General features: G+C 46.1%; 1 protein-coding gene across 1 annotated transcript; it reads right to left on the reverse strand.

Annotated features, from left to right (window-relative positions):
• Window positions 1-45,657: 45,657 nt before the first annotated feature.
• Window positions 45,658-111,615, reverse strand: EXOSC3 (exosome component 3). Its single transcript, XM_078676313.1, has 4 exons — window positions 111,330-111,615; window positions 64,112-64,261; window positions 58,857-59,008; window positions 45,658-46,024 (listed from the first exon to the last, which is right to left on the reverse strand). Exons 1-4 carry the CDS (start codon window positions 111,576-111,578, stop codon window positions 45,817-45,819), a joined length of 759 nt encoding a protein of 252 aa, XP_078532439.1. The 5' UTR covers window positions 111,579-111,615; the 3' UTR covers window positions 45,658-45,816.
• Between the last annotated feature and the right edge of the window lie 32,564 nt (window positions 111,616-144,179).

Raw genomic sequence — 144,179 nt, forward strand, 5'->3', positions numbered from 1 at the left:
GGAGCCCTCCTGACCTTTTACCAGGTCTGGAGCCTGAGGTGTGGTCTGTCGTCTTTTCTTATTGGACCTCAATACATTCCTGTTCTTCTTTCTTGGCTTCTTCGAGTGTCTTCTTCAGTTGATAGGCCCAGCTCCCTTAAGGATAGGACGCCTGTTTTCCTTGTGAGGTGGCCAAGGCGTAATGTGCCCCCTTTGCTTTTGACTTGCCCTGATTGTCTTTGGCAAGAATTCAGCACACCCCTCACAGTCCTCCGAGCTGTGGTTCTTCTGGGGGCAGAGAATGCACACCTAGTGGCTGTTCTTTTATGCGTATTTGGTCACAGGAGCAATGACGCACCCAAGCCTGGAAAATAAAAAGAGACCGGAGACTACAAAGGACTATTTCGGACCTTAGCAGCAATTGGTGGAATAATGCACACCTAATGCACAGAATATGACTCCTGAATATTCTTCAAGCTGCAAAACTACTCCTAGCAGTAGGTAACCGTTTTGGAGGTGAGGTATGGAAATGACATAAAATTGAAGGAGTCGACAGGAACCTAGATCTTCCAGGCTACTACAGTGTAGTAAATGAACAGGATTTTATCCAAGTGGCCTAGAAAATGGGCTGGATAATTCCCACCAACAAAGTTGCGGAACTAATACTGGGGGCACTGGTAACTTCAGAAGTGTGGAAAAGCCTGCCCATTATGAGGTTGGACCCTCACTATATACTAAATGAAAGAGAAATTATTGGGTGAATCTGTAATTCTGTATCAGATTCCCTGATAGTCTCTCATTTTTCTTTATACTGTCACATGGATATTTGAGCCAAAATCTCTGTCTGAAAGTGAAAAACGTATAATTCCAGTGGGGCCGGTAACTGCTGTTAACAGGCCCGTCTGAATAAAAAGTCCACCTGTAATGAGAGCTTAAGTGAATCACTGTTGCAGGTAATATATCATTCGATAACTTTATTTCGGCCTCTGCAGACCATAAAAGTTCATGGAAATGCATACAATACAAGTTAAAATAATAAATATAAACTACATTTAAGATACAATTGATATACAAATTTGCAAATAGAACTACAGTAATATGCAAAGCAATAAAACAAGATTAAACTTGGAATTCATTATCGAACATCAGATTATGTTTAAAAAAGGGAGTGCGTGCTAAACACCGGCTGCAATAATCAATTTCCGACGTCTAAGCCACATTTCATTCAGGAAGCGCGAAACAGCAAAAATAATAAGGGGGTGCGTATCATATTTTAACACTCTAATTGCGTGTACGCACTGGCGGAAACCTAGGTTTCTGCAGATTGCAATTAGCCAATGCTTGCGTGCACCCTGATACGCTGGACAGAAAAAGAAGACATGGATTTCATTTTCCAGGTGGGAACCACAGGCAGGGCACTCCTTACTCTTATTTCAATCCCATTTACTAGAGAACACTCTAAGTGGGAGAGTACCCAGTCTAAATTGCATATACAATTTTCTTGCTAGTGCAGGGAATATTACATCTAAAAATACTTCCTTTTTGTAGTCTACTTTGACTTGGAGGAACTCAGTAGTTAGTCTTCCCCCCTCTGAACTCACATGAAGGGATGCTAAGTTATAATTCTTGTAGTGGCGGATCATATCTGCTTTGTTAAACTCCGGACAAGCTACGTCCGGGGTTTCCCAGAGCTCCGGCAGGCCTAACCTACAGCTAGTTATCTTTATGTGGGTCAGCCACCTAATATTCTTGCTTCTCAGTGCATCGCAGATTTCCCTTAATTCGTTTTTATAGGACACGAGTTCCGGCACGGACAACAATCTTTTCCAGTATGTTAAAGGGCGTAATGGCATGACCTCCTCAATAGGGAGTAGCCCTAAATCCATGCATAATGGTACAAATGTGTGTTCTACCTTCACTAGACTGGGAGATTTTTGGTGACCCCAGAGTTCGGCCCCATAGAGTGCTGCCGATCTAGCCTGCACATTATAGATTTCGATAACTGGAGCCGCAGGCTTGAATTCGGACTCTCCATGCAGCTTCTCGATCCCCCCACCACTTTTGTTAACTTAAGTGCAGCTTTAGCCAGCTGTGGATCCCATTCCAGGTGTTCTGCCAGAGTGATACCTAGATATTCAAAGGTCTTTACTCTCTCGAGTGGGATTCCTCCCAGAAGGGAATTCGGGCGTGTCTGCCTCGGGGGGTTAAAAATCATGAACTTAGTTTTGTCTAGGTTTATCTCCAATCCCCTAGACACACAGAAATCCGCAAAGCCATCCAAGGTACGTTGGATGCCCGTTGCTGTCTTGGACAACAACAAAGTATCGTCCGCGAACATCGGAGTGGGCACCCGACCAGTGACTAGCCTCGGGGCATCTATGTTCCTGGCACCAAGGAGGTGATCTACCAGTCCGTTTATGTAAAGGCAGAAAAGAGTGGGGGCCAGGACACAACCCTGGCGCACCCCTTGATTGACCGGAAAGCGTGAAGCCAATTCGCCATGCTTCCTACACCTTACTTGAGCGTAGGTGCCAGTATGCAGCCTCATTAAGACATTAAGAAGGTAGCAAGGTAGACCCAACTCATGTAATGCCCTCCACAGTTTGTCTCTAGGTACCAGATCAAATGCTGACCGTAGGTCAACAAAGATCATGTAGAGACTGCCACCCTCTACAATCACTGTTTTCCAATATAGGACCTGGAGTCTAAATAACTGGTCCAGAGTTGATGTAACCTGCCTAAAAGCAGCCTGGAAGGTAGATAAAATCTCATTATCCTCCATCCAACTCTGTAATCTGCCCAGGATAATCTGTCCCATCAATTTTTGGGTCTCGTCTATTAGGCTGATTGGCCTGTAATTAGACGGTTTAAGGGGGCATCCTTTTTTGTAGATGGGAACTATTTCAGCGCCACGCCATGTGTCCGGAGGATCCATACCTTTTAATATGGCATTAAAAAGAACACGTAAATAAGGGGCCCAGATTTTCGGTTCAGAGCGGTACAAATCTCCTAGTAGCTTGTCCAGGCGAGGGGCCTTGTTTGGAGCTAATTTCAAAATAGCAGCCTCTACCTCAGTAGATGTAATCTCCCAGGCCCCCTCCAGTCGATACTCGTGGGGGGGCCTGGGAGAGGAGTCACGAGGCCGTCATTACTCGGGGAGGAGTACAGAGCCCCAAAATGCAATTCCCAGGCGGATGCCGCTATATTGGGTTCATTAGCCAATTTGCCCGCCCTACTCCCACAGCTAACAATTGTCCAAAAGGATTTAGAGTCTTTGGACTTTAATGCAGTTCTAAGATCTTCCCAGTTGTCTGCTTCCCACTCTTTCCTTTCTTTCTGAATAACCTGCTTTTACAGACGCTGGTGTAACTTGATCTTAGTTTTATCCTGTAGCTTGACCGCGCAGACCAAATCCTTTTTGGCTTTCCTACAGTGGGCATTATACCAGGGATGGACTAAAGCTGGTTTTGCCTTGAGTCTTACTTCTGTGTAGAACACATCAGAAAGATTCTGGACGAGTCCTTGATGAATATTCAAGGGCTCGTCTCCAAATCTTGAGTGCAAGTTATTGACCTCCACCTCTGCCATGTCACTAAGGCTTGGCAAAGTCCTCTGGTAAACATCGGCAAGTTTGTTAGGAGAGCCTAGTATTTGTGGCCACTTGACTCTCCGCCTATTGTTAGTTAGTAAGAGCGACGGGCCTGTTGAGTTTGAATCATAATCAGGGTTGGACAAGCCCAAACTCCCGGGTTTCAACGTCATAACCAAGGGGTTGTGGTCACTGTCTTTCCTAGGATAAATTTTGAAATCTAAGACCATGCCCCAAATTCTAGGTTCCACCAAAATGTAATCAAGGATAGAGTTTTGGCCTTCTCTATTAAATGTCATCCGACCCGGTGTGTCTGAATTTGTCCTCCCATTGCAAGCTCTAAGAGAGGACAAAAGGGTGAAAAAGTTGATTTGTAACACCAGGGGGTCCAAGCTCTAACCACCGGGATCTGCGGTTCCGGGATGTACCAGTGCTGGTCCTCATCATCTGGGGCATCTTGGGTTGGATCGGTGAGTGGCTCAAACTGACAATTAAGTTGCCACCCACTATTAGGGTAACTGCTGGGTCAGAGTTTGAATGAACTGCCTGAGTTGGTCAATAGTTTCGGACTCCTTCCCACTCAGAGTTGGTCGAGAGTAGATATTTATTAGGGCAGTTTGTCTATTTTCTGGGAGTGTGAGGAGGACACACTGCACGTCTAGCGACTCAGCGGGGATCTGGACTGCCTGAGCCCCCAGGTATGTACCTACCCAAATGCTAAGTCCCCCAGAGGGTCTGCCCGTACCCTTCGTGGTTGCCAAAACACTAAAGATAAAATACCCACTCCTTTGTGTGTCTGCCAGCGCCCAGGTCTCCTGAAATAGGCAGACATCGCTTTTCTCCACAAATGCTCCCCAGTCCGGGCACAGCAATTTATTTTTAATCCTGGCCACATTCCAGGAGAGAATTTTAATAGATTCCTTAGGCACCCTCACCCCGATTTCGGGTTCCGCTAAGTTCGGGCAATCCCCCAGAGCAGACAGATCCTCAGTAATATTTCCAGTGGGAATTTGCCCTATCTCCTCTACCTCGCCCTCTTTGGTCCTGCCCACAACCTCTGGGGTAGCTGTATCACTATCGACCACCTGGGTTTCTATATATGGAGTTCGACTGTCTACACCCATCCTAGGATTACCAGTCCTTTTCGCCCCACCTGCATACCCTAAATCCTTTCTAGTTGTCTGACCCCGCTGGGGACTGGGTACATTATTGGGCCGTACACAGATATCGGGGCTTATGCGGGCAGCACATAGGCCCTCCACATCATCCAGAGGGAATTGGGCTAGGCCGATGGTCGGGCGTCAACCTATCTGGTCTAGAACACTATATCTGTTGCTCAAAGCGAGTAAGTCACTTCTGGGGGCATTATTATTATTTCCCATCCAGGAGACTTGGGTATCATGTAACCTAGAGCCCAGAATATCATGACCGGCCCAATACTGCAGCCCTCTGACCCTGGTGGCAGTAGGATAGAAATAGGTCAGAGGCAAAGATTGAATCTGCGTCCCAGGGTGGCCAGGGGCCCAGTTGGAAATATGGTCCACCACCCTTCTATACCTGAAATTAATGACTACACAGTCCCCCACAATGTTTTTCGCCCGTGTCCCTACCCATTCTACACGACGTGCAAAAAGAATTTCACTTGATACGTGCAGGGGTAATGGCCTATTAGAGTTGAGCCAATTAATGCATTTGTTCTTGAGGTCACCATAGTCCTCCCTTTTCTCTTGGTCCAAAGCTGGAACCCCAGCAAGGACTATAACATACAGGGCGGACTCAGGGGGGAGATTCAGGCTTTTTATTTCTATGGCTGGGAGATCCCGGATAGTACTCCTATTAGATTGAACTTGGAGATTTGGTGCCCCTCTCCCGCTCATTAGATCTATACCCTTCTGTGTGGCCTGCAGTGCTCTCTCTAGGTTGAGCCACATTACCCAGTACCGGAATACTTTGCAATGTCAGGTCAGCTAGGTTATTTACAGGCGGGATAGGAAGATTACAGGAAACATTGTCACACCCCGGCGGCCTCTCAATAGTGTCACTGGTGACTATTGTTCGAGGAACAACTCCCTCCCCCATAGCAGCTGGGTACAGTCGTTCTAAGCATAACAGTCTGCTCTCAATGGCAGTAAGTCTATCGTACAAAGGGCGACAAGTCTTGACAAAGATGTTTTCCATTTTATCCCAGAACTCTTCTCCATGTTCCGTGGGGCAAACATCGTTGATGACTGGAGAAGTCCTAGGCACTTGTTCAGACCGCTGATCAATAGCTGAACTCTCGATGACTATAGTCATTTGGCCATCTCCTCCGTTATTACATTTCTGAATTTTGGCCTTCCTCTTGTTTAAGGGTGCACCCCCTCGCTTCCTTTTAGCAGCTGCTATCACAGCTTAAGCACCCCTATTTGAGCTGGTAGCAGAACGGGTTTGGAGTTTCATGGAAGAAGGTCCCAGGGCATCATTCTTTTTAACAGGGGCGCCCTGGGCAGGAAATACAACATCCACCCTTACTGGGGATGCCGGGTGTCTGGTTTCTACTTGAACCTGATGACATCCCTCACTGCCGGCCCCCCTGTTGGATGTATCAAGAGATCCTTGCCGATTGGGTGATGGTACCTGAGCCAAACAGCCCAGAGATGACCGTTTGTCAAGATTAGGGTCCAAGGATAGCCGTCTTTCCGTAATGTCTATTTGGTGGGCCAGCATAGATGAAGCCCTGGTAAGAAATTGATCTAAAGTTCCTATGAACGACCCCCCTGAGATCGATTTTCTTCCCTTTCCAACATTTGAGGTCGCCATGCCAGGGTTTGGATGCAGCATTAACTTCTTAAAACAGGTAAAATGAGACTGGCACTGTAAGGTTCCGTCAACAAGAGTAACGAAAGTAATCAAGATTACTTTAAACTGACCTTTACCTGTTCGAAGTAATGCAGGCGAAAGGGGATGGCCCCGTCCCGTCCTCGCTCGTTTTCGAACGGGCTCAAACGGGCCCGCCCTTGGCCCGGTGCGCGCCCGCGGGCCTGGAGTGAGAAGCTGGTAATATGCACCTGTGAGGCGGGGGCATGTCGGCAGGGCGGCTCTCGGCCCCGCTGTCTGCTGGGCAGCGTGGTTCTCCCCTCACGTGTGCCCCGCTACTGCTGCTGCCAAAGTTCCTGGTTCTCAAATCACTCTGCGAGCGGTAATATAACTTACTGCTCCCCCAAAATCACACAAAGCAACCTGCAAGCGTTAAGTTGAGTTTATTACAACTTAAAATCAATCCACAGCAGCTCCCATCTCAATGCTTTCTCGACATCCCAGAATGGAACTCATAAATATCACACTATTTCCCCCAATCAGACAACACATAACACACCACTCGTACTACTACTAATTGGAAAATAAAGAAATTTAGAACATGCAAGTATACACAATGCATTAAGTATGGAAAACCAACCAATAAATATAAGTAGAACTTATACAATTGATGACAAAATACATTTGTATAGGAACAATAACAGGAGAAATTATAGGCAATGGTAATATGTGCATTCAATGAGAGTAATGCACTCATATGGTATGAAAGACCACTATATTGAATATATACATCAAGCAAGTACCATGCTACAATGTAAGTTGCTATACCAAATGACATGAAAGTATTAAACAAAACCCTTCTACCACCCTGGTCTCCTTCTTTACCTCTTGTTATAGTGAACTCTGAGACCAGTCACTGCACCTTTTACAGAAAGGGAACTACCATTAAGACCCTCCAACCCTATGAAATATCTGTATACACTCTCAGTTTGTGTTATCAAAAGAGACTAGCTTAAATATGACCAATATTGTTAGGACTGATTAGATTTGTCATGGGCACCTCGTTGGTGAGTTCATGAAGCCCTCACCCACCAACCTGGTTGGTGGCATGCTTCATCATCGGGCCCACCCAGTGACACCTAATGTGTCCCGGGTGTGCTGCGACGCCTGATTACAGCGGAGCTGGTATTTTACTGAGAGTGCAGTGTGAGGTGTAAAATGAAGTGTGAGTTAAAACGGCTTCATTTAACTCACACTTCATTTTACACCTCACACTGCACTCTCAGTAAAATACCAGCTCCGCTGTAATCAGGCGTCGCAGCACACCCGGGACACATTAGGTGTCACTGGGTGGGCCCGATGATGAAGCATTGCCACCAACCAGGTTGGTGGGTGAGGGCTTCATGAACTCACCAACGAGGTGCCCATGACAAATCTAATCAGAGTCCTAACAATATTGGTCATATTTATGCTAGTCTCTTTTGATAACACATATAAACTACGGGGACTCGGACTAGCTTTCTAGTCCTCTCTCTCTCTCTCTCTCTTGATACGCGTACACTCTCAGTTTGATATACACGATACCTCACCTGACTCCAGTACCACCACAGTCCTTTTAACCACCCTGATCTTGAAAAGACCCATACAATTGTATTTCGCTTTTCTCACAAACCTGGGCTTCTTTGCATACTCCATGTCTCCCACACTCCATCCACCCTTCTTTGCACCAATCAACTCATCATGGCGTTTTTTGTATTTTTGCTGATGTTCCCACACCATGCCATCTTCATGCTCAGTAAGGTTCACAGTGTTAAGAGAGAGTTGTGTCCTTGCTACTCTTTCCCAATCCCTCAAAAAGAGAAATCCCAGTCACACTATTTGGAGTGGTTCTGTGAGCCCACAACGTTCCTCCAAGTGTGTGCTTATCACAGAACTACTATTTCGTAGTGCTCTCTGTTCACACCCTTTTTGTACCATTTTGTTCATGACCTCAGCCAAACCATTGGCCTGAGGATGACAGAAAGTGGTATTGTGATGCTCTTCACCCATAGCACACACGAATTCACAAAATTCATGCGACACAAACTGAGCTTCATTGTCACTCACAATGTATCCGGAGATCCCTTCTCTAATAAATTCTTCTTTCAAAAACTCAACCTCCACTCTTGAATTATTTGAGCTATAACCCTTGCTAACTTCTCACTTGGTGGTGTTATCAAATAAATCCAGGACAAACCTTTCTGATGATTTCAAACATTCCAACTGCCCCACAATAACTATTCCCAGCTTTTACCAAGTTTCACTAGGTACTCTCACAGATGCCAGTGGTGTTTGTCTCACAATCTTTGTTTTAACAGCTTCTGCACATATAACAACGTCTGTTACAACTTCTTTCATCATGCTGTCCATGCATGGCCACCAATACAGTTCTCGCAATCTGTCCTTGGTGAAGTTGCTGCCCAGGTGATCCTCATGTGCTAGGCACACTAACTTACTCTTCAGACCCTCCGGTGGAATCTTCTTATTGCATCGACACAACACATTCTCTTCCAAATACAACTTTTCCCTGAATACCTGAAAACATTTCTTATCTTGGCTCAAATTCCTTACATCTGGCCAACTCTTGACCACAAACTCACTGATCCTACTATACAACACATCATCTCTTCTTGCCAACTCCCACTCACCCTTCCACACAACCCCCTGACCAACCCAAGACACAGGTTCCTGTTCTTCAATCCTTCCCTCATTCTCACTCTCCTTTGGCAGCCTCGAGAGACTGTCAGCCACTTCGTTTTCGATTCCCTTAACACATCCCACCTCAAAATTTAACATTTTCACCCCTTCCAGCCACCTGTTTATTCTGGGAGTAACACGTTCACTATTTTTACCTGAGTATACGTACACTAGAGGATTGCTGTCACTCCTTACCACAAATGGTATTCTCCACAGGTAGAACGTGAAGTGCTGTATCGCCCACGTACATACCAAAGCTCTTTCTTTATAACAGAATAGTGACTTTCAGAACCCCTCAAGGTTCTGGAGGCAAATGCCACCACCTTTTCTTCACTGTCAACCACTTGAGCCAGAACAGCTAGTAAGCCCTATAGGCTAGCAGCCACTGTCAAATGTGTCCTCCTTCCCACATCAAAATGCCCTAGTGTAGCATTTTACACAATTGCTAATTCGCTGCTTTGGAAGCCACTATACATTCTTTATTCAAATCAAAACGTTCTCCCTTCTTGAGAAGCACTCACATAGGATGCACAGGTAAAGCAAAGTTATCCACAAACTTAAAATAGTATTCAACAAGCCCAAGAACCAATTGCAAATGTGTTGTAACTTTCTGTTTTAATTGTACATATATTATGCTCTTACTTGTAGATAGTTATTAGGTCTGTAGATGGCATACACAATGGTATGTTCCACCCCTGCGTTGCTGGGACCTTGGTCCCACTCTGGAACTCTAGAGAGTGCACAGTAGAATGTTGGACATTGAGCTGAGGAGAGTTGGACATGGCAGTTGGGAAACACCTGTACTGAAATAAACCCACGTTTCTTCAAACCTACTTTTGTCTCCTGGATTCACTTACTTCATTTGGCGATGATTGAGGACTGCTGCGCAGGGGCAGCTGTGGTTTACCACCCTTGTTACTTCACCAGTCTAACCTAGTTTCCTGATGTGCCTTACCTGCTCCTGTGACTACTGTTCGCCTGCTATCTTCTCTGGATGCTATTCATGCTTGGACATTGCAATAGTTTGTGAGTGGCGTCTGAGGAATTCTTTCACTCGCTCTTCCACCTGTCGTCTTAACTGCCTCTATGCACCTGCAGCCACCCACGCTTCCCGCTGGCATACTTTGGTGAACCTTTCGTGCCCCGTGGGAGAGTGGGTGTGGTGCAGTGTTGGAGTAAATACTCCAACTCTTCGCAACTTCTGGGTGAGTGCATATTCTTGTTTTTCTTCATCGGTGCAGTCTCCCCCTCAGAGAACCATCATTACATGCTGCCAGGCACAGCTTAAAGTAACCTGCAGCATTCTAGATGTCAAGCATACGCTGACAGGCACAGCATACTAATTTGCTGCAGCATCTTAATTTCACCTCGCGCTGACAGGCAGAGTTCACTTTCTTAAATCTCTCTGAGAACCATTGTGTCCCTACATTAACAGGCACAGTGTTGATTACATTTGCCACCAGCATACAGCCTGTGGCTTACAGTCACCCCTATCTGCCTTGCCTCTCTAACAAATACTGTAATTTTTCATCCAAATCTCCACTTTGTTTTGCTTCTAGTGTCGCTAAAAAGTTTTTATTTCCTTTCTGTTTTTCATCAAGTGTCCTTTTTTTACACTGAGGTAGCAAAGTTTTGTGGTATACCCTTTCAGTCATGTCAGTAGCAAATATGAACCAACCCCCTCCATTCTTGAATGAGGATGGTGACCCTGAGATCCCTTGAAACAGATGGGTTAAAATATTCCATTCGTATTTAATTGCCATACGTGGAGAAACATTTTCATCAGTATGGTAAACACATATATTATTACAAAATGTGGGAATCTAAGGAAGGAAAGTCTATGAAGAGCTTGCTGACAACGGGGGAGGGAGAAGGTGATGAAGATGTTTTTACCACCATATTAAGAACAGTGAGTACCTATTTCAAAGATAGGGTCAACGTTGTTCTGGAAAGACACAAATTCTTTAAAAGGGGGTACGGAAAAAATGAAAAAGTTACCTCATATAAAGCTACTTTAAGGGTGCTATCTGCTACATGTGAGTTTGGAGCCTCACTGATTCCCTCATTTGGGATCAATTGGTTTGTTGCACCAATGACCACAAGGTAAAGAGAGGTTGTTAACTTAAAATCCTGACCTAGAGGAAGCAATAATGATAGCGACAATTATCGAGCACACTGCTTATTGTGTGAAAGAAATTAAAAATAACAAGAATACCATGAGGGCATTAAGGGATATAAATGAAATAAATGATGATAATAAAGTTCTCAGAATGCATGATACCCACACTGGGATCAAATCCAGGCCAAGGAAGGAGAATGTTAAGTGTTACAGATGTGGTAATGTTTTTGTTTTTTTATACATATTTTTTATTTGCATTTTTAACCAACACAAACATATTTGGCACTTCACCAGCAATTAACCATATTCCTTTGCGCTCCCCTGCCCCCCACCTACCCACCACAGTAACCATACTACAATCCACAGCATATCAGGACCCTGCACCCAGCACCCACCCCCTGCACAGCTGTTCATATGGTCCATTAAACAATCATCAGTTCCCTGCAAGTCCAGGGATCCGGGCCACCCCTCAGTGTCCCAGAACATGGCCCACTCCCGCGGAGCCCCTAGCACATCAATCCGGGCCCAGCCCCCCATCAAGGCCATGATAAGATCTCCACTTCCCCCACACTCTTCGAAATTTCTTGGGACAACCCCTTGCCATATAGGTGACCCTTTCCGCTGCCATATACATATCCATTCCCCGTCTCCACTCCTCCACCCGGGGCGGTGAAGGCGCTCCCCACTCCCTCGCCATGTCTCTTCGCCTCCACCAGGGCCATAGCGAAGATCAAGTGTGGGCGGCTCAGGTCCACATCAGCAGTGATACCCAGCAGGACAAACTTAGAATCCAAGATAAGCTCAGTCTCCAGCACGTCACCCAATTCACCTAGTATCTGTGTCCAGTAAGTGTAGATAATAGGGCAGTCCCATAGGATATGATAAAAATCCCCCTGCGGGTGTCTACATCGAAGACAACAAGAATCGCTGGCCCGCCCCATGCGGTGTACCCGGACTCTATCGTAGTAAGTCCTATGTACTATCTTGTATTGAATAAGTCTTAACCGTGACTTTATTGCCACCTCCCTGTGGTGCATTAGGGCTGCTTCCCAGTCTACCGTGTCCATCTCACCCACATCCTGTTCCCAGGCAGCCCTCAGTTTCCCCAGCCCATCAGGTGTGTTATTATTCAGGGTCTCGTACGTCAGGGATACCAGTTTGGTGGGTACCTGTTCCTGCAACAGACGCCCCTCTAACGGGGCATACTCCGGCAGGGTAGAGGAAAGTGCCAGTTCAGCCCTCCATGCTTGTCGTAGTTGTGCATATTTAAGGAACTGTGTAGGACGGAGGTCAAACCCCGTCTTCAGGGTTTGGTAGGATTTAGGTTCCCCTCGCGCCACCAAGTCCCCCAATGAGGAAATTCCAATGTCTTCCCACCCCTTAAACCCTCTGAGTTTGTGAACTCCTTCAGTCAAGAGCAAGACCATATCGGTGTCTGATTCTTAGGCTTATGCATCCACCCCATCATCTTCGTCGCTCTGTCCCAGATGTCTATGGTTATTTGCGTGGCCGGGAGTAGTCGCCTCTTCCCAAGTCCCCCATATAAGTAGTGCAAACTAGTACGCTTTGCCATAGTGTCCCGTTCCAGGCAGAATGTAGGGCGGTCAGCCGAGGCATGAAGCCAGTCATTGATCGGCGCTAAATGCTCAGCCCAGTAGTAGGCCTCTAGGTCCGGTAGAGAAATCTCCCCATTATACTGGTTCCTCTGGAGCGTGGCAAGGACTATTCTGGGTTACTTCCCCAGCCACAACAGGGAGCGTAGTTCTGCATGTAACATCGTGAATGTCTGCCTAGGGAGCGGGAAATATTCGTTTTGTAGGGCATACAGGAAACGAGGTAGCGTGATCATTTTAAACATTGCGACCATGCCTAGTATCGTGAGGGGGAGCGCTTTCCACCTAAGAGCATCCTCCACAAAGTTTGCCAGTACCCGTGAAATGTTCTTTTGATAGGACGCGGTTCTGTCTGTCATCAAGTATATACCCAAGTAAGTAAACCCCTACTGAGTAACCTGAAGTGCCTTAGGTAGGGTGGGCCATGGTATATCCTTTCGTGGGCTATACAAAATTGATTTATGCCAGTTTATGGTATATCCCAAAAAGGAGCCATACCAGTCCAGGAGCCTGACGAGAGCGGGGACTGTAGTGTCAGGCTGGGTGATATAAAGTAAGATATCATCCTCGTAGAGTGAGATTTTCTCTTCCTGGGCATCCGTTTGGGATATCCGGAATCCTGTTACCTCCGCCTCCTACCGAACCACACAGGCCACAATTTCAATGGTGAGGGCGAAGAGCAGCGGGGACAGAGGGCATCCCTGCTGTGTCCCCCTCCTCATGGGGAAGTCCTCCGACAGGATCCCGTTCACCTTAACTCGGGCTCTAGGATCAGCATATAGGAGTCCCACCCACTTACGGCCAAACTTTATCAGGGCTGCCTCGAGAAAAGGCCAGTGCACTGCGTCAAACGCTTTTTCAGTGTCCAATGATAGGAACAGATGTGGGGCCTCCCGCCCCACTACCTCCATGAGCCAATTATGAGTCTGCCTCAAATTTTGCCTTGTCGCTCTGTCCGGTAAGTATCCAGTCTGGTCCTGGTGTACCAGGCTCAAAGTCACCTGATGCAGACGGAGAGCCAATATCGTAGCCAAGAGCTTCACCTCCACGTTCAGGAGAGAGATCGGGCGGTGGGATGCACAGTTCTCCGGGGGCCTACCCTGCTTATATATGGGTATGATCGTGGCCATTCACAAATCAAGTGGGAGAGTACACTCCTGGGCTGCATCTTGGAACAGCGCTAGTAGGTGGGCCGTCAATGAGTCAGCCTACTTTTTAAAGAATTCTGCCGGTAGTCCGCTAGGGCCCGGGGACTTTCCCGGTCGCAGTCTGGCTATGGCTTCCCTGATTTTGGTGGCCGTGATATCCACTTATAGGGCTTCCCTATCCTCCTCTGCTAGGGTCAAGGTGGAAACTCATCCAGGTAGGCCTCGATCTCATCCAACTCACCCAGATCTCTGGCCTTATAGAAATCACCAAAGTACGCAGCGAAAGTCTGCACAATCTGGGCATCCCCCCTCTGCAGGTGCCCCTGCTAATCCACCTGGCATCCCGTTCTTTACGGCTCAGCCACGCCAGGAGCTTCCTGGACTTATCCCCTAAGTCGTACAGTCTGTGCAGGGTCGCTAGTGCCTGCGCCTTGGCCTCGTCTGTCACCAGGGCTTTATATTGCTGTTGTACATCAATCAGGTGCCGCAGTACCTGCGGGTCCATATCGGGCAGGTACTGCTGTTCTAACGCTAGTATACGAGTTTCCATAGAGGCCAGCTCCTGCGATTTCCGTCTCACCCAAGCAATTCGGTTTTGGGCCCTATCTCGGAGCACCATTTTATATGCCTCCCACACTACCACACCTGATTGGACCGAGCCTACATTTTCAGCGAAGTACACTTTTGTGTCTGCTCTAAGGCCCTGCATGAGCTCCGCATTCTGTAGATCCCCTGCCGCCAGTCTCCATCCTCCTCTCCTGACCCCGACCGCCCCACCTATCTTAACCACGAGGGGTGAGTGGTCCGAGATTCTCAGCGCCAGATATTCAGCTTCCACAGCCGCCCCAAACGTATGTCGCGGGAGGAAGATCGAGTCAAGTCTCGAATATACCATTTGGGCCCCTGAGAAATATGAGTAGCCCCTGGTGCCTGGATGCAGCTACCGCCAGATGTCAGTCAGACCCAGTGTCTCTATGACCCTCGCAATGATGTAGTCGAGGGACCGTCTGCCCGGTTTCCTGAGCGGTCCAGGGGGGTGGACATTACATCATTAAAGTCGCCACCTACAATGTGTGTTGTGTCTGATGTATCTAACAGGATCCCCGCCAGCCCAGAGAGGGTCCTCGCCTGGAGCTTAGGAGGAGCGTACATCGAGACTACCATGACCCTCCGACGCCCCCATGTTCCTGAGACTGCCGCATACGTCCCCTGACAGATGTGGTAATGTTAATCATCCTGCCAATTTCCCCAAGTGTCCTGCCAGAGGGGTTAATTGTAGAAGTGCAACAGAACAGGACATTTTGCCAATAGGTGTAAGTCTAAGGAAGGGGGAAAAATATACATGGAGTTCATGTAGAACCCGATACAGATTCCTGAGAAAACAAATTTGTGTTTCAAGTGCATAGTCAAGAGGAGGAAGAATGGGTCAGATATCCTGTTTGTGATATTCAATTGGATTGCAAAAAAGTAAGTGCTTTTGCAGATTCATGTTCCCCTTACACTTTAATTGGCAAGGAAAGTTTCAGGGGATGTTTAAGGAGAATGAGTATACCTTGGAGAAGTCAGACATACATCCAGGGGGGTATAACAAGGATCCCACTCCATTAAAAGGCATGGTGAGGATGCGTATCACACTTAAAGACAGGCACCCCATAGGTGAAGTCTATATTACAGAGGGGGAGTAACTTACTGGGATGGAAACCCCAGAGAGACTTAGGTATCACACTTGACCCCAACAATGAGGAGCAAGTATTACTTGTTGACAGGACCTTGCTGGGGGTTGATGTATGTGAAGAATGTCCTGAAGTCCCAACTGATAAGATAGGAATGTTGAGAAACTATGTACACAAGATCAAACTAAAAAACAATGCTGTTCCGGTTGCATAAAAGACCAGATCCATTCCTCTGCTGATGCGAGAACCATTAAAACAAGCATTTGCAATGCAATAGGTCTTGCATTATTAAAGTTTGAGCTATTGCCATTGCTAAATAATGCAACACCAATAGCTCAAACTTTAATAATGCAAGATCTATTACATTGCAAATGCTTGTTTTTATGGGAGGTAGCAGCCAGATCTGGACTAAACATGGGCTCTACTAGGTTTGCTTTGAAAGGTTTGTGAATGTTTGTAGATTTCAGAGATTTCTTTTTTTATAGGTATATCTTCGAAAACTTGGCTAGGATTGCAGAGGACAGCTTTAGTCAGGGTTAGACAGATCATTAGGCAAATTAAGGATTTCTGGGAAGCAAAGTTTCTTTACACATTTCAGTGTGCTTTAACCCCTAAAATGACAAGGCTGCAGTAGGCTAAACATGACATTTTTTCTCGTTCTTAATAGCACTATTCATCAGCCCTACAGGAAGAAACAGTTTCCTTTCACTCAGTCTTAACTCACTTCCTGACTTTTACCTGTGTTCCTCTGCCATATTAGTCTCATAGATTCTCAAAAAACAATATATAAACCCCTGCTCTAGCAGCAGGCACAAATTCGGCACAGAGGGTTATCAGAATGACTTGCGCAAATAGATGCAATAACTTGCTGTTAGTCATAGGGTCGCTTAAATCATTTGTCCTTTGTTTGTTTTCATGACTGATGGTCACGGGGCCTCGAATCATGTACAACCCGTTCAATAAGTGTGGTTGCAAACGCTTGTGACACAAGATTGGCATAGAGGCGTGTTATAAGGAATTTTATGTTATCCACGGAAACGAAAAGTAACAGTGGGCTAGGTTATTAGACAACAGGGATGCCAGGGTTATAGCTACCGATTTTGTGGATGGGGAACCAGGTTCCAGTCTGGGTATGACTCAATATCCTGTGATTCTGGGCAAATCACTTAATCTCACTGTGCCTAGCAAAACAAATGCATGTGACCTTGTAAAAGGTCACCAATTTTCACCGGATTCGTACGCACGGACACGCCAAATGCACATTCACAGGTGGTCCGATCGTGGAAAAAAATTATGTGCTTTGCCAAGACCAAGGATTCGAGTCTGGTTTCCCGGTTCGAAGGGCTGGCGGCTCAAACTGCTAGTCCGCACTTACTCCCTGATGAGGCGCACGTAAAGCCAATGCAGATTGACTTCTTCTCATTTTCTGTCTGTCCTTTAATAAAATGGCAATAAAAACATTTGAAGACAAAAACAAGCACGGCGTGCGATGGGATTCTGGTCTTTGTTCTATGTCAATGATAGAGCTGGTACGGAAAGCTAGAAGGGCTTTACTGTGTTCTAACCATGGGGCTCCCATGTGTTTTTGCAAAGTACTATTTCGTGCTTGCCCCTGTGATTGTCATTAAATTAATAACTTTAATTGACTGAGAAGGTTTCATATTTCATGTTAGGTTTCATGGTCCGCACGGAGACGGTTTCTCTTTGTAAATATGTGCTCTGTCGTAACCTTAGAGGCACCCTCCCTCTGGGCTCTTTTATACTATTTTGAACTCTAGCGCCTATGAGCTTCTGTAAAGCGCTCTGGTGCACCTGCTTGGCACTAGAGAAAACGTTAAATGCAAGAAGAAATAAATCTTATCTCGCGTTATATTATTTTATGCTATCGTATGTGAACATATGTATCCTGCACGTGTATTTCTAGCCCAACATGGTAAGAAGCGGGCCTCAGGGCGCTTTTAGACATAAGTGGAAGAGAAAGGTGCTGTTCTGCACTCAATGAGTATACAGGCAGTTTTTAAAAGAGGTGATCAATAAAAGTAAGTTCAGATGTAGAAGAAGGGTGGTAATAGTTCCCCAGCTGTGGCTGATTACCAGAGACATCAGCCCGGTGAAAGGGGGTATTTTCTGCTTGCGGGGAGTGCAGCTATCCAGGCTCTATTATTAAGAGCACAAGTCTAACACAGAGACTGAAATAACATGCCGGGATATGATGATTGCTCTTAAACTGGGAATCCGAACAGCAGGAAGGGCTAGCGATATTAGAGTTCAGTCAAAGGGAGGGCTTGTCTCAGACGGGCCTTGTTTCCACGACTGAACAAGACGCTATTTCCGACCGTCAGTCTGCGCAGCTAGCGCTGTGACTGGAAAACAGCAGCATTCAATTTTCGCTGCTTCGACCCAGACCTGTGCTAAGAATCCCCAAATGCCCCCCGCCGCCATGCCCACACTACTGCATAGCGCCTCTTGAGATAGTGCACTTGCTTTTCAGCGCTTACACACAAGTGCAGTTCCTTGTTTCACAACAAAACGCTAGACTGCCCCATCCCGCTTTGGAATTCCCATACAAATGGCAAAACAAAGCTACCCGAATTACAAAAGCGATGTCAAATGTTTAGAAAAACAAACAGCCGTGCGCAAGCAAAATGCAGAAGCCCATGCTTGGCACGTACAGCGCCCGCTATGCAATGACGAAACCAACAAGGAACAAGCCCGCAAGTGGTGCGTGCGCCACTGCGAGCTATGGCCTATTGATGTCTATTACACGCTTGGTGCGCGTAATAGACACCAATAGGCCGTGGGAGGAGCTACTCACCAGCCTTTGGCCAATAGCGTGCAGTCTTTCATTAAAAAAGATGCACGCAAAAGCCAATGGCGGAGCTCACAAGGAAACGCACAAGCGTGTGCGATTCCTAGGTTAGCTCTCATTCCCCATTTTTTCACTTACTTAAGGTCTTGCGACCTGCGTGAGCACTGCTGCGCAGTGCAACGCAGGTCGCAAGACCTAAAAAGAGATAGAGAATTGTAGGGGTAGGGCATCATTAAAGCTGTAGAAAGTTCAGAATGGTTGGCTCCAATTGTGGTTATGTCCAAAACAGAAGGGAAATATATTCGCATGTGTGTTGACTTGAGGAGTTTAAATGCCTACATTTGGCTGGACAGGTATCCGCTTCCCAAAATCAATGCATTGTTGAGTATCGTAAATGGGGCTAAATACTTTTCTGTGTTGGACCTCTCGTCTTTATAACACCAGGTTGCCCTCCATCCGGACTCCCAGGTTCTCACAGCCTTTACCACTCCGTTTGCTACGTACCAATTCTTATGAATGCCATTTGGACTGGCCTCAGCTGCTGCGGCATTCCAGAGAATGATGCAACATGTACTAGGAGAAGTGGATAAGACCATATGTTTACAAGATGACATTCTCATATATGGTTCCAATGAGGAGGAACACAATGACAACTTGAGGAAAGTGTGCACAAAGCACAAGGAGGCAGGTTTACCATTACGTAGAATAAATGCAAAATTGGGGTAGCGCCTGCGGATTTTCTAGGCCACACCCTTTCCAGAGAAGGTATGAAACACAAAATGGACTTTTTATTGAAGCCCCTACTCCCAAAAGTAAAGAAGAAATCAAATCATTTTTGGGTATATCCGAGTACATGTCTAAATTTATTAAGAACTTTTCTGAACTAGTACAGCCATTGAGATCTGTTGAAAAAAGGGACACATTTTGAATGGTTACCGGTCCATAACCGTACATTCATTGAAATTAAAAGAGCCATTGCAACAGCAACCTGTATTGGTAATTTTGATAGTGCCAGGGATACCTTTCTCACAACAAGTAACAAGGACATAGGTGCCATGTTGTCTCAAATGGAAGGAGGCAAAGAAAAGATCATAGCTTTTGCCTCCAGGACATTGAAGAAAGCGGAAACTAACTACTCCACTGTTGAGAAGGAGGCATGGTCATGTTTTTGGGTTACTAAGCACTTTAAGTATTTTTTGTGGGGAATACCTTTCGTACTAAGAACAGACCATAAACCGCTTGTACCAATAATTTCATCAAAAGACAGTGAGAAAACTACACCCAGAATTGGTAAGTGGCTGGTATCTTTGCAAAGTTTCAACTTTAAAGTTTAATATGTACCAGGCATCAAGAATCATGCGGTAGATTTCCTTTTTCGCCTCCCCATTGATAAGCAAAGGAAGGCGGTTCAGGAAGACTTTGAGGTGTTACAAGTTGCCATCCCTGCCCTTTTGAAAGAAGATTGGGAAATCCACATGTCAGATGATGCGTCTTTAAAAGTGGTCATAGAAAGTATGAAGAAGGGATGGCCCATGAAATGCGGAGATCTCCCTAGGGAAATACAACCGTATTGGAATGTAAGGGAAGAACTGTCTATTGTGGGGCTCAATGTATTTAAGTCAAATAAGATCATTCCCCCTGAAAAAATTAGCTGGCGCATTTGTGAAATAGCTCATGATGGCCATCTGGGGAGGAATCTTATGAAGAGTAAGCTTCGGTCAGGATATTGGTTCCCATACATGGATACCATGATATAGGAATTGGTGAAAGATTGTCATGCCTGTGGTCTCAGTGACAAATCCAAAAGCACAAGGAAAGCACCGGTGGAAATTCCTATTAAGGCCTGGGAAAAGCTAGGTTTAGACATTATTGGATACTTACAAATCTCTGGCTTGCAGGAAAGATTAATGTTAGTCTTGGTTGATTACTTCTCCAAATGGAGTACTCTAAAGTTTGTCAAGAAGGTGGGCACTAAAACCATCATATGTTTTCTGTCAGAAGTGTTTGCCTGTGAAGGTATTCAACACACCCTTATTACTGACAATGGTGTCCAATTAATGTCAGAGAAAATGAAGGGTTTTCTGGTTAGTGTGGCCATCAAATATATTTCCACTCCCTTGTATTGCCCTAGTGCCAATGGGTTTGTGGAGCATTGCAACAGAACGATGAAAGATGCCTTGAAATTATCAATGGTTGGACACAAGCCCATTATTCAATCCATCAAAGACATGATATGGTCATATCATAATACTCTCAACGGTGTGCCAGGTTATTCCCCTTTTTTATCTATTGAGAGGTAGTAAGCCAAGCTTTAAATTAACACCTAATTGGCTGTTTGAAAACAACTCATTTGAATGGGATAAGCAAGCTGCCAAGGAGAAAATTGGGGTGCATCAAAGGAAAAACAAACAGGATTTTTATAACAAATGGGGAGCCAAACTGCGTAAATGGAGAGTTGGACAATGTGTTCTTATTAAGAAACCTGTCATTAACCAAAATAAGATATATAAATATTCTGGTCCGGAGAGAATAAAGAAAGTGGGGACAAATGTGGTCATCATGCTAGATGGACACATGTGGAGCATGAATAGATTGGTTCCACATCCAGAGCAAGACAGTAACAACAAGAGCATCAGTAGTGCCAATGATCCGCCTACCACCTGTGATGTTGAACTAAGTGTAAGGAAAGTAAGTGACACATGGACTATTTCATGAAATAAGTCTCTCCCAGTGCTTCCGTTTCACTGTCCTCTGATTCTCCCCACCACTGTAGCATATTTCGTCACCCGCCTCTTCTCCCTCTCTCCCTGTCCCCCCGCCCCTCCTTCCTGTGGTTTGCACAGAATCCATCACTCCTCAAAATATTGTGATGGAGATGTGTTGTAACCTTCCGTTTTAATTGTACATATATCATGCCCTTACATGTAGATCGTTATTATGTCTGTAGATGTCATGCACAATGGTACGTTCCACCCCTGTGTTGATGGTACTTTGGTTCCACTCTGGAACTCTAGATAGAGTGCACAGTAGGGCATTGAGCTGAGGAGAGTTGGACATGGCAGTTGGGAAACACCTGTACTGAATAAACCCACGTTTCTTCAAACCTACCTTTGTCTCCTGGATTTACTTACTTCAACACTGTTTCTTGTTCTCTGGTACAGGTGACTTGACTACTACTGATAGCCCCCACCTTGTTCTCGTTATACCTGAATGGTGTATCATAGCTTGAAGATTGTCTTAATGATGCACCTAAATGGGTGGGCAGGAGAATTTCTATTTTCCTGTTCCCCGATGACACACTTCTCATTTCTAAGATGACTTGAGGGTTGCAAACGTTGGTAGATAGATTCACTGAATTCTGCAAACAAAGAGGACTAGTGATCAGTCTTGAGAAATCTAAGTTCATGATGATGAACCTCCACAGATCATTTACTTAATCTGTTTGCTTAGGAGGGGTACCCTAGGAAGGAGTCTCCGATCTTAATTATTTGGGTACTAAATTGACAAAAAAAATCTTGGTTACACCCGATCAGAAAGAGTCCTCTTAGCTTGTCCCACCACGCAGCAGTCATTCTTAGAACCTTAATATCTGCCAGAACTAAATGGATCTCACTGGTCCTAAAGGACTATAGGGCCATGGGAGAGGCTAACGCCTAATGTGGGTCAGAGGTCTGGGGCTGCTCCACAATAACAAAGAAAATAATTTTCTAAGCTCTCTGGTCAATCTTCCAAATAGCACCCCCATTGTACCACTGACCTATGATTTGGGGCTGCAACCTAGTGGCTGAAAAGGCAAAAATATGCCCTCTACTTTTTTGGTGGAGAAACAAAAACACACCAGCCCATGTAGAGTACTATTTGACCCTTAAGGAAGTAGATACCTTGGATACGTTCTTTTCCATTAAGTTGGTATCTTGCATTAAAACTAGGCTGATAGAAATTGGTCTGGGTACATATTGGTCAGAGGGCTTTCCATCCTTAACCAGAGAAAAGCTGAAAGCTTCATACTGGAATTATGCTAATGAGATGGAGCTTCACAGGCAAGGTGGCGGTTCCCTGTCAGAGGCCTTTTTAGCTTTTAAGCCCACTGTGCCTTCGATCCCCTGGTGGATTTTCTTACTGTACCAGGGGGATAGATGTTTCTTTCTTAAATTACTGTGTGACACACAGCCCCTTATGTCTTTTACATGGAAGTGGAAGCATCAGGCTGGTGTGGGGTCCACTGTCACGGTGACCAGATTTTCAGAATGAAAAACCGGGACGGCACAGACATAGAAATAGGACCAAATGCCCTATTAGGTCTCAGGGCTTCTTACATATATATATATATATATTTATGTATTTGTGTTCTTTTAAAAAAATTATTTTCACAATACCTCCCTTTCTGCAAAGAGCTCTAGGGTCCGGCTGTTGGTGAGTAAGGCCTTGCCCTATGACCTCTGCAGCCCTGATTCACACCTCATTAAATCCTGCTGTGCTGCTTAATGAGGCGAAACAGCACAGCAGGAGAGTCTAAAGAAGTGAACTTCTGTCCCCGTTTCTTAGAGGGCTGGTCGAAATGTGAGTCTGCATAACACTGTTATTAACGTGCACGTTCACCTGACTCTCCCTTAAAAACCGGGACATTTCTTCAATTTGGAGAAAAGTATCGGGACACTTCTCCAACAAGCATTTACAATGCAATGGTCTTGGCATTATTAAAGGTAGAGCTATTGGCATTGCTCATGACATTTTTTTGGGGGGGGGTTCTTTTTTTTAAAAATCATAAATAAATGGCATTGTCATTTACATTGCCAATAGCTTAATCGTTAAATAAATGGCATTGTTATTTACAATGCCAATAGCTTAATCGCTCGCAAATGCATGACCTATTGCATTTACATCCACACAGTACCACACACACAAAGCCACCCACACACAGTCATTCACATAGAGCCACCTACACAGAGCCACCCACACATAGAGCCACCTACAAAAAAAGCTACCCACACAGCCACACACACAGACAGAGCCACACACACACACACAGACAGAGCCACGCACACACACAGACAGAGCCACGCACACACACACACACACACAGACAGCCACGCACACACACAGAGACTTCTTTTTTGTTTTTGAGTTTTATATAGCGCAAAGTAGAGCCGAAGGTATCTGAGCGCTTTACACGAGCACCAGTTGCGTTACAGACCGACACATTCATTTTTGTTAGGTACGGGTAGATTAAGCCATTTGCCCAGAATCACAGGATGTTGAGCATCTCAGGCCAGACTAAAATCTGGTTCCCCAGCTCCAAGGTCAACCGCTCTAGCCATTAGGCCACAACCTCTCCACATCCTGCAGGGATTGCCCATTATTTTGTGTTCTATCAGTTGATGCTCCATTGTCAAGGGAAGACCCGGATGAAACATTGTGTATTATCATATGGCAACCGGTCAGCAACTCCTCTTCCATCTACACCATGACCTCCATGTGAAGTAGTATTCTCTCTGGCTGTTGTAACACACTCTGATGCTCATTAAACCCGTTAGGGAAAATATAAAGTAGTAATAAAAACATTTAGCGCACTCCCTCTCCAGGATGAGACTCGTGGCCCCTTGATGAGGTGTTATTATGACACAGCTTGGAGGCAAGCAACAGAGGGCTCGGCGGGAACTGTGGGCCAAGAAGTCGCCATTAGTCAGAGTAAAACAATGATAACATGGCTTCCTTTAGCACCTACGAATCTTGCCTGCAACAGTCAGGGCTATTACAATTACGCTGCAGAGTTGAATAAACTATGTGGCATAACAAGGCACATTTTTGATTCTATTACTTCATTATTTTGTCATTTGTACACCTGGCAATACTGTCTGGGCAAAAGCTTCAGCTCATTAGTACTAGTTTAACAAATCAAATACATAAATAAGCAACTGAAAGATGGCCAGTTAACTTTGGCAATGGTCTTCTAAAGCGCGGCAACACATATCCCCACGTTTTTAGTAACTTTTGATCCGTTTGAGCTAGAAACATTTTATTTGTTATAATCTGCAGATTATGCAGCAGATAGTGGATTATGTGGCAAATGCGGCAAATAAACAAACAAAAAAGGCCACAGCTTCAGAATCGCATAGTTCCAGTGGTCCTGCCAATAGTTCAGTGCTAGATTTAGTTTTCTAGAGCGATTAGCAACTACTTCGAAGCGCTTCTGTGTGAGAAAGTGCGGCACAATATGGATAGTCGAGCAGGACCGGACTGTCCTCTTAGTGCATGGTGATGGCCGGTAGGAATGCTGCTGCAGTCTCATGTGGCATTCAGGCTGTTACCCTACTCAGCTATGCACTTATTATCGTCCTCGTGCAGATGAGAGAATGAGCTGACCCCACACCATTTAACCCTGTGAACTGCACGTTGCAGCACACTGGTGACTGCAGCCGGCACCATGGCCCACTGAGCAATGTAGAAAGGACACTCCGCATAGAAAGGGCATTGTGACTCGGTGATTTCTGGAGTGACAATCATGGGGGCATCCCCTCAGGGTTTAGTATTAAAGGAGCCACACGTGGTTTAGAGGAACGCATTGCCCCAGCCTCACCCTCCTCCGACCTCACTCACTGCTTTCCGACCCCCCAAGTGGAGTTTCCCAGACTGAGAAATCAGAGGCATGCAAGCGTGCATTGGTGCACGGAGCTCTTGTTCACCAAGATGACGTACAGCTGTGCCCTGACCACACAAATGCTTCATTTAGGACATGCCGCCACCTTTATGACACTTTAAAATAAAAACATGGACTGTGGTGAAAATGTGGATTTGTGCCCACCGGAGTCAAAAACCAAAGTGGATCTTACTTCGGCTTCTGTTTATGAAAACCTGTGTGATCTTGGGCAGACGCTTTACTCCTCAAGCCTGAGCCCCTTAATAGAAGTTAACGGGAGGGGGTTGCATTCTCCAGATATGTTTCTTAAAACCCCACATTTTTCTTACATAAAATGTTGCCATGCATGTATAACATGCAAGGACCTGCAGTTCCAGATTACGAGTATGGACCTACAATTACCAGAAGTACGTAGCACTGTTTGTTAGCTAAATAAGGAGGATTGGATACAATTCGGCATTGTGACATAGTCTGACTACTTAGCAGCTATGCACATACTCTTAAAGTGCCTGAAATATGTCAGTTGAGAATGTATCTTCAACACACACTTTTATGAGACCCTGCCCTGTACTGTTCGTGTGCGTGGCCATTGAGCGTCGGCGGTGGCCCAACCAGATAGGTGTTGCGTTCGCATAAGGTGTGGATTATCCTCACCAGTAAAAAGTCGCCCTGCACCAGACACAGCGCTTCATCACCCGCAGGCGCTGCATGCAGGCAGTGCAGCCCAGGTCCAGTGACGCCATCTCCGGCCCCATCCACAGCGTGCGACCAACGAAACTCAGAGAATCCCCGCAGTCCACAGTTCGTTTGTACACGCTCAAATGAATTAACGAGATAGGGAGTGGGAGGGTAACATGGGCAGAGGGGGAGGCACGCATGGAGGTCATAAGGGGAGATAGAGACAGGGCAGAGAGAGATACACAGGTGTTCAGAAGTGGGAGAAGAAAGTGAGGGGGCGACGGAAAGTAGCATAAAGTGACATGCATGGGGGCCAGGCGTGGAGCAAGATAGCGAGGGGGGACATAACCTAGGGGAGGGAAACGTACACACACACCCCTCAGTAGTTTGCCAGCGCCAGGAAACCCACGGTGTCAGCGCGCTTTACAAGTTCCCCTTACAATACAATACAATACACACAGGGTCAGAAGTGGAGCGGAATAGAGGGTCTGATGGAAACCAGGGCAGCAGGAGGGAGATGTGCAAACGGGATCAGAAGTGGAACGAGACAGAGAGGGGTGAAGAAAGCAGTGCGGAGGGGAGAGCGCTACACATACAGGGGGCTCACAAGGGGAGCGAGAGAGGCAGGGGAAACAAGGGCAGAGAGAGCGAGAAGCTGACAGGAAGGGCAGATGTGGCTTGCGAGATCAGCGAGGAGGCGCATGCAAGTGGGAGAGGAAACATAACACGAGGGAGATTTAGGAGCGATGATGCAGAGAAGGGGTGGGGCTCGCTAATTGTGCTCTAGAGGTGTGTGATTCACGAGGCCAGTGTGCTGTGTGGACCAGTCTGTGACGAGTGTGAGCGGCTTAGAAGTGATGCCTGGCCTGGAGTCCCGCCTCCATGCGCGTGGAGCGGTGACGTGCTCTCGGGACTGTGCAGTGCTGTAAACGGAGGCCGCTGTGATTGGCATGCCCGCCGCTACCGGAGGCTGTGCTGCTGGTGTCTGCTGGCAGCGCTTTGAGGATCTTGATATCTTTCCTCTTCCCGGCGCCTCCTATGGCGAGGAGCCCAGCTGTGTTCTAGTGGCAATGTACTACCACACTCTGGGACACTCGTACTGCTGTCTCCGACCTGGCGAATCAGGCCGTGTCTGAAAGGAGTGACGTGCCCTCTCTTGCTCTACTCGAGATCTCCTAAAACGAGACGATCCTCACTGGCAGACGCAGAGGCTAGTTGACCGCCGATGCAAAAAAAATAAAAAAATGGCGGCCGCAAAGCTCTGCAAATTTCGGATTCGGGGGCGTGGCTTAAAAGTGGAAAGAATAGCACGAACACGCCCCCGAACCCGAAAGAGACGGAGCTTCTTTCGAGGGATGCCTCTCCTCCAATGGCTGGCCTCCGTTTAGGAAGCCAGCCAATGAAGGAGAGACGGAGGCGGGTTAAACTGCCCTACTGAAGATCATAAAATCTCCGACTTCCGGCTGGCAAGCCAGCCTTCGGTCCAAGACCTAAAAACCGGGACAACCCGATTAAATCCAGGATGCCTGTCACCCTAGCTATACAAACCCACCGTTCCTTTTCATGAAAGGCATGATTATGGTTAGTTTCCCATCGGGCCCGCAACGGGATCAGCCAGGTGTGTAAATGGCCCACAATCCCTTGTAGAGCCATTGACCAGGAACCATTTCATGTACAGCCTGGATCAGTGTGCCCCCATCCTGTAGCTGCCAGTGACCAATATACGTGTATATAGCGCACAATACTCGCATGCATAAGGAATAGGCCCCCCAGGAGCTCACACCTCTTCATCTGATACTGATGCGTTAACAGCTCACCATCACCGAGCAAGTCACCCACGGTAGTGATTCCCACTCTTTCCCATAGTACGAGGCTAGCATGTGTGAGGGTGTCCTCTGGGGTAGGCAGGCCACATAGCGGAATGTTTGGTGCCTAACACCTGGAGGAGCAGGACTATCGGATAGCGTCACAGCATCTCCAAATATGATCACACTGTTCAATAGCAAAAGGAGCTTCATGGCAGGCAATAGTAATTGTTGCAGTGTCCATGATCAGGACGTGCGCTTTGTGTAGTCCATCTCCTGTAAGTGTATCCCAGCCAATCGGTAAAACAGTCATTGTAGTTGAGTAGACTAACAGTAGGATCTGAGGTCAGGTGCACCCAGCCCCACCCTCCTCTGTCGGTAGTTGCAATTTAAGTAGGCTCACACTGCGATGCCTCAAGCACCAGATGAAATCAAGTAGTAAGGAGTCCAGCATCCTGAAAATCGAAACAGAGACTACAATGGGTAAGTTCACACAATAGTACAATAATTTTGGGGGGGGGGCATTACCATCTTGTCAAGTGTCCTGCCACTGATAAGGGCAATATCACCCAGAACTGTACTTGGGCTCGAAGAGACATAATGGCCCTAATCAGGTTGCTGTCTAATAAATCCATGGGAGTTCTATAAATTTATATAGCCAGATAATGTAAAGTTTGCTGGGCCACACGTATGGGCTGCGTGCCCAGTTGGATTGCGTCATAGGGTACATTGTCGTGGAAGGAAAAAGCAGGGATTTGTTATAATTAACCCGGTAATCCAGAGAGGTCACCAAACGCCATGAGTATGGTGGCAAGAGATGTAAAGTCTGTGCCCAGGTCACAAGTGTACACTATCTTATCATAAGCATACAGGGCTACTGCATGGGACCGAAGCCCCCGCGGGATACTCCAGGCGGCTGATTTCCTGGGGCTCCATAGCCAAGACAAACAAAAGAGGGAAAATGAGCACCCCTAACTGGTTCCACAGGAAATCGAATATTGTACTGATATGTGTGCCCCAGTCATGGACCTTACAGTGGGGTGAGCATAGAGAAGCCGGACCCAATTAATGTAGGTGGGAGGAATATTGAATCAGGCCAATTCTAGGAACATGTAATCCTAATCCAGGGAGTCAAAGGCCTGTTGGAGGTCCAAGAACAGACAGCTTGCATTCAGATAGTGGTCGTGGGCTAACACCATGACCGGGTAAAACTGTTGTGTATTGAGGAATGTACTCTTATGTGGGACAAACCCACAAGGGTCAATGTGAATCAATTCTAGGAGTAGATGGCACACCAAACCCTATTTACCACAGAGGACATGCAGGTATCCATGCAAATGGCATACAATCCTAGTAATCTCATTCCTAGTGGTACTATGTCCACGTTTCCCTCCATTTCCACTATGAAAATAAAATCTCTTCTCTCCCGCATAACATCTGGTCCCCCAGATGATCCTTGTCCTCTTAAAGTGCTTCAACTAGTGCCAGACCTAATCGCAGCCTTACTGGAAAAGGCTCATATTCAGATTATGGTGACAGGGTTGTTTCCCCAGTGCTGGAAAGAAGCAATTGTTATCCCCCTTAAGAAGAAAGCTAATGCGGACCCTGGTAATTTAAGAAATAGATGCCCAATTTATCTCCTGTCTACTCCAGCTAAGATTTTTGAGAGGTGTATTAACTAAGAACTACTCCAGCTTCTTACTGATCATCGTCTGCTGGACACCTCTCTAAAAGGTTTCTACAGTGGCCACTGCACAGAATAGAACAAAATGGCTGATCAGGATTATTAATGTCAAAATTTGAAACCACACAGCCAAAGCATGCAGTGTAGCCACGGGATTAATTAATACCCAACAAATTTAGTACATTTTCAAAACTGATTTTGTATTAGTACACAAAAAACACATGACATCAAATAGACACTCCATCATAACAGTTAGTGCAAAAACATAGAAGAATATATACAGATATATACAACTTGGAACGTCCCGCTGATCTTCCCCGTTCTACCGTGCATTTCTAAGTGCAGCCTCCAACATAAATATTCATTAAAAATAAGCAGGATGAAGACAATACGAGGCTACAACAGATAATACAGACTGCCCAGGGCGCCTCTGATCCCGGCATCTCGGACACTGCATTCAGAAACAATTGAGTGGTTTTTTCGACTTCTCTCCACGCAGCCCTTGTGTAGGCTGAGAAGGAACATCATTACCCAGTCCTCGTCCTTAGGAGAACCTAGACTCAATAAGGTTCGAAACGCGTTGACCCCCAGCCTGTGTTAAAAATCAAAGGGTGCAGCTAGGGATATACTCAGACCACTTACGTGGGCCCTTTCTGCAACTTCTTGAAAACTATTATTCACAGGTGTCATGTGACAGGCAGGCTATTCCATCCAAGTTCCGCCTGTTTCACAGGTTTTGTTACTAAAGGACTGGTTTATGTTTTTCATGAATTGCTATGAATGTGTTTAAATTGCAATTTATTTGTCATTTAACCTAGTGTACAGACTATTGTTGGTGTCACCACAAGACTCTGATAATATTTTTTCCTTTAATGTATGGTTACTTCGTTGCCATATAGTTGTATATATCTGTATATATTCTTCTATGTTTTTGCACTAACTGTTATGATGGAGTGTCTATTTGATGTCATGTGTTTTTTGTGTACTAATACAAAATCAGTTTTGAAAATGTACTAAATTTGTTGGGTATTAATTAATCCCGTGGCTACACTGCATGCTTTGGCTGTGTGGTTTCAAATTTTGACATTAATAATCCTGATCAGCCATTTTGTTCTGTTTTTCAACTATTTGAGGTCCAGGCTGACCAGCAGTTGGACCCTACACCTTTTTGTGCACTCACTGCACAGAATAGGCGTTCATTGCTGAAGTGGATTCTATTCCATGCTAGATGGATCAGCGAGGTGCGGCGATCCTGGTTAGGCTTGATTTGTCGACAGCTTTCGATATATCATCTCCTCTCAGTTGGGTGCAAAGATTCAGTCAGCTGGGCCGAGGGACTCTGCGTTAGCTCTTGTAGATTCCTTCCTGGAGAACAGAACCCAAACTGTCAGCTGCGTGGACTCGGGTTAAACTCTTCCACTCTTGTGGGGTCCCTCCCTCAGTCCTACCCTGTTTAACCTTTATATAGCTCCATTGGCAACATTTGTGTGATCACACGGGTTGCAGGTGCTGTACTATGTGGATGACACTCAAATGATTGTCTTTATATCTGAGAACTGGGGACTGGTGGCAGACAAGTTTAAATCTCTCTTACAAAAAACACATCTTCTGCGAAAAAGCCACGTTCTCTCACAATCCAATTAAAGACATTAATGATCTCTTACAACTAAAATACAATGCTAACTGGTCCTATTTCAAACCTATGACAGAAGGAAAAGTCTTCAAAATAATTGTGAACTTGATGCCCACTTCCCACACTTCTGACTCCCTCCCCTCCACCCTGGTACAGACCCTCAACTACATCATCTCTCCATTTTGGAACAAAATCATCAAAGCCTCTCTCTCTCTCTCTCTCTCTCTCGTTAGGCTGTGCCAACTCCCTCTAACTAGGCCAAGTCACACTCATTCTCAAAAAACCCGGGCAGACCCAGAAGCCCTCACTAACCTCAGACCTGTCACAAACCTTCCTTTACTAGCTAAGAACATTGAAAAGTGGTTCCTACTGCAACTCAACCAACACATAGAGAATTATAACCTCCACGACACATTCCAATCAGGATTCATGAAAGGCAGTAGCACAGAAACTGCCATGCTCAGTACATCAGATTACATCCACTGATACTTATGTGAAGGCAAATCTTGGCTCCCAATCCTACATGACTTATCAGCAGTATTTGATACAGTAAACCATCAAGCCATATTGGAGACACTCAAGAACTGCACTAGTATCAATGTCACAGTCCTGAAATGGTTCACGTCCTATCTACAACATTGTTCTCGGAAAATAAAAATGAACAGTTGTCTCTCAAAGGCTGTTCTAGTTCCACAAGGTGTACCACAAGGCTCAATCCTCTATCCTGCCCTATTTAATCTGTTCACGGAACCCCCTCACAGTTAGAATAACAGTCAGGGGTCAAATACTACCTATATGCCTAAGATACACACAACTATACTACAAAATAACATCACACGGACATCTATTATCTAAATGCCCCACTAAAGAAGACACAAACCTGGTTAAACTCCAGTCACCTCAGAGTGAACACCAGCAAGACTGAACTACTAGTCCTCTACACAAATAGTAATCCTCTACCAATCCAAGAATGGGTCAAGAACATGGAAGCACTAAACTGCTCTCTTTCTTTCTTGAACTCTGTAATGTCCTTGGGTATCACCCTGGACAAAAACAAATCAATGAACATTAACAACTGAGCCAAAGGAGCGCTCTACACACTAAAACATCTCAGGAAAAGTGTTTATCCCCCCCCCAGAGATTAAGACAGTAATGCAATCACTAGTCCTCTCAAAACTTGAATACGGCAACGCCATCATCACTGGAACCTCGAAAAATCATGTTGTACCCCTACAAGCAATTCTCAATGTGACTGCCAGACTCCTCACAGGGATCAAACATAATGATCACATCTCACCTGCCCTCAAAAGTCTCAAGTGGTTTCCCATTGAAGGGAGATGCACCTTCAAAACAACTTGTATCACTTACAAAGCCCTACATACAAAGAACCCCAAATACCTAGAAGCTAAACTATTGAGATCAAGTGGAGGTTGGCCTCTGAGCAGCACAAACTCACTTTTACTCGCAAAAGATGAAAAAGAAATAATTTCTCAGGAAATGCTCCTGGGATTTGATACTCACTATCCAAGGATCTCCGCTGCAACCCCTCCTTCTCTTGCTTCAAGTGAGACGTCAAATCTCTACTACTTAACGACTATCTCAACACATCCCCAAACTGTCTATGTCAACCCCCAAACGACAGGACCCTCAATGCAGTTGTTTGATTCGCTCAGCCTCGCTGTTACCTTAGTGCAGAACTATTATATACCTTAATGCTATATTGCTCCATACTCTTTGTTGACTGTTCCTCACTTAACATGTAAAGCACTCTGATACCCTCGGGTCTCCCTAGCAATATATAAAACTTAATAATAATAAATATTACATAATTGCAATCTGTGCCTGGATGAAGACGATATGGTTTAAACTGAACACCAAGAAGACAGAGATTGTGGTCTTTGGGTCAGATCACTCAGTTTGGTCGGAGCTCTGGTGGTCTGAGACTTGCAGGCGTTACCCATCCCAGTGAGCTCCGCCAAAAATCTTGGTGTGATTTTTGACAGCACTCTTACTTTTGATTCGAAGGTCAACAGGATGGTGAGTGCCTGCTTCAACATTATTAAGATACTGAAGAAGATGTTTCCATATTTACCAGGGGAACTAAGAGTTTCAACAGTCATAGCCCTTGTTACATCTTGCCTTGACTACTGTAACGCTTTATATTTAAACGCCAGCCAGTACTCCCTAAACAAACTTCATATCATCCAAAATGCAGCTGCATGGTTGATCTTGAATGCCCCTAAACATCTTTCTGTTAGGAGGGAGAGATTGAGTTCGCTGCATTGGTTACCCGTGAGACGGATGGGCGGATGACCTTTAAAGCCCATGGTTGGTTTTCAAGGCCCTTCATCGCAGGGCTCCTGGTACTTGAGAATGGCTTTCAAGTGGTATTTGCCAAGTAGACAGCTTAGATCTGCAGCACAGAGGAGGGTGATCACCTCCATGTGGCGGAAGGGCAGATGGGGTGGTTGCGCATTCTCGGTGGCTGCAGCTACTCTATGGAATAAGTTACCAAGACATGTTGAAAGTCTGAATGTGTACTCTGTATTTCGTAAGCATCTCAATACCTGGTAATTCTGCTAACCTTAAGGATGCGCTTTTTGACTTTCCCTGGCTGGCTTTCTGACCGATGCTAGCATTTTGATGCCGCCTTGGTTTAATGTGCTTTATAACTACAAAACTATTTTTTTTTTAAAATGATAGTTCATAGTCAAAAGAGAAAGCGATCTATAGGAGGAGAGGTCGTCTGACGTTCGACCTGGCTTAAGTAGAGATGTGACCACACCTTGCTGGTGGTAGGAGTTAGCGATCCCACAGCCATTGATGCCTCCTACAGTTTCTCAAGCTGGGGTACCAAACGGGAATCAAATGTGGAGTAAAACTCAATGGGCATCCCATCGATCCCAGGGGTTTTATTACACACCATCTCCTTAACAGCCTATCATCTATCCTTCTTGTTCACTAACAAGTACAGACCACTGCATGCTGAAACTTGCCACAGGCACATTAAGAGCAGGGAAGCCAGCTCCAGAAGCAGCAACGGACAGAGCACATGGATAAGAATAAACTAAAGTTATAAGAGAACTTGGTAAACACTGTAAACTAAAATATACATCAGTGAACTATATCTCCAACATGGGCTATCATGAGAGATGGGGTGATACACCGGAAGGGATCACTACCAGGAGTCCCAGAGTGCAGTGCAGCACGTTCTATATAAACAAGAGAAGACCTTGGTAGTGAGTCCTGTTTACAGTGAGGCAAGGAATTCCTTACTACTGGGAATATTCCACAGATGTATGATTGCCCTAATTGAAATGTGTAGACATCTCAACCAATGTACTTTAATGTGTAGTATTCCAAGGTGGGTACATGTAAGAAAATTCCTCTCTTTTTGCATAATCACCCCCCATTTTTAGGTCGAAGCCTACCAGACAGCACAGCTGTCTGGCTTGCTAAAGACATCTTGGGGACATTCAGAAAGCTTCCCTGGTAATACAGTATGCCCATGGCTTTCCATTGGGCTTTGTGGTTTGTAACTCACATTTTCTGTTTTTTTATTTGTTGTCTTTATTTGTTTTTAAACCATGGGTACTTTCAAATATTTTCCCAGGGCCCAAATAGTTTGGTGCCTGAGGGCCGTATTGATGCCAACGGGGAGGCAATCGGGTGAGGGGGTTGGTGGGATTGGTGGTAAGGTGGATGTAGGGGAAGCAAAGCATATACATCTAGCGACTGTATTGAACAATGTGAAACCAGAAAACCTGGCATTATTCCCTGCTTCCTCACTTTGCCAAATTGTATGAACCTAGGCAATTGTTTTTTTGTTTCCACTTTTCCTCCATTATCAACTATAAGAGGACCTCGAAATACATGGCTTGAGGATGTGCACTGCACAAAACTTTCTCTTGTGTTCCATTTAATAAACTATAATGTTGTGCATGTATAACAGGGACATCCAAAGGGAGCACATAACAACTGGCTTGCCTCTTTAGTTAACTGTTTGCATTGTTGTGAGGGTAGGGGGAAGAAATGAGGATACTAAATTAATGTTTGAAACCAACCACTTTTAAATTGATACTTGTAAATGCATTGATCTAATCAGCTGTACTAAGGTTCAAAGGTTCTGCATATTAATTAAATACACATTTTGAAGAGACTGTCATATCTTTATACTTTTTCTGCAAGATGTGTGTAAAACTTTTGGTGTCTAAAGTTAAGCGGAGCAGCACTCCTGAGTTACATCCTTTCTTTGACACCAATTAACCTTTAAATAACTGCTTGCCTATTTACTTAACTTTTTATTGTTAGTGCTCAGTCAAGTAAACAGCGGCCTAGTGCTCTTGTTGACCAGTTGTGTCAGAAACAAATACTTCATTATGATCACAACAAATCGGTACCCTAGGTGATGCTATTTCCACACATTATCGTTTGTGCACCGTATAGATTTATTAGTAAAATGTATGTCAGTGCAAATGTAATGGTCATTTAAATTTAAAGATGTGTTGTATGTAATGGCAGTGTGCTACCACACCATGAATACACCGCTCTACTCTGCACCACCCATGTCACTGCAATTTACTCTGCACCACTCCTCTCTACTCCGCATCACTCTACTCTATGCGCTCTACACCACACTATTCAACACCACTGCACTCTACACCTCTCCAATCTACTCTGCATAACACAACTCTACAACACTGCACTCTATGCCAATACACACTACTCCAATGCACTTTACTCTAACACTCAACTCCACGCCAATCCACTGTACTCCACACTAATCTTCTCTGCATCACTACACTCTGCACCACTACACTCTGCACCACTTTACTCTACACCCCTGCACTCTACCCTGCACCACTCCACCCTGAAAACAATATACAATTTACTCTACAAGACTGCACTCTACTCTGTACCACTGTACCCTACAACACTGCGCTCTCCGCCACTGAACTCTACATTACACTCTATGACAATGCTCTCTACACCACTCTACTCTGCATCACTGCACTCTGGGCCATTGCACTCTCTGTCACTATACTCTACACCACTCCACACCACTGCACTCTACTATGCGCTACACAAATCTTCGCCTCTGCATTCTATGATGTTTCCTTGTACGCTGCTGGATTCTGTGCCACTGCACCCTACCCTGCTGCACTCCACTCTGCACCACTGTACTCAATGTCACTGCACTCTACACCACTCTCCTCAGCAACATTTGCCCTATACGCCACTGAACTCTAAGCCACTGTACTCTGCACTACTGCATTCTATGCCAATGCACTCTACGCCACTGTACTCTGCATCACTCCACAGCACTGTATTCTACTCTGCACCACTTTATGCCACTGCACTCTGAGCCACTCTATTCTGCATCACTGTACTCTACCGTCACTGCACTCTACTATAGAACACTCTAATCTATGCCACTGCATTGCACATCACTGAATTCTATGCTGCTGCACTCTACACCCGTCCACTCTACTCCAATATGTGACACTCTATGCCACTCTACTCTAGCACTCTCTACTCCACTCTTCGCCATTCCACTCGACGACTCTTCGCATCACACTCCTCTACACCACTAACTTTGAGCTATGCTGAACAGCAGCCACACTGGTGTACAGCATGGCTAAAACACATTGATAAAGCCAATAGCTCTTGCATAGGCAAGACATATTGGCTTTGCCATTGCTTGTTTTGGGCGGATGCTGTTTTTGGGAGATTTTTTTTTTGCTGTGGACTGGGACACTGCTAACCAGTGCATGTGCTCTGACCCCTCAAATATTTCAAAACTCGATATACTCCTAATTGGCATATTTAACTTACATATAAGTTCCTAGTATATGGTACAAAGTTTATCCAAGGCCTGTAAGTTAAATGCCACTAGTGGGCTGCAGCACATATTGTACCACCACTTATGTTTCCAGGCCTTCCCCTTCTGCCTGCGTGAGCGGTTCGAAAACTGCGAATATGACCTGGTCAAATAAACCTTTTGCCAGGCCTAATTCTTCTTTTTTAATACTTATAAATCATCCCTAAGGTAGGCCCTAAATACCCACAGGGCAGGGTGCATGATATTTAATATGTAGGATATATATATTTTATGGTTTACATTTCCTGGCAGTAAAACACATCCAAAGTAGGTTTTCACTGAGGCAAGGCTGGATTTCACATAGGAAAACATGGAGTTACATAATAACACCTTATAATGCTTAGTTTAAGTTTTGGAATAGCTAGACAAATTAAACAAGGACTCATTTTAATAGTAATTTAAAATCCAACGTAATGGCCAACTCAGAATGTATATTACTATTGTGAAAATTACACTTTTTGAAAAATATAATTTTCCTACACAAGCCAAATGTACCTTTTTGCCAGGATTAGTGTCGTCTGATTGTTATCCCCTGTGCTGAAATGTGGACTCCTCCCAGACAATGGGCTTGGGTGTGGAGAGATGTTTTTTGCTCCCTGAGCAGGACGGCCTGGGGGCTGTGGCCAGCCCTTTTCTAAGATTCAAAAGATGTCTACCCTGGCACTGGCAGATGTAGTAGCTCAACTTACATCCAGGCCTGTCTTTATACCCAGATATCGCCATATCCAGTGCCAGGTCAAGCCACCCCAGAACCTGGTTGGAGTGACCACAAGGGAGGCTTTGCTCATTGTCGTAGCCACAGGAGGCTCTGCACACGGGAAGAAAGGTTCTGATCTGTTGATTTTAGGGAGATGGGCACCATCGGATAGTTTTAGAGTAAATACACAGAAAGTGTTGCCCCATAGGTTTGGGAGTAGCCAGGGGTTGCTCCCAGCCACAAGCTCCCACCGGGTATAAATGTTGTAGCCCATTACACTCTTCAGAACACCTGTGGAAGACCAAAGGACTGCACTTGTGACCTGCAAGAACAACCCTAAGGGCTGGACCTGCTCACACTTGTACCAAGGTCTGAGGAGTGGACTTCAAGGGTCTGATGGCTGACATCCTGTTAAGCGTCAGCAACATAAAAGCTACAAGAAGCCAACATTCCAGAAGAGCCCAGCTGACCAGTTTCAACTAGACTTGCCCTGGACCCTGCTAGTGGCTTCTATTGAAGCAAGCCCTGACTCTAAATGGTGCATCTAAGGTTCTGGGGCCCTTGAATAAGTGTCAGAGTGTAGTCCTCCAGCCCAACGCTACAAGCTGGGATTTAGAAACTTTTACGAGGATATTTACTTAGAGAACCAACAGAAGACCAGGACCGACCGGCCAAGCATATCTACTGATGGTGCATCCCTGGTGGGCCTAACTTTGACACAGCCTCAGTTACATTCTTCTCAATAGCAGCAAATCAGATTCGGATGGCCCAAAGCTGACCACCATTGATGATGTCAATCCCCATCTGGCTATAGCCTGCACCCTTGCCCTGCTGAAGGAATCTAGCTTCCAGAAAAGAGACTAAGTCCAAAGGTAGAAGTCTTCACTGGATCCACGGCCAAGTAGCATTCGATTGATGTCTGCCACGTCCAGAGTGCAAACTCTGGGATTTCCTGTTTGGAGCTTTACCTACCTTCATCAACAACTTTGCTAAAACCTCATCCTTTATCAATCTGCTGTCTTGCCCCGCTGAAGATCTAGTTTCTCAGAAAAGTTTCAGGTCAGAGGGAAATTATTTGATTGTATGTGACCCATACTCCTTTGCGGTCGACCATAAACCTTACCTCTACCCTGGGTGACCAGTTGCTTCTAAAATTTAAACCAAACTAAAAATTAATATCTTCAGGTTCCCTTATTGGCTCTTTGCCATTTTGGTTTCATATTGTTCTTTAAAGTATTTTCTATAGTTAAAAAATGGAGTGGGATTTGTAGTGGTTTTCGAATGTTTAATTGTTTGGAAACGCTTAAATGCTTTACACAATTTCTTAAGTTAAGCCTGTCTGCTCTGTGCTATAGCTATCAGGTAATGAACTTAGATTTAAGGTACTGAAACCTTTACTGGACCTAACAAGAATAGTCCATTATTTCCAGAAGTGGATCACCAGCCACCCCAACTATTTATCAACTTTCTCAAATTAAACAAAACACAGGTTGGATATTCATTTGTTAAGTGTTTTATTGAGTTTGGAGTATCTAATCCTGCACCACTTCAATGAGTAAGCTGTGCTGGTCTTCTTCACTACTCTGAGAGTCAAGTTCTAAAAAAGTGTGTTTGCTTTTTGGGAAATATTAGGGTACAACCCTGGACAGTAGAGAGTTAACACAACTGGAGCCTAGGAAACAGTTTGCACTGTTTCCAAAGAACCAGCTACAGCAGTGATTCAGAAGTCTTGATGGTAATCAGGGCTGCTTTCTCTCATTCCCTTGTGCTGATTTTCATGATCCCCTTCCTGAAGTAACTGCAGTCAGGCCAAAGTGTGTTTCTGATGCACAATACTTTGCGATGTAGATATGGAGTATGAAGGCATCTCTGCGACACCTGTGACACCTGAACAAAGGACTCTGGCCTGCAGGCTGACCAATGCTGCACTGCTACAAAATAAAGAGATGGTCTGTCTGTCTACTCCCCGATATAATGCTCTGTTGTAGAAACAAGAGCCCAGCAACAGACGAATTGGCCCAAAGGGCACCTGGCTTCAAGCTACAAAATTCAGTGGCCATTATGGGATGCTTCTATTTCCACCTCCTCTCACCTCTGTGCGACCTGAAGAATGACAGCTTTCACATTATAAGAGTGGAGCTTGGAAGCACATCACTTGGGTGTTTTTTCTCACCGGTAGCCATAGGTGTTTTTAGCTCTTCACAAAGTTCTCTTCCATAGGTGTTTTTAGCTCTTCACAAAGTTCTTTTAAAATCTTTCAGAGAGCAAAGTAGGTCTTATTTGGTTAGAGCCATGGCTTCTAGTGTATGAGGCACGGTGGAGGTGCCGCGAGGCTCCCCTGGGGTGAAATAGCTACATATCCGGTTATTGTGCGCCATAGACACTCCCACAGCCCGACTAGGTCGGCCCCCTGAGCTGCAGATCGTGGCGAAACCTATGCACAGGGTCTCTCAAGACCGTTCCTCAGTGAGCAGTGACTATAATGGGTAGTTACCAGCCCTGTACCTGATTATTACGCTGCAGTGTGAGACCCAAGTAGCAGGTGATGCCCAGCCCGACAGTGCCCTGGCCATGCTTGAGAACTGGTCTTGAGGGGAGCGGCTCGTTTAAAGGTCAATAGGGACTCCTTTCAGTAGCCATTTCTATCCCAGGACCAACACGGATATTTCCATTACCAAGTCTAGTGTGGTGTTAGGCATCAATGTGGGCAGATCTCAGGCACATTTAAAGTTCAGGCCCCAGAGGCGCAGCCAATAGCGGGGGCCGAGCAGTTACATAACTCCCCCCTCCTGCAAGGTCTCCAAGTTGTACATTTTAGGTCTGGCTTTCGGAGTACCTGGTGTGATCAACAGAACATTTTTTTAAGAAACACAACAGTAGGAGACTTTGGCTCTTCCCACGTTTAACTGGATTACAGCATTTGATTGGGCAGAACATGTGTGCTGCTGCAGATGAAGAGTGCAGTGCTTGTTGCACTTCTATTGACTACTGAGTGGCGTTTCCTCACCTAACATGGCTACCCCATTAAAATGCAATATAGTGGCACTCTGCAAAGAAGACTCCTCCAAAATGATATGATAGTATTAGCTAAGAAGGTTACTCTGTGAGCCAACAGCAGTATAACTGGTAGATGTATTGGTGAATAGAGATTGCCGACAAGGAATTTCCCCCATCCAAAGTGGTTGCCATGTCCAGCGTGATGACACAGAGGCATCTGAGCCGGTTTGCTTTTCCTGCCAACATTTTCATTAGTGATATTCAAAAGAAAAAAGTTTGTTTCGCCCAACTTTCCTTGCACTCCAGAATTGCTGCTCACTGCAGCCTTGGCCTGCAGTCCTGCGTCACAACAGCCTCATCCCAGTCCCTCCTCCAGCAATCTAGAACCTCAATTCACCCTCATCTTCACTGACTCCTCCAAGTACTACTCCAGTTTCCCACATCAGCTGTAGCCTCAGCACAATCTTCCCTCCAATAACTGCCCCTGCAGAGCACTATTGCTATGTAGGCCAACAGGGCCCGATGCTGGTCTACATCAGGGTTCTCCTAAGTCGGTCCTGAAGGGCCAAGATAACTACATTTATTTAAATAGGGATATGCAGAAATACTCCAGGACCGACTTTGGAGAACCCTAGTCAGCATTCTGTCTTCAGAAGCAGCAAAAACAGCATGTCAGCCCACAGGTGATCCCACAACCTTTTTTTACAGTGGCTGTTATTAAGGCCAATGGGGCTCAGTGCAGGGCCAGCAAGTACCTCTTGAGCTGTAAATTCTTACCCTAGCTGCACCACACACACAGCCTGCAGTACCACTTAACTCCCACACCAGATCAGTTACCGTGCATCGTCCTTAGCCTGTTGTGCTGATCCCTGTCCTGTTGCCTTCTCCTGCTTTCATCACTCCGTCTTGGCTGATCCCACACCCTAAGACTGATCCCGGTTGCCACACTAGCCCCCCACAGTCCCAGGTCAATCTCCTTTCCTGTACCATCTTAGTCTTTGTACACCCCCTCCTTGCATTGCACCTGTAGTTATAGATGAACTGAATAACAGGGCCGGACTGGCCATAGACTCGCACTGGGCGTTTCCCTGGTAGGCTGCAAGGGTGGGGGCTGGTTTTGGGCCCCCGGGGGCTGGTTTTGTTAACTGGGGTCAGCAACATCTCCCCCCTGTAACAAAGTCGGCAGAAACCGGCCATCGCAAACTGCTCAGCTGCACTCCCCCTCACTCCAAGGGGTGCCGGCTGAGCAGTTTGCCAGGGCCGGTTTCTGTTCCCAGTCCGGCCCTACTGAATAAGCATCTAGTACTGAAGAAAGGACATATATTCGGTGACGGCATTTGTAGAAGTGTGCATGTTCACAAGTGTTCAGTAGTTTAATGTGTGCTGTATTACAGAAGTGGTCTGGAATGCTGAGTGATGGCGAGTGGTATAAGGGCAGAGTAAGCAGAGTGAGTGCATGGTGAAAGGAATGGCCTTGTAAGTGCAGGGTGAGTGGTAGGTCTGTGAGAGAACTCTGTGACGACTATGCTTTTATAGGTGGATGGGAGCACAAAAGGTGAGCCTGTGTGAGTGGAGGATGATTCGTGAACCTGTGTGAGTCAAATGTGTGCTGTATGAATACAGGATGATGTATCCCTAGACGCGAAGACCTTATCCTTGGCAGTTGGCAAGTGCGGGTTCCGATGTAATTTGTACTAGGATTATCACAGTTGATCCTGCAACAAAATGTCAGCCTTTTGTACAAACCTAAAGTTACTTTTCCATAATTTTTTAGCAAATTTTAGATCCGTTTGAGCTAACTATTTTTTTGTCAAAATCTCCAGATTATGCATCAGACAAAGGAATATGTGGCAAATGAGCCGAATACAATATTATTTGAAAAACACAAACCGCAAAATATCATTAGCACTGCTAATAGAGTAATCGCAGGCATGAATGTTTAAAAGTTTACATTTTGGAAACTGTGAATCCAGATAAATGTCAGTAAATGTCGAAATTCATTTTAGTGTATTCAAGTGAAACGCTTCCAAGTAAAAGAAATTTACTTTTTGAAATCTGAGTCTTTGGAGATTTCAAATAATGAATTACATACCACGTAGAGGGCTCTCAGTTCCTGTTTTGTAGCTTAGAGGCAAACTGGCCAATGGCTGAGCACCTTATATTAATGTGCCACATGGCGATGTTTGTATTGTAAATGAAATCCTTTCATCCTTTCTCTCACTCTGACAGAAACATTCCATAACAGAAGTGGGGATAGCAGGGGCCCGTAGCACCTAAAATACACTAAGACCTGTGAACTGATAAATGGACTTAAGACCTGCGAAATACTTTGGATGAGGCCACGTCTGAGTCGTGAGTCCCCTGCCCAGGACAGTTGAAGTACTGCCTCTGTGCTCCACAGCCCGGGCTACGGCAGATGATTGTGGGGGTGGAAGAGTTGTGTTAAATCCCCTTCAGCCTAATGGGCGTGTGCAGCTGGTCCCATATCAAAGAAAACAATGAAGAGTACATGACCGATATAAACAAGTTCAGATTTTGAAGCAGTTAATGTTGTAGCCACCCTACTACTACAACTACTTGTGGCAGAGTCACAATGACTTAAGTCCTTTAGCACTAAAGGAAATATGAACCTACAGTATGTGGGCTAAATTAAACTAGATTAGAACATCAGAATGTTGGGAGCTCCACTGAAGACTATGAAGTGGCCCAGGGCTTATAATTATTTGTTTAAGCCTTCTGCTCTAACATTCCAAAGTTTGTCTATCTGTTTCCCCCTTTCTATGTTAGAACATTCTACCCTCAGGAGGTAGAATGTTCCAATGTCGGTACAGCCCTTCTGCTTCGGGCTATACTGGTTGTTAAAGTAAGTCTCCCTTGTTACAGGCCTGCTGCTCAGGGCCTTTGACAACCGGAATAGCCCTCAGCAGTAAGCAATACAATTAATCAATTTATACCCAATATGGAAGGAAGCTCTAATCTCTTTCTTTAAGCAGATACTACCTGGACACTAACGGAGAGTGATGTGTGACGTTTGAAAATAATGAAAGGTTACAAGGAAGATAGCATAGCGTGGCCAACGAAAGCTGCAGCTTAATTAACAGCTGATTCTGTGACTCTTAATTAATCGTGAGATCTCCCTCGGTTAGGATTACAGTCGATACTAGCTCTATATTTGAGGAATTATTTCCAATTGTTTCCCTTTTCTTGTAGGCAAATGACAACTATATCATATCGGCTTTCTATATTCGAATGTATGACAAAGCCGGTTATCCCATACCAATACTGCTGCTCTGTACTGATGACGGGCTCAACCCAGAAACACGTGTCTAGAGATATAGAGCAATGGCTGCACCAACTTTGGTGAAAAACTCCAGCAAATTTTTAAGTAAGTTTGAACTGTGTACTGCATTTACCAGGATGCAAAGGGGTGAACTGTGCTGGGACTGTGAGGCAGTGTGCTCCCAACCCCCATTCTGTTTAAAAGGCTCCCTTGAGCCAGCAAGCTGTTGAGCTTTGGAGATGCACCTGTGTGCCTGTGAGTGGTACTGTGACCGGAGAGAAACTTGGCAGCATTTCCAGCAACCCCAGATGAATTTTCTTTGCTCTCCAATACTGCTGCTCTGTTCCGATGACAGGCTCAACACAGAAACACGTGTCTAGAGATATACAGCAATGTCTGCACCAACTTTGGTGAAAAACTCCAGCAAATTTTGAAGTAAGTTTGACCTGTGTACTGCATTTACCAGGATGCAAAGGGGTGAACTGTGCTGGGACCGTGAGGCAGTGTGCTCCCAACCCCCATTCTATTCCATACCAAGAAGCAACTATAAAAGTTGGACTTCTCTTTTTATCTACAGAGGTACGTTTGGCCCAATCATTGCGATGAAAATAATAATAATATTAATAACAAAAATAGAAGGCTATATCTAAATAGTAAACAACAAAAACATTTTTTTTCGATAGAAACGCACGGCCCATACAACACTTGTTGGGTACCAAGCTAGTGCAAGCTGGAGACTAATTTCCTTGGGTCTCTGAATTATACATTTAGGTAGGTTTCCACCGTTTATGAGAAATGTGTTTTCTTACATTTTAAATCTTAATTTTTAAACTATAATTATTAGACCGATAGATCATGTGATATACGCACTAATAGTGTAGAATCTCCATGTTGTTGGACATATCATTTTTGATAAAGTTCGATTTCTGTAAGCTCTGGGATAAATCCAATTGCTGTATTAAATGATGTGTTATAATTGATATTGAGTCTCTCACAATCTACGGTTTTTATAATGAATGTTTTTTGCTATTTAGATCAAACTGAAAACTTTTGTCCTGAAGGTATAGAGATAGTAAATCTTCAGCGAAAAGCCACATTGACAGTTTTTCGTAAAAGTTTTTTCATATATTTGTCATTTTTAAAAATTTGATTTTAATCCATTAACAAATTGAATTCATTGTGACGATTAGATTGCATTTTATATTCTGTATTTGTAAAAACTGAAGACCAATTGGTCTGTTTCATATTGAAATTTTTAAAAGTAAACGAGTCAGTCTACTAGATGTCCTAATTATTTGTTTTTTTATAACACTTTACAGCAAATGAAAAGCACTTGAAATGTTCTCTATATATGGAAATGCTTTGAATATAAGAATTGTGGTAACTACTTGATCTTCTTGTTTAAAGTACCTTTAGCACATGATCCATACTAGAGTATGCTCTACAGTATTGGGTCTCTACCCATAGTTTAGTTTTATGGAAAGTGATTTTTCTGTTTTATTAAAATAATGTTATACATCACAACAAAAGTTCAAGAGTATATGCCTCAACTGTACAGCCTTGCCACTCATTCATTATGGTGAGACTGTGCAATGTAGGCATTCGGAGGTTCACAGTTACAAGTTGTATTGTAGTTTTTCCAGGACACAGGATGCCCAATGACACACTTTTTTGAATTTTTTTTGTAAGAAGACTTGATGTTCTACATTAGCTGCAGCTTACCGTGTTTTTTTAAACCATGATAAAATAAAATAAAAAATTAGTCCCATAATCATGTTAGTTTTAATAAGGATTTCAGTTGTGGTAAAAGTGTAAGCATCTATATGTTGGCATAAAGCCACTCTGAAGTAAGTTGTCAGATTATAACAAGGAAGCCATATGAAAAGACTAGGAGACAAAAAAGTACTATAAAAATATATAGTTTATTAAAAATAAAAAGCAGTCAAGATTTCACACAAAAAAGAACTAGACCCCAGAAAACAGGAGCAGATGCGCCATAATTTGTAGCATAGAAAGGCTTAGTCCAATTCAGATAATAGAAATGGTTTTCGTATGAGTCCGACTACATCATGTTTTCAGCGAACCTTGCAAAGACGGATTTTCTTTGTTCTGCTGTCATGTGTTCACATGCCTCCAAAATATTTGCTACAATTAGAGTCTGCTGTACAGTTTTTGCCTTCACCCATATTCTGCCATTCATTCCAATCACAATCTCCAACGGATACACTTTTGATAGGTCCTGAATAATGTCACACTGTGGTGTCAGAAGCCTAAACGTTAGGAGAGAAAAACAATAGGTTATAGTTTGTTAAAACAGTTCACACACACACACACATTGATGGCTTTGGTTAAGGTACTGGTGGATTCACAGGATACAAAACTGAGGATTCAAGAAGCACATTTTCTTAAAACATTTTACAGAGTGTTTAAATGTTGTAAATCAAGAAATAAAGGCTACAAATAAAACCCCCTTAATGTTAAGCTGTTATTTGATAATCATTACATGCATAGCAAACAATCAAATAACACAAATATATGTTAGACAGTACAATCCATAAACTTCAGACCGGTCTCTTACCCAGATTATCTTTCAAATCATGACAAAGCAAGGAAATAAAGGACATAAAGCACAACATTCTGAATTCTAGATTACAAGATTTAAACAGAAAAAGTTCTTGGAGAAACCACTGCTACTGTACACACCCGTTCAACCACACATCAGTCCATATTTACACACCATGACCGCACCTCTGAGGTCAAATGGCTCACATTTTTTTGCTCAATCCTTGGGGGAGGGAGTGCCTATCAGGCAAGTGGATTCCTTGGATGAAAGCTTCAGCCCTGCAGTCAATCAAAACTCCAAGCTCAAACAGTCATCAAAACAGACAAACATATTATCCAGCTCAGTGCTACTTTTTTTAAAAGAGAAATGCTTTATTATATACACCAATACTCATTACTACCCACATAGGTTTTAGGCAGAGAATCCTAAAACTCAGCAGCTATGGGGTAAAGAAAGCATAGGCTAATCAGCTCCAAACACGGCACACAGGTGCGAGTTCAAGTTTATGTTCATGAGCACCTTCCCTGATATCAGTGACCCGTGGGCCAGCTTTAGTGCCCCACCACTGAGGCTTGTGGTTTTTCAGTTGTTACTGCTCACCCCCGCCCACCTCCACACACACGTTCAGTAGTCCAAACAGCATGGTCTTCCGTTTATGGCTTTAAGGAAGGCTGAGCTTCCGGTAAGTTGATTGGCGAGTGTGAGGTCTCCACTGAAGCCAGAAGTGGAAAGTGGCCCGTCTAGAGATCATGGGCAGGTCTACACACAATAGGAATCGGGGAGTTTGTCGTTGCTTCAGTGTCGCCCCTGGCAGCGTCAGTGGTCCTCCGCTTTGGTCAACAGATCAGTTTCACTGCTCTCCTCTCTTGGATAATACTGGTCAGTACACCTCAAGCACTCGGTCACGCTTTGCTGCAAGAAGGCCAGGAGACCCATTCCAATACTCGGGTCAGCCATGATCTGATTCAGTCTGCTCCTTTGGCCTGTTCCAAACACCGGACACACGAGCTAGCTCCTTCCCTTGGTCAGTCGACTCCTGTAGAGACAACGCATCTTCCCCTCCTTCAGCATGCAGAATGAGCTCCCTTGGTCCTAGGCAGAGTTCGAGACGATGTCCCCTCACCTCGGAGACTGGCTGTCAATGACACCAGACCTGCATTTTACGATATTCATGAGTACCCTGTGGGTACTCCCTCCTTGGGCAATAGGATTCTGGAACCAAGTAGAAGAGCCTGGGTCTCACTTAATTTTAAGACAAGGAATATGGATCCCATTCTCAGTGTCCTGGGATCAAATTACAGCTGTTCTCTTCCTTTAGGTGTTACTCCTCTGCAGAGCAGACAAATTATTTGTCAGAGCGATGGCTCCTGACCGCAGGTATTTTTGAGGGTTCTCTAAATACTGGAGTACCCACAACTTCGGGCAGGACTGTTCCCCTGAGGCACAGGGTCAAGACAGATTTGCATATTGCCAGGTCTGAACAGGGATGGCATGATGAGCAAAAGAATGAAGGATTTAACCCAGATCTCTTGACTGAGGGTGAATGTTTTGATTTGTTCTGCATTCCGTTCATCAATTGTGTGTCTTTTGCTTTCTCACCCACAACTTGGGGCACAATAAAATGTGACACTCTACACCATGGAGGCATCAGCCTTTTGCAGCAGAATCTCTGGAAGACAGAGATTGGGATGGACCTGCCAAAAGGATTCCCTTTGCAATAAAACAAATTCTGCTCACTCACCCTCTGCCTACCATCTAATCCCAGGCGTCTTCAAACGTTTTCGTGTCAAGTCCCTCTGAGCAAAATTTTAGTAACCAGCCCTTTACTGTTGAGAAGGGGAGCGAGTTGTTTAGCAAGAGGAAAAAGCGGGTGCAGGATGGGGCACAGCAATTAAACCACGTTCTGGCTCTGCCTCACTGTAATTTTTTTTTTTTTTAGATGTATAGCACTATGCACTATTATTGCACTTTTTCCTTTTCTAAGTGCTGTTAGCAACAGGCGTTATAAAATGAAAAAAGGCCCTTAAATAGCTCCCTGCCACGGACCATCCATCCAAGGGCCTAAGCAGGCTGTCCTCCTAGCTGTTTATACTAACTTGTGTAGCACTAAAGCTGCACTTCTACTTTCTCCAAGTGCAGTGATTAATATTTCATAAAAAATAAAAAAAAGCCTGTGCCTTGTCCCCTCCACTGGGTTATCCCTCCGAGGCTCCTAGCAGGTTCTCTCTCTTCGGTTTAATACCTCTTAATATAGGGCTACATACCACATTTCTGCCTTCTCTAACTGCTGTAATTAAAAGATGCCATTAAAACAAGCACTTGCAAAGGTAATAAGTTGTCTATGTGCTATTTTTTAGAGATGTTTTGCAAATGGCTGAAAGTAATCTAAGGACCTGTATGATACAGCGAGCCAGCGTTGTACATGTTATAGCACTTTTTTTTTTTAACTTTGTTATTCTTCACTGAAGCTAGAGCTGCTGTATTATATGGCTAAATAAACTGACACAGCCAATTGATCCTGCATACGTGAGACTATTGGCTTTGCCAATGCTTGGTATGGAATGCCATATGGTAATAAGCATTTATACAGTGTTTACAACGGCTGAAGTGCTAATGTTATAGAATGGAGAATGTCCTTACCAAGGTGTAAGTGTGTCCAGATTCAGAAGCATTTTAGGACCATATAAACACTGAAAATATGCCATATAAATGTGCTGAATGTTAAAATAAGTTGTAGATAGACAGTCCAATAGGTTATAGCTTTTATTATAATGCAGCTTTAGGCTATGCATTACTTTGGGTGCAATGGTTACAAAAGAACTAAAATAGCACTCCCAACTGCTTGTTTAGTAGTACAATATGGCAATAATAGGTATTCAGTGGGGATCCAAGAGATTTTTGCCCCTCTTGCCTGCTAGATAACTGCACTTGTGACTGCCTGTTTAGAAGTAAATATCGCAATAATCAGTCCTCAGCGGGTTTGCAACACCTTTTGGCCCCTGTGCCACTGTACCTCCTGCACCACTGAAATCATGACCCTAGGGCCTGCAAGTATAAATGAGGAAATAGTTTAAGTCCAGTAATGTATTTGTTCTGAAACAGGCACAGTTGCAGATGCAAGACATAATTATTGTGTAAGTAAACAAACACAAAAGCTTTCATAAAAAGTGCCTTTAAGCCCTTGCATGCGGCACGAATTTTCGTGCTGTGCAGGCGATTTGAATAGTGGGAGGGATTTGGACGGCCCCCGGCCGTCCTCCGCACACGCCCACCGTGACGCATGACAGCTGGGGGCCGTCATAAGCATGCAAGGGGTTAAACTTACCCAACTGTCCAAAACAAGTTGCCACAGAAGTAATTTACACATCAAGTGAAAACCAAGCATCGTTTAGTTGTGTTACAATGCGGCTCGCTCTTTCCTGTCAAAAGATCTTATCCAGTGCTTGACAGTCAATGGGCCATAAACAGTGTAAATTGCCCAAGATCACCATATGTTCCGGCTCCGAGACTAAAATGCGGTTTTGCGCTTGTGCCTAAAAAACAGTTTCACAAATTAAATGAACTCCCTAAAGAAGAAGAATTTTGCAGAAAACGGGCAAATGTTTTGTGCAGATGAAGAACAAGATACCTCTTCAGTTGGCTATGTCTAAAATAAAAAAAAATGTAAAAGGCACAAGCAGGTTCAATGGAGAAAGTACGTTGCATTCCTCTTTCCTACACACGCTCTCACTCTGAAGTCAGCTGAATTCAAAAGAACTATACTCCTGCGAAAACACAGCCTGACTTTTGACCTTGGTCTTTGAATGACCTGCAAATAAGACGAGGTAAGAACAAGATTCAAAGGCCTGTTTATTACAGAAAACGAATACAGTAACAAGCATTTACAACGCAACTGTCGCGCCTTTGCAAAAGTTAGAGCTATTGACATTGTTAATGACAACATTTTTATTTATGTGTTGGTTTTGAAAACAGATAAATAAATGGCATTGTCATTTACAATGCCAATAGCTTAATCTCTCGCAAATGCGAGACCTATTGCATTTGCACACACTCACAGAGAGACACACACAGAGAGACACACACACACACACAGAGCCCCACACACACACACACACACACAGAGCCACACACACAGAGCCCCACACACAGAGCCACACACACACACACACAGAGCCACACACACAGAGCCACACACACAGAGCCACACACACAGAGCCACACAGAGCCACACACAGCCACACAGAGCCACACAGAGCCACACACACACACACACACAGAGCCACACACACACACACACACAGAGCCACACACACACACACACACAGAGCCACACACACACACACACACAGAGCCACACACACACACAGAGCCACACACACACACAGAGCCACACACACACACACAGAGCCACACACACACACAGAGCCACACACACACACACACAGAGCCACACACACACACACAGAGCCACACACACACACACAGAGCCACACACACACACACACAGAGCCACACACACACACACACAGAGCCACACACACACACACACACACACAGAGCCACACACACACACACACACACACAGAGCCACGCACACACACACACACAGAGCCACACACACACACACACAGAGCCACACACACACAGAGCCACACACACAGAGCCACACACACAGAGCCACACACACAGAGCCACACACACAGAGCCACACACACAGAGCCACACACACAGAGCCACACACACAGAGCCACACACACAGAGCCACACACACACAGAGCCACACACACACAGAGCCACACACACACAGAGCCACACACACAGAGCCACACACACAGAGCCACACACACAGAGCCACACACACAGAGCCACACACACACAGAGCCACACACACAGAGCCACACACACAGAGCCACACACACAGAGCCACACACACAGAGCCACACACACAGAGCCACACACACAGAGCCACACACACAGAGCCACACACACAGAGCCACACACACAGAGCCACACACACAGAGCCACACACACACACGTTAAATTATTTCAACATTCAAAGTATATAAAGGTTTCTTTTATCGTTAAAATGAAATCTAATTATAAAATAAGCATTATCATTTAAAAAGTGAACAATGAATTATTAATACATGTTAATAATTAGGAACAAGTAATTACATAATTACTATTACTGTATTATATTTTAAGGTTGTACCTATTGTATTGTATTGTATCTAGAAAGTACAGCCCAAATAAGCACATGAAAAGGAAGGTTGCTTTTACCACACCAGCTTCCATTCCTGCCTGCTTTCTTTACAACCTAGTGCAACTGGGCATTTTAGTGTGATTGTCTAAACTGACAGGACCAAAGACTACAACTCCCTGAATACAGCAGAATGTAAAAACAGGTGTGCATATGTTGGCACGTGAACACTCTGCTGTTTGGGCTGCCCTTAATATGCCCACGCACCGGCGAGGAGCCAGGTGAGGTCAGGCAGACCCATTGCGCGGGAGAGGAGACAGGCAGAGCTGGGAGAAGTAGGTCAGTGGGGCATGTGGTGCTGAGGTACAGGTAGAGCTGGGGGTCATGAACTCAGGCAAGGCCTAGGTGGGCAGGTGATGGAGAGGGACAGGCTGTATCCCGGAAATAGGCAGAGCGCGGGAAACCACAGACCTGGGGCATGAAGGGCTGTTGATGTCTAATCAGTACTAGAGAACCAGCAGGGGGCGCTAAACAGCCAAGACCGAGAACAGGTGGTCTTGGTGGACAGGCAGGAATGGTGGAAAGACATAGCAGAAGACAGGCAGCTCTGGGTGAACAGCAGTTATGAAAACACAGGCGAAGAAAGAAGTACTAGAGCCAGGCAGGCAGTGGGAGCGAGGAGGGCGGTGTGAGTATGAGAGAAAGACAGGGCGGAGTGCTGGAGGGTTACGGGCAGGCGGGTTTGGGTGGACAGGGAGGGCTATAGGAACATGGGGGCGGGCAGGGATGGAGGCAGGCACAGCTGAAGGCAGGGCAGGGTGGACATGCGGGGCAGGCAGGACTGGGGACAATCAGGCCTATATGGCAGGTGGAGGCATAGACAGGGTTGAAGGCAGAGGCAGGACTGTGACGTATGCGGGGCAGGCAGGGCTTTGGCCAAGCAGGTCTACTTGGACCGGAGGGGGTGTGTGGACGGGCAGGGCTGTAGACGTGGCTGAGCCGGGCGATGAAGGACTGGCTCTGAAATGGTTTTGGAGTGAGGGGTCTCTGCGGGTTAATGAGCTGACAAGATTAAAGCGGACCATTTGTAATATGTCTGAACCCCTGTGCACAGCCCGGAAAAGGTTAAAGTTCTAAATAAGACTGCCCCCGACTCCCACCCCTGCACCTTCCCTGTCCCGGGAGAGAGGAGAGCAAAGAGCGAGGCAAGAGAGAGAGCGAGGGAAGAGCGAAGGGGTGAGACAGGACTGGGAAGAAGCGACGAGCAGGAGGAAAGGGAGAGAAAGGTTCGACAGTTAGAGAGTGAAGCGGCAACAGGAGAAGAGTGCAGGAGGGCAAAGCGTCGAGGAGCAGGCAGGGAAGGAAATAAAATGACAAAACAGATGAGAAACAGAGCTAGGGAGGAGGGTAGACCCGGTGTGGCAGTGACCACAACGGAGAGAAAGATCGAGACAGGGAGTGTAAGAGGCAGAAGGTGTAGAGACAGGAACAATAAAGAGACTGGATGACAGAGAGAAGGGGAAAGAAAGAGGGGGCGAGAGGCTGTTAGACGGAGGGCTGCATAAGGATGGTGTGAGTGGCACATTCCAGTGTTTGCCGCACTCACCCTGCCTCCAGGACTCTTTGATACCCGTTGCGTGTTGGAGGTCCCATCGCCCTGCTCCCGTTTACCTCCCAAGATTGGTATCAGCCGCCCGAATGGTCGTGCGGTACCGACTCTCTGCCGTGTGTGCACCAGCCGCAGGTCACGACGAGGGCCTCTCTCCGCGTTCTGGGGGATAGCTGAGATTAATTACAGGCCTCCCCAATCGCTCTAATGTAATGCAAAAATTTGCGTTTTTAGATTTAATACATCAAAATCAAATATTTTTGCTAAAGCTCATTGACTGATAGACACAGTGAAAGACATTTTAAAAGCCTGCGGCAGAAATAAGAGGAAATGACAAGGCAAACTATCTCTTTGCATGCATTTCGATAATTGCAGTGTCGGTGCTGCGAGTGCTGGAGGGTTACGGGCAGGCGGGTTTGAATGGACAGGGAGGGTTGTAGGAGGAGGCAAGCCTATCTGCCATGGGAAAAAGACAATGCTGCCGAAGGCAGGCTTACGGTTTTACAGCACTCTAGAGAGGAAGTAATTACTCAGTCATGGAAACATCAAAAACAAGAGAGGAGCCCCCTCCGCTGCTAGGCAACCTGCAACGCTGGGCCAATCCCAGCGCGGCTCGCGGTGACGTAGGAGGCCACACCCGATGAAGCTCTCGGCGATTGTTAATGTGCAACATTTTTTATTGTAAAAATTATAAAACACGCACACACAAGTACATAAACACACATATGCAAATGCAAACATGTTATGAAACCTATGGGTGCTATATTGCACATCATAAACTTTGGGAACCACAATCGCACACCAGAAACTCTGCCTTCAATTACAGCTTTGTTTCCTTCTCTTCAAACAGCTTCTCACGGCCACTGATCTCTATCATGGACACATTTTTAAGCCTTTCTTTTTAAGAGTTTAAAACCTCCAGTTCCTTTGTGTGCCTAAATCAACGCATCACAGCGAGCAAGGACTCGGTCTGATCTCTATCATGGACACATTTGTAAGCCTTTCTTTTTAAGAGTTTAAAACCTCCAGTTCCTTTGTGTGCCTAAATCAACGCATCACAGCGAGCAAGGAACTTCGTCCTTACACACGCTCCTGCGGCTCTTGGTCCGAGGAGGCTGATGCTCATAGCACGGGCTGGACTCCCGTGGAATATACGGTTCCCGCCGCGCGCGGAGTAGGTGATACAGTATAGGGTGGACACCGATATCCTCCGTGGTACCTTGTGTTCTGAGTGGAGCGGCCGGACTTAAGGTGGAGCGAGAAGATCCGGAGTGGAGCTTTGGATCCAGGGGGGCAACTTTGGGCTACTGGCAGAGCTCCGAGTGACGGGACGGCGCGCGGAGGTACGAAGCCTGCCGGCTGCCCAGTGATGGGCAGTGCACTGGGCTGCCCGGTTCCCTGTGCACGGGATCTCCGGGGCGTCTGGTCTTCTGGTGCGTGAGCCCCTGGGTGGTGCAACACCACGAAGTCTGTTAGCAGCAGAAGATGTGCGGCGCAGTGCTGCTGTGCGCGCTGACTCTGCGGCTCCTGCTGGGGCTCCCGGCCAGCACTCCAGCGACCTGTGCAACTGGAAGGGCAGGTGAGGTGAAAACTGTACTGGCGTAGGGGGTCTGTGGTGGTAAACCAAATCATCAAATGCTTTCAAACTGGCCTCGTCCGTTGCACCGCAACCCAATGGTGACAATTCCTTCCAAGGTCAGACGCCGCGAGGATGCGATGTGCGGAGTCCGATTTATTTTACTGTGTAGCAAGATTGAACAAGCGCCCACCGGCCATTACGTAGACTTTCCTCTTTTAGAGCCGTCCCACTCGGACGGGCTCAGGTTGACTTGCTGCTGGCGTAAATGTTTCTTATCTTCTTTATGGGGCCATCTGTCGCCCCATAAAGAAGATAAGAAACATTTTACCACAGCAGTAAGTCAAGGAGCCCAGTCTGAAAGGGATGGGGCTAAAAGAGAAAGAAGAACGTCACTAGGACCTCTTCTCCAATGGCTGGCTACCGTTTAGGAGGCCAGCCAATGGAGAAGAGAGACGGGGCTTAACCCTCGCTAGTGAAGTACACCTAAAACATAAAATCTCGCGAGCTCGATTGCGCATGTGCGCAGTACGCCACGCGAGACCTAAAAACAGCTTTAGCATGCGGAGGTACGAACTTAAGCTGCACAGCCTAAAGCAAATCGAAAAACAAACAGCAAATTACAAACCACAAAGTCAATAGCAAGACACAGGTGGAATGCATTCGCAGGTCAACTTTCTGAAAGTCCCCAAGATGTTTTTTGCAAATCAGACAAATAGCCCTAGCAAGTTGTACTCTCTCCTGGGCCATCGTTCTGAGGCTCCCAGCAGGCTACCCTCTACTCCTTAACTTGTTTTACACTACATTAGATCTATAGACTGCACTAACTCCTTCAAGTGCTGTACATAGATTTTAAAAAAGAAAAGGAAGAAAAAAGGGTCTGCACCTCACCCCCCTCCCCAGGGCCAGGGCTCTTGTTCTGGGACCCCAGGCAGGCAGGCCCTTTTCCGCTTGATCACTCCTTTTATATAGCACTACATACAGCAGTGTTTTCTTTCCTGGGCGCTATGCGAAACAGGCATTTTAAAAATAAAAGGAGCCCCAGTGCCACTCCCAGTTCCTAGGACCTTCACTTTAAGAAATCCAGGACAATTTCTCTTTGCCATATAATAACTAATTTAGTACAGTGCTAAATACTGTTTTTTTGTCTTGATAAGCAACAAATGATATAAAAAAAAAAAAAGGAGACCCCCGAAACCTCCATCCTCTCCTTTGGCTTAGATTCTGAGTCACCCCTGGTAGGTTTGCCTTTTTTAAAACAATTGAGCCTCTGTACATCGTCCCCTCCCTTGGGCAGTTACTCTGAGGCCCTCAGCAGGCTTTACCGTTGCTTCTATGCAAAAAGGTACCCCCCCCCGCAGAGTCTCACTCCTCACATCTGTGCCACTGGTTAGAGGCATACAAAGGCCAGACATCATGGCAGACCATCCTAATCATGGTGTGGCCCATTGGCCGCTTTCTCCTCCACCCTCCTCCACACAACTGTGAGAAAACAGAAGCAGCATGAAAACGTGGTTGTTTTTTGTGCACAAGCACTGGTACACTTACCCCTACTCCAGACCTGCATTGGCCTAATGAATCATCAATGCAACAGCGGAGGATCTTCGCAACTCTTTAGATGTTGTGCCCCCTTGATGGGAGGAGCACCCACATTTCAAAACCTCAGATTCAACCAAATGGCAGTTTTCCTGGGTGTGATAATCTGCAAATCCATTTCCAAAAGGTCACTAGGGGAGAGGATGTAGCCTTATGGCTAGAGTGGTCGAAGCTGGGGAACCGGGTTAGAGTCTCGGCCACGACGCTCAACATCCTGTGATTCTGGGCATATCACTTAATCTCCCCGTGTCCAAGAAAAATGAACGTGGTGTCCTTGTATACCAAAACTGGTGCTATGTAAAGCGCTCTGATACCCGATATCTTGGGTCTAGTTCTCGCTATATAAAACTCCCCAAAAAACGAATGCATTTCTAGACGCAGGACTGCATCCTCATACACTTTGGTGTCTGGGCTAAAGCCTCCAGCTACGAATGCTAGCTGTAGATTTCCAAGTCTGGGGAGGCTGATCACAACTTCCATCTTGCACTCCGTTTTACTGGTTATAACCTAAAATGGATTCTGCTGGTCTATGCAGTCATACTTACATTTACAACATGGAGTCCTACCACCAACAAACGCATTCACACAGATGTCAAAGCTGGTTCACTACATTCTAGCTGGACTTTACTAGAGTGGGCCAATAGGCATTGCTCTCACCTAAATAGGAAAAAGGCCTGTTCTGCCACATGAATAAACAATGTGGTATGCTGCCACCACCTTCTAATGTTCAAGACTTAGCACAGAGGCAGTAATCTCATATCTACTAGAGGACACACTTGGTGTGCCCCTCATGACCACAAGGTGAAGCTTTGGACCTCAGAATGGGTTCAAAAAGCCTAGACGTCAGCACTCACGCAGGATTTTTGAGTGCGCTGAGCCAAAACAAAGTCATGATACCAGACAAGTAACTAGGTAAACTATGGGCAGGAGTACAACTTTGTTTCACCATGCAGGGGACACTCCCTTTCCAACAAGGAGTAACTCATTATGCTCATACATCTAATTATAGTTTTCCTCCCTAAAATTATACAGAAAATATACACCCAACTGTCAAACGAGTATATCTATCCCACAAATCACAAATTCAAAAACTGCTAATCTCAGATTCACTTTGCAGGCCCTCAACAACAGTCCTGGCTTATGTTAACAAGGTCTCAACACAATCTTGTTCAAAACGGATGTCCCCTGTATGTTCACTGCTCATTTCTTCAGTACACAGTCAAGCAGAGTCATGTTTATTTCTATTGACATTGTTCTTGCTGTACTCAAAGAATACTTTCCAATACAGATAAAGTAGTGTTGCGCTTTTCAAAGGCCCTTCTGCAAGCTCACTGTGCGGCATTTATTCACAATAGTTTGCTTCTGTTTTAGTAACTAGTTTGTTCTGCCATCTTTAGGATGGCATTAGAATAGAGTGGGCAGAATCAATATTCATGTAGTGCTTAGGGAGATAGTGCTTAGAGGCTATGGGGAATATGATGTTTCCTAGAACTGTGTTCTGATTTGCTTGGATTATAATTCTTTGGCTCACACCATGATGATTTTTCAGGAATTTATTATTTTCTATGCCAGAAAATTGTATAAAAACTCCTGATTTTGGGGTAAGCCAGAGCTTTCCAGAGATTTTGCCTCTTTTCTTATTGATTTTGCTACTCACTTTTCTGATTTTGCACTTCATTCTGTGTCGCTCTATTTGCTGAAAGCCTAAATGGCAATAATGTTATGCATTTGCACTTGTGATTTCAATACCACACCTTTTGAATTTTGTAATAAACATATAAAATGTACATTCTTGCCCTACAACTCAATTATTGATTTTGTCCATACTTAATTGGCTGTAGTTTGACACGCTGTAAGGAGCCTTATCTTGTGGGCACCTTGCCTCATGAAATTGAGGTTTAACACCATCTCAGATTCGTCCACCCACGGACATCCTATTGAGGTAACGTTTTGGGGTATGCAATTTTAGGGGTCACCCACACATTCAGACAGCTGATAAGATATCTCTACCTGTATTTCCAGTAGGTAGAGAACAATGATGCATAATATCCTCATCACGCATAACAAGAAGCGCCTGCTAGTTATGCACTGAATGACCAGTGTTGGTTATTTGCGGATTTTAACAGAGGTGATTCCTAAACTTAGGTGGGGTAATGAGGGTTCCCAGAGAGCCAACAAAAATTTAAGTCATCCAAGGTCTTAAGGTATGTAAGTATTGGACTTTAACAGAGCAAAAGCAAAACCAGACCCAAGTATTTGCCAGAAAATCCCAAAACCGTGACAAACGTTTGTTGAGCTTCAGCTTCAAGGAACTATGGTTGTAACTGTGGCTGATGATCGAAGAAACCAATTGCGATGCATCACATCCCTGGCCTACATAAACATATGTGGTTTGCATCTTACAATGAAGTATTCTATAGTGGAGAGAAGGAACGTTTTTATTTATGCTGCAGTGAAGAAAGTAGACTAAAGCCATCATTTACGTGCTACGCCTCCAAGTATTATTGTGACTATTTCAAGACAATGCCAACAGTGAACATTGCAATTATATTACTTACTTTCTAACTAAGCCTAATGAAACCTTGAAAAGCAGGCCGTCTTGTCCGATCACTCCCATCCCATTTGGTCTCCCACAGCTGTCAATGCAAGCTAGCTCAGGCTCCATATCTCTATTAGCAACAATGAACTGTCCGTAAATCAGATCTCCAACCTGAAATAAAACAAATGTAAAAAAAACAGATCACACAACAGCCATGTGATATAAAATGGACATGTCCAGCAGACGGATAACTTTAATAAAGAGCATAATGGCACTCAGGAATGTGGAATTCCTACAGCTCGAATCACAGGACATATTGTTTGGGGTCAAGGACAAGAAGTGTTCATGTTTATTTTGTCCTTGCAAAGATAGGCCCAACCCCCTGCAGCACTAACTCGTTCAATGCCAGTTTACAGTACCACATTATGGCGCTGAGAAGGGCACGGTCTACATTTAATGTATTATTTGTGCCTATATATCAATGCTGTTCAAACTTGTATTTAGGTTTCATTAATCTAAAGCCTTTATTATTAGGGTGAGCGCCCTAAGGAAATGTAAGACTGGACTGCACTGCTGACCGCGATCTCAGTATAAAAAAGCGTACGAACGATTGAAATGTTTAACAATATGAGGCCATCTATAATGCTCCCAAAATGCTCCGATTAGTTTCGAATATTTGCATAAGTTTGAAAACAAGAATGAGGAGTCTGCTTTCAAATGAAATATTCACAAAAAAATGCAACTAGGAAAAAAACGTTTTGCTAAACTACTGTGAAATTTTAGGTACCATTTCGAGGACGCATCATTTACTAAAATGCGTTGATGTATGTTAACATTCCCCAAAAATATTCATAATGGAAAATCAGTGCAACCAGTTTCAACAAGATTATGGGAAAAATGTAAATAACCATTGGCAAAGCCAATAGATCAGACCTTGATGATCAGCTTTTTAGCTTTGTCAATGTGTGTCTTGTTTTGACAAGGTTTTTGTAAAACTTTATTGTTGTGGGAGCTGCCAGGCCCTCATCAATATAAAAAACATTGGCAAAAAAAACAGTAATATTTTTGGGGACTCAAAGAGCACAACGACAAAGCAGTCTCTGGTGCTGAACAAAACTTTGTGTGCGGATATGCTCCTTGTGAAAGAGCAGAATGCTGTCACTCACAGTGAAGCCACTCTATTGATAAAGAGAGAGAGACAAATTTTAACAAGCATTTGCAATGCAATAGGTCTCGCATTTACTCAAGTTTGAGCTATTGGCATTGTAAATGACAATGCCTTTATTTATGTTTTGGTTTTTAAAACGTAAAAAAAAGGCATTGTCATTTACTGGTGGATTCCTTCTCTGGCCGATTACCGTGACAGACATTAAAGTGGCCAATATTAACGTGAAAGCGCCTATGTTGCTTTCAGCCAAAGTGAAAAATATAATTATTTTCAAAAGCTTCTGTAGCAGCTGCCACAGTGAAAGCGGGTCGCACTGATAATTAAATAATTAAATAAGTGCAGCAGCTTATGTGAAAGCGGAGCACTCATATTAAATAATTAAATAAGGTCAGCCCCTATAGTTAAAGTGGACCGCGCTGTAATTGGAATAAATACATTACTTTAAAATAAAAGCGGGCGGGTGCTGTGATGTTGTGGGTGGAATAGGGGAAGAGTGTAGCATAGACTGAGTGGAGTGAAATGAAGCGGAGTGGCATGGAGTGAAGTGAAGTGGTGTAGCAGTGAGTGGTGTGCAGCGCAGTGTCATGGAGTGGCATAGAGTCGTGGGGTGGCATAGAGTCTTGTAGTTATAGGGAGTGTTGTGAAGTGAATTGAAGTGGAGTGTCATAGAATGGAGTAGGGTAGAGTGGTGTAGCATAAAGGGAGTGCTGTGGAGTGAAGTGGAGGGTCATTGAGTGGAATTGAGAGTTGTGGAGTGGCATTAAGTGGTGTAGTATAGAGTGAGTAGTGTGGAGTGAAGAGGAGTGTCATGGAGTTACATAGAGAGTAGTGGATGAACTGCATCAGGTTTCCAGGTTCAGGAAAAATGTTAACCCTCCCGTTTTGGACACAGAGCATTTTCGGTACAGATGCCTGTCCCATTCTGTACCAAAGGCACTGCTGAAATGACCTGGGCAGTTCAGGAAATTCCTTAAAATCTGGTTGTTTACTGGCTAGGGCCTGGGCTGCTGAAGTCTCTCTGCTGATGGGGATGGGGAGGGGGTGCATGCGGCCAACAGGGGTCACTGGGTCATGCTGAGCACAGACAAGGGATCACAGCATCAGAGCTGGGCCGACAAATTTCATCAGCAGAGAGGTCTCGCAGCCGACCTGGTGCTGTCATGGAGGAGCGGGGGGGCTGGGTCAGAACTGTTGTAACATATCTGCTGATGCTCTTTGAAGGGGTGTGGGGGTGCACGAGAGGGCTGGGTTGTCGACACATCTCCAGATACACCACCCCCCCCCCCCCCCAAGTACCACACATCAGGTGTTAGACTAAAGCATTTCAGATTAGTGGTCTGCCTCACCGCACTGAATTGCGAAGTCACATTTATAGCGCCTCCTCAACTGTCCAGGGTGCTCCTACCACTGTGTGCCTGAGCAAACTGATGGCAGCATGTGGTCTGCACTGCATGCGGCAGGTTCGGGGGCTGGCTCAGCTGAGTTTGCAGCACCACAATGTAGCCAATTTACCAGACACACCAGTTCCATCAGCACTGACGTTAGGAGAGTCAGTCTGATTTTGCCCAATCACACAAGGACGGACTAGTGTGTCACAGAGAGACACCCCTATAGGCTGGCTTTGCTGCACTAGTGGGTGGGGCGCTGCAGTGCTCAAGTTTTCAAACAGCAAGAAGCTCCCGTCGCAGCACGCACCGTGCCTCCTATTGCACCCACCAGCACCCGCGAGTAGTGTGCCTCAACCGATACCGAGACTGCACTCCAGTCAGGCAGCCAGTGCAGAGCCATTATGCCACAGCGAGTCAATAGTTCTGGACCGCGAAGAAGGGGTAGTCAGTCATGCAGCTGCAGGCCCGTTCATTGAGCTCCAAGGACCAGTAAGTGTCGCTGTGAAGTGTGTTTGCAGCTCCAGCCTCAGCCTCTCAGTCTCTCTTCTGAGGCGGGGCTTGATCGGTGCTGCACTGCGCTCCACTTAGTCCTCATGTAATTTAAATGAGTTGTGTGTGCAGTGCAGCCAGCCGCCCCGCCCCTATGACTCTGAAGTACAAGGTGAGCAGGCGCCCATTGTGGTGCAGAATGTGAAAGGGCTCCTGCCCTTAGGAGCGCCTGTTAATGGGACCTCCCGGGGGCTGCTGATGTTAGTGCCATGCTGTGTTGAATTGGGGTTGAAGTGCCGAAGGGGAGGGGGGGGAAAATCAGGAAGGGCAAATGGCCTCAGAATGACTATCACCGATTTTTTATTTAAGGGCCCCTTCCTGACAACACTTCGATGTGACCCACAGTAAAAACATACTCTAAAGTGCCCAATATGGACAATTTACGAGTGTAAAGTGCCCAAGCACTGGGATATCCAGCACTGCAAATAACAGAAATGCCTATTAACAAGGGTGATGTTCCAATTGCAGACCCTGGGCAGATGAAATGCGGAGCTGACTGCACATTAAACTCTGCTGATGGTGCCTAAACCGATTATCGATAAGCTCCCTGCACACTTACCTCTTTTCTTCCTACAGTAATTGTATTTATATACAGCACTTACTACCCCTGATGAGGCGCTGTAACAATATCCATGTTTTATTGGCGAGCAGGAAGGGGGTGGGGACTCTCCCACATACTTGGCATTCATTAGTAGATGAGCTGCCCTGCCCATGGGCTTCAGTATGTTGAAAAACAAAACAAAGTAAATGTTTACTGTGAAGTAAAGGGGCAATGAGCTTAAGGAACATGATAATGAAAGAGCAAGCACGCTTGGCGCCGCGCTAAAGGAAACAAGCCCGCACAACACAACAAGCGTGGCCGCTAAAGTGAAAGCGACCGCGCTGTGTTTAATTAGTAACCTGATCCGCGACGAAGAATGCAGCTGCACCCTGTGCGCCACTGCTCGCTCCAGAGAGCAAAACGCCGTTGGAGTGAACATTTGAAGAAGAGGTGGGACATGCACCCGCCTTTGGCCATTTGCGTGCTTTCATTATTGAAAGACACACGCAAAAGGCCAATCCAATGTGTGGGAGGAGTTAGACCCACACAGAGAACTTTGGAGCGCTCACAAGAAGCCTCTCATAGAGCAGCACATGCACGCTGCGCTAGGCTTGACCTAAAAACAAAAACTCAAGACCTAATTAGGGGCCAATTCTTAAAAAAAGTGTTACAAAAGTGCACCCATGGTATATGCCTTTGCATTGGTGCGGGTTTACTGCTTTCATGAATTCACCATAATTTACACAAGTAGGGTAGGAAATAGTATTCCTAGAAAATGTTATGCATTTTAGCATGACCAAATATGTTATGTGTAGATTTCACTTGTGTGAAAATCTGATGAACTTTTACAAGTTCACTTTCCCTCCAACCACTTTTTCCCCCCAACTTTGGAAGAAGTTTTATTTCTGCCTTTGTCAGGAGTACATTTTCATCCTTTTTCAGTATGGGAAAGAGAAGAGCTGGTGAAAACCCCTAAAACATGCAAGTAAGTAGGTTTGCACAGACTCCAAAGCACATTCCAACCCCAACACTATTCCTCAACGCTGCCTTCAGCCCCAGTGTAAAGATTTGTGGGAAGGTGATAAAATGCAGGAATTGCTAGAATTCAAACCACAGTATAGTCTGAGCTCCAGTATGATCAGAGAGCCTATTATCAGAGCCTTTATATAATGAGTTTACTGCCATAATTTATTGTCGCACTACGTGGCACCAACGTGACAAGTGGATTTTTTTTACAGGACAAGAAGATTTACGAAGCAGCCTGTCCCATGGACAAGTAGATATTTGTATTACATTCCACACCTCTAGCACTGGGAGTTTAAAATGAGTTATTAACCCAGAATAATTGTTAAAAAAAGTAAAAATCTGTCACAGCAAGGAGAAGTACCTGTTCAGAAGCTCCAAGTTATTAACCAGGGTGTTTATGCCTCCGAAATACAATATTTGATTGTCAAACTGATACACTTGCTTCACTGCCTCTCTTGCAAAATGGCATTTAGTTTAACAACCAGCTAATCGAGATACCATCACTCAACCAACTGGTGCTAGGTTAACAGAACAACATGTTATAGGTATGCGTTGCTGATGAAAACAATGCATTTAAAATATATAATAAAACAAAAGGTTACCTGAACATTTGGTCTATTTTTTTTGGTGGCACCTTCAAACGCTAAATAAGACAAATACGCTTGTTCACTTCCTCCAATATCCACTTTGAAGACGTCGCCAGACTTTGCAGTGACTATGCCAATCACAAGATCTCCTTTAACAGGAACATACTGTGAACGAAAATAACATGCTTAGGGGCAGTAAAGAGCAAAACTGATCACTGGTTTGTCTGATGTTAAGACGTGAAGCCGCCCGCTTCCAATATGCAACTCCAATTCTATCTGTAAAAGTCATGCCACTATAAGGACCAATCAAATTATGCTGCAAAGAGGAATACATTATGCTACTGGGTTGACTAAATTATGGAACAAACACATTAAATTTAAGAGACACATTAGGAGATTAAAGGGAAATTATGTAGCAAATCCTGTGAAATATTTTTTATAGCCATTTTGACATTTTAACATGCATTGACAAAGAGATGAAAATGCAATAAAACATTCATGTCTCTTAAGATAAAAGTGCGCACATTCAGCAGATCCTGTTCAAAATGTCATTAAACAACAAATCAAAATATTGTATAGCACACAAACTCCATTTTACTAAGTATTCGTTCCATCGTCCAAAGTAAAGCACTTCCCCCTCAGCCCCTCAATCGGATTGTTACATTATGTGGATTATAAAGTCTCTTGAAAGGCCTAATATCAGCAGCCAATAAAGTAAAGATGACTAGTTAATAGTTTCATAGAGCATCAGGTATTGTTTTGCACCGCCAATTACTTGAATAACTTTGAATCCATTTGAAGTGGAAACCTTTTTGTTAGCATATGTAAATTAAGTAGCACATGCTAGATTATGTAGAAAAGTATATTCATCAGGAAAGTCTGCAGCATCGCCTTTTTCCAGTGACCTTGGCTGAATTAGGCCATCACAAGACACAACTTGTCTGCTCTATTATTGCCCAAATTGTGTCACGTTTGGTACCTTTCGTCCCTTGAACCATCTCAATGTCAAATCTGGATTCTGACTATATGGTTACCCCAACTTTTTTCCTGGTGTTTTGCTGGTTTTCGACTTAGTTGGCCTGGGACCTTGCAATTCAGGGCCCCAGACTATCTGCTTTCTCTATAAAAATGGACTCCATGTACTTTAGGTACATACCAGATTGGTTACTGGGTCACCCCTGTGAGCCCCTGTATAGTGTACCCTAGGTACCCAGAGCATAGGTGCACCCTAGGCCTACCAGGGGCTGCAGCATGTATTGTGCCATCCCTGGTTTGCCTTCCAAACTGACACCACAGGTCTGTTCACACAGCCTGGGTAAGGTGGTGTACTCACCCCTTACTTAGATATAGTATACCTAGATCTACCTTTACATATAGACACATATACACCTATATGCCACTCCTATAGTAGGCATTGACAATCCTTGAGGCAGAGTGCTTGGTTTTATGTGAGAGGGTGCCCTAGCTTGAGCTGAGCCCCTCTGCAGCTTTCGGAACCATCTCCTTATAGCTGTTCTATGATATAGCCATACCATATACTCATAAGTGCATTATAATCCTCGCGGTTAATGCTAACTTTGGTTTGGCTTTATCAAAACTTGTCGTGTAAGGTATCAAACACTTTGGAATACTAGCCCCCCCACCAATTCTGGCAGCGGGGGTAGCATTCCACCCTTCTAGAGGGAAAAGACATGTATGTTACTGCTTTACCCGGTTAAAGTTAAACAGAGCCTCAGCATCACAAAATGGATGCTGCTGCCACAGACACGAGTCTGACCTCCTGTTGCTGGGGAAAACTCCAGCAAGGGTGGCCTGGACAATAGGTTTCCTGTCCAGGGAGGTGCCAGAGAATGCATCTAGACACTGCCTGGGGCACACCAGGTGCTCCATGCATAGCCCGGTTCAAACCAGTAGCTGGGGCACTCCAGCCCCAGCTCTGGCACGAAACTGGACAAAGGGAAAGGGGTGTAACCACCCCCTTCTCACGTTCACCCATAGGAGGGACCTAGTCAGGTAATCCAGCCCCCATCCTTAGTACAAGTATAGGAGCTGGGTCCCCAGGATTTTGGAATATCCTGGACGAATCTTTGTAAGACATATCTTGGACCTTCGACATTGCATTCTGACTGGAAGACGGAAGACATCTCCCTTGTGGTCAAGGAGTGACCACCCTGTGCAAACCGAAGCTCAAGCCCCCACACTCCGCAAGTGTCCTGTGGGCCCCGCCTTTACATTTGTGCTTGACGCGTCTTCCCGGCTCCTAGCCCGTTGGCTAGTGAGTCCCCTGAAGACGCCATCTTGAATCCAACTTGCGATCCTGGTTACTCCAGGCTTGCTCCAGCTTCCCTAAAAAGGAGGAGCGCCACAGACCTTGCTGGTCTGCAACAGAGCCAATCTCGAGATCCTGCGTGGGTTGCGGTTACCATGGCTTGTTGGGTCCAATCTGGATACCGACGCTGCAGTCATCTAGATCCATCATGGGAGAGCTCGAATCCAGCTCCTGGTCATCGTTGATGCTTCCTGGACCTCATGGCTGAAGAGACAAACTCACCTTCACCTTAAAGCACCCGACATCGCCTGGTTCCGTCCTGGTCACTGGCTAGTGACCCAGACTCTGTCCCCTCTGCTTTCAGGTTCTTCACATCTCCGATCCACCCGGACACTTTTCCTCTGGGCACCTGCAGCACTTCTTTGCAGCTCTCCATAGAAAATGACAACAAAACCAGACATCAAAAGACACCTATGCACCCGGCTTCCGTGGGTGAGGTAACATGAGTACGCTGGTAGTCTCGAGGGTATTGGCCCTCCTAGTGTCCAAGTCTAAAAGGGTTCTATCCTAGTCCATCCGGAAGTGTAGTTAACTTGTAACTTTTCATAGCTGCCAAGGTTTCAGATTGCTTTGTGTGACATTTTCAGAACTTCAGCATAATTATGAGTGACATCTCAACAACTAGGAGTTACACTTTTTCCGAAAGCAAAATCATGCAATTAAAACGAGGGAAACAAATATCAGAAATTACGCCCATAAGGGTACACACATAGGGGTCACAACCCGGCCCCACACTGTACTTTATTTCAAAAAGACACACTGAGCACTTTAATAAAAATCAATTAGCGTATTTATTATTAACCTGAGAATAAGTTGCATTACTATTCTAAGCCATTAACATACGACACAGCAAGGCATGGGGGAGGGGGCAGGGCAAGCCTCAGGAGGAGAGGCTGACTGAGGTACACATAGCCTAGTTCAGAGCCCGACTGTAAGCTGTATTATCTAAAAAAATACACTTTTTGAGAGAGTGAGCAGAAATATTCATAAATAGTTGTGCGGCCGACAGCCCTGGCCATGGTTCAGTGGCATGTCACCCCCGCTACCTAAGAGTACTTGCACCAGTGCGTGTCATGCAGCAAGCTGTCTAAAAACACACATATGGCACAGAAGTGTTAACTTTAAAACATACCGGCACTCTCTCTCTCTCTCTGGTGCGTACTTCATTGTGGTGGCCAATGACTTCTTGTGGCAGCTGAGCCCGGCTGCACGTGCTGCGGCAGCAAGCTGGTATTGGATCCACTCCAGGAAGTCAGATGCCAGCAAGCTCTGCTCCTTTATTGGTGCACTGCTTCGCCCGCGCCGGCAAATCCTGAGGCCTCCCTCACTCGAGTAAACCACAAATAGGCCGGGGGTCAAGGGTTCAGTCATTGGGCGGGCGAGATCCTATCATGCTGCACAGCTTTGATCAGCTCTTACTCCGTTTACAAAGACAATTCAGGTGCGGCCGGCGTTGCCTGGGCCCGGCTGTCCCGGGGTGGAACGAGAATCGTGAAAATCCTCAAGATCCCCAGCGCAACTGCGTCAATTATGACGCCGCATAAAGTGCATCAAAAACTTAATAAAATGCTGCCCGCTCGCACTGCGGGCGCCAGCTGAGCTCAGCAGGGCGATTGGGAACCGGTGACTCATCCTCCACCTTAGCCTGTGTCCGTCTCCGATCCACTCACTTTTCATCCATGGGCACTGACTCCTGATGGCAGGTATGCGCATGCGAACTCGGGGTGGGGGGTATCTCACTACAATAGAAACATTGTAGCAAGCAGAGTAGAGCTGTGAGCAGATCTAGAGGGAGCGTTCTAGCCTACGGGAGTATCGACGGCTGCAGTTATGTCATGCATTATAGCACCCCTCCGCTTGTCAGCAGAGAAGGCGCTATAATGCGTGATTTTGCATTTCAGTGCGGTGATGCGGACCACCACACTGAAATACGTTAGTGTCACGTCTGATGCATGATACTTGGCAGAACTGACTTTTACGAACTCCATAGAAAGTCAATGGGAACCCACACCTGTGTTTAGACACTGCACACGGCTCCCATGGGTCTCCTACTTCTGAACCTTTGGTTGCTTAGTGTAGCCCCAGCGATTCTACAGGCCCTAAGCATAACGTATACTGTGCAACTTATCGTGTATTAACTGTGTGACATATTGTATTTTTACCTCTGACATCAGAGTGCAGAGGGGTTGTGTTTAGATATATATATATATATATATATATATTTGATATATACCTTGTGTGGTGTCCTTTCATTTGGTATTCAAGGGATTATATATAGTAAAACAACTTGCTTAACTCGCCTACTTGAGGTACTGGGTTTTTAAGAACCGGCACAGAACCGGTAACCCAGCGGTGTCAGGGAATCAACACCCAGAGACCTCGGGTTCTTCCTGATTCAGACCTACAGAAACTCAGAGTCTTCTAGGTGAAGTCAAAGATTAGTTTATTGGCTGCAACCAAGGTAACAGGGTCCTAGAAGTACAATACGGGTATATTCTCTGGAGACTGCACACTTTCACGAAGTCAGGCTTCTCTCTTTATACATAATATTCGGCCTTGGGCAAACATTCTTCGAATTCGTGGTATGTCATTTATAGTTACTGGTTACAAAAGAAAAGCAGAGTCATGATGACATGTACATATTTCACGTCGTGCTGCCCATAACAAATCATCCGGCAAGGCCCAACATTTCATCAGATATCGCTGGACCCCCAATAAAAACGGTCACCTCCCCATCATAAAGTAAGTGAAGCAAAGGAGTGGAGGAAAGATGTGAGCGAGATATGGCAGGTGTGCGCGCTGAAATGGTTTTATGGCTGGTTGAGCCTAGATGCTATCTTGCTCGGCCACTGGGAGGGAACTGACCTAACGAGTTCGGCCTGGGGCAATGGTTCTAACTTGTACTGAGGTCAGGGAGAAGTCGATTAAGGAGTATGTGTCCTTGTGAAATCAAATTCAACTGGATTAAGGCCTATGTAGAGGGCAACATATAAATGGGAGCCAAGGGTTCAGAATGTAAATGACGATTTCGAGGTGAAATCGTCACTCGAACACACCGAAAATTCATGTACATGATGTACTCGTCATTCTCGGTCTTTTGATACCAAATTCGTCATATTTCGACGAAGTTTTATTTCTCGAGTCCAGAACTATCATACGAATCCAGATTTTCAGAACCTCAAACCCTCTTTTTGCCCTTACATAGGCAATTAATCTATCCTTATGTTAGTCTAAGTCCACATCTGTATTCCTAAAGTCATTGAGATGTTGCTGTAACATCATTCTAGTACTTAGTTCATCTCTCGACACAGGCTTCCTTACACATGATGTAACACAGAGGCCACATATTGCAGGAGCACACTGTATGCATAGACAGAACAGGAAAAGAATGGCTAAGACCATCCCAATGATCATCAGAATTTTCCATCCCCAGGCAGATATCAGTTCCCAGAACCATCCCATTAACGACCAATCTCCTTTATCCACATGGATAGATTAATTTGGAGATGGCCCTGTACACGGTTGGAGCATTATCTGGGATGAAAATGCAACAACTAGACTGGATCAATTTGCATACTCCACCTCGGTCCGCAAGTATTACATCCAAAGCGACCCGGTTCTGAAGGGTCATAAGTCGATCCGACTGGAGCTCAGCAGTCAGGTTACTAAGGGCACCAGCAGTTTCAGTCACGGTGGATTTAACTACCCTTGTCAATTGCCTTATGTTCCTGCTGTTAGCCATGGCTCCCCAGAACGGCAGAAAACCCATTGCAAAGTCACCAAATTCTTGACAAGCAGTGTCTTCTTTACTCAAAACACCTCTAACTACCCTTGTCCGATGGTAATCCGCAGCTGCTGTGTAGGTGGGAGGTAACAGGAATGAAACAAAACATGAGCCCGAGAAGTCAGGGGGCAACCATGTATAGGCTCTATCATGGCAGATGAAATAAGTACCCTTAGCGGCTAAAAACGCAGGGGAAGTCTGAGATCCAAAAACATACGTTTCTGTACAGATACTCTTCCCTAGCTGAGCACTGGGATTCTTGCCAATACCTTGCAGACACAGGTGACCTTGATGGGGTACGATCCAGATAGGGGACGATCTTTTGGCTTGCTGCTTCTCACTTAATGTAGTGCCATATCCGGTCACGTTCCAACCTACATATGCAAGTATCTCATCATCCGGGGTATCTTCGTAAGAAGTTACTTCCTTGATCATGTCAACTATACCTTTGACTAGGGCGCTAGTCTTGAGGTTGTCTTTTACAGAACGTAGGGGTTGGATTTCTCATGCATATATGAACATTGTCCTATATGCCCATACTGAACCATTGTGACTAAATGGCAGGACCAAATAGGGGATACCTTTATCCGTGGTGTGGGGCATGAGACCACACACCCAACAGTTAGTTGTGTTCATTACAAGTTGGTGTTGGTGTAATAACTGAACGAAGGAGTTATTAATGAACTCTAATCTCCGTGGTCAGGCAGAGGGTGGAAAGAATGAGAGGAAACAGTAGGAGGAGGTATGGGTGATGTAGTGGGCGCAAATGTCACATGAAAAGAGAATAAAACATAGCTTATCAAAAAGACCATTACGCTGGATAGCATAAAAATATACACTATTATAAAACTTTTCTTCGTCATCATGTTAAAAAGTCTCTGCTTAAAGTTCATTTGTTTGGCAGGCCTCTCCACATCAGAAAACTCCATCCTCTCTAAGGTGCTGCCCGCGGTGGTAGGTTGCCTCTGCTAAAGGATGCTTCCGTCAGTCTAGGGCAACTCCCTTGGACCAACCAGAACTACCGACCTAACGTCGTCAGCTGCACCCAAAAGTCTTTAATCAACCGCGGCCCTAGCAGCGGTACCCGGATGGCGGTTCGAAAAAAACAAAAATAAGCAAGTTGCCTAGATGGGAGATCTGCACTTTCAAAAATAGGATTTGGGGAAAAGACACATTTATTAGTCCATAGGTTTTTCTTCTCGGATCATAAAAAGGAATCACTTTTAATTAGTCTGTTTTTCTTGGTCGCAAATTGTAGCGTCTTTTCCCTGGTACTGTCTGGTCCAGAAACAGTAGTTCAGGCTCCACAGAGTTCAATTGTTCTGGTGGTGGCACAGTTTCTTGAAAAATGTTCTCGCTTTCACAATCAGGGTTAGTTTCTTTTACACGTTCATCAGTTGTGCACTCTGAGTCAGTGCCACCTTTCTGGACCCATTGGTCATGTGGCAGAGGGAAGGGTATCTTTTTACAATGGATCCCGTGGACCCAATTGGCCTTCCCCTCCACCCTAACAGCCGACCTTGTAGACAGGAGGACGAGGTGAGGCCCGGTCCATCTGGGCTGGTCGTTTCTTGTTCTTTGAAAGTTGCGGACGAGAACCCATGAACCGGGGTCAATGGAGTGACCCGGAGTCTCAGAGACCGGAGGCAAGGTGTTGTGGACCTGTTGATATAAAACACGCAATTTAGCCATCAATTCATACAAGTAATCAAGCAAAATAGGGTGTTGCAGCTCGCTAAACTGCGTGGGCCTAGGCACTCCCCATATGTTGGCTGGCCGACCAAAGATGATTTCGTAGGGGCTGAGTTTCACTCGCGAATGCACAGTCATTCTGGTGGATAGGAGTGTTAAGGGTAGAGCGTCAGGCCATTTAAGACCTGTGCTCGCTTGGATTTTGGCCAATTTAAGTTTAAGCGTGCCATTGTAACATTCCACTAATCCAGCTGATTGGGGGTGATTTGCAGCGTGGAACTTCTGTCTAATGCCTAGCCCTTCACACACTCTTTTCATCACACGACCCACAAATTCACTTCCGTTGTCAGACCAGACCATTCTCGGCATTCCGAACCTGGGGAAGTACTCTTTTACAAGGGCTTTCGCTGTGGACAAGGCAGTATTGTCTTTTAGGGGATAGGCTTCTACCCATCTTGAGAAGGCACAAACAACCACTAGCACGTATTTCAAGTTGTTGCACCTCTCCATATGTATGAAATCTAGCTGCAAAACCTCGAACGGATACGTAGGAGGTGCAAAATGACCAGCTGGAGTTCCCCTACCAGCATTGTGTTTCAGACATACCATGCAATTCTTGACAACGTTCTCTGCACACTTGGGAATCCCTGAATTCTTCCACACTGGGGCCAACAACTCGCAAATCCCTTTCGCGCTGATATGGGCCATTCCATTGTAACCACTGCAGGCACATATGCATCGGGTAACAACCATCTCTGATGCTCTGTCAATTCAATCCAACAACCATTTGCATCCATTCTCCCTGTACTTTCTCTCCACGTGCTTAACTCTTTCTCCGTGGCCTCAGCTTGGATGGACTTCACACTTTCTATCGTGTCCTCACATATTCCAACCTCACCAGTCCATTTTCCAGGGCTTGCAACAAACATTCGGCTCATCACATTCTTTGCAGTTTCCTTAGCGGTTTCATCAGCAAATGCATTTCCACGACCAACATCATCAGTCACCTTCTTGTGAGCACTACATTTCACAATCGCTATTTGCAGGGGCAACGTCAGTGATCCAAGAAGCTCATTCACCAACTGACCATGCTGAATCTTAGTTCCATGCGAAGTCAGGAACCCACGTTCTCTCCACAATCGTCCAAAACTGTGAGCCACTCCAAACGCATACTGACTATCAGTGTAGACAGTCACTCTCATTCCTCTAGACAATACACATGCTCTCGTAAGTGCGACGAGTTCTGCAGCTTGAGCTGAACCATGTGGTATTCGCACAGTTTCAACGACTGTGTACAAAGTTGTGACAGCATATGCTGTAGTCACGTTCCCATTTGGGAGCTTAAAGCATGAACCATCTACCCATAATGTGCCCTCACATTCAGCAAGAGGAGTGTCAAATAAATCAACTCTCCCTTTCGTCTCTTCCTCTGTTCTAAGGAAACAGTCGTGCTGTTCTGAAGCATCTGATTCTTTTGCAATTGGTAACAACGTGGCTAGATTCAAGGTACTACACCTTTTCATATGCACATGGCTCGCTAGCAGCGTCAATTCATAGCTGGACAGTCGGCACTAGTTAAGTGCTGTGTCTTGGTCCTATTTAACAATGTGTCTACTGCATGCGGGACCATCACGATTAGTGTGTTATTCATTACTAGACCAGCAGACTGTCGAATAGAAACAGCTGCTGCTGCTGTGGCCCTTAAACAACTTGGCAATGCTCGTGCCACCGGATCCAAAGTTGACGAAAAATAGGCGCATGGCCGCTGTCTATCTCCGAATAACTGAGTCAGCACAGACAATGCACAGCCCTCCTTCTCGTGGACATACAATGTGAAAGGCTTACTGTAGTTGGGGGTACCTAACACAGGGGCCGAACATAATGCTGTGCGTAATTCGAGAAAACTTTTCTGACACTCTTCAGACCAAGGAATGGGATTGGGTGTATTTTTACACGTTAATGCCACCAAGGGTTTGGCCAATAACGAAAAATTTGGAATCCACTGTCTACAGTACGATGTAATGCCCAAGAAAGCACGTACTTCTCTCTGTGTTCTTGGCACACTCAATTTCGCTATTGCCTGAATTCTTTCTGGGGTCAGTTTCCTTCCCTCCTTCGATAAGAGATGACCTAAGTAGGTCACTTCTTGTCGGCAATATTGAAGCTTGGAAAGTGACACCTTGTGATGCAGATCACATAGATGACGCAATAATGACAACGTGGCCGTTTTACAAATTTTCTCAGTATCCGCAGCAATGAGCAAATCGTCCACATACTGCACAAGAGTAGCGCCTGTAGGTAAAATAATCGTATCAAGCTGTGTTTTTAGCGCTTGACTGTATATTGATGGACTTTCGCAGTAGCCCTGAGGAGCGCGTTTAAAGCGGAAGCTGCAACCTCCTAAACTGAAGGAAAAAATATCCCTGCTTTCCTCAGCAATCGGGATACTGAAGAAAGCATTCTTCAGGTCAATCACCGAAAACCAGGAGGCAGAGGCTGGAATCATAGTCAATAATGTGGTAATGTCGGGGACAACTGGGAATTGTGGCACAACTATTTTATTCACCTCTCTAAGGTCAATCACGAATCTGTACACAGGTGGCTGAGAAGGGTCAGTTCGTTTTAAAACAGGCAGAACAGGAATATTGCAAACATTGCCTCGTGTTTCTTCAATCACATCCTTTTCAATCAATTCGTAAACAATTGCTAGCAAAGCTTTTTCACCCTCATTAGATATTCTGTATTGGGGAATTCGTGGCATTTTGACATTTGACTTCAATGTTACAACATATGGTGGAATTTCTAAAAGACCTACATCATTCGGACCAGTAGCCCAAAGAATATCTGGGAGAATCGACAATTCTGCTGGAAGTGCATCTCTCGACAAATAAATGGGAGAAACCACTTTCTTACCTAAAGTAAGTTGTACTCCTGAAGGAGAACAGTACAAAGTCGCATATAATCTTTTTAGCAAATCTAATCCTAGCAAATTTTCACCACAACCTGTTGTCAGAATAAGGGGTGCTTCGAATTCACAAGGACCAACAGAAAGAGATAAAGGGTCAGAAATCGGATTTCTAACTGGGGCGCCAGAAAAACCTACAGAAACGTTCATTTCGCCAGACAAAGGTGCGCCAGGGAGTTTGGAGTGCATAATAGAACTCTTTGTAGCACCAGTATCCAACAGAAAAGGTTCTGACACACCTGATGTAATCACCTCAACGTAAGGTCCACTCTGATCTACTGGAACTGAAACAACTCCCTCTCTTTGTCTATGGCTGTCCTAGCAATCATCATTCTCCCACTGCTCATTTTCTGTGTAATACTCATCAACGTAGTATTGAGTTGTCCTGTCAGATACGTTATTTTGCTGATCAAACCTGTTCATAGAGTTTTGTGGTGGAAGGGGACGTGTGTCCTGTGGGGCGTTTCCACGCCCTCTACCTCTAGGCGCTTGCTGACTGCCACGACCTCTTACACCAGAAACTCCATTTGCACGTTGTGATAGGGCAGGACAATTATACTTGTAATGACCCTCTTGTTTGCAATATAAACACTGGTTAGGACCTACACGGGGTTGAGTGTAATCGAATCTTTGCAAGTTTCTCTGATACTGTTGAGGCTGCTGAAAAGTATTCTGGTAGTGATTCTGGCCATTATTATGTTGATTACCACCACCACGTGGCGGATATGCTTGCTGTAGCAAAACCTTCGTTTTGAGTTCTCTAGTTTTCTTTTCTACTTTATCTTTCTCATCTTTGTCTCTATTCTCGTAGTACTGTGCAGTAGCTAATATCTGGGCTGAAGATGAGACTGCCCACGAACTTTCTGAATCTTTTAATTTTCTACACAATTCTGGAAGCAGATTGTGCACAAATTTATCGACAAACAATCTCTGACCACCTTCTGTGGTCATATCTTGACCGCTGTGGTTAATGAATGTTTCTTCAAATCTGGTGAAGAAATCTGAAACAGTTTCTTCTTTCTTTTGCTTGCATGCAGACAACTTATCCCAATTTACGCGTATTGCAGGCATTATCGTTTTCATGTAGTCTACTATTCTACCAGGTAGTTCTGCTATCAAAGGTTCGGGTTTGGCACCACCAACTTGGCGGGCATCTGCAGCAGTAATTTTAGCCCACGTATCACCTAATTCCTGGTCATGATCTACATGACGAATTTTACCCCATAAAGGCTGTGGAACAACATTCCCAAACAACATGTCGATGTCGGCTAAATTCATTATACATGACCCAGCAGTTTGTGACAATTCTTTATAGTACCCTGCAGGATTTTTACGTGGATCTGGTAATGTTTGTTTGAGTGCTAAAACTTCAGCTCGCTTCCATGGGACATGTACCCATACTCGTTGGAAATGTGGCAGAATAGGTGGGTTAGCGGTTGTGTCACCCTCTCTCCATTGTGGGGGAACTTCTCTCATAGGGTATTGGCGTGCCTTTTTCCTACTAGATTCCGATGGTGACCCAGAACTGTTTCCCTTACTTCGATATGATAACAACATTTCAACTGCTTTTTCCACATCGGGACCTACAATCATACCCTCTCCAAACTTAAACCGTACACGACACATCTCTTGTGGGATGCATTCCTGATCATTGTCTTCTAAATCCTCGCAAAGGAAAACACACATCTGTTCGAAAACGTATCTCTGGGTTGCTGCTTCCCATTGATGGAAGACTTCTATAACAGACTGTAAATCATATCTTGCAGTGTCCATGATCCATTTCCGAGCTAAACTATTCAGTGAATCTCTCTCTTGATAATCAGGCAGTTGACTTCGCAACTGTCTTCTTCCTATGTTAGGGGTCGTAGTAGGCGACCCGAAAAGCTGTAAAAGAAAGTTAGTAACAGTGCTGGCCATTTTCTGCCGAATAGAAGGTGAAACTGAAGGAAAAATAGGTGGAAGAACGGGGTGTGATAAGGTAGAGATAGCAGAAGAGGTATCAGGGGAAATGGAGGGGGCACTAGGCAAAATTGTAGAGGGAGCATTAGGAGACGTAAAAAGTATAGTAGGAGAAAACACAGGTGAAACAGAAGTGGTCGGTGGGCCTGGAGGAGGCTGCACCGAAGAAGTAGGAGCCAGCTGAAGAGCAGCTGGTGAGTGCTGTTGAGGAACAGGAGGCGTAGTTTGCGCAACTAAAGGTTGCGGGGGTGCTGTGGCATTCTGCGCATAGGGGGGTGGTGAAGTTAATAATTGCGACATTAATGGGTCTTTCACGCTCTTTTGCTGCCTCTTGCTGAAGAGACGGCAAAACTGGATAACACTTATCTATTGCCATTTTACGTTGCCTGTGCAACTGCTCATTTATCTGCTCTTCCTCATTATCTTTAAACTGCACAGCAGCTTGCATTACCGAAAGTCCCCCTTCTCTCTTATTTTTCTTAGCTAATTTAATTTCTTTTTGTCTGGCTTCTTTACGCCATAAGCGAAAAGAGTCAAACATCGCCGGCCGGGCTTTCTTTTTAAAGAGTTTTACTTCAAGGTTGTCTAAGATTTCAGAATCAAAGCTACCATATTGGGGCCATTTTAGAACACCATCTTTTCTAGTGTATTTAATCCATACTTCGTTGTAAGTGATGGGGCCTACCCCATGTTTTACATATAGCTCGTAAGTCGGGGTTCCAACTGGAGGAACCGGACATGAGTCCTCCAATCGGGAGTCCCTATTATTACCAAGACAAAACAAATTCCCAAGTCTAAGACTAGGCATCCTCGCTCTCTAGTCTAGTTCCAAACTTCAAAGGAGTATCGATTACGATATTTCTCGTGAATACACGAGTCCTTCGGTTATGGTGCTTGCAAGTACCAATACAAAACCTTTTGTATCCCAAAGATACCACAAAGTAAGTCCAACTAAGGACTGGGAGACGCTCCACTTATACTTAACTGAAAATATCGATGGCGTCACCAGAAGACTCGTCTCAGTGTTTCGCTCTACCAAAAACTTCAAGGGTCCAACATCAGGGCGACAGCCAGGGCAGCAGTCCTTGTAGCCGTCGGGAAGCGGGGAACCTCGCAGCAAAGACCTTCGGACCACGTCGACATGCAGGGGTCGATGAGGTGGTTGGCCCTCCTCCGGAATTTCCACACAAAGCTCCTCACGATCTTCAGGCTGACTGGTACCACTGGAATCGCCCCAAACGTTGGGCGCCAACTGAGGTACTGGGTTTTTAAGAACCGGCACAGAACCGGTAACCCAGCGGTGTCAGGGAATCAACACCCAGAGACCTCGGGTTCTTCCTGATTCAGACCTACAGAAACTCAGAGTCTTCTAGGTGAAGTCAAAGATTAGTTTATTGGCTGCAACCAAGGTAACAGGGTCCTAGAAGTACAATACGGGTATATTCTCAGGAGACTGCACACTTTCACGAAGTCAGGCTTCTCTCTTTATACATAATATTCGGCCTTGGGCAAACATTTTTCGAATTCGTGGTATGTCATTTATAGTTACTGGTTACAAAAGAAAAGCAGAGTCATGATGACATGTACATATTTCACGTCGTGCTGCCCATAACAAATCATCCGGTAAGGCCCAACATTTCATCAGATATCGCTGGACCCCCAATAAAAACGGTCACCTCCCCATCATAAAGTAAGTGAAGCAAAGGAGTGGAGGCAAGATGTGAGCGAGCTATGGCAGGTGTGCGCGCTGAAATGGTTTTATGGCTGGTTGAGCCTAGATGCTATCTTGCTCGGCCACTGGGAGGGAACTGACCTAACGAGTTCGGCCTGGGGCAATGGTTCTAACTTGTACTGAGGTCAGGGAGAAGTCGATTAAGGAGTATGTGTCCTTGTGGAATCAAATTCAACTGGATTAAGGCCTATGTAGAGGGCAACATATAAATGGGAGCCAAGGGTTCAGAATGTAAATGACGATTTCGAGGTGAAATCGTCACTCGAACACACCGAAAATTCATGTACATGATGTACTCGTCATTCTCGGTCTTGATACCAAATTCGTCATATTTCGACGAAGTTTTATTTCTCGAGTCCAGAACAATCATACGAATCCAGATTTTCAGAACCTCATACTTGAGTCTTAGCCTGAAGACTGCTGGTTCATGCTACCACTAGGATAGCTTTCTATAAGGTTGACTTTACAACCACCATCAATAAGGGTCGATTAGACTGGTGCAAGGTGCCCACTAGAACTAGTGGACATCATAGGCCAGGCTAACTTCTCACACATTCACCCTGTCTGTCAAACATATAAGCCAATTTCTCAATTCATATTCCCTCAACACTGTGAGAACTAGCCCTTTGAGTAAGATATCTTACTCGATTAGGCTTGTTTTCAATTACCCCTATGTCTCTTGTGTGCTCTTTTCAATGTCTCCTGTTCTACATCATCACTTAGATCAAATCTGTGATTAAAATCTGCATTGGCATAAAACGCTACAAAATATCACTAAATGTTTATGATGGTATGAAACAATAACATAACGTATCACGCAACTGTTTACTAAGTTACTATGGCAGGGTTTTTATTAATTAATTCACACACACGTATGAACAGCCATGTAACTTATCACAGGAACAGAGGGCAGGTTTGTCATTGTGGTGGGTACTCTGGATGGGCGTAGTGTTTGCCTGGTGAATGTTTACGCCCCAAACACAGATGATGGTGAGTTTTTGGGTAAAGTGCTGAGCCAGTTAGATATAGACCCTGACACGGAGCTCCTGCTGGCAGGGGATTTTAATTGCGCACTAGATGGGAATTTAGACAGATGCCCCCCAAAGCTAGACGCCAAACCAAAAATGAGAGATGCAATGGCCCAGATGCTCCAAAGTTATGACCTCATAGATGCATGGAGACACCGCAACCCGGTTCGACGGGTGTACTCGTGCTTCACACCTGCTGCCAGCACACACAGTAGACTAGATTATTTTTTCCTGCAGGGCATGGTAATGGATAGGGTGGAGGAGGTCCACTACTTGGCGCGATACCTATCGGATCACTCCCCGCTCCTACTCACGTATTTGGTGGGCGGTCCACGGCCCAAGATCCCGCTCTGGAGACTCAACACGGAGGCCTTCGGAGACCCCACCTATAAGGAGGCTATCTCACAAGGGCTCAGGACATACCTAGAAATAAACTGGGGGTCAGCTACTACGAGGGCAACTGAATGGGATGCCATGAAGGTTGTCCTTCAGGGGACAGCTATGTCTACGGAGGTAGGGGTGAAACGAGTGCTGGAACGGGAACTCCGTCGGCACGAGGACCGCTTGGCGGAGATGGAGAGGGACTTCCCCACTGACAAGGAGCAGCGGCCTGAATGGACGACCACACGGCAGCAATTGGGAGACACCTGGGCCTCGCTTGGCAACTTTAACCGGACAGCCAGCAGGCGGAAATGGTATATGGAGGGTGACAGAGCTGGTAGACTGTTAGCGCGACTGATACGGGCAGAACCCCAACCTCACCCTATCTTGGCGATGCAGAATGAATTGGGCCGGATGGTATATACCCAGCAGGCGATCAACGAGGTGTTCCGATCCCATTTATGTAAAATATACTCGGAAGCGCAGCTGTTAGCGGGCACAGATACCTTGGAGGTGTACCTCGATGGGATACAGCTCCCTGAGATTGAAGCAAATAGCCAGGATGACCTGGGAGGGCCACTCCGAGAGGAGGAACTTCGTGCTGCAATAGCCCACCTGCAGACAGCAAAATCCCCGGGATGGACGGTCTAGTGGCCGAACTATATAAAGAGTTCAAGGGAGTCCTGGTTCCAAAACTTCGTGAGGTGGCAATGGAGGCCTACGACCGGGGCTCGCTCCCAGACTCCATGCGGGCAGCGACGATCGTAATGATCCCAAAGTCGGGTAAGGACCCTCTCCTCCCCGGATCCTATCGTCCCATATCCATGTTAAAAGTGGACTTGAAGATCATCAGCCAGGTGCTGGCCTCCAGACTCCTCTCCTACCTTCGCCGCCTGGTCCACGATGACCAGTCGGGATTCATCCCTGGCCGGAACACCTTAAGGAATATCCGTCGCCTGGCACACGTCATGCGAACTCTAGCGGGACAAGCTCAACAAAATACACTGGTCTTCTTGGATATCGAACAAGTGTTCGACTCGATTCGTTGGGCCTACCTCTGGAAGGTGCTTTTAAAACTAGGCCTGGGGGAAGGGTTCGTAAAATGGGTCCAACTGCTATATACCAAGCCCGTGGCCAGAGTCCGCACGGGTCGCTGTGTCTCGGACGAGATACCCATATCGAGGGGTACACGGCAGGGGTGTCCCCTTTCCCCCCTGCTTTTTGCCCTGGCGATGGAGCCGTTGGCATGCCATCTCCGCACGGCACTGCAGGGCCAGGGCATCACAATAGGGATAGTGGAGCATGTGGTGTCCTTATATGCGGATGACGTCCTGGTCTATCTGAATCAACCGACGCATTCGCTACCCACCCTGTTGTCAGAGTTGTCACACTTCACGGCTGCTTCTGGCCTCGCAGTCAATAGGGCGAAGTCCCAGCTCTATGCGATTGGGGAGCAGTCTGATTGGGAGGGGGTCCAGCGCCCGGAGATGGAACTCCCATGGGTGGACGACACACTTCACTATCTGGGGATCTGGATTGGTCGTAACCCGACTGATTTTTTCTACCACAATATGGGACTGATACTTCGGGGTTTGAAGGAGTGTCGCCTTATGGAACACCCTTAAGATATCTCTGATGGGGAAGATCGCCCTAATCAAGATGGTGGTTCTCCCACGCTGCCTATACTCGATGCAGGGGTCCTTTTAAGAGTTGCCGGACCGGACTTTTCGGGAATTGGATTCCCTTAGTCCTGCTTTTATGGAACGGGAAAAGATGTAGGGTGAGTCTGGAGACCCTGAAGCGTCGCTGGGGCTTGGGTGGACTAGAAGTCCCCGACCTAGAGCTGTACTACTTTGCATCACAGCTACAGCATGCCGTTGCATGGTTGACACGGATCCCTCCTGGGAAAGGACCCTGCTAGCAGAGGCCTTTGGGAAGGAACAACTGGGAGCACTGCTTTTGGCAGAAGAGGAGACGACGGGATCACGTTCCCCCGCTGGTTCGGTTGGGGGCCGCAATCTGGGACCGTGTGACGCGACGCCACATTGGCGGCACGCCGTTTGCCCCCGACATGGATCTTTGGTTGAATGCGCCCTTTGCCTGGATTGCGCAGGTCATGTCTGTAGACAAATGATTGGAGGGTGGTTGCCTGATGTTAGCCGACCTGTACCCAAATGATAAATTCATCACTTACCAAGAGGCGGTCGCTACCTTCGAGATGGGTCCGGGACAGTTTCTTCATTACGCTAAACTAGCGGCGACTGCAAGGCAGTTATGGCCCTCGTTCCCGGAGGCTCCGGCACACACCCATACCTTAGTCACAATGTTAGCAATGGCGGGGGGCCGGAAGTTTGTGACCCACCTCCACAGGGCTTTGCGGGAGGATAAGAGACTACGGTCCTTGGCGATAGAAGACAAATGGCAGCAGGCGTGTCCGCAGGACATCACCCCCCGTGATTGGGAAAAGATACATGAAAGTGTGCGGAAGGTGTCGGTGAGCAATCGCTTTAAACAAATTCAATATAATATAATACACATGACCTATCTCTCCCCTAGACGACTCCAGGCTATTGATAACACCAGGGATTCCCAATGCCCGAGGTGCCGCAGTCCCATGGCGGACTTTGTCCACATGGTGTGGGCGTGCCCTAACCTCCAGCCCTACTGGAAATCAGTTTTGGAGATCTTGGCGAAGGTCTCAGGGTGGGTGATAGACCTGGACCTGCGCCCTTGCCTCCTGGGCTTAATCCCCAGAGACCCCAAACGGAAAGTGAGCAGGCGGTTCCTCGTGCTGGGCCTGGTCACAGCCCGACGTCGTATAGCGATTCACTGGCTGTCCCCACAGGGCCCAATATTGCAGAAATGGAGGGCGGATCTACGGGAGTGGGCACTGGCGGAAGAAGCGCACATACGACACACAAGGAGAGACGGGAAGCTACCGGAGGGCCTGCAGGCTTGGGGTGTGATGTTCCAAGAGCTAGTGGGATTGGATGCCCCTCAGTCTCAAAGTAGCTCAGATTCCACAAACGTGAGACAACGGGAGACCCAGACACAGGGTGGCACGTTACATGATGACCCACCATAGGGACGGGATGGCATAGACCCGATTTTTTGTTTACACTCTCCTTCGTTTCCAGACCCGCCAGCGAGGAGGGGGGGGGGGGGTTGAGGGAGGGGTTGGGGGTAGGGAGGGGGGGAGGGACGGGTGAGTTCTTGGGTTGGCAAATATTGGTTTTCGCTTTCTTCTGAGAACAAGGTTATCGGGCGAGTGGTGGATAGAATGCACTTCATTATCCTCGCCTTGATTAGTGAGGTACTGGGTTTTTAAGAACCGGCACAGAACCGGTAACCCAGCGGTGCCAGGGAATCAACACCCAGAGACCTCGGGTTCTTCCTGATTCAGACCTACAGAAACTCAGAGTCTTCTAGGTGAAGTCAAAGATTAGTTTATTGGCTGCAACCAAGGTAACAAGTGTCCTAGAAGTACAACACGGATATATTCTCAGGAGACTGCACACTTTCGCAAAGTCAGGCTTCTCTTCTTATACACAATTTTGGGCTCTAGGCAAAACATTCCTGGTTGTAAAGTAAATCGTTAACATATTTTTAGACAAAAAGAAAGCAGAGTCATGATGACAAGTCCATATTTCACTTTGTGCCGTCTACAACAAATCATTTGGCAAGGCCCAACATTTCATCAGATATCGCTGGACCACTAATAAAAACGGTCACCTCCCCACCATAAAGTAAGTGAAGCAAAAGAGTGGAGATAGATGTGAGCGAGATATGGCAGGTGCGCGTGCTGAAATGGTTTTATGGTTCGTTGAGCCTAGATGCTATCTTGCTCGGGCACCGGGAGGGGAACTGACCTAACGAGTTCGGCCTGGGGCAATGGTTCCAACTTGTACGGGTCATGGAAAAGTCAATCAAGGAGCATGTGTCCTTGTGGAGTTGAACTCTACTGGATTAAGGCCTATGTAAAGGGCAACATATAAATGGGAGTCAAGTCAAGGGTTCAGAACGTTAATGACGATTTCGAGGTGAAATCGTCACTCGAATGTGCTGAAAATATAGGTACATGATGTGCTCGTCATTCTCCGTCTTTTGATACCAAATTCGTCATGTTTCGGCGAAGTTTTAATTCTTGATTTCAGAATAATTATACGAATCCTGCTTTTCAGAACCTCAAACCCTCCTTTTGCCCTTACATAGGCAATTAATCTATCTTCATGTTAGTCTGAGTCCAGATCTATATTCCTAAAGTCATTGAGATGTTGATGTAGCATCATTCTAGTACTTAGTTCATTGCTTGACACAGGTTTCCTTACACATGATGTGACACAGAGGCCACATATTGCAGGAGCACACTGTATGCATAGACAGAACAGGAAAAGAATGGCTAAGACCATCCCAATGACCATCAGAATTTTCCTTCCCCAGGCAGATATCAGTTCCCAGAACCATCCCATTAATGACCAATCTCCTTTATCCACATGGATAGATTCAGAAATCTTATGTAGTTTGGAGATGGCCCTGTACACGGTTGGAGCATTATCTGGGATGACAATGCAACAACTAGATTGGATCAATTTGCATACTCCACCTCGGTCTGCAAGTATAACATCCAAAGCGACCCGGTTCTGAAGGGTCATGAGACGATCCGACTGGAGCTCAGCAGTCAGGTTACTAAGGGCACCAGCAGTTTCAGTCACGGTGGATTCAACTACCCTTGTCAATTGCCTTATGTTCCTGCTGTTAGCCATGGCTCCCCAGACCGGCAAAAAACCCATTGCAAAGTCACCAAATTCTTGACCTGCAGTGTCCTCTTCACTCAAGACACCTCCAACTATCCTTGTCCTGTGGTAGTCTGCCGCTGCTGTGTAGGTGGGAGGCAACAGGAATGAAACAAAACATGAGCCCGAGAAGTCAGGGGGCAACCATGTATAGGCTCTATCGTGGCAGATGAAATAAGTACCCTTAGCGGCTAAAAGCGCAGGGGAAGTCTGGGATCCAAAAACGTACGTTTCTGTACAGATGCTTTTCCCTAGCTGAGCTCTGGGATTCCTGCCGATACCTTGCAGACATAGATGACCCTGATGGGGTACGATCCAGATTGGGGAGGATCTTTTAGCTTGCTGTTTCTCAGTTATAGTAGTTCCATATCCGCTCACGTTCCAACCTACATATGCAAGTATCTCATCATCTGGAGTATCTTTATACGAAGTTACTTCCCTAATCATGTCAACTATGCCTTTTACTAGGGCGCTAGTCTTGAGGTTGTCCTTTACAGAACGCAGGGGTTGGACTTCTCGTGCGTATATGAACATTGTTCTGTATGCCCATACAGAACCATTGCGGCTGAAAGGCAGAACCAGATAAGGGATACCTTTATCAGTAGTGTGAGGCATAAGGCCACACACCCAACAGTTAGTCGTGTTCATTACAAGCTGGTGTTGGTGTAATAACTGAACAAAGGAGTTATTAATGAATTCTAATCTCCTATTTGACTCGTGGTCAGGCAAAGGGTGGAAAGAATGAGAGGAAACAGTAGGAGGAGATATGGGTGATGTAGTGGGCGCAAATGTTACATGAAAAGTGAATAAAACATAACTTATCAAAAAGATCATTACGCTGGATAGCATAAAAATACACAATATTATAAAACTTTTCTTCGTCATCGTGTTACAAAGTCTCTGCTTAAAGTTCATTTGTTTAGCAGGTCTCTCCACATCAGGAAACTCCATCCTCTCTAAGGTGCTGCCCGCGACGAGGAGGTTGATTCTGCTAAGGAGTGCTTCTGTCAGTCTAGGGCAACTCCCGTGGACCGACCAGAACCACCGACCTAACGTCGTTGGCTGCACTTCCGAAGACTTTAACCAATCGCGGCCCTAGCAGCGGAACCCGGATGGCGGTTCGAAAAACAAAAATAAGCAAGTTTCCTAAATGGGAGAGCTGCACAAAAAGTATTTAGGAGAAAAAAAGGTCTTTATTAGTCCATAGGTCTTGGTTTTAAAATCATAAAAAGGAATCACTTTTATCAGTTCGTTTTTCTCGGTCTTAGATTGTAACGTCTTTTCCCTGGTACTGTCTGGTCCTGAAACAGGAGTTCAGGCTTCAGAGAGTTAAATTGTTCCGGTGGTGGCACAGTTTCTTGAAAAATGTTCTCGCTTTCACATTCACGGTTAGTTCCTTTTACACGGTCATCGCTGAAAGGTATGATTCATGGCACAGTTGTAAGTTCCGAGTCAGTGACGCCCTTCTGGACCCATTGGTCATAGGGCAGAGGGAAAGGTACTTTTTTACAATGGATCCCGTGGACCCAGTTGGCCTTCCCCTCCACCCGAACGGCTGACCTTGTAGACAGAAGGACGAGATGAGGCCCGGTCCACCTGGGCTGGTCGTTCCTTGTTCTTTGAAAGTTGCGGACGAGAACCCAGGAACCGGGGTCAATGGTGTGACCCGGAGTCTCAGAGACCGGAGGCAGGGTGTTGTGGACCTGTTGTTGCAAAACACGCAATTTAGCCGTCAATTCATACAAGTAATCAAGCAAAATAGGGTGTTGCAGCTCGCTGAACTTCGTGGGCCTAGGCACTCCCCATATGTTGGCTGGCCAAAGACAATTTCGTAAGGGCTGAGTTTCACTCGCGAATGCACAGTCATTCTGGTGGATAGGAGTGCTAAGGGTAGAGCGTCAGGCCATTTAAGACCTGTGCTCGCTTGGATTTTGGCCAATTTAAGTTTTAACGTGCCATTGTAACATTCTACTAATCCAGCTGATTGGGGGTGGTTTGCAGCGTGGAACTTCTGCCTAATGCCTAGCCCTTCACACACTCTTTTCATCACACAACCCACAAATTCACTTCCGTTGTCAGACCAGACCATTCTAGGCATTCCGAACCTGGGGAAGTACTCTTTTACAAGGGCTTTTGCTGTAGACAAGGCAGTATTGTCTCTTAGGGGATAGGCTTCTACCCATCTTGAGAAGGCACAAACAACAACGAGCACGTATTTTAAGTTGTTGCACCTCTCCATATGTATGAAATCTAGCTGCAAAACCTCGAACGGATACGTAGGAGGTGCAAAATGACCAGCTGGAGTTGGGGTTCCCCTACCAGGATTGTGTTTCAGACATACCATGCAATTCTTGACAACGTTCTCTGCACACTTGGGAATCCCTGAATTCTTCCATACTGGGGCCAACAACTCGCAAATCCCTTTCGCGCTGATATGAGCCATTCCATGAGCCATTGTAACTACTGCAAGTACATATGCATCGGGTAACAACCATCTCTGATGCTCTGTCAATTCGATCCAACAACCATTTGCATCCATTCTTCCTGTACTCTCTCTCCACGTGCTTAACTCTTTCTCTGTGGCCTCAGCTTGGATGGACTTCACACTCTCTATCGTGTCCTCACATATTCCAACCTCACCAGTCCATTTTTCAGGGCTTGCAACATACATTCGGCTCATCACATTCCCTGCAGTTTCCTTAGCGGTCTCATCAGCAAATGCATTTCCCCGGCCAACATCATCAGTCACTTTCTTGTGAGCACTGCATTTCACAATCGCTATTTGCAGGGGCAAGGTCAGTGATTCAAGAAGCTCATTCACCAACTGACCATGCTGAATCTTAGCTCCATGCGAAGTCAGGAATCCACGTTCTCTCCACAATCGTCCAAAACTGTGAGCCACTCCAAACGCATACTGACTATCAGTGTAGACAGTCACTCTCATTCCTTTAGACAATATACATGCTCTCGTTAGTGCGACTAGTTCTGCGGCTTGAGCTGAACCATGTGGTATTCGTGCAGTTTCAACGACTGTGTGCAAAGTTGTGACAGCATATGCTGTAGTCACGTTCCCATTTGGGAGTTTAAAGCATGAACCATCCACCCATAATGTACCATCACATTCAGCAAGAGGGGTGTCAAAAAGATCAACTCTTCCTTTCGTCTCTTCCTCTGTTCTAAGAAAACAATCGTGCTGTTCTGAAGCATCTGATTCCTCTGCAATTGGCAACAATGTAGCTAGATTCAAAGTACTGCACCTTTTTATGTGCACATGACTCGCTAACAGCGTTAATTCGTAACTTGACAGTCGAGCACTAGTTAAGCGCTGTGTCTTGGTCCTATTTAATAATGTCTCTACTGCATGCGGGACCATCACGATTAGTGTATTATTCATTACTAGATTAGCAGACTGTCGAATAGAAACAGCTGCTGCTGCTGTGGCCCTCAAACAACTTGGCAATGCTTGTGCTACTGGATCCAAAGTGGACGAAAAATAGGCGCATGGCCGCTGTCTACTTCCGAATAACTGAGTCAGCACAGACAATGCACAGCCCTCCTTCTTATGGACATATAATGTGAAGGGCTTACTGTAGTTGGGGGTACCTAACACAGGGGCCGAACAGAACGCTGTGCGTAATTCAAGAAAACTTTTCTGACACTCTTCAGACCAAGGAATGGGATTGGGTGTATTTTTACACGTTAATGCCACCAAGGGTTTGCCCAATAACGAAAAATTTGGAATCCACTGTCTACAGTACGATGTAATGCCCAAGAAAGCACGCACTTCTCTCTGTGTTCTTGGCACACTCAATTTCGCTATTGCCTGAAATCTCTCTGGGGTCAGTTTCCTTCCCTCCTTCGATAAGAGGTGACCTAAGTAGGTCACTTCTTGTCGGTAATATTGAAGCTTGGAAAGTGACACCTTGTGATGCAGATCACACAGATGACGCAATAATCACAATGTGGCCTTTTTACAAATTTTCTCAGTATCTGCCGCAATGAGCAAATTGTCCACATACTGTACAAGAGTGGCACCTTTAGGCAATACAATCGTATCAAGCTGTGTTTTTAGAGCTTGGCTATATATTGATGGACTTTCACAGTAGCCCTGAGGAGCGCGTTTGAAGCGGAAGCTTCGACCTCCTAAACTGAAGGAAAAAATATCCCTGCTCTCCGCAGCAATTGGAATGCTGAAGAAAGCATTCTTTAGGTCGATCACCGAAAACCATGAAGCAGAAGCTGGAATCATAGTCAATAATGTGGTAATGTCGGGGACAACTGGAAATTGTGGCACAACTATCTTATTCACTTCTCGAAGATCAATCACGAATCTGTACACAGGTGGCTGAGAAGGGTCAGTTTGTTTTAAAACAGGCAGAACAGGACTATTGCAAACATTGCCTCGTGTTTCTTCAATCACATCCTTTTCAATTAATTCGTAAACAATCGCTAGCAAAGCTTTTTCACCCTCATTAGATATTTTGTATTGGGGAATTCGTGGCATTTTGACATTAGATTTCAATGTCACAATATATGGTGGAACTTCTAAAAGACCGACATCATTAGGACCAGTAGCCCAAAGAATATCTGGGAGAACCGACAATTCTGCTGGAAGTGCATCTCTCGACAAATAAATGGGAGAAACCACTTTCTTACCTAAAGTAAGTTGTACTCCTAAAGGAGAACAGTATAAAGTCGCATATAATCTTTTTAGCAAATCCAATCCTAGCAAATTTTCACCACAACCTGTTGTCAGGATAAGGGGTGCTTCGAATTCACAAGGACCAACAGAAAGAGATAAAGGGTCAGAAATTTGATTTCTAACTGGGGCGCCAGAAAAACCTACAGAAACGTTTATTTCGCCAGACAAAGGTGCACCAGGGAGTTTGGAGTGCATAATAGAACTCTTTGTAGCACCAGTATCCAACAGAAAAGGTTCTGACACACCTGATGTAATAACCTCAACGTAAGGTCCACTCTGATCTACTGGAACTGAAACAACTCCCTCTCTTTGTCTATGGCTGTCCTAGCAGTCATTCTCACACTGCTCATTTTCTGTGTAATACTCATCAACGTAGTATTGAGTTGTCCTGTCAGATACGTTATTTTGCTGATCGAACCTGTTCATAGAGTTTTGTGGTGGAAGGGGACGTGTGTCCTGTGGGGCGTTTCCACGCCCTCTACCTCTAGGTGCTTGCCGACTGCCACGACCTCTAACACCAGAAAGTCCATTTGCACGTTGTAATAGAGTAGGACAATTATACTTGTAATGACCCTCGTTTGCAATATAAACACTGGTTGGGGCCTACAAGTACACGGGGTTGGTTATACTCGAATCTTGGCGAGTTTCTCTGATACTGTTGAGGCTGCTGAAAAGTATTTTGGTAGTGATTTTGACCATTATTATTTTGATTACCACCACCACGTGGCGGATATGCTTGCTGTAGCAAAACCTTCGTTTTTAGTTCTCTAGTTTTCTTTTCTACTTTATCTTTCTCATCTTTGTCTCTATTCTCGTAATATTGTGCGGTAGCCAATATCTGGGCTGAAGATGAGACTGCCCAAGAACTTTCTGAATCTTAATTTTTTACACAATTCTGGAAGCAGATTGTGCACGAATTTATCGACAAACAATCTCTGACCACCTTCTGTGGTCATATCTTGACCGCTGTGGTCAATGAATGTTTCTTCAAATCTAGTGAAGAAATCTGAAACAGTTTCTTCCTTCTTCTGCTTGCATGCAGACAACTTATCCCAATTTACGCGTATTGCAGGCATTATCGTTTTCATGTAATCTACTATTTTACCAGGGAGTTCTGCTATCAAAGGCTCAGGCTTGGCACCACCAACTTGTCGGGCATCTGCAACAGTAATATTAGCCATTGTGTCACCTAATTCCTGGTCATGATCCATATGACGAATTTTACCCCATAAAGGCTGTGGAACAACATTCCCAAATAACATATCTATATCGGCTAAATTCATTATACATGACCCAGCAGTTTGTGACAACTCTTTGTAGTACCCTGCAGGATTTTTACGCGGATCTGGTAATGTTTGTTTGAGTGCTAAAACTTCAGCTCGCTTCCACGGGACATGTACCCATACACGCTGGAAATGTGGCATAATAGGTGGGTTAGCGGTGGGGTCACCCTCTCGCCATTGTGGGGGAACTTCTCTCATAGGGTATTGTCGCGCCTTTTTCCTACTAGATGCACTAAATTCCGATGGTGACCCAGAACTGTTTCCCTTACTTCGATATGATAACAGCATTTCAAGTGCTTTTTCCACTTCGGGACCTACAATCATTCTCTCTCCAAACTTAAACCGTACACGACACATCTCTTGTGGGATGCATTCCTGATCATTGTCTTCTAAGTCCTCGCAAAGGAAAACACACATCTGTTCGAAAACATATCTCTGGGTCGCTGCTTCCCATTGATGGAAGACTTCCATGACAGACTCTACGTCATATTTTACCGTGTCCATGACCCATTTCCGTGCTAAACTATTCAGTGAATCTCTCTCTTGATAATCAGGCAGTCGACTTCGCAATTGTCTTCTTCCCATGTTAGGGGTCGTAGAAGGCGACCCGAAAAGAGGTAAAAGTAGGTTAGTAACAGTGCTGGCCATTTTCTGCCGAATAGAAGGTGAAACTGAAGGACAAATAGGTGGAAGAACGGGGTGAGATAAGGTAGGGGTAGAGATAGCAGAAGAGGTATCAGGGGAAATAGAGGGGGCACTAGGCAAAATCGTAGAGGGAGTATTAGACGACGTGGAAAATACAGTAGGCAAAAATCGTAGAAAACACAGGTGAAACAGAGGTGGCCGGTGGGCCTGGAGAAGGCTGCACCGAAGAAGTAGGAGCCAGCTGAAGAACAGCTGGTGGGTGCTGTTGAGGAGCAGGAGGCGTAGTTTGCGCAACTAAAGGTTGCGGGGGTGCTGGGGCATTCTGCGCATAGGGGGGTGGTGAATTTAGTAAATGCGACATTAATGGGTCTTTTTGACGCTCTTTTGCTGCCTCTTGCTGAAGAGACGGCAAAACTGGATAACACTTATCTATTGCCAGTTTACGTTGCCTGTGCAACTGCTCATTCATCTGCTCTTCTTCATTGTCTTTAAACTGCACAGCAGCTTGCATTACTGATAGTCCCCCTGCTCTCTTATTTTTCTTAGCTAATTTAATTTCTTTTTGTTTGGCTTCTTTACGCCATAAGCGAAAAGAGTCAAACATCACCGGCCGGGCTTTCTTTTTAAAGAGTTTTACTTCAAGGTTGTCTAAGATTTCAGAATCAAAGCTACCATATTGTAGCCATTTTAGAACACCATCTTTTCTAGTGTATTTAATCCATACTTCGTTGTAAGTGATGGGGCCTACCCCATGCTTCACGTATAGCTCGTAAGTCGGAGTTCCAACTGGAGGAACCGGACATTAGTCCTCCAATCGGGAGTCCCTATTATTACTACCAAGACAAAACAAATTCCCAAGTCTAAGACTAGGCATCTTCGCTCTCTAATCTAGTTCCAAACTTCAAAGGATTTATCGATTACGATATTTCTCGTGAATACACGAGTCCTTCGGTTATGGTGCTTGCAAGTACCAATACAAAACCTTGTATCCAAAAGATACCACAAAGTAAGTCCACCTAAGGACTGGGAAACGCTCCACTTATACTTAACTGAAATATCGATGACGTCACCAGAAGACTCGTCTCAGTGTTTCGCTCTACCAAACTTCAAGGGTCCAAATCAGGGCGATAGCCAGGGCAGCAGTCCTTGTAGCCGTCGGGAAGCGGGGAACCTCGCAGCAAAGACCTTCGGACCACGTCGACATGCAGGGGTCGATGAGGTGGTTGGCCGTCCTCCGGAATTTCCACACGAAGCTCCTCACGATCTTCTGGCTGACTGGTACCACTGGAATCGCCCCAAACGTTGGGCGCCAACTGAGGTACTGGGTTTTTAAGAACCGGCACAGAACCGGTAACCCAGCGGTGCCAGGGAATCAACACCCAGAGACCTCGGGTTCTTCCTGATTCAGACCTACAGAAACTCAGAGTCTTCTAGGTGAAGTCAAAGATTAGTTTATTGGCTGCAACCAAGATAACAAGTGTCCTAGAAGTACAACACGGGTATATTCTCAGGAGACTGCACACTTTCGCAAAGTCAGGCTTCTCTTCTTATACACAATTTTGGGCTCTAGGCAAAACATTCCTGGTTGTAAAGTAAATCGTTAACATATTTTTAGACAAAAAGAAAGCAGAGTCATGATGACAAGTCCATATTTCACTTCGTGCTGTCTACAACAAATCATTTGGCAAGGCCCAACATTTCATCAGATATCGCTGGACCCCTAATAAAAACGGTCACCTCCCCACCATAAAGTAAGTGAAGCAAAAGAGTGGAGATAGATGTGAGCGAGATATGGCAGGTGCGCGTGCTGAAATGGTTTTATGGTTCGTTGAGCCTAGATGCTATCTTGCTCTGGCACCGGGAGGGGAACTGACCTAACGAGTTCGGCCTGGGGCAATGGTTCCAACTTGTACGGGTCATGGAAAAGTCAATCAAGGAGCATGTGTCCTTGTGGAGTTGAATTCTACTGGATTAAGGCCTATGTAAAGGGCAACATATAAATGGGAGTCATGGGTTCAGAACGTGAATGACGATTTCGAGGTGAAATCGTCACTCGAATGTGCTGAAAATATAGGTACATTATGTGCTCGTCATTCTCGGTCTTTTGATACCAAATTCGTCATGTTTCGGCGAAGTTTTAAGTCTCGATTTCAGAATAATTATACAAATCCAGCTTTTCAGAACCTCATTAGGAAGCTGGCCATATCTCAGCCGTGACCGGCGGACTTTAATATATGCCGCGATTGTGATACATGTTGTCGGACTCAATTGTGTGCATATCTAGGGCCCTTTGCATTGGTATCTGTATGTAATCTTGCTCTGCACTTTTAATAAAGGTTTTTGAAAGCTAAAAAAAAAAAAAACTTATCACAGGAAATGGTCATACAAAAGAACACCGAAATGTGAGAATATGTGGCACTTCATGTCAGACTACTGAAAGAAGGAAATGCCAATGAGCAGGGCAGCCGGTACCATGCTTTTTTCCGTTTTTTCTGTATGTGCATGTTACTCCTATTACATGTATTGTTCTATATTTATTTTGGGTACTGTGAAAAATTGAATGAAGACTCGACAATGAATGTCTAAGGTTGCACTGCTATATGTATCCATGTTTAACAATAAACGTATCTCAAAAGATTTACTTTGCAATGTAAATGAGCGCACATCTACATCTATTAAAGCTATTTGGAGCAGCTTGTATCTTAATTAACTCTACAAGTGGGTGTCTGCCAATAAACTCACAAACAGACTTGCTCCAAAGCTTCCTAAATAAACATGGGCTCAAGTCCCTTCAGCACGCAGTTGAAAATTCACCAGTGCCACCAAAGTTTCCAAAGACATTCAAGGGAATAAGCACCATGGATTATGCATTTGTCTAAGCCAAAATTGTCGAGCATTTGGATAGCTTTGAAATCCTCTTATTACAAGAAAGTGACCACCTCCCACTCTGCACAGTATTGAACCTCAGCACATCCAAGTGTGAATGCCAGATAAAGTTGTACAAAAGGAGTGGTGATGGACGGAGCATCTGAACCAATCAAACACTCACACCCAGTCAACAGATCTGGGTTTGATCCATCACCATTCTTTAGCCCACTCTGCCACCCCAGTTCAGACATGGCCATATGCAAATCAGTCTGACCCTGTGCCTCATGGGAACAGTCCAGCCCGAACTGCCAAGCAATGCCTTCCCTGGACCTGAAACAAGCTTCCGGTCCAGGGAAGGCATGGCTTGGTAGTTCGGGCTGGACTGTTCCCATGAGGCACAGGGTCAGACTCATTTGCATATGGCCATGTCTGAACTGGGGTGGCAGAGTGGGCTAAAGAACGGTGATGGATTAAACCCAGATCTCTTGACTGGGTGTGAGTGTTTGATTGGTTCAGATTCTCCGTCCATCACCACCCCCTTTTGTACCACTTTGCCAGATAAAGTTGGGCACCTCACAAGGCAACGAAACTCTACACTTAATCAATCCGGAGACTAAAACGGGGCCCAGTTACTTCGCAAAAACGTAAATTCTGGAAATCTGGCAGTGGTCTGACCCTTACGATTCATAGTGGCAAAAATCTGCTAACCAATTGGGAGTTCATTATCAAGGATACACATCTTATTTTAGATTATGGACTAGCTCCTCGAAGGGTCTCTATTTAAAAACTCTCAAAAGAACTGCCCCATAATGGAACACCTGCAGGAGGAGGAAAATGAAGCAAAAAACACACAACCTGCAAACCTAGGCTGATCAGTATTCGACACTGCAGACCTTAACGAAACATATGCAACTTGTTTGGACTATTCAAAAAAAAGGAAAAAAAAAAAAAAGAAAAAAAAAAATCAACAGAAGGACAGAGTGGTTTCATATATACTCACTTATGGATAAAAGAAGCAGTCAGGCTGACCCCGATAGAGATACATCAAAACCAAAATGTGCCAGGAAACCACTAGAAATAAAGCAATTGATGAAACCTCGTGGACACAGCATGGAAAGAAAAGCTGTGTATTTAAAAAAAAATGTAAATCCGTTATTGTAAAGCGCAAACTACTCACCCTTACAAGTCTGAAGGTCGCTGAGGGCCGTTGTGGAAATTAAGTGAGCTATTGCCCAGAGTGCTGAGCTGAGCTGAGCTGCCACCGGAGCCGGAAATCGAACCGTGAACTCTGTGCTCCGAAGTCAGCTGCCCTGGCCACTGCACCACACCTCTCCACTGAAACATCATGTGTCTCATCGGCAAAGACATTAAGTATCCCAGATGACTCATCAGACAAAGAACCAATGTTCACGAATATATTCAAAGAATTGTGTGTAAAACAAGAGCAACAGGTGCTCCTGGCCCAAATGGGATACCAGCCCAAGTTTTGAAAGAGGACATCGACCTGTGGTCTACAATATTTTTCTTTCCCATGTACCACACATTCTCAGTGACCAGTCAAGTGCCAGAGTGCTGGAGGCCTCAATATTGCATCCAATGTTCAAGAAGGGAGATAAGCAGAATGCAAGCAACTATCGCCCGATTGCCCTTCTTGATACTGAAGCTAAAGCATATGCTTCTGCCCTCTTAAAAGAACTGGAGTGCTGGGTTACGGCTAATTAGATTGTTCCATTTTGTCAAACGGGCTTCAGGTCGAATTCTTTAACATCGGACAACACAGTTGCCCTAATTCACCAAGCGACGAGTCAGAAGTCCACCACCCACCAGCATGTTTTGCTGTCTACTCTGTCGCATTTGACTCAGCAGACAGGGGCAACCTATGGAGGAAACTTCAGGCCTGGAGCATTGCAAACAATCTGCTTAATGTGAATTTATCTTTGTACACCTCCACACGGGTGAGGGTTAAGCTGTTGGGCAATAACAGGAAAATCCCTATGAATAACTGATTAAAGCAAGGCTGTGTCCTTGCTCCCATGGTATTTAATCTGTACACTGCAGGCATGTAAGCAGCCCTAAAATATGCCAATTTAATCCCGCCAAAAATCAGAGATGTTAAGATCACTATATTGCAATTTGCTGATAACATTGTCCTGCTGGACCATTCCAAAATTGGGATTCAGAAAGCCCTAAATGACCTCCTTAAGTACAACGAGGCAAAATAAATAACAGCGAATGAGTCAAAAACAAAAGTTATAACCTTTGGGAGGACAACCAAGGAATCAAACTATTGCTGGACTATGGACCCTCAAAAAATCATTGGGACAAAATAGAACAATTACTTGCGCATGTGGCTTTCCACAAACGGCGGTACCAAAACCCACTTGAGCTACCTTAAAGTAAAGGCCACACTAATTACTACTAGACTTTGCCAGCTTAACACAGGATTAGAAAGTCCCTCTTCTGTCCCAATACAAAGGGTGCTCAGGGCCACCCTACTACCTGCGATCACCTACGACCAAGAAGCCTTCCCGGGGCAACTTACTAAAACTACAGAACAGCTCCTTCTAAAAGGATACAAGAGAGTATTTAGGCTGCCCAAATACATAAGAGGTTGTCTGATTAGACTTTAATTCAGGTAGGCGGTTCAAGAATGGGCCTATATGGGCACCTTTTTAAAATACTACTATAGATGTATTACGCCACGCTTAACACCTTTAAGTCTGTTCTCAAGAATATATTTAAAAATAAGAGTAGCCCTTCGTCCACTTCCTAAATGTGTCAGCTGAGTCCCTCCAAGTAGATATAGCCACACTTAACAAATCACTGCTTTCACATACAGCACTTAATACTATTTTGAAAAAGCAGATAAAAGCATTGTCAAAATCAAGTGACCATGACAAACTAAAGAACACACAGATATAGAAGCGATGGCAACTTTGTATGCTATTAATGACCCACCCTGTTTGAAGCTGTAACTATACCTGCAGTGTTCAATTGGAAAAGCTTGTCCTAAACAAACATTGGCTACCCGGTTGATGGCCCTTCAAATTAAAGAAACTAATGCAAACTGGCCATCTCTTTCCAAGATTGTGAAGTGTAGGCTGTGTGGCTACAAAAGAGAAACTTTTAACCACATATTATGCTGCTGTCCTACACCACAGCATAAGAACCAGCAATGAGAGTAGGAATTTTGCCTTCATTATGTTGGAGCCAACTGAATTAGTAAAATGTGGTAGATACATTAGAGTGGTACACGACCTCCTTAAAGACCTCAACAAGTCTGCCTAAATTACAATCTGGAAAAGATTAAATTCAACTGTAGAAAGCTTGGGGTGTCATGTAGCTTCTGGGGTTTACCATGTGTAAGACTATGCAGTTTATCTAAACTCTGTTTAGCACTTGGCAATATAATGCAAAGCATTTTAACTTCGTCAAAACCATTGTTTACTTGCCTTGCAATAGCCACTATGTCACTTTTTTTTTTTTTTGCAGTTTTATATAGCGCGAACTAGAACCGAACCGAATCAGTTATCAGAGCGCTTTACATAGCACCAGTTACGTTACATGAGGACACACTTTCATTTTAGGCACGGGGAGATTAAGTGATTTGCCCAGAATCACAGGGGGTTTTTGGCGTTGTTACCGAGACTCGAACCCAGATCCCCAGGTCTGAGGTCGAGCGCCTTAGCCGTTAGGCCAACCCCTCTCCCCATACCTTCATTGGAATAACACAAATGATCCTATTTTAGGTTCATTTAAGACTTTCCTCTCTGACCTTGACCTCTCCCAGCTTTGTAAAGGACCTACACACAATAAGGGCGCTACTCTAGACCCTATCATTGCCAAAGACAACATCATACAAATAGGAGACATCTTACCTTGCGACTGGTCTGATTTTCAAATTCCCTTCCTCGTCCTAGATAAGGGCTTGGGTAGACGGGGTCAACCCCTTAAAGTGAAACAACTAACTTGCAATATGAGAGACATCAATATACTAACTTCAATCTCCAAAAATAGACTACAGCCCCACCCCCTTAATATGACCAATCTAGACAATCTCTCAGGTCATTACTTTAAACTGTTGTCTAACATTCTTGATCCTATTGCACCAAAGTAGCTCAAAAGGATTCCTGTCAAACAGTGGTTTAATGGTTCCCTAAATGATGAACGGCGCAATCTTAGACTATCTGAGAGACTCTGGAGAAACACGCCCTCCACCACAAATCCCACTCAACTTAGAAAAGTGAGAAGCTCCTACAACAAACACATCCGACTGGCTAAAACAGACCACTTCAGCATTTAATTAGATGGAGCCAAAAACAGGCCCAAAAAACTCTTTGAAATCATTAAGGAACAATATAACCAGTCTTTCAACCAGATCTCTACTCAGATATCCCTGCTCCCTGGTAGTGATGATTTCACAGCTCACTACTCTGAAAAAACAAGGAAAATCGAGTTGGAGCTACTACATGTCACTCCTAATCTGTTAGCCAAGAAACTTACCTCAGGATCAGTGGAGCTGGCAGAATCCTCAACAATATCCTCACCTTTAGGATGCTCTCTCAAAAACAACGCCTCCCTGAACTCTTTTCTCCTCCCAGATTAAAAGGAGCTCCTTCACATCCGTGGCATCCCTTAAACCCTCCAACCATTTTGGTGATCCTTTACCCGCTAAGCTCTATAAAGATTTAAACTCAGCCAGTCTCCCTCTTTGATCCAGGATCATTTATGAATCCCTCTTACAGGAAAAGATTCCGGACTGCCTAAAGTTTTGGCAAGTTGCTCCAATTCCTTAGAAGCCCAATGTGGACCTATCAGACCCAAACAACTTCAGACCTATAACCAGCAGTATGACTAGCTAAATTGCTTGAAACATGTGTCCATTCACAGCTCTGCAACCACATTGAGAAATATCAACTCCTTGACCCTCATCAGTCAGGTTTCAGATCAAGGCACAGTACTGAAACGGCACTAAAGCACATTGTTGATGACGACTTGAGAGCCCATGACCAAAATGTCCCTTGTCTCCTGATCCTCTTGGACCTGTCCTCAGCTTTCGATACCGGATTGATGTTCAACACAGGATAGGTCTCTCGGGCCTGGTACTAAATTGATTTGCCTCCTTCCTGCAAAACCGCACGCAAAAGATCAAAGTTTAACATTCCCTTGCTTCCAGTACCCCTGTCATGATTGGAGCCCCCAAGGATCAGCGCTCTCGCCCACTCTATTCAACCTCTTTATGGAGCCACTTGCTGTCATTCTGAAACAAGCGAACATTCAGTACCACATGTATGCGGATGACACACAACTGTACCTTAAGATCTCCTCTCAAGAGGACATAAAAACACTAAATGCTGCAGGTGCACAAACCCAGCAATGGTAAGCTCAGAACCATCTCCTACTAAATACACTCAAAAAGGAATTTCTTTTGATCTCCCCATCCAAGCACTCAGCTCCTACCCTTCACTGGACTAAACATCTCACTGCCCTAAACTGCACCCCTCATGTTGTAGACTCTGCCAAATCTTTAGGTATCACCCTGGATAAACACAAACATGCAAGAGCACATTAGTGCTACCACTAGGGTGGCCAATTTCCAACTTAACACACTTAAGAAGATCAAACCTTTCCTCCCCCGAAGACCTCAGGCCGGCGTTTCAATCCCTGATTATCTCTAGATTGGAATATGGGCTGGTGACCCTTGCTGGACTTCACAAAGCTAGCCTGGCCCCACTCAGAGCTACCCTGAACGTATCAGCTAGACTCATAACGGACTGAAACTAAATTGGCTATCTATTGAAGCCAGAATCAGACTCAAGATAGCTTGCCTGACTCATGAAGCCATACACTACAACCCCGTACTACCTGGCAAATAAGCTTGAACAATCGGGCTCCTGCCAGAACCTTAGAAGTATATCCACCCTTCTCTTGAAACCTCCAAGATTCAAAAAGAAAAGATCTTACAACCGTGCTTTCACTGGTCTTGTTCTGAGAATTTGGAACTCACTGCCATCCGAGATCAGATCCTATCCTTCCACTACATCCTTTAAAAAACTTGTCAAAACACTACTCCTGAACGAACATTGACACCATCATCCTATGATCATGCTCTTGTTTTTATTAATACTCAATTAGTTTTTATTAGGTCTCGCCTGTCGATGCGCATGCGCATCGAGCTTGCGAGACTATTGGGGCTTAAACAGTCTTTAACCAAGTTGCAAGGAATCGTGGCGATTCCTTGCAGTGCCCGTGAAATACAAGCTTAATGAGCATGTGCATTGAGCTTAAAAGCGCGTGCACATGCCCCCAGCCGCCTGCTTGCATGTATTTTCCCTCAGCCGCACTCCTCCCACACCCCCGCTCCGCCCCCTCCCCTGCCTGCCGTGTCGCGTTTCTTCAGTTATCTTAGCCGCACTCCAGGCCCCTGCTGCTTTCACACCCTCATGCCGCTCACCCCCTCCCCTGCCCGCCGTTTCGCATTCATCCCCCCTCCCCTTCTCTGCCTTCCCTCCATTCACCCCAGCGCGACTTCTCCTCCCCCCTAATTACATGCCTGCTGTTTACTTCTTTCACGGCAGCTCTCTCGCACATCAAAGGCTGCCCCCCACGCCTCGCAACAGACTTCGTTGGCCCCGAGGCAACCAGTTCTGACACACACCAACTTAGAGCTTGACTTGTACTGACCCTGCACCCCAGCAGACATGCAAGCATCAGACATCCACAAGCATCAGACATATATATTCACCCACTCTGCTTCAGTCACCCACTTACACAAATCGCGCCAATACCCCGAGCAGCAGTGCCCGCAATACCGAGCGTTCTGTTATGCCACATCTCTCAGCTTACAGATACCTTCGCTCTTTCTTTTCTTTTCCTCTCAACGTTTCTGCCTCTTTCACTCTCTCCTCCAACTCTCTCCCCCCTCTCCATTTACTTAAACAAATCTCGCAGATACCCCAAGCAGCAGTGCCCGCACTACCAAGCGTTCTGTTATGCCACATCTCTCAGATTACAGATCCCTTCGCTCTTTCTTTTCCTCTCCACGTTTCTGCAAATCGTTCTGTTATGCCACATCTCTCAGCTTACAGATCCCTTCGCTCTTTCTTTTCCTCTCAACGTTTCTGCCTCTTTCACTCTCTCTTACAACTCTCTCCCCCCTCTCCATTTACTTACACAAATCTCGCAGATACCACAAGCAGCAGTGCCCGCACTACCAAGCCTTCTGTTATGCCACATCTCTCAGCTTACATATTCCTTCGCTCTTTCTTTTCCTCTCCACGTTTCTGCAAATCGTTCTGTTATGCCACATCTCTCAGCTTACAGATCCCTTCGCTCTTTCTTTTCCTCTCAACGTGTCTGCCTCTTTCACTCTCTCTTACAACTCTCTCCCCCCTCTCCATTTACTTACACAAATCTCGCAGATACCACAAGCAGCAGTGCCCGCACTACCAAGCCTTCTGTTATGCCACATCTCTCACCTTACATATTCCTTCGCTCTTTCTTTTCCTCTCCACGTTTCTGCAAATCGTTCTGTTATGCCACATCTCTCAGCTTACAGATCCCTTCGCTCTTTCTTTTCCTCTCAACGTTTCTGCCTCTTTCACTCTCTCTTACAACTCTCTCCCCCCTCTCCATTTACTTACACAAATCTCGCAGATACCCCAAGCAGCAGTGCCCGCACTACCAAGCCTTCTGTTATGCCACATCTCTCAGCTTACAGATTCCTTCGCTCTTTCTTTTACTCTCCACGTTTCTGCCTCTTTCACTCTCTCTTCCAACTCTCTCCCCCTCTCCATTTACTTACACAAATCTCGCAGATACCCCAAGCAGCAGTGCCCGCACTACCAAGCCTTCTGTTATGCCACATCTCTCACCTTACAGATTCCTTCTCTCTTTCTTTTACTCTCCACGTTTCTGCCTCTTTCACTCTCTCTTCCAACTCTCTCCCTCCATCTCCATTTACTTACACAAATCTTGGTGAGGCACAGGCAGCAACAGTGCAAGCTTCCCTCACACACAGAGCAGGTACAGCACATGCAGCAACAGTGCAAGCTTCCATCACACACGGAGCAGGTACAGCACAGGCAACAGCAATGTAAGCTTCCCTCAAACACGGAGCAGGTACAGCACACCTCTCCATTTACTTAAACAAATCTCGCAGATACCCCAAGCAGCAGTGCCCGCACTACCAAGCCTTCTGTTATGCCACATCTCTCAGCTTACAGATTCCTTCGCTCTTTTTTACTCTCCACGTTTCTGCCTCTTTCACTCTCTCTTCCAACTCTCTCCCTCCATCTCCATTTACTTACACAAATCTTGGTGAGGCACAGGCAGCAACAGTGCAAGCTTCCCTCACACACAGAGCAGGTACAGCACAGGCAACAGCAATGCAAGCTTCCCTCAAACACGGAGCAGGTACAGCACAGGCAGCAACAGTGCAAGCTTCCCTCACACACAGAGCAGGTACAGCACAGGCAACAGCAGTGCGAGCTTCCCTTACACATGGAACAGGTACAGCACCGACAGCAGCAGAGCAAGCTTCGCTCACACACGGAGCAGGTACAGCACAGGCAGCTCTGAACAATGTGCCTGACCTTATTGCAAGGTGAACTATCCCTTTCTTTCTATAAATTGAGATAAGCCTAGTAGTGGATGTGTTAGCTCCTACTACTAGTTTCAGTGTCTATTGTCACATTTACTTTGAACTATACATCCCTAAAGCCATATGTGTGTGTGCCCATTAATCCCTGGTGCTGTACTTCACCGTCCCTCAACCCTTTTCTAGTGAAAAAAGGGGGAGGGGGATTGGCAACGCCTCACGGGAGCAACCACCATGGAGGATGTGTCAAACTGGTACTCGCTTGACTCCCCACTGTATCATCATCAGCAGTTGCCAACCGTAAAAGTAAAGGGGATCAAAAAATTGTGCTAAAGAAAACAAAACTCCGTGTAGTGATGTGAATGACCCAACTACGTGATAGGGCCTACCCTCCCGCAGATACCCCAAGCAGCAGTGCCCGCACTACCAAGCCTTCTGTTATGCCACATCTCTCAGCTTACAGATTCCTTCCCTCTTTCTTTTACTCCCCACTTTTCTGCCTCTTTCACTCTCTCTTCCAACTCTCTCCCTCCCTCTCCAATTACTTACACAAATCTAGCCGATACCCTGAGCAGCAGTGCCCGCACTAGCGAGCGTTCTGTTATGCCACATCTCTCAGGTTACAGATCCCTTCTCTCTTTCTATTCCTCTCCACTTTTCTGCCTCTTTCACTCTCTCTTCCAACTCTCTCCCTCCCTCTCCAATTACTTACACAAATCTCGCCGATACCCCGAGCAGCAGTGCCCGCACTAGCGAGCGTTCAGTTATGCCACATCTCTCAGCTTACAGATCCCTTCTCTTTCTTTTCCTCTCAACGTTTCTGCCTCTTTCACTCTCTCCTCCAACTCTCTCCCCCCTCTCCATTTACTTAAACAAATCTCGCAGATACCCCAAGCAGCAGTGCCCGTACTAGCGAGCGTTCTGTTATGCCACATCTCTCAGCTTACAGATCCCTTCGCTCTTTCTTTGCCTCTCAACGTTTCTGCCTCTTTCACTCTCTCTTCCAACTCTCTCCCCCCTCTCCATTTACTTACACAAATCTCGCAGATACCCCAAGCAGCAGTGCCCGCACTACCAAGCCTTCTGTTATGCCACATCTCTCAGCTTACAGATTCCTTCGCTCTTTCTTTTACTCTCCACGTTTCTGCCTCTTTCACTCGCTGTTCCAACTCTCTCCCTCCCTCTCCATTTACTTACACAAATAGCGCAGATACCCTGAGCAGCAGTGCCCGCACTAGCGAGCGTTCTGTTATGCCACATCTCTCAGCTTTCACTCTCTCTTCCAAATCTTCTCAAGGTGAACTATCCCTTTCTTTCTATAAATTGAGATAATCCTAGTAGTGCATGTGTTTGCTCCTACTACTAGTTTCAGTGTCTATTGTCACATTTACTTTGAACTATACATTCCTAAAGCCATATGTGTGTGTGTGGCCATTAATCCCTGGTGCTGTACTTCACCGTCCCTCAACCCTTTTCTAGTGAAAAGAGGGGGATTGGCAACGCCTCACGGGAGCAACCACCATGGAGGATGTGTCAAACTGGTACTCGCTTTACTCCCCACTGTATCATCATCAGCAGTTGCCAACCGTAAAAGTAAAGGGGATCAAAAAATTGTGCTAAAGAAAACAAAACTCTGTGTAGTGATGTGAATGACCTAACTACGTGATAGGGCCTACCCTCCCGCAGATACCCCAAGCAGCAGTGCCCGCACTACCAAGCCTTCTGTTATGCCACATCTCTCAGCTTACAGATTCCTTCGCTCTTTCTTTTACTCTCCACGTTTCTGCCTCTTTCACTCTCTCTTCCAACTCTCTGCCTCCATCTCCATTTACTTACACAAATCTTGGTGAGGCACAGGCAGCAACAGTGCAAGCTTCCCTCACACACAGAGCAGGTACAGCACAGGCAGCAACAGTGCAAGCTTCCCTCACACACAGAGCAGGTACAGCACAGGCAGCAACAGTGCAAGCTTCCATCACACACGGAGCAGGTACAGCACAGGCAACAGCAATGCAAGCTTCCATCAAACACGGAGCAGGTACAGCACAGGCAACTGCAGTGCAAGCTTCCCTTACACATGGAACAGGTACAGCACCGACAGCAGCAGTGCAAGCTTCCCTCACACACGGAGCAGGTACAGCACAGGCAGCAGCAGTGCAAGCTTCCCTCACACATAGATCAGTTACAGCACAGGCGGCAGCAGTGCAAGCTTCCCTTACACATGGAACAGGTACAGCACCGACAGCAGCAGTGCAAGCTTCCCTCACACACCGTCACACACACTCAGCTTCACACACCCTCACTCACCCTCACACACACACACACACACACACACACACAACAAAAGGAAGAATAGAAATAAACTATCCTAATCCACACTCTAACTCCAAGATAGAAATCCTGAGTCCTAATTCACCCTAATAAACTAACAGCCTAATTCACCCTACAAATACACCCTCAAGATACGCAACAGAAAGACATCCTAGAAAATAAAAACGAAAGGAAAAATACGCCATCCTAATGCACCAGCCAAATAAACAATCAAATAAAACTAAACAAAACACAATATAAGTAAAGACTCAAATAATAGCCTCCTATTCCACCCTATTCAACGAAATGATTGTGCATTTAACAGATAGATAAGTTTAATGCCATTTTCTGAGACAAAAACAAATTTTTGCACGCAATTAAAAACAAAGGGGGGCAACGGAGTCGTGCATCAGATACGTTACACACAAAATCTACTTCCCAAATGTGAGCTACAGCATTCAATGATGTTTATCAGGCTTCAGGTCACCAAACAAAAATTATTCGGACAAAATAACACCAACAAAAGAACGAAGAAATATCTGGCAGGAAGCGAGGACAAGGATGTACAAACACAAAAGTGAAACAGCCTATTTTTAACTGGCGTAATAAACAAGCACTATTCATCCAGGAAATGGGACGGATTAAACACAATTGTCACGAGTTACACAAAAAGCCGTACGCATATAACAATAGCAGTTCATCACACGGAATTACATCAAATATAAAAAACATATTACGCAACTTGGATTCAGCGCTAACATCATCAATAAACATTACATATGTCTCTTAGCTTCACAAAACAACGCGTAATACAATTAATACTTTTTAAGTGTACAATATTCATGGCGAAAAGAGTACTTAGAAACTCAAAGAACAGCTCTTGTACGTCAAATAACAAACAACTGGTATAATACATTACATAACACTTTAAGAAAATAAATACATTACATATCGAAGAATAAAAACAAGACTTTAATTACATTACATAATATTCATTTCGAAATATTACAAACAAAAAAAAAAAAAATGTCAACATTATTACAAATACTCATTCATTCGTTAAGTTAAATATACTATAGGTAGTAAATAAAAACACTTACATATAAATTAAATAAATAACTAAAAAAATTACAATCGCTAACAAAATGTCACTATTTTATTAAATACACATAATTATTAACTAATTTATGCATACTATCAATACTACTTTAAATTAGATAAAAAAACACTTAGAGGAAATCTCTTACCTATCATACGACGCACCCACAGCACACGAACAGGAACACGCCTTCCGCATCCCGCTATTCTCCATGTTCTGGAGAATTCCACCGATTACGTATGCAAATCGGAACGCGACGTCAAAAACGTAGCGCTCCGATTGGCTAAAAAATATGTCAATCAAAAAAAGACGTTACGGTAGGAAAAATAAAAAAAAACTAGAACGCTAACCTGTAAAATGTAGGTAGCGTTAAGGTGGCGCTTTGCGTTCGACATTTAAATAAAAAAATAATAATTCAACATCAACCCCTCACCCTCAATCACCCTCAACACATCACCCTCACTCACCCTCACCCACCCTCACCCACCCTCACCCACCCTCACCCACCCTCACTCACCCTCACTCACCCTCACTCACCCTCACTCACCCTCACTCACCCTCACTCACCCTCAACCCCTCAGCCTTCCCCTCACTCACCCTCAACCCCTCACCCTCAACACATCACTCACCCTCACTCACCCTCACTCACCCTCAGTCACCCTCACTCACCCTCAGTCACCCTCAGTCACCCTCAACCCCTCACCCTCAATCACCCTCAATCACCCTCACTCACCCTCACCCTCACTCACCCTCAATCACCCTCACCCTCAATCACACTCAACCCCTCACCCTCTCACCCTCAACCCCTCACACCCTCTCACCCTCAACCCCTCACATCCACACTCACCCACACTCACCCACACTCACCCACACTCACCCACACTCACCCACACTCACCCTCAACCCCTCACCCTCACTCACCCTCAACCCCTTACCCTCAATCACCCTCACCCTCACTCACCCTCAACGCCTCACCCTCACTCACCCTCAACGCCTCACCCTCACTCACCCTCAACACCTCACCCTCACTCACCCTCACCCACCCTCACTCACCCTCAACGCCTCACCCTCACTCAACCTCAACGCCTCACTCAACCTCAACACCTCACCCTCACTCAACCTCAACACCTCACCCTCACTCTCAACCCCTCACTCACCCTCAACCCCTCAGCCTCACCCTCACTCACCCTCAACCCCTCAGCCTCACTCACCCTCAACCCCTCACCCTCACTCACCCTCAACACCTCACCCTCACCCTCACTCACCCTCACTCACCCTCAACCGTTCACCCTCAACCCCTCACTCACCCTCACTCTCACTCACCCTCACTTACCCTCAACCCCTCACTCACCCTCACTTACCCTCAACCCCTCACTCACCCTCACTTACCCTCAACCCCTCACTCACCCTCACTTACCCTCAACCCCACTCACCCTCACTTACCCTCAACCCCTCAATCACCCTCACCCTCAATCACCCTCACCCTCACTCACCCACCCTCACCCACCCTCACCCACCCTCACCCACCCTCACCCTCACTCACCCTCACTCACCCTCACTCACCCTCACTCACCCTCACTCAGCCTCACTCAGCCTCACTCACCCTCACTCAGCCTCACTCACCCTCAGCCTCACTCACCCTCAGCCTCACTCACCCTCAGCCTCACTCACCCTCAGCCTCACTCACCCTCAGCCTCACTCACCCTCAGCCTCACTCACCCTCAGCCTCACTCACCCTCAGCCTCACTCACCCTCAGCCCCACTCACCCTCAGCCCCACTCACCCTCACTCACCCTCAACCCCTCACCCTCACTCACCCTCACTCAACCCCTCACCCTCACTCACCCTCATCCCCTCAGCCTCCCCCTCACTCACCCTCAACCCCTCACCCTCAACACCTCACTCACCCTCACTCTCACTCACCCTCAGTCACCCTCACTCACCCTCAGTCACCCTCAGTCACCCTCAGTCACCCTCAGTCACCCTCACTCACCCTCACTCACCCTCACCCTCAATCACCCTCATCCTCAATCACCCTCAATCACCCTCAATCACCCTCACTCACCCTCACTCACCCTCACTCACCCTCACTCACCCTCATCCCCTCAGCCTCCCCCTCACTCACCCTCAACCCCTCACTCACCCTCACCCTCACTCACCCTCACTCACCCTCAACCCCTCACCCTCACTCACCCTCATCCCCTCAGCCTCCCCCTCACTCACCCTCAACCCCTCACCCTCACTCACCCTCACTCCCTCACCCTCACTCACCCTCACTCAACCCCTCACCCTCACTCACCCTCATCCCCTCAGCCTCCCCCTCACTCACCCTCAACACCTCACTCACCCTCACTCTCACTCACCCTCAGTCACCCTCACTCACCCTCAGTCACCCTCACTCACCCTCACTCACCCTCACCCTCATCCTCCCTCACCCTCACTCACCCTCACTCACCCTCACTCACCCTCACTCACCCTCAACTCCTCACCCTCAATCACCCTCACCCTCACTCACCCTCAACCCCTCACCCTCACTCACCCTCATCCCCTCAGCCTCCCCCTCACTCACCCTCAACCCCTCACCCTCACTCACCCTCACCCTCACTCACCCTCAACTCCTCACCCTCAATCACCCTCACCCTCAACCTCACTCACCCTCATCCCCTCACTCACCCTCAACCTCACTCACCCTCATCCCCTCACTCACCCTCAACCCCTCACCCTCACTCACCCTCACCCTCACTCACCCTCAACCCCTCACCCTCACTCAACCCCTCACCCTCACTCACCCTCATCCCCTCAGCCTCCCCCTCACTCACCCTCAACCACTCACCCTCACTCACCCTCACTCACCCTCACTCACCCTCACTCACCCTCACTCACCCTCACTCACCCTCACTCACCCTCACTCACCCTCACTCACCCTCACTCACCCTCAGTCACCCTCAGTCACCCTCACTCACCCTCAGTCACCCTCAGTCACCCTCAATCACCCTCAATCACCCTCAATCACCCTCAATCACCCTCACTCACCCTCACTCACCCTCACTCACCCTCAACTCCTCACCCTCAATCACCCTCACCCTCACTCACCCTCAACCCCTCACCCTCACTCACCCTCATCGCCTCAGCCTCCCCCTCACTCACCCTCAACCCCTCACCCTCAACACCTCACTCACCCTCACTCTCACTAAATGACAAAGCCATCAATATAGCAATTTTAACATCGCAAAAATAAATAAATTATGTCATTTACAAGAACAATAACTACAACTTTTCTAATGCGATACTTATTGCATTCCAACCCCACTCATCCACGCAACGCCACTCATCCACGCAACGCCACTCACACACGCAACGCCACTCACACACGCAACGCCACTCACACACGCAACGCCACTCACACACGCAACGCCACTCACACACGCAACGCCACTCACACACGCAACGCCACTCACACACGCAACGCCACTCACACACGCAACGCCACTCACCCACGCAACGCCACTCATCCACGCAACGCCACTCATCCATGCAACACCACTCTTCCATTTGCAAAAAGAAAAATGTCTAACTATTCTATTGTGAGACCTATTGCATTTCCAATGCTTGTTACACTTATGCGTTTTACTGTATGTATTTAAGGTATTTTGATCTAGTCCTCTATGGCTCAATTGCATTAAATGGTAATCTCGCTCTTGTTAAAATGTCCTTGATTCGTATCGCACGTCTCTGGTTTGTGTTATTGTACGATGTTTTGCTCTTCGTGTGCTACGGCACCGTTTATACCCCCAACTTTTAACCTGAATGTTTTCCATTATGTTGTAACTTCACCTACTTTCACATTATATTTGTACCCTTGTTTGCGCCAACTCTGTACAGCACTCTGATACCCCTATGGGTCTTGTTCGCGCTTTATAAAACTATTCAAATAAATAAATGTATGCTTTTATTGGGCCATGACCAATGTCGCTGCTATGGACCTTTTTTTCTATAGATTTTGGATTTGTTTTTTTTAGAATTTTTGCACATTATCGTTATTTCCTCTATTATAAAACACTAATTGGTTACTACCTTAAAGTTTTTTTTACTTTACCTCAATACTGCGGATATCATTATTTTTCCATTTTCTTGGATATTTTCAATTATGGTGCGATCTGTACTATGGTGAGTTTTGCTGCTTTGATCTTATTACCTCGCTTTTATTAACCTTGGTATTCATAGCTATTTTTAGTAATCAGCACCTGTAGTGTCTGTAGCTAATTCCAAGTCCTTCTTAGTGTATTAAATGTAATCTGATAGCACTGTTGTAAAAGTTTTTCTTAAGGCATTTTAACGTATTCTACGCGCTGTTTTACGCAGATGTCACTTTCTTATCAATGCCTCGTGTATTGCTTTTGTTAAGAGAATCCACACTGTGAAGCTTTTTTATTAATTATACACTAAACAATTATTGACAACTCTATAAGCCGTCAGTCTTTTACCGCTTTGGCCCTGATAATAATTATCGAAAGACGCGAAAGTCAGTCAAAACACTACCCACAATCAGTTATTCTTCATTTGAGAAACATCAGGTAAGGAAACGATTTTTTTTCAGAAAGCATTTAGCAGTTGTAATCGGTTAAGGCATTTGAAAACTGAAAGCCTCGATTATGCCGTGTAGTATATTGTAACGTTAAGTAGTGTCAGTATCTTTTAGGTAAGAAAGTCTTCATGGAACTTTTATGCAACAATTGACTTTTCGCGATGCTTTGTATATGAAAATGCATCAGTAATTCAGCCGACGAGAAAAGTAGTAAGTGTACCGGTGATCACTGGTGTGCTATAGTTGACATACAGGCCACCCCCACCTGGCATACTATATCGTGACCAGGGTGCACATAAGAGAACTATGTACAACATTAGAGTTGTCTAAAGCCTCATGAGATGGATAACTAAGCCTAGCCTCAGAGAAAACCCAATGAAAAAGTCAGACGAGTTAAAAATTGCAGGACTCGTGAATCTGCCCCTGTGCACCAACTGCTACACACCCACTCCCCTCCCGCGAGCTCCTGGCTCACCTACCCGTTTCTGCTGGGACTGCACCCAGTACACAGAGGGCTCCTTGTGTTGCAGTAGGCCGCACTTGCTGACAAGCAAAGCAGTTTCTCCATGGCGTCTCAGTCCTGGCCCGCACACCACCCTTGCACTCGCCGCCGCAGAATTCAGCTGCAGCCCAAGTGCAACATCCGGTTCCCGGCCGGACGAGGGAAGCACCAATACATCCCCGGGCAGCACCACCTGTCCCACCATCTCCTTCACCGGTGCCGCCATGCCTGTGCTAGAGAGGTCAGAAATAGACAAAGAGAAAGGACTTTTTCCCACAGTGAACGAGCAAATAGTGTAAACACTGAAGACAGACCTCGGTTTCAACTGAAAAGTGAAGACATTGGTTACAGACACCGATAAGGTACGTACATCGCTATATTAAAGAACTAGAGCGCACATGTCTGGGTTGAATGTGCCAGCACTCCGCGCCATGCTACTACAGGAACCAGCGTTACAAACGTGCAGCATACTAAATCTGTAGGTGAAAAGCTTCGTGTCTGAGCTACTGATCGACTGCATGTTTTTACAAGACCGTTTGCATTGGCATCTTATTAAATGTTTCATTCAATGCAGATGTAACCAAATATTAATTTAGGCACAAACATATTTTTTAGTTTAATTAATTTTTATTGAAGTAAAGATAACTGTAATGTAATGTGTCCGTAACCATTATAAAAGTATAATAACGTGATGGTAAGTAAAAAAGAATTCTAACAAAATAAGGGTACATCTTATGATAGAAAACAAAAAAGTAGAGAAAGAAAGTGAAGAGAAAGAACAAAATAGAGAAAGGAACAAGGAAGACAGAACAGAAAGCACAGGGAAGAAACGAAACAAAACGAGAAAGAATATTTGAAAATATTCGGGGCTGAGTGTAAAGAGAGTGGGAGCCAAAAAAGGTCAAATTCGATCTTTGCGGCTGCCCGAGGCCACGCAGGGGCCATCAAGAGGGCGGCCCCCTAGACACAGAGGGCTTCCCCCCGCCCCTCTCTAGTACCCTCCCCTCCCCCGGGCAGGAGGTGTCCCGAGGGGAGCAAGGAGGAGCTGAGTGGTCACGTCCGGTGCGGCAGGCAGGGCGAGGGGTACTTAAACCCCCCTGGCCATCTTCTCTGCCTCTTTGCCGCACCGGACGCATCGTGGTAACCCCGTAGCGGGGACACACATTTTGCTCCCGGACGAGTCGTGTTGGCCTCGCCTGGCGTCGTATTGCTGTTCCCTCCGGTGGTTTGTCTGGCGGTGAGTCGCCTATCTTCAGGGAGGGTGTTTTCGCAGAGGGAGTTGGCGTGTTCTGGCGTTCTGTGGTAATGCTCCTGGTAGTGCATGACGCCGTCTGCAGCCATCGGTCTCCTTGTTGTGTCGCGTCGCGCCGTTCGTCGAGCCGTTCGTCGAGCTGTGTCGGTGATGTTACGGTGAGTCCAGGTTCACTTTGGAGCTCCCAGTGCACTATGGTGGCTCTCGAGTTAATGTTGGTGCACCGCGTGGTGAAGGTGTCGAGGCATGGTACTTGCCCCGCTGGACACGCTACGTGTCCTGGGTCTGGCGGCTGTGTCTTGATGAGTCCCGGGGCACATCTGTGGGGGCTTAGTAATCTGTTTAGCAAGGCCTGCCCCGAGCAAAGAGCTGCGCGGCCTCTTCCTGGCCCGGCAGAAGTTATTCGCTATGGTAAGGAGCTGTTTTGAATTTACGGAACTCCCCCACCGCTTACGCCACAGTTGGTAATTTTGGTCTACTGGAAGAGGCGCCCGTCCTCTGACTAGAAGGTTGAAGGTGTGAGTCCTTATGTGGTCGGGTTCAGAAGCGGCATGGTATGGCAATTTTCAGGATATTTGCACAATCCATTGCATGGTATTTACTCGATCACGGGTGGTGATTTCCCTGGCATAGCGGTTTTGGTTGAGGGGCGCATTGGCCCTCTTGAGCTGTCCGCTGGAGCTCCAGGCAGTGCTCAGTGCACACTTCGAGAGCGTGACGGAGCTCCAGTGGAGGTCCACGTGGACCGATTGTTTATTGCCCATGTGCTGTCCCGGTGGTTCTCGGCTGGTGGTGTAGGGCTGCTCTCACTCGGCAAGCGGGGGTCTACGAGATCTTCATGTTGAATTTGTGATCTTTGCTGCTTTAGGAACTGCTTTTTAAAGATACGCTTAATTATTTCTCCTACAAGCATGTTATATTAGAGAGGGATTGCTGCTGCCTCTTCATCCCTCTTCACATCGTGTTTTTCAATTCTTCTAAAGACTGTGTTGTCACCCGTCAGACCTTTTCTCCTGCAGCAGTTTCGTTGGCAGGGGGCACGTTGTCCCCTGGGTTAGCTCTCGACCTCGACTGCGGGTCGGGCAAGTCTAGGCCCCGGGAGAAAGTGCGACCTCGGGGCAGCCCAGGGCTGATCTTTTCATTCTGCTGCCACGTGTGTTGCTTAGAGGCTAAGAGCAAGTCAGAATGCACTCTACTTTCACTCTCAGTCCGAGAGGCTTTTTGCGGGTCAGGATTCAGGGTAAACTGAAGCTAGTGACTTAACGCCATCTTCTTTTGTTTGGAAGATATGTCAGTCACAGGAAGGAAAGAGTAAACATTGTCACTCTCAGTTTTCCTTTAGCTTATCCTTCTTGTTACAGAATAAGAATGGACCATTCAAAGGGATGTCCCTTTAGCTTTTAGGCACTATCTATGCTGCTGGACTCTCCTCCTGGACAGTACTTGGGGGCCCGTCAGTGTAGTTATTAGACCTCGGAGTACGTTCCATCGTTAGCAACCTCTTTCAGTGTAGCAGCCTCTTTTCAGTGTGGGCGGCTTTTATTGGTGAATCAATTCCGGCGCACGTGGGTTATGGCGCCCGTTTGCGGCCATTTTGTTGGCGGGATGTCCGCGCAGGAGGGTAATGGCGCCCGGCGCTGCCATTCTGCTTCGTCTCCATCTATTGTGGGGGACATGTAGGTTGGATTGACATATGAGAATTTGAATGCATTTTTTCAGGCTGCTGAATCGCAGTGTCAAGCAGTTGGTGCATAGTGAAGACATTTCTGGGAGACTATGGTATAATGTTCCAGGCTTTAATTTGGTAATATTTCTGACCCAATTTATCAATAAAGCAAGGTGTTTGGTTTGCCAACGGTTTTATTATGCATGTGACACAATTCAGGCGCACGTGGGTTATGGCGCCCGTTTGCGGCCATTTTGTTGGCGGGATGTCCGGCGCAGGTTGGTAAAGGCGCCCGGCGCTGCCATTCTGCTTCGTTTCCATCTATTGTGGGGGACATGTAGGTTGGAGTGACATATGAGAATTTGAATGCACTTTTTCAGGCTGCTGTCTCGCGGAGTCGCCTTTTGCCCCTTTTGTCAGTCTGGTGTATGCGTGGTGCCATATGTGTGTCCGGCCCCTAAGACACTGTACTCTGTCTAGGGTGCACAGATCTGCCCTGGGCCGCGCAACTCGGACAACACCGGGAGCGGAGAGAGACGTTTTCGCTCTCGAGATTCTTGCCGGCCTTTGCTTACTGGGTGGCTGGTTTTCGTGCCGCGTTCTGCGTTTCCACCTTTGGCCATTTTCCAGTTGCTCCCCCGCTGGTCGCGAAGCGGACTTCAGCCTTCGCACCCCTTGGTCTACCCCCCCTTTAATTTTTTCTTTTCTTTGGCTTTCTCGCAGAGCTAGAGGTTTGTCTCATCTAGGACATACGTCCCGATCCGGGGTGGGGGGGACTATTTTGGTTGTGGCGGGGCGGAAGGGTGGGGCAGATACTTTTGAGGAGGCGCAGAGTGCATTTCACAAGCCAGTGTTGGGGGCCTTCCCGGGTTCATGGCTGCACACTTTGGTGTGGATGTGGCGTAGTGGCACGCGCGTGCCGATTTGCATGCTGGTTATCGCTGCCAGGGCTGATGCGTGTTGTCATACCCCCAGGCCTTCGGCTAATAGGTCTGCCCGCGAGGCCGTGCCTCTCGCTCGTGTGGGCAGTCAGTTTCCTCGCTTCCAGGGTGACCGCCTCGGCACACATCTGGTAGCGCTGAGGAGTTTGGACTTAAAGGGCAGTATTCGCGAGCATGTGCTAAACTGTATAAGGAGGTTATTTCCTTTGGCTCTTACTTCTTGGGCAACCTTGCGGGCTCCATGTTTTCACATATCCCTTGTGGGGGCTTCACTCCAAATCTAGGCGTACCTCTTAGTACGGCATAGGTGACGCCCCCCTTGACCGGTCACTAGCCCTGGGGCTATACGAAGTTCTTAGGAAGTATTTCGCACCGGATTGTACTTCATGCCGGGCTGCCTTCCCCCGCTTAGAACGCGCCCTATGGGGGAATCCTCATTAGAATTCGTTAGGTTATGGGGTGATATATACAAAGCTGGGGGAGACAGATTGCCGCGTGTGAAGCAGCTGCAATTTAGGTGAGCGCTGGGGTGGGTTTATATGCTTTGCACCCATGAGTTGAGAACGAGTGCAGAATCTGGGAAGTGCTTCAGTGCGTGTGAGGCATCCAGGCCAGCAGCAAGCTGACACTGCATAATATTCTCAGTATGTACATGCGACTGAGTGCCTGCATATAAGGGAAGATGATAAACTCTGTATGTACACGGGACTGAGTACCGGCATATGAAGGGTGTGTGTTACATCAGGCCACCTGCCAGTGTATTCTGCATATGTGTCTATTGTTGAAGACTCAGAGGAATCGGCATCAATTCTCTGATTATCACAATCACAATTCCACCAAGTGTGAACTGATAATTTAAAAAAATCTTTCAAACAAGATATTTTGCAATAAGAAGATCTAACAAGTTAAGCACATTATCAGAACTATGAAAATCAGTTCATAAAGATCCAAAAATCATTAGCAAAAGTAAGAGGTAAACTGATGTTAAACATTTTTTGAACGCTGAGACCAAACCAAAGTCCAAAATGATTTAACATACTGACAAATAAGTAACATGTACAATAGAGCCATGTTCAGAGGTACAAGACCAACAAAAAAAGGAATCAAACATTAATATGAGCTGGAGTGTATGTGGCTTTATTATAAATAAAAAGTGAATGGGTATATTTGCTGCCCTTGAAGTTTTTTCTATTTTAAACCATAACTGTCCCATACATCCGCAGGGAAAGGACCCTTCCAGTTGGGAAAAGATCTTCTCTGAAAGGTCACTCCAAACTTTTTGCTTTTCTTTTCCTATTTTTCGGACCTTCATTTTGTTGGCTTTTGGACTCTGGGCACTTTACCCCTTCTGTACTAAAGTGCATGTGCTTGCTCTTCTAAATATGGTATAATTGGATGGAAGGAATGCTGAACAATGAAAATATTCACCCCCTGTCACAGATCTGCGTTTTACTCTATTTTTTTTTTTTGCTTACCATGCCCCCCCATTTGGACCTAGCTATATGTGAATCTTTCTTGTCCCTGCTCCTCAAGGGAACAGTCCAACCCAAACTGCCAGGCCAGGTCCTCCCTGGACCAGAAACCGGCATCCTGGGACCATTTTTGGGGTATCACCCCTTGTTGGAACCTGCAAGGTCTGGTTGGCTGAGGAACTACCCATAACCAGGCAGAACTGCAGCTCCCATCAAGGACAGATAATTATACTTTCTGTATAACCCGTGCTCACCCTTGGGTAGCTTGGCACTGAGCAGTCAGGCTCACTACAGAGGCAAAGTGTAAAGCAAAGGCACAGCAACCACTCACGATAAATACATGGAGAGTCACAAGAGACTTCACACAGGATGTATGTAAAAATGTTTATATTCAACACACATATTTAATCATTATAACATGAATATCGTATACTTTTGGCATAAAACATATTCTGAAATATTACCAGCAGTACTAGGCCCACTCGTATTGTTATGATATCACTAGTATGCACAATGTGAACAATTCCTAGTCTGACCTCCCCCAAATGGGGAGAAAGCACCCTTATGCGGTGCACAATATCAAAATTATGTACATACAATAAAGCCTCCTTTATCTTCTGCACAGTGCAGTCATTCAATGTGTAGTTTTATTCCAAAACGTACTTTGTGATGTTCCTTGTTTTCATATGGCTTATTACACTTTTTGTGTTTTTTTAGGATGTAGTTCTCATGTGGAATTTAGATTTTTCTCAAGAAGAATTGATTTTTTTAGTCACTTTAATATCACTTTAAACACTAGTCATAGAGACACACTTTTGATAAACTGTTCAGTTTCAAATATCAGAAGTAAAATATGCCCTAGAATATTAAAGCTATCAAAGAAACACAATGTGGCGAACATCCCATTCTTCACTTTACAAGTTCCAAAGGTTATAATGCACATATAGTATTGCAGATCAGATATCCGCTTTGTTTGTGATAGAGTATCCCATCCACCAAACTCTAAATTAAGTCCATAATCATTATTTGAAAAAAAAATGTTATGCACATACAAGAAAACAGAACACTTTTTAGCCGTACCGCTGGCCGGAGCTATGCGGAAAAACCCAATATCAAAAGGTATTGTGGTTTTGGCAACAATCAACATATAAAGCGGGCTCGCTGGTCAGTGATGTGAATCACAGGCGGTCCGCACACGATCACTCCAACTCCTACACACCCACTCCACGCCACTATGAGGAGCGACAGGTATCAGCCAGTCTGTACGGCATGTTCTTACACACACATACGCACTCAGCACCCTAATGCGGTGCCACTGGTACCAAGCAGGCCAACGGTTCAACCTCTGCAGACTCCATGGCCCAAGCCTCCCTCCACCCTCTAGTTCACTCCAATTGTCCTATACCCCCAGATGGAAGATAACCAACCGCGCCTCCTGGACACTGCGCTGCATGCAGCCAAAGTCACACTAAGTCTGGGTCCTTGGGAAGCAGGTGGTTATCTTCCATCTGGGGGTATAGGACAATCAGAGTGAACTAGAGGGTGGAGGGAGGCTTGGGCCAAGGAGTCTGCAGAGGTTGAACCGTTGGCCTGCTCGGTACAAGTGGCACTGCATTAGCAGTTTTAATGAGGAGGCAGATGTAAACAAGAGAGAGGTTAATAGCCACTAAGGAAGCTCACCCACAGGTCTCAAAACACAAAGGAGTCACGCAGTCTCTTGACATGCTCCCAAACTGTCTCAGAAGCGTTCTCTCAACCCAGTCAATCTCTCTCGTTACTACCTGGTGCCAAGATATCTTCGGGAGGGGCCAGGTGTGGAGAGGGCAGTTGGTCCATCGGAATAAGAGTCAACAAGGGGAACAAACGATGAATGGGAAGTAACACACGGTAGCCTCTCAATAGGATGAGGCGCCCTGATCAGTACAAAATTATCTGGATCGTGCCCAGGCAATCCGAGCACAGAGTCTAGTGCGCGTAGGGATGAGTCTCACTAGGCGCTTCACATTTCAGACAAAATGAGTTGCAAATCCTTCACCTCCCTGGAAATGAGGCACAATGACTAGTGCACATTGAGTTGGGTTGCATCAGGCAATTCCAGTCACACACAGTGAAGAGTTACAATTCAGTACCTTTGCGGGGCCATGATTCATTCCCTAGAGGCTAATTGCCAAAACCTCTATCTTCAATTTTTCACATTCGACCCTCAAATGGCTGAGGTCTATTGTTCCCGTGGGATGCCCATGGTTTATGACTGTCGATTGGGGAATGCACAGATGTGCTCCTACTAACCCCTGGTGTCCACTGGAGCCAGGCACCACGGTCCCCAGGAGTCTTGGCGCATAGAAATGTCCATATTCTACAAGTAGCTTTTCAAGGTGAGTTATGCCAAACCCCCCATTACCAATGGAAAGGGTCTGGAAATGCCAATCCATTGATATGAAACATAATGAGGCTGCTCCACTACAACCCACTATTGCAGTCCGAAGTAATGTCAACTGCTTCCCCATGGCAACCTATGGGATGAGCAGGGCTTGTAGGTAGTGAAAGCACACTCACTCGTGACCTGTGAAAGCTGGTGGGACACACTGTTCCCAGCACCAAGGGTGCAAGGGTATCCGCCTGAGTCTGCAAACTACTATGTGTGTCTGTGCACATGCAGAAGCCTGCGTTAGCAGGTGGCACATGCAATCACAGGCTTCATAGGTGAGGGTGCGCACTTACAGTGGTCTACAATGGCCAGCTGTTTATAAGTTTACTCATGATAGCTGCCAGTACGCACCCACCGCTCAGCAGTGACAGAACGGCCCATGCTACAGAACACTGAAACAGCGCCACTTCCCAACACGGATAAGAAGGGCGCAGGCACTTTCACACAGCATGGACAGGTCAGGCCCATGGCGAACCGAGGCCCTAGTCAGTGCGCACACACCACCCACCTCGGACAAGCCGGACCTGGGGGGGGACCTTATTGGTGTGAATGAGCATTCCCAGTCAACTACAGCAGGCTTGGCCCCTTGTCCCTAGTACCATGGTTGCAAACATGCAGACGCAGACCTCCACCAGCACCAGTATAGCCTGACCAGGAGGTTAGGACACGGGGATGCAGATATACGCTCATCAGCCTGCAATGGCAGGCTGTGCACCTTTCCAAAATGTCATAGGTGCCAGGGCACAAACTCCTGCCTGCCACGGCAGGTGGGACACATATTCAAAACAGTCTCAGGGCCAGTGCGCACACCCTGGTCTGCGTTGCCAGACCAGCCCAGTTTTTGAACAGCATGTCAGTGCATTTTCCCAATCTGCGTAAGAAGGTGCATGCACTTCCACACAGCTTTCACCGCGAGGACATGCGCAAGGCCCTGAGGCCATTCCAGAGCATCAGAAAGCTCCAGGAGTATCCGGGGGAAGAGCTGTATTCCAAGTCAGGGGAAGCCCCATTTGGGGTTTTCCCCATTACCTAGGCAGAGAACATCCATATGTACCCGCCCAGCCCCTAGTCTTGTTACGGGAGATCCGATATAGACTTGAAGAATATCCGGTGGGTGGCACACTCAGTGCTACATCCCACTATTAGCCAGTGCAGTACCCACCCTGGGTATGTGGTGTACCTGTTTACAGGGCACACTGAGATACAGCACCTAAACCCATTGGATACACATCCCCCAGCCCAATATGGACGAGGAGGGAGCACACACCTTCCCACTGCAGTACAGGGGAAAGGGCCAGATTCCTAAGGTTATGCAGAGAGAGAGTCGGCAAAGACTTGGACGATTGAGAGAAACATTGTGGGGTAATTTTTACTACGATGGCCATGTCCAACACCCCAAACATAAGGGCAAGTGGCAAAGTGATCTTTGCTCCTTCATCAGGAATGCCACACAATAGAATTGTTCCTATTCAGCACCTAGACGCGGTAAGTTTGGATGTTTACACGCCAATGCGGCCTGCATTTCTCATCATGTTTTATCAAACAAATGGTCGCTGCCGGGAAAATCTGTATTGATGCCTACATAGTGCACAGCAAGAACAGGACTCTACTAATTATTACATTGCAACGATTAGTTGTTGTGATAGAATCAGAAATTTTAAAGAGAAACATATTGCCTTTTAAAACAACAGTTGTCCCCAGGAGATACATATCAGTACCCTGAAAGACAAGGATTTAGGATGTTTTTCCAATATTTGGACTAAAAAAATCTACCAGGGATCCGTAAACAGAGTACTTAATTATTGTGTGTCATTCCTGACGAAGGCGCTAAGTGCGCCGAAACGCACGTAGAAGAATTATTTCATTGCCACTGTATGTTTTCGTATGTTTCGTTTGTGATATTTTGTGTTTTGACAATTTTATTCGTTATTGCTTTATAAAGTATGATGTAAAATCCTGTGTATTGTCTAGATTACAATGAACATTGTTTTCATACTGTAATAAACAATACTTTTAACCAATTCTAATTAAAATTGAGTATTTTAAATTAAATTTTTTGGGTGTTACACTGAGTTCATGTTGTGTTATCATGCTTAGATATTGTGGTTTGCAACATTTGTAGACTTCTAATTGCCTAGGGATTTGTTCTCCATTGCATAATTGCCCTGCCCTAGGAATTGTAACAAGGGGTCCTTGTTATTTTCACTTCAAGTGGCAAAGTGAGCAAGGGACCCACGTCTGGGCATACCCTGCCTACATAGTGACTGGGGGTGAGTGTCTGAAAAGTTTCAGCGCTCCTTACATCATCTCCTTGTGTTTGCTTTGTTCACTCTAAGTTGGCAGGGTATGCACATACATGTGTCCCTTGCTCACTTTGCCACTGGATTCAAGTTAGCCTGGCTGATGAGGGGTGTATCACAGGATGCTTGATCCAGTCTAGGGAAGACCTGACTTGGCAGTATGGGCTGGACTGTTCCCATGAGGAACAGGGTCAAAACTGATTTGCATATGGCTTGCTCTTAACTGCAGTGGTGAAGTGAGCTAAAGAACGATGATGGATTCAACCCAGATCTAATAGTAACTGGGGTTGAGTGCCTGAAAAGTCTCAGGGCTCCGCCCATCATCTTGTGTTTCCCATGTCCAATACCCCTCATCAGCCAAGCTAGCTTGAATCCAGTAACACAGTGAGCACAGGATCCACATCTGAGAATACCCTTCCCACTTAGGGGGACAAAAGCAAAAAGAACAGCTAATGGACGGAATGCTGAACAATGCAAACATTCACCTCCAGTCACAGATGTGGGTTTAATTCATCGTTTTTTTGCTCACTATCCCAGTTTGGACCTAGGCATTTACAAATCTTCAAGACCCTGCCCCTCATGGGAACAGTCCAGCCAAGCTAGCTTGAATCTAGTGGCACAATGAGCACTGGACCCACGTCTGGGCATTCACTTCCCTCTTAGGGGGGGCAAAAGCAAAAGGAACAGATTATGTCCCAAGTGGATTGGGTATGCACATATGTGGGTGCCATGCTCATCATGCCACTGGACTCAAGCTAGCCTGGCTGATTATGGGTGATACACAGAAATTGGTCCCAGGGTGCTTGTTTCTGGTCCAAGGAGGACCTGGGTGGTAGTTCGGATTGGACTGTTCCCATGGGAAGCAGGATCAAGACTGATTTGCAAATGGCTGGGTCCAAACTGGAAAGGCTGGGCGAGCAAAAAAGACAATACATTTGGGCCCATATCTCTGTACTGGGGAAGAATGATTCACATTGTTCAGCATTTTGTCCATCAAATGTTTTTTTTGCACTAGTGGGCCTGCCGCAAGGAATGTGCCACCCACAGAACTGGCCTCTCACACCTGTTTCAGGCCTGCCACTGCATGGCCTGACAGGACCTGTGTGTGCAGTTTACTACCACTTCAACTTCACATTTAAAACTACTTGCCAAGCTTGAAATTTCACTTTTATTTCACATAAATAACCTCTAAGGTATGCCATAGGTAGCCCAAAGGGCAGGGTGCTGTGCACATGAAAGGTAGGACATGTACTGTGATGTTTTGCATGTCCTGGTGATGGCAAACTGCTTATTTAATTTTTCACTACTGTGAGGCCTACTCGTCTCATAGGTTGGCATTGGGAATTCCTTAATACACTTTTAAGCTGATAAGAGAAGAGTAGCTTTTTCATGTTTCAGATGTTTGGAATGGTAATGACAAATCCTCCTTACTGATAAAGTTGGATTTAACATTACTGTTTTTAGAAATGCCACTTTTAGAAAATTGACATTTCTCGGTGCTTGTAACTCTGTGTGCTTTGCAGCCTGTCTCCAATATATGTCTAAGCTGGGTGACAGCTACACTTTGTGCATTCCCTCTAGACAGCCACAACACAGGAAAGCTAGGTGTGCTAGTGCACTTTGCACTTACCCTTATCAGTCCCTAGTATATGGTACTAAGGTACACAGGGAAGGTACCCCAGAGGTCCCCATGGGCTAAAGAATGTATTATGCCACCCAAGGGAGACCATCAAACTGTAACTACAGGCCTGCTTTTGCAGCCTGTGTAAGCTGGTGCTAGCACCACTTCCGAAAAGATATGGGTTTCCTATATCTAGGGTCACTGCACTTAAAACCTATAAGTCACCCCTATAGCAGGCCTTTGAAATCCTGAAGGCAGGGTGCTTGGTTCTAAGTGTGAGGGTGCCCCTGCATGAGCAGGACACCCCTACAGTGTACGGAGTCCATTCTCACGGGTTGTAAGTGAAGCAGCCATATACCATATAGAGGGGCACCTCGTAATTACGCGATGACCATCTCGAAATTGGCTGCAACGAATCCTATAATATTTGGTATCAAACATGTTGGACTCATACCCCCACACTGTGTGGAGGTATGATTCCAAGCACTGGAACGGGCCTCCTTTAGGCTCTTAGTGCTCCTGGTGCCAGTCTTCTGGACCCGGATAGCACAACATGGCTGCTGCCGACCAGAGACATGATTCTGCCCTCCTGCTGCTGAGCCAAGCTTGAGCAGGGGAAGGCAGAACAATAGGTATCCTCTCACAGGGAGATGTGACCACCTCCCAGACAGCATTTAGTGTATTAGTGTATTGGGGCCGGGTGGGGTGCGCTTCCCAGCGCCACTAAGTCCAGTTCTAACCAGCTCTGGTAGTTGTTGGTTCCCGCGCGAAAATGGACAAAGGACATGGGAGTATCCTCTTCCCTGTCCAAACCCTCCCCTGGGAGGGTCCCCTGAATCATCGTAACTCTTTCCTTAGGGTACTTAAGGACTTATCTGGGTGTAGGTCCCTAGAATCGTCGTAGGACACAATTCAATTCAGACACCACTTCAACTTCTACCGTCTGGGCACTCTGGACTCCGCTGGCCTTTGTTTGGGCTCGACTTCATCTCCCTTCCAGTCTGCTGCATCGTCGGTGCCTGTGCACCACACAGGAACCTTCCAAGGTCTATGGGCATCCAAACACCTGAATTAATCTCCCTTGAAGTTAAGGAGTCACTTCCCTGCATTCACAGGGACTGCTACGAAGCTAAGCGGTCTACTGATCCTGAGCTCCTACGGACTCCAAAAGGTTCTGTAACACAGGTGGTAGTTCTCCACAGCTCTCGAGGCCTGCCCTGCCATCTCATCTAGTTTGAGGCCAGTATCTCTCGTGGGATACGCAGGAACCGAGTCCCTGTGCACCTCGTTGACTTGCAGTTGCAAAGGCTTGTTGGCTTCCTTCCACCAAGATCTTTGGGCTCCAAGTAGCCCCAACCTCAGGCATCTCCAGTGACCAAAGTCTTCATCCACATCGCATATTTTGTACCGTGGCCTGCAACTTTTGGTAAGCTGCTTGAGGTCCTCTTGTGACTCCAGTGCCTGCGGCCTGTGGGTTCTGTTTAGGATCATCTTTGTTTCTTTTGGGCTCCCCAGATTGCTCGGGGCCTGCCCTGACTCTCCTGCTTGTAGTGAGTCCCCAGAACCGTGCTGGTCCCGACATTGCACCTTCTTCTACTTCTATCTTGTTTGCAGTTCCCGACAGACACCGACCCCTCAACTCTCGACATCCAATGTGGGACAACTCATGCACAGCTCCTGGTCTTCCTCAGCATCGTTTGGTCCTCACAGCTGCAGGGTCACGGTCACCGTCAACTCTCCTGCAACTCCCAACAACAGAGGGCATTTGTGTTCCAGGTCTCCTGGTCACTCCTGAGTGGCATAGACTCTGTCCCCTCTGCTTACGGGTACCTCCCAACTAGAATCCACCTTTGAATTCTACCGGACACTTTCTTCTTCTCCAGCAGCTGCACTTTTCTGAAGTCCTCCATTGGGTTTGATAGAGGTTCTGACACCACTTCACACCTATGCACCTGGCTTCCCTGGTGTAGGTAGCATGGGTACTAGGGTATCCAGGGGTGGGCTGGCTCTCTAACCTTCTGTCTTCCACAGGGTTTCTTCAGGGTGCACTGAGAAGGGTCCTTAATCTTTAAAATTCCAACCACAACTTACACGTTGATTTGTACGGAGAACGCGGTTGTGTTCCCACACTGCACACAATCTCCGTGGGGCTCTTAGTCTCTCACCTTGGGTGGTTCCTTGGGTCCCCGGCACTTTTACTTCCTCTGGACATTGTCTTGACACGAGTAGTGGTTCTTATACTACTTTCTTAGTATATGGGTTGGTCCTCCCCTGGGATCCACTGTGTATTCTGTGCTATTTATGTGATTTATATGCAAAGTATTGTGTGCATTGTGCATATCTCCGGGTAGGAGATATCTGTACATGTTAGTGAGTATCATCTAATAAATACATATTTTTATAAATACCTTGTGTGCTTCTTTTTCATTTAATCTATACATATAAAATTGCATTCTGGTAAAACATGCTGCTGTACACTCCTTCTGGACTAAGCTTGAAGGCTGCTCTCCCTCCACAGTTACCACTTAGAGAGCTTTCTAAGGTTGTCTGAGACCTCCTAAATCACCATAAGGGCTGTCTGGACTGCTGCAGGGTGTCCACTTACATAAGTGTAGGTCTGTCGGGATTCCTTGAAAGACCCTGAACTTACTGAACGGACTGATGGCAACACCCCTTTTTCTCCCCTCCAGCTCCTGGATTCGGAGGTATGTCTGCCCGGGGGCGAGATGACTTGTGACACCTACCACTGGCCCTTTAAGGATTCGCCTCAAGAGACCACAAGCCACGCCCCTTGGAGGTGGGAATATGCGAAGTCATCAGGTGAAAAGGAGCCAGCGTCCAATGCAGAAGGGTTCCATGACCGGAAGGTGGAAGAAGGAGGAGTGTTCAAGAGTCCCGAGTCGGAAGAACTGCAAGGAGAAACTGGAGCTGCGGCTGCGAGGCCGTTTGAAGGACCGGAGGAGAAACCAAGGCGGCCAACGACCTTGTGTTGCTCCCAGCCACGCTCCTGGAGGAACATGGCTAGAGCAGGTTCGTGCTCGGCTCCTGAGGTCCGGGCGGTCGGGAGTTGCGTCGCCGGGAGGCGGGAGAGAACAGTGAACCTAGCCGGGGAGGTAATTATCAGCACCCTGTCCGAGCGGCATAATTCCTCCAGCCCATGGTGATGGGCCCTATCCCTACACCCCCCCTAGACTCTTGGCGGAGTTGCTTCCAATCACTCCTTCCCCTGGTCACTCCGGAGAGCCTATCCACCGGGTCCCGTCAGACACCAAGGAGGGAGACTAATATCCCCCCTGAAGACGACGTTGAGGGAACTCCCAGTGAACCCCTGTCTGATCTGCCTGGTGTCACACGTTTACCTGCCCAGGGTCACAAGGTCATATACCAGGCGACCCTCTCACAGCTTGGGTTGAAAGGAATACTTGTGCACTTCAGAGAGCTGCTTTGAAGTCACCCCCACAGTACTGGGTCTCTGACCCCCAATAATCAAACACTGCTGGACTTGTACCTGAAGCTCTACCAGAAGAACTGCTGTACTGCTTAAAGGACTCAACTGGACTGCTCATCTGGAAGGCCTACTTTTCTCACTCTGCTGAAGGAGAGCATGACTTTGCCTTCACTCCAAGTGATTCCCAAGGGCTTGTTGGCTTGCCTCCTGTTGCTTGAGACTCAGTTATATCAAAGTCTCTACCCTTGCTCCTGTGCCTGGCTCACTGGAGGTGGCCCAGATACTTGCAACATGGATTTTGACACATCTCCTGCCTGCGTATAGCAGAACCGGAGCATTAATCTGGTTGCAGGAGTAAAATCGCTGCAAAGCCTGATAACCAGCACTTTGCCTCCAGAGATCGTCATATCTGACAGTGTATTGCCACTGCTGCAGCTTAGTGAGATCGATGCATCCCCTCAACTGAGTGGCAGAATCCGGCACATCGCTCAACGCTTCTCGACTCCGGCACCCGTCTTCGGAACGGACGCCTCACCTTCACTGCGTGGAGAAGATCGACGTATCTCGCTGTTTGCGACATGGAAAGGTACTTTAGTCACCGGGGCCTATGTGGGTCTTAAGCTGGCTGGAGCTCCATTTTGGTAGGCCCAAACTTTGACTTTGCCTTGGCCCAGCCCGTCCTAAAGTAACCTTTTTAGTGCTACTTGCTTCTAAGCATTTTACTGCATTTATTCCTTTAAAATTTAATATTCCAACTTCTATACATTGGATTCATGTTGTTTTGGTCTTGTTTTGTTAGAATATAAAATGGGGAAAGTGCATAATAGGCTGCTGTGTAGCCTGCACCGGATACTTGTCTGCTTATTTGCTGGGGTGGGACTTGGTCGCCCAGCGTGCCCTTCGACAGCGGTGATGGGGCAACCATCCTGATGCCATATCAGCGCCAGAAGGCTCCCACCGTGAGTGATGTGCATACCTGGCTGCTGTGTAGCGTCCACCGGACACTTGCCTGCTTTTTTCTAGGGTGTGACTTCAGCACCCCAGAGTGCCCTTCGACAGTGGAGGAGGGACAACCATTCCAACGCCGTATCAGCGTCAAGAGACTCCTGCATTACGGAATGCGCACAGGTGTGCCAGGGTCACAGGGGGAGGCCATCTGCGCTCATCAGCGACTGGCAGAGACTGGGCTGGGCCACCCCCCTTGGTTAGGAGACATTACCCCTTGATAATTGGATCAGCAAGAAACATGGGTAAGAGGAAAACAACTGCTATTGCAGCGCGCACTAATGACATACAAGGGTAGGTACAGTAACCAACCACCTGACCACTGCCATGTCGGCAATAAATTCCCAGATTGAGTCTGTCAAAGAGAGGCTGGGAGCTGTTCGGAGATCTATAACACACTGCCCTTCTGGTGATAAGAGTCTTAATTTGATGGGCAACAACCCAGGAGAAGCCATCAGAATCTCAGAGGGACGGGTGGTCCCGAGCCTAGGGAACCTACCCCTGTCCAACTGAACTGTTGTGTCTTTGTGGGGAGCTTGGAGGTACCTTCTAAATCACCAAATCAGCATTCTGAAGGCCTAAGCCCTAATTCGGCTATTGTAGCCTCTCCGCCTTCTAAGAGGGAAAAATCTGCTCAACGTACAGGGCAAGAGGCGAAGGGTAATGGGAAGGCCTGCACTAAAAGAGCCCAATCACTGAAGGGAGGGGCTGGTGAGCCAAATGAGCCCAAGTGACTCAATGGACTCAAAGGCCGTTCAACAAAGCAAATGAAGGAGCTACACGTGAATAGCGTAGAGGGGAATGTTTCCCACCCTATAAGACCTATTTGTTAGGATTTTGTTTCCCCATTGACTAGGGCTTTACAAAGTATTGATAGGACCCTGAAAAAGCTTCTCCTAAATGTACAGCAAAAATTACCTGACTCATCCATTACTAGTAGGCATGATCCCTCCCCTTTCCAGTTCACTTTTTCGGATGAAACTGCACCCATAGTAGCCATAGTGAGGGACCATCGCAATGATAATATGAGGGGTCCGCTATTTCAAATCAGCCTTAAAGGTCTGGTCTGATTAGGGACGTAGAGAAAAGCCTGTAATTCCAGTTTCCCCAAAGTCACTTCTGTCAGGAAATGCTCCAAATAGAAACCTGCAGATACTACAACTTACCCCGGAATGTACACTGTATGTTGAAGAACGTCCCTCCTCTTGGCATAGCAGAAGGGGAAACTGACCAGCAGCTGGAGAACAAGGTGATTCTCTCCCTGGGCACTACTCTTGGCTTTATCACATCAAATGCCCTCTCAAATAGAATAGGGTTCCGGAGGATGAAATGGTTAGGCTATGCCCACAAGATGGACCCGGGAGATTGTGTGGTAGTTAACTTCTGGGTTACACTCCTTGCAGGGTACACTGTTGACAGACTTGGAAACTGGAAAGGGTCTGCCCAAAGGATTCTGGTGGTACCCCTGGGCTATTTGTATAAGACATATCCACGCACGATGCAACGTACAGGATGTTCACTATACCAACACAGAACTGTTTTGCTACCCTGGAAGAGGTAGATTGACTGGCCAGAGAGAAAGAGGCCAACTATTTAGAAGCATTATATTTGGGTTCCAGAGCCCCTGCAGTAGTCAACAATGGAGACCCTGTGCAACTTAACAAGGATCGCTTAACAAACTCATCAGCTGCCATAAATGGCTTATCACGATCTATTTTGCCATCTGAAGTTTGGGAAAGTGAAACCAGTGTTATTAGACAGCCATTGTTTTATACATCTATAACAGGAAGGGATGGAGTTAGACGAATGCCATGTGGTTCCCTAGCAGCTGAAGGTTACACAAGTCCTACAAATACGACCCAGGACCTTAGTGCTCTTTTATGGAAGATTACTGGCATTAACACTAAACTGTTTGATAGTAGATGGATCTCCTAGATCTCAAACCATCAGATCGTATGTTTGCAGGAGACCTGGTCACAAACTGCTATTCACATAAATTGTTTTCTATCGGTATGTACACCAGAAACACCATCTTTTGAGGGTCACCAAAGTGACGGACTGTTAACATTAATAAGTACCACATGGGCAGCTAAAGTGGTGAAGATGTTTGTGGATTTCCCTTACTTTCAGATAATTTGTTGTTCATTACTTGGGCCACCACTTTTAGTTTTGATAAATTTTTACCACAACAATTTTATTAGCAGAAATGATAATAGAATCAACTCACTAGGCATCACAGTAGATGTGTTTTTATCAAGTTTGAAAGAAGATTATGTAATCATTTGGGGTGGGGATCCTAATCTAAAACTCTTCCCTATTGCTGCTGATCAGGTTTGTGCTCTGGGGGGTAATGATCTTTCTCCTCATCTTTCGCACTTTATGCACAGTTTATGCGGTGACAAAATGAACAGGTATCTTATGACCCATGACCCCAGCCTTGATGTGGACCTGGTGGCAGTTGAAATTCGAAAGGAAGTTCCTATAGAGGGGGAGGTAGTGGCTCCACAGTTGATTTGATCTAAATCATGGTCCAACAAGGTTATTGATTACCAGATTCCAAATTTTTGACCAGTGACCATAAATCATTGGTTTTCAGTTTGAATGTGGGAAAACTGATGTTGTGTTGTGAGCTCGTGCCTACAGGTGAGCTCATGGAGTTCCAATGCTTGAGTTTCCCTCGAGCTGTGGAATGCGATGCGGTCACCAGAGGTCAGAGCATCGAGATGAGAGGAGGTTTCCTGCCGGTTCTCTTTAGGTTCGAGACAATAAAGAAATGGATATAATTACTACTACCTCCGAGTATTCGATTCGCAAAAATGGCGATGAGCGACTTGAATCCTGGTGAACCCACTCGTTGAATTCAGCCATCGTCAACTTTCAACCAGTATTTTAATTTTATTCGTGACAGCGTGAGGTGCCCCGCGGCTACAGAACTGTTTGAGCCTGTTGCCTCCTCGAATTACAGCCTGGGTTGTTTCTACATTTTCATCATACCTTTACTTGCGCTGGCCATTGACCGTTACGCCCGCGAGGAATTCCCGAGCTACGTGCGAGGCATTCCCCGCACTGCAACCTTTGTGACGTCTTCATTATCCTGAGCGTACACGGAAGGATGAGGTGATGTGCTACGTCTTCACGCATGTTACGCTTGCAACATCTACTGCATGGTGGCCATCTTTACTAGGTGGCTGCGGTTCATCTGCTCCTGCGTTCCAGCAAGTACCGCCAAGCCTCTTCAGACACAGTTAGGGCTGTTCTGACTGCGGTGACACGCACACCTAGTGTGTCACCCACTTCAAACGTTCCAGGCAGAACTAACAAGCTCACGCGGAAGCCAGAAGAGCTGCTTTCGACTACGGTGATGCGCACACCTTACGTGTCACCCAAAATTGGAGCTGCAAACTGGAAGAGCTACTGCTGACTACGGTGACGCGCACACCTTGCGTGCCACTCACAATTGGAGCTGCACGTTTGCTCACCAACACGGTGACACACACACACCTTGCTTGCCACTGTTTTTAATCACTGGCAGTGGAAGAGAGTGGATTTGGCACGCAATCAACAATGCAAACGAACCTAGCATGTCATATTAGCGCTCCTCCAGAATCCAGACCATTACTGCATGGTGACAGACACACCCTGTCTGTCACACAAAGGACTCAACTTTCACACGGATAAGGCATGCACCAGATGTCCTGAAGAAATGTGCACAACTACAAGGTACTTTCTCCCCTACTTTTACTTGTTGTTCTTAAGTAGCACATTTGCCTATTCTTCCAGGGCTGCCCTTTGACACGTTATATTTATACTTTTGGCAATTGTTTTGTACAGTGCAACTATGGCAACAATGAATCTTCCTGCTCCGCAACCGTTTATGGTGAAGGACGGTGCGGTCAGTAGTCTTAGGTGGGAAGAGTGGAAAGATTACCTAATTAATTACATTGACACCTCTGAAAGCAAGGAACTATCCCCTGAAAGGAGATTAGGGCCGGTTGGTTTAAGGCTATACAATCGCATTGAGAAGAGACCTAGGGCAGGTGATGAGGGCAACGTTTTTACACAAGCCATAGCAGATTTAGAAGCTTATTTTGCACCTACATTGTGCAAAGCTGTGCACGTTTCAATTTTTATCACTGCAAACAAGGTCCTAACGAAAAGATTGAGGATTACGTAGCTGCTTTGAGTAAATTAGCCCTATCTTCTTAGTTTGGTGTTACAGAAGAAGAGTTAATCCGTGATCTGTGACCACTACAGAAAATCCACTTGACTCCGGTCCGTGTTTTTGCAGTTGTCCAGCGGTTAACGGAGCGGCGTGATAGAGGAGAGGCGGTGAGGGGGTGGCTGCGGCTGCGGAACCAGCGGCTCGCAGTAACTTACAGTAACCCCTTACCCCCAACCCCGTTGCCTCGTACCTGTGGTCCTGTGGCTCTGCGGCCGAGACAGGCGGTCTCGGTCGGTCTGTTCCTCCGTTCCTCCGTTCTGCCCCTCTGCTTTGTGGCCGGCCAGTAAGGGAGTCGGAGTTGAGCAGAGCCGAGCCGAGCAGGATCACAGAGCTCTCGGCCCGGCTCGGCAGTTGAGGCAGAAGAGGCGGGAGAGTCAAGAGCGGTGTCAGGAACGGAGTTGAGCGGTGTTACCTGGGAATGTAGCCCCTTTGCTCCTCTGCTCCCCCGTTCCTCCGCAGCTAGCCGGCCATCGCTGCCAACCATCGACTCAACCATCGAGGAGAGCCGGAGAGTCGTGCAGTGAAAGCAGGGTCAAAAGGCTGAAGACAGAAGGTGAGAGGTGCCCCTTCTGTCCTCCCACCCTTAGGGTAAAGTTTGAAATTGTAAACTGGTGAGGTCGGGCGTGACTGGAACGTTCCAAAATAAAAGACTGCGAAAGATCTACAAAAGGCGGCGAAAAGGGGGGCTGTCATCAACAGGGACCAGACCAAGGGGACGGGGGGCATAGTCCCCCCCAGGATACCTATCCACCAACTCCGCCCTGCCAGGGTCATCAGCCCCATCATACATCATATATAATCAATCAGACCAGTGTAAACTGAACCAATCGAACAAATCGAACAATTGTAACAGCAGCTTACTGAATAAACCCAGTTAAAAAACCTACAACTATAAAGGGAAAAAAGTACAGATCAGCTGTCATTAATCATACCATTATAATAATCATCATTAAATTAGGAAATAAGGAGAACAAAGAGCACCAACAAATTAAATAACTAAGTTACAACCAAGGAATAACCAAGGAACAAAGGAAAACTGGTGTTACAACACATTGGATTAAAGGGACACATGCAAAAAATGAACAAGGAAAAAAATTAGAAAAAATTGGGGAAAAAAAGGTAAAATCAGGAAATACATTTCCCACCGTTTGTTCGGGCCTCTAGAAAAACCGGTCACTTAAGAATCCTCTAAGGTCTACCGGAGGGTCACCTGGAATTGGCAAAGCTCTCCAAATTATCAACACAGTGACTATCCTGTAAAAATAAATAAACATTTCATAATATCAAATTCCAAATATTAAAACTAGAGTAAAAATCAAGGGCTCAAAATAATTTAACTTGACTGCCACATTCCATCAATCCACTAATCTGGACTACCACTCAAAACATCCAATAGGTATTTCTAGGATCAATTGGGAAGCCTTGGGGCACCCGGGATGAGGTCAGGACGAATAAGGAAAACTCCATTAAATCCACCTAAAAAAGGCGCAAAGAAAATGGACCCCTGTGATCTACTAGCTGAACCCCCGGTGGCATCCTCCCCCCTACAAACATCAGTAAAACAAAGGACAGCTTCCGATCCAGGGTCTGCACATCTCCATCCTACTGCCGAGGATCAATTATCTGGCCCCAAAGAACAACTTAAACCAATAAAAATAAAAGCCTCCCTAAGGGACTACTTTAGGACTGTAGTCCCAGCTAAAGCATGGAAAAACCCTACAAGCATTCAGGATGAACAACAGGCACCTCTCCCTCGGCAGGTTCTTGCCCCGGTAGCCCCCGAGCTATGGCCATACCAAATCACGGTTCAGCCAACGATCCACAGTGTCGAGGGAGGGCATTTCGACCTAGGGCAATCTAACATTTTATTACCACCAACAGAATCCTTCTGCAAAAGCAGCCTAGAAGCCCTGGACCTCAGCCAACCTCAACAGGCTCCCCTCCAACCCTCAGCCCATGATTCAACTCCGCTAGAACAAGCTTCATTCAATGTATCATCGCACAGCAACGTCGATCCGCCAACTTTTCAACCATTATTAAATTTAAGCCTGCTTTCCCCATCTGCACTTTACCCTTCAATCGATTCTAAATCGTATACGCCACAAAAGAGTCCAAAAGCCCCATTATTACAGGCCGGGGCCCAACCACAAGCTTTATTTAGTATCCCAGCTTTACGAGAAGCAGATTACTCTGAAGACAAGGAAAATCAAGGGGAAGAAGCCGATCAAAAGGTCACCCGAGAAGGGTCAAAAATCAACAAAATTAGTAACTCTTTGGACTTATCGTTCTTCAATACCGAATTAAAAGAGCCCGAAAGGCAGGACAGTTCTCCCTCGGCTAACCTTAATAATCTATGGGCCCAATTATTACAAACCTTTCAAACAACGTCAGCGGCACTAACATATCACTCAGATAAGATGGATATGCAGGTGCACCTGCTAAACACACTCGCGGTGTACACTGCTGGGATCGACCAAAAATTGGAGGCGCTCAACGATCTTATCAAAAGCTCAAGCCCAAACTCAACTGGTGCACTCAGTGTGCTGCTGCTCCCCTATAATCGATTCCCTCTCATCTTTGCCCCAATTCCTTTCAGCCGTCCTAACGGAAATAAAGAAACCCTCAGAGTCCAAGTTGCCAGTTTCCACATCTCAGGCTTCAAGCCAAGCACATTAGTCATCTTGTCCGAAAGTCCACTCCAGTCCACCTTCACCAACCACCACAGAATCAGCAGTAGCTAAACCACCCACCATCGATCCATCTAGAAACCAAAATTTACATCGATTGTCGAAAAGGGAAAAGAAAAGACAACGAAAAAGCCGGAATAAGTTAAAAATTGGCACAACAAACCTAAATATAAGCAACTCTCCTAGGAGCGACACAGCACCTCCAGGAAATGTTCCACTGGCCGCATCGGCACTATTATTGAAAAGAGATCCGACAAATCATCTATTATTATTGAACCAGCTGCCCACTCAGCCAGAACCCTTAACTGGGACCACTCAGTTGTCAGCGCTACCTCAAGATCTCGGAAACCCTCTTCTGCCATCCACACAAGTAAATTCTAGTTCCACACAATCATTCTCTAAGCTTCCAGAATCGAAAGCAGAGCAACATTGTCCAGCAACTATTCGCATGCCAGCCCAAGAAACCAGTTTCCCTCATCTTCCTATTGTCAAGGAGAATAACCTATGTACACAGAGCACAGTTATAGAATCAGGTCGTTAGCACGATACCAACTCATCAAGCCGTTGCAAATCGGTGTCCACTAACAAAAGTCGTCTCCAACAATCCTTAAATACCAACCATAAAGAATTGCCCCTTTTATCACTTACCATACCCACATATTCAAGAAAGCATCTCGAGGAAAAACCAAAGCAAAAACAGCCAGTAATGGTCAATGAGCCCAGTGAGTCCCAAAGCAGCAACGAGAACACCAAACTGCTGCTTATTCCAGAATTTACTTCAAGGGGCCCCCACGACATCCTTAACCGAGGGAATATATTGAAACTCTTCACATACCTATCAGATTTAAATCATCTACAATCGAGAGATATAATCGCTATCAAATTTGTTCCATTCACCGGATCTAATACGGGTGAAGCTACACAAGTAACACTGGTATCACCGGCAATCCGGGATTTGGGCCTGACGAAAACCGACCAATTTAAAACCTGGGGTATAACAATACCAAGTGCCCCTCGTTACCCCTCAATATTGGAAAACAACCAGGCAGGCACTTTTAGTTCCTCCTTAACCCCATATTCAGTATTGAGGTCCGCAAGAGGCAGTTCTCCAACTGGAACCACTGACCAAGCAATTGACCAACGAAATGTTGGTGAAACAGACTGGCTATGGCTGCCGGGGATTCTATCCAGTAACAAGACCGATTGAACCCCCATTAACCATAGTCTGACGATATGCTCTTGGAACATCAATGGATTTGGCCTGGAAAAACAATCTCCCGCCATTCTAAATTTTTTAAAAGAACACAACATCCTCCTTCTACAGGAGACATGGGCAGGAGAAAGCATCCCAATAGTGGGCTATCTGGAGTTCATGACTCCTGCTACCAGGCAGTCCAAGTTCGGTAGACCAAGTGGCGGTCTCTCGATCTCTGTATAGACAAAATTAACCAATTGTATTGAACAGATTAAATTTGAGGAGGATTGGCTCACAGGAATAATCTTGGGAAGTTCAGCCATGGACCCGCAGCTGCTCATTCTCAATGTTTATATATCTCCCTGCACTATTAAGAAAAAATCCAAAATGGACAGCCTGATCAACTCCGTCTGCGATCTAATAGGCAAGTATGGCAGCACACCAAGTATAATTTCAGGTGATTTCAACACTAATTTTTTTCTGCAATCTTTCCGACGATCCAGGACCCGACCACCCCAGAACTCCCCCACATTTTGCATCCCAGTCAATTCCTGTTGGAAATAAATCATCACCATTGGGTGAATATGTGGTAATGCAATTCTACAGCTTAGGATTTACCTTACTGAATGGGCGCTTTTCTCCTGACAGCCCTCCCGCATGGACCCGGTCAGATGGTATATCCCTTTCGGTTTTGGACTTTACCCTAAGGAGTAGAGAAATACTGCCCTGGATCAAGAACTATCAAATTGCTCCACAACGAGAAAGCGACCATCGGGCACAAATAATAACACTTTCCACCCGCAACCCATATCACCAAGAACTGGCCCACTCCCATTCAGGCAGCCACACAGAGTACTTAAAGTGGATAAAGTGGTCCGATTCCTCTGCCCCATCCCTGACGGCAAAAAGCAGAGCCCTATTACAAAATTCTTTAGGGATAAATACTCACATTGTCAGTGGCTGGACCTCTCTTACAAATCTCCTTCTCAATGAACTTCCAATAAGGAGGGGCCAGAGAAACCAAATTTCTCAATTCTACATCTCAAAAGCCACAAGGAAATTAAGAACTGAGAGGAATCGAACACTTCGCCAATCAAGAAAGACCCCCAGAAATAAAACGTATTACAATAATTATAAGCAAGCTCAAGCTGCCTTCAGAATCGCCACACAAAAGGAGAAACTAGCGGCTTCGGATCAATTCTGGCTGAAGTTGATCCACAAAAGTAAAAATCCTAACCCGAAGCAATTCTGGTCTCTTGTAAACAGAAGTAAACAAAGCGCAAGTGGATATGGTAACGCAAATATCAGCGAAGCAGTTTGGTGTAAGTTTTTATCTCTTCACTTCAGAGACACCAACACAAACAGCACTGACTCTGCCGGCCCCGTCAACCTCTTGAGATTTATTCCGGGTCTGGAGAGTTCTAGGCGGGCTTGGCCTGTAGTCATTCCATCTGAAGATCAGATTCACAAGGAGCAAACGAAACGGAGTGATACTTCACTAGAGCCCACGATGTCGCTGGATGCCTTAAAAAACAAGATCTCAAGCTTCATAAGGAAAGCCAGAGCCGACGGAGCCCCCGGCCCGAACGGCCTCCCTCAAGCCATGTTTAAATCTGACATTAGCCTATGGTCAGAATACTTGACTCCTTTATTTCTCTACTGCAGTCTAAACAACACGGTCCCAGAATCCTGGCGTGGTGCAGTCATTCACCCAATCTTCAAAGGCGGGAAGAGAAATTAGCCAAAAAATTACCCAATGGTAGCGCTTCTTGATGTGGAGTCTAAGTACTTTGCTAATATTCTTTTGGAGGAGCTACAGGCTCGGACTGAATTAACCGGACGCCTTCCCTTCAACCAGACGGGCTTCGTGGCTAATTCCGGTACCTCAACCAACTTGTTAACGCTCACCGTCTTGATGGAAAAAGCAACCAGCCAACATATCCAGCTGCACTGCTGCTTTGTAGACTTCAAAGCAGCCTTCGACCGTGTGCCCAGGGGCCTGTTATGGCAGAAACTAAAATCATGGGGCATTCCACAGCCTCTTCTTCAGGCAATAATTCACCTTCACACGGAAACGTGGATAAGAATAAAGCTAGGCGAAGGCTGCCATGTCTCCAGGAAGATCCAAACTGAAACAGGAGTCAAACAAGGGTGTGTATTGGCCCCAATTCTTTTCAACCTGTTTATATCCGACCTCTCTCCAGTTTTCGACAGTGTAAACTACCACCCTCCCCAACTCGACGGGACACGTATCACCAACTTGCTTTACGCCGATGATCTGGTGCTTTTAAGCCACACAAAAGAGGGTCTCCAGAGACTACTGGATGAATTGCTACCCTATACGACAAGAAACCATCTAGAGCTTAACTTGTCAAAAACTAAAACCATCTCTTTTGGGAAGCAAAAAAGGTCAACAGAAAGATGGTACTTCAACAAAATAAAGCTAGACTCAACCCCCAGTTACAAATACCTGGGCATCTTTCTGGATAGAAGAGACTCCTTCAACAAGCACAAAGAAGCATTAAAAATCAATGCTCTGTCGTTAGACGTGGCTGCTGCAAAATTGGCAAAACAGTTACTAGGTCCCAGTTTAACACCTATGCTGAAAGTAATGAAAGCCAAAGTAATCAACTCTTTGACGTATGGCCATGAGATCACTAAAGGCACAACCAATATATTAACAAACAAGTTAATAACAAAAAATGTTAAAAGAGCCTTTGGATTGCCAAAATCTACCTCGCCAGCTCAAGTGAGACTTGAATTTGGTCTCCAAGATCAGCATGGAGTGGAGGCAGGTGCATTCATTAAACTTTGTCATAGACTGCGCCTTGCCCAGGAGGGTTCCTTGGAGGCCCGACTTTGGCAGGAAATACAGCAAAAACAGACAAGCCACAAGCATCGGCAACTCCTGGGTTTCAGCCTACAGCTACTAGGTGCTAAAGACCTCTGGGACATTAACCCATCTTTCTCGGTGCTTAAGTCCGGCATCAAAAAATCCATTAGATTGTGGTCCTTTCACTCGGACAGGGCGATACTCTGAAAGAGGAGGCACACCTGGGCTGTAATTGGCAATTTTAAAATGGGTGTTCAGCCGCTCTACTTGTCAAGCACATATGCACTTTATTGGAAACGCAAGTTTCTAGTCTTGAGGATGGGAGAATGGCCCTTTCTGATGAATCTCCCGGAATGGCGGCGGGCGTGTAGTAGCACGGAATGCAGATTGTGTTGTGTAGCTACCATTCAGAATCTGTGCATGCCCTGCACTGCTCATAGCCAGACGGTCACTGTTGTGAGGCCAATGTATTATGTTGGGAGTTCGATCTTGCCGTCAAGCAATAATGGCCGCTCTTGATCCTGACAACACCAAGCTAAACATTGGGCTTGCGAAATTTGTCCATAAAGCGTTAAAACTCCTCGAAGCCACTCTCCAACCTAAAAGTCTTCCCAGCACAGCAGAGCGGTCGAGTTAAAGAGTTACAACATCCAAGTCAGAGACTGCAAGAATCCTAGATTTATGTACTGTATCAGAACATTATCAGATCTTATTGGCCCTCGAATTTTAAACTATTTCAAATGAATTGTTTTAAAGCTTTTATCACAGTCATTTTTATTAATCTTTGTCATGCCGTAAATTGTAAATGTTTTTTTTTTAAGCAATCAATAAATAATTATTACACCGTGATCAGGTAGTTACGCATTGCAACAAACCTCATCTACAGGACAAACTTTGGATCAATGGAGATGCTAGTCTACGTGAAATTACTGCTATCATCTCGAAGGCTGAACTTACTTCCAGGTGTGCTAAGGCAGCTGTTGCCTCAAGCAAGGTTGAGAACAATGATGAAATGGTCAAATTGGTGAAAGGGAGTGTTTCGTGTGTCTACGAAGAAGGGGGGTTCAAATCTAACCAAAGGGACACATTTTCTGACTTAAAAGGCAAATGTTACAGGTGTGGTAGCTCGTCTAATTGGCACATGACACAAGGAGTCCTGCGTTAGGGCAGAAGTGTGCCAAGCGTAGGCTAACTGGGCATTATGGACGCGTTCGTCGCAAGACTAAATCAGTGAAATGTGCTGTAGACAAACTTGACCAAGGTGAGGAGAGTTTGGAGTCTGATGTTGAGGACTTCCATGTTCTGTGCGTAAGGGAGGAGTCTTACGGGGCTGAAGGCAGACTAAGGAAAAAAACAGTATGCAGGATTAAGGCTGGTGGTGTGCCTGTTACTCTTATGTCTGATTCTGGCTCACCCTACACCATCATCTATCATAATACTTGGGTTGATTCCTTCAAGGAGAAAATGGGTGAGAGGTTACAAATTCCCGATAACCATCTTGTGAGTTAAACAGGCGAGGATATTGATTTATTGGGGTTTTGCAAACTCACTTTTTAATTTAAACGAAGGTGAGCAGAATGCAAACTTTATGTGTCGGCTTCAGGACCGTGTATCCAGGGGTGGAGGGATCAAGGGGAACTGGGCATATTACTTGATCCCAACAGTCCTGATCCCGTTCTAAGTGTGGGTGAAAGGAAGTAGGATTCTTGGGGTTTGATGGTTTCCAAGTTCCCCAAGGTCTTCTCTGGAGGTGTGGTTGAGCTGAAGGGGTTCTCACACAAGATAATACTAAAAAAAGACATCTGTCCTTGCATCCACAAGGTGAGAAATATCCCCATGGCTGTTAAAGAAGAGGTAATTAGTGCAATCCAGAAATTGGTGGTCAATGAGCTTATTGAGCGTTTTAAGTCTTCCGATTGGGTCGCTCCCCTAGTGGTCGCCCAAAAGGCCAATGGCCGGATTCATCTTTGTGTGGACTTGAGGGAGCTCAATAAGAAAATTTTTGTAGATGTATTCCCTCTTCCCAGAATTTCAGAATTATTTTCTGTCATGAAAAACATGCAATGGTTCTCTACTATAGACCTGACCTCTGCCTACCATCAGATAACCTTGCATAAGAGCAGCAGACACCTGACTGTTTTGATCACCCCGTCGGCATTTTTCGATTCAAACGTGTCCCGTAAGGGTTGGCATCTGCCGCCGCCATGTTCCTGTAATGGTTCTCAGGCAGGTTCCACAGGAGCGCCAAGGATCCGATGAATATTCCACAGCCTTCCCCTACGGCCTTCCGACTCTATCAAGCACTAGAGTACCGAGAGGCTCGCCAGGGGAAAACAGGGAGACAAAACAAGGAAAGGCGGGGAAAAAATATTCTTCTTGGTTGTAGACTTCTGAGTGGATGGACATGCACCTGGCCTGGACCTCTGATGGGTGTAGGGGCTAAAACCAAAACAGGAATTACTAAACTTCAATATCATACACAAAATAACAACAGTAACCTCTACAAGCTATGTGTACTACATACCAAGAGTAATTATACTGTGCTGGCATATAACTGTGGATACTTGACAGGGGTTTGGTTGAGCTAAGGTGGAGGTACAAACAAGAAACACAATAGTGATTACTCAAGGTGTACTGTGCAATTGTATAACACTGTTCAAGATTATGTTAGTCTTACTTGATGACATGTAGAAGACTCTTAAACCAACATCTGTATCGCAGTAGAGCACCCCAGAATCAGAACATTCACGTAGAAACTAACTGTTTGAGATGCAAAACAAACATACATTAAGTTCAAGAATGGCCTTAGAGATAATAACATAAGAATAGCGCACTGCGCTGTTACCGTGCTTCTGAGAGATGTGGAGATGTATCTTTAGCGAGTCCACGCAAGTGCAGTACCCACACACAGAGTATGGCCAGGAACTCAGGAGGTAAGGGAAGATGATAGGACCAAGAAGAAAACAAATGGCGGGTAAAGGGAACCACCGGATGGCGGAGACTAAGCCCGGCCGCCGGGTGGAGGGATGAATTAATACGGCTAAATACCTAAAGCATCCACTGCAAGGCAGCGGGGAAAACAAGCCCGGCTGTAATGCGGAGCAGGTAATGGAAATGAAGGGGAAGCAGCAGCCCGGCCAGACGGCGGAGTATAAACCCGGCCGTCGGGCGGAGCCAAGGGAAAAGAGGAGAGGTCAGCACACTGCCCGGCCAGACGACGGAGCAAGACCCGGCCGTCGGGCGGAGCCAGCAAGACCAAGGGGGACACTGACACTCTGCCCGGCCAGACGACGGAGGAAAACCCGGCCGTCGGGCGGAGCAGTCTGTAAACAAACGAGGCTCAAGGAATAAGTTCCAGAATACGGAACCACAGCAGGAACAAGGAGAACGCCTCAATGCAAAGGAACCGAGGCGAGCCAGTTCACAACAAGAATAACCGGAAATCAGGAAACAGGACAGGAAACGCAGAAACGGGAGCTTGACGCAAGGACGTAAAGCGTCGCTCCAAGGGCTCTAACTGCTTATGTAGGAGTTTCTTAAAGGGACCGCCCGTCTGCGGACCTCGAGGCATGACAGTTCCAAAGTCTCATGCACTTAATTTGTAAGGACATGAAGAATGTGGTCTTCTTCCTGGATGACATTCTGGTCATGCGGTCAGACGGGGCTGAACACAACAGGGTCCTGGTTGAGGTACTTCGGACCCTGGAGCGGAATGGTTTGACTTCAGAGGAATCCAAATGCAAGTTTGCGTGGAGGAGTGTGACATACCTGGGGCATGAAATCAGTTCAGTAGGGATTTGTCCAAAGTCTGAATTAGTGGATGCCAGTAAGGAGGCCCCCATTCCTCAGAACAAAGAGGAGGTCAGCTCTTTTTAGGTCTGGCCGAAATGTATCCAAAATTTGTCCATAGTTTTTCAGGTAAGATGTTTTGCATAAGACAACTGCTAAAGAAAGGTTTTTAATGCAATTGAACTCGAGAGTGCCACATCATTTTTGACGGTATCAAAAAGGATATTTGCTCAGCCCCCTCACTTAAAGGTTTTGAATTTATTTATTTATTTAATTTATTTATAGAGTTTTATATAGCGCTGGCTGGACCCGATGGTATAAGAGCGCCTTACATTGTGAGAAACAGCAAGGTACAACAATCGTCATTTATATATTAAACAAGCAAATTTCAAGGTGAAAGCAAAGATCATGGGTGGCAGAGTGGGGGAAGGGTGAATCAGGGAAAGACTAGAAGGATAGAAGGGAGGGGGCCGAGAGGACCAGAGGAGGAGGGGTAGAGGAAGAGCAGGCAGAAAGAGAAAGACGTTACCTCAAGGGAAAATAAAAATAAATAAAAAACATAGCGACGAAAAGGGTGAGTTCAGGGTATAGTAATTGGAAGCGAGATTAGCGTGGAATTAATAGGTATGGTGGATGAGAATTTGGAAGGGGGAGAGAGTAAGAAAGGGACAACAGGGATTATATGGAAGCGGGAGAGGGGATAGGAGGGTGCCAAGAGGGAGAGGATTGAGTAAAGGTAGACCAGGGGGAGGGGGATAAACTTTTAGGATCATCAGAGTGGGAACGGAGGGGAGTGCCACAAGTAAAACAAGATGGTGGTTCCAGTTCAGAGGGATCATCGATAGTCCACAACAAAATGGCTGGCGAGTCAAAAGTCAGTAGGTCAAAAAGTTCCCGATACGGACCGGGGAGTAAAAACTAAATGCCGAAAAGGTGGGGGAAGTCAAAGGGGGGTGTGTAGATCCAATGTCAAAGGCAGGGGAACAGTAGAATGCAGTGGCTTACTGGGGCATCGGCTGTGGCAGTCCACCCAGCGTAGCTCTCTCTCCCCCATACCTGTAAAGTGCTCCCAGGTCGTAGCAGACAAGATGGTAAAAAAAAACGCTGCTTCCAGGTTGGTAGGAAGATCAGGAATCCACGTAAATAATTTGTGAGGGAGGCAGCAGGGGGCGAAAACGGAGGTAACGGGACAGAGCCTGACTTGTCCCAATGTCCAGAAGGGTAAGAGACGGCCGCAGGAGGACCCAGGCCAGCCTCCTCAATAGCCGAACCAAGCGGCTCCTCTGGGCATCGGCCATTTTGTCTCAGAGTCCTGGAGGTTTGGGAATCTCGTCCCCAGATTAATCGCCGCCATCTGGAGCCTGCCAACGTTTACAGATCAATTCACAGAGGCTGATCTTACATCAGCAGTCCATAGCACTTCGATTCCTAGGGCAATAGGAGGGGTGGAGGAATGATAGCAGCGGGATGGGGGATGCCATGATCCGATGTCCGGCTGGGTAGGTGTTGGCTGTGGGGCAAACCTGGGCCGAATACCTCTTTAGCCGAACCAAGCGGCTCCACCGGGCATTGGTCATGTCCTCACACCGTCCGCTGTCCATTTGCGTAGAGTTGCGCCATGGCTGGCCTCGACATCAGCGCCAACTTGATCCGAGGCAGGGGGAGATAACAGCAGCAGCGGTGGCGGGACGAGGGATGTTAAGCTCCGATGTCCAGCTGGGTAGGAGCCGGCCGCGGGAGAACCCGGGCCGGTCTCCTCAACAACCGAACCAGGCAGCTCCACTGGGCATCGGCTAAATCAGTCTCAAAGTTCCGGAGCGATTGGAATCCCGTCCTCAAGCAGTCCAATGGCATCCAGAGATCCCAGGAGGATCCAGAACAGAGCCGAGGCTGGGTGAACTTCCAGAGGACGAGTAATTCCGAGGGAGGCAGAAGGAGAAGCAGTAACGGGGTGAAGAGGTAAGCCCT

The sequence above is a fragment of the Lissotriton helveticus genome, chromosome 2_1 (assembly GCF_964261635.1).
Source record: "Lissotriton helveticus chromosome 2_1, aLisHel1.1, whole genome shotgun sequence".
In the NCBI taxonomy this organism is placed as follows: Eukaryota; Metazoa; Chordata; class Amphibia; order Caudata; family Salamandridae; genus Lissotriton; species Lissotriton helveticus.

Coding starts and splice junctions, on each gene's coding strand:
- EXOSC3 (XM_078676313.1), bottom strand. CDS start 111,578: ATGGCGGCACCGGTGAAGGAGATGGTGGGACAGGTGGTGCTGCCCGGG. Junction 64,262..111,329: donor TGCAGTCCCAGCAGAAACGG/GTAGGTGAGCCA, acceptor TTTCGTTCACAG/TATGTTCCTGTTAAAGGAGA. Junction 46,025..58,856: donor TCATTAGGCTTAGTTAGAAA/GTAAGTAATATA, acceptor CCTAACGTTTAG/GCTTCTGACACCACAGTGTG.